This window comes from Drosophila willistoni, chromosome 3R (genome assembly GCF_018902025.1).
Source record: "Drosophila willistoni isolate 14030-0811.24 chromosome 3R, UCI_dwil_1.1, whole genome shotgun sequence".
Lineage (NCBI taxonomy): Eukaryota > Metazoa > Arthropoda > Insecta > Diptera > Drosophilidae > Drosophila > Drosophila willistoni.
Window position 1 is genome coordinate 20,210,232 of NC_061086.1, and position 144,179 is coordinate 20,354,410.

General features: G+C 38.6%; 4 protein-coding genes across 6 annotated transcripts; 3 read left to right on the forward strand and 1 right to left on the reverse strand.

Annotated features, from left to right (window-relative positions):
* Positions 1 to 438: 438 nt before the first annotated feature.
* Positions 439 to 62,668, reverse strand: LOC6647194. The gene is made up of 7 exons (XM_002070462.4): positions 61,958 to 62,668; positions 33,404 to 33,452; positions 13,427 to 13,584; positions 11,527 to 11,618; positions 11,136 to 11,246; positions 1,093 to 1,362; positions 439 to 975 (listed from the first exon to the last, which is right to left on the reverse strand). The coding sequence occupies exons 3-7, from the start codon at positions 13,554 to 13,556 to the stop codon at positions 592 to 594; spliced, it is 987 nt and encodes a 328-aa protein (XP_002070498.1). The 5' UTR covers positions 13,557 to 13,584; positions 33,404 to 33,452; positions 61,958 to 62,668; the 3' UTR covers positions 439 to 591.
* Positions 62,669 to 87,401: 24,733 nt separating this feature from the next.
* Positions 87,402 to 89,152, forward strand: LOC124462111. Of its 3 annotated transcripts, none has more exons than XM_047013525.1 (2): positions 87,402 to 88,906; positions 88,962 to 89,152. In XM_047013525.1, exons 1-2 carry the CDS (start codon positions 87,638 to 87,640, stop codon positions 88,971 to 88,973), a joined length of 1,281 nt encoding a protein of 426 aa, XP_046869481.1. In that variant the 5' UTR covers positions 87,402 to 87,637; the 3' UTR covers positions 88,974 to 89,152. The 3 variants fall into 3 exon arrangements, with proteins under 3 accessions (XP_046869481.1, XP_046869480.1, XP_046869482.1); XM_047013524.1 differs by having other exon boundaries at positions 88,974 to 89,152; XM_047013526.1 differs by having other exon boundaries at positions 88,989 to 89,152.
* Positions 89,153 to 95,588: 6,436 nt separating this feature from the next.
* LOC6647193 (heat shock 70 kDa protein 4L) lies at positions 95,589 to 97,938 on the forward strand. The gene has a single exon (XM_023178705.2). It carries the CDS (start codon positions 95,664 to 95,666, stop codon positions 97,839 to 97,841), a length of 2,178 nt encoding a protein of 725 aa, XP_023034473.2. The 5' UTR covers positions 95,589 to 95,663; the 3' UTR covers positions 97,842 to 97,938.
* A 12,968-nt stretch (positions 97,939 to 110,906) lies between these two features.
* LOC6647343 (UBX domain-containing protein 4) lies at positions 110,907 to 113,058 on the forward strand. The gene has a single exon (XM_002070460.4). It carries the CDS (start codon positions 111,027 to 111,029, stop codon positions 112,986 to 112,988), a length of 1,962 nt encoding a protein of 653 aa, XP_002070496.1. The 5' UTR covers positions 110,907 to 111,026; the 3' UTR covers positions 112,989 to 113,058.
* The last annotated feature ends 31,121 nt before the right edge of the window (positions 113,059 to 144,179 follow it).

Below are 144,179 nucleotides of genomic sequence, written 5' to 3' on the forward strand. Positions count from 1 at the left end.
TGGTGATTGTTATAAAAAATTAACTCTGAAGTAAAAAATAGAGCTAAATCTAGTTCCATACAAACAAAAACAAAATTGACAAAGAAAAAACATTTTAACTGATCGAAAGCAAAAATAAGAAGCCCAAATTCTAACTAATTCAGCAGGGTAGAGAGTAGTCCATAGAAACCAGTTAAAAAGACAGACAGACATAAGACAAGCGAGCAGCCCTTTGTGCTACACTTTTGCTGATTTCAAAGTATACTTTTATGCTTTTGGTTACAGGGTATTAAAAATAAAGGAAGGAGGGATACATGGACACATGCTACTTGGCGTTGACAACGATTTGCAAATATATTTTTAAAATATTTCATTTTCTTTGGTTTTCATTTCTTTCTTTCTTTTTTTTGCACGCTTCACGTATCTTTTTTTTTTGTTTTTTAATTTTTTATTGTTTCCTTTTTGTTTTTTTTTGGTTTTCGGTTTTGTGTTATGTTTTAATTACACTTTATATGAGTGTACTCGAGCCTGGCTGGATGTCACGCTGCATGTTGCCATTTCGCTTCCCGATGTTTTTGTTTATGCCTCTGCTTGTGCCGCCACATGTGGTGGTCACAGATGAGCTAACGCCAGGGTGGCCAGTGTCAATGTGAGAAGGCCTAAAGCACCAGTGCAGCAGGTGCATTGAGAGGCACCCGTCAGGGCTGAATTGTCCGGATCACCGTTGACATAACGCTTGGAGCCTTCGAGGCCCAGTAAATTGGGTGAAATGGTTGTTGACGGCGCATTGCTTAGTCCTATGCGTTGCTGGACATTCTTTGTGAACACATGGAGTATGGATACCTCACAAAGCAGCAATATACTTGGATGATATTTGGGCATGGCCTGAAAGAAACCCTGCAGCACCTGACTGTGCGGATAGATTTCCAGCGAGGAGTATGTAGTCGAACCTTCAAAAGCATCCTGTGTGATACGCTGTAACGGTGTCTTATAAACCTAAAATGAGGCAAAAAAGTAACAAAATAAAACATAAATAAGTGAGTGTAAATATATTCAGAAAAAACGGTCACAAGTAACGTAAAGCAATTTATTGGATTTGCCATTTAAACCTACCTTGCGTCCGTTGATGTACCAGGTAATATTCGCCGGCGGATATGATGGTCCCACTGTGCACACTGCCTTAAAGTTGTCATTCACACCAATCACCTTCTTGTCCACCTGCATAACGGGATCATCTTTGGGCAATTCAATCACTTGCATATGGGCCGAACGTATGTCTGTGTGAAAGAGTGGTGCATCTTCTGATACCTCACATTGATAGATGCCGCTTAGCTCCCGAGTGACGCCCTTCAGTGTGACGGATGTGGCATCCGAATTGGATAACTGCAAATGAGAAAAATGACGTTGTGAAACCACTGGCAACCGCAAATTAAAATTGCATTTTCCTGGGTAAAGGAACCACTTGACAGTCTTTTTGCCAGACATAATCAACAGACCAGAAATGAGTATAAGTGCATTTTGTTCTAGCAATATTACTGATAATATAGATACTCTTTTTTTCTTTGTCCTACTTTATAAAATAATTTGTTGCTTAAATCTAATTCATTTTCATATCTTGTTTTTGTCCAAAAAGGATTCTCACTTTAGTATTGGTTAGTGTATTAAAAGTTCGCCTAGTCTTATCAGGGCCTTTTTTTTTTGGTCGTTGTCGCAATTTAGCATTTTCTGTTAATTGCCAGCAAGAGTTTGCCACTTTGGGTGGAACACAGCAGCAATCTCGTACTCTCAAAATCCACTTCAGTAACGCAGTCGCGATTAACGCGCTTGTGTTGGTCCTTTTATCGCAGACGTGGCCTTTTGTATTTTAGTTGGTTCGAGTTTTGCATATGCCGCCAAAAGGTTCTATCGTTCGTTTGTTCGTTCGCTCGTGCGTTGGCTGGTTGGTTTGGTTGGTTCGACATATTCTCCCCATGGTTTTGTTCATTTGCATCTCGACTAATCCTCTCATTGTTGTCCCATTTCTAGTTCTAACGTTATACAACCAACCCTGTTGCCATTTCGTATTGTGCCTGAGGCGCACAACTGCTTTTTACGATTGTTTCAACACTTTCGCGCATTGCTCGACAGACTTGTCTCTATATGTATGTATGTACATATGTATGGTGGTCTCTGTTTTGTTGTTGTTGCTTATTTCTCTTGTAGTTTCAAGCAGATAACATTCGATAACCGACACCCAGTCCCACCCATTTTTAGCTCCAGGGCAACCATCCATTTGGCATATTGGCTAGAACTCTCTAACCAATTCCAACGAACTGTGTGGTCTTAGTGGCTTTTGTCGTTGATCTCGTTACGGAATCATAAAATGAAAACAAATGCGAAACGTATTGATAAGGTTGTCTATATGTATGCACACACACATGAAAAGCAGAAGGAGGAGGAGGAGGAGCAGTAGTAGGAGGACCTACAAGCATCGTGGGACTATCCTGGGTGTTGTTTTATGTCGTATGAGCTATGAATAATGTCCACTGGACCACTGATAGTTCCGCATTAATTTCGAATTAGTTTACATGAGTTATTTATTTCCATCTCCCTGTCTCTGTCTGTGTGTGTGTGTGTGCACATTGGAAATAAGCCGAATTGTGGACCTGCAGAGAGCAGGTTTAAACAAATCAGCAATCACAACAATTGTGGAATATATATTTAGCTGCATATGCAATATGAAATTTATGCTTTAGACCAGGATGGATTTTATTCCATTCATTAAAAGGAATTGTTTGAATCGAACATGAAATTCAATGGAATGTATTTTTAAATTAAAGCAAATTAGATAATACATTTATGAATCATTCGACATATTTCAAATTGAGAGAATTGCTTTAATCTTTAGATTAATGAACTAATTATGAGTGGACAAAACAATGAAATTTAATTTCAATTCATTTCTACAAATAGTTGCATCACTCTTTATCGCTTCATTTAGTTGTAATTTTCGACTAGCATTGGATGTGTTTTAGGGGCAAACTTCAACTATGTTGGGCTCAAGCCACAGGCGATTCTTGTCATTTCACATTCTATAAAGTGGCCTTTGGAATTCTTAAGTCTTTAGCCAAGTCTAATGTGTTTCAACAGAAATCTTTGTGATGTCGAGAAATTTTTCCTCGAGCCAGCTTTCGTTGCGACAGGCTTCAAAAAAACATACATACATATGTTTTTAGTAAAACAAACACAAATATAGATAACGGTATACATGTAGAATAGATTTCAAATGCTTTTCTTAAGTCCTATGTTCACTTAAAAGTGTTTTAAAGGCGCCACAACTCAAAAGGGAAATCATTTTGAAAAAGGGAAAGAAAAGTTTCTGAATGTTATGAAAGCAGCTTTTGTTTATCACCGCTTTTAGCCAGTTCCGCTCCTGTAGGAGAGGTGAATGTAAATGTAAACTTCTCTAATGAAATGACACTAATTATGTGATCAAACATATAAAAAGAGAGAGAGAAGGCATTCAATTAAAAAATGGGACAAAAAAACCAAATGAAAGTAGGTTTAACTATTGTTTTATTTATGCAACTGCCTTTTTATTCAGCAAATTGTTGTGGCTTCGTTACGTTTTCTGTAGTTGTTGTTGTCGCTTGTTATTGTTGTCATATTTATTTAATTGCATGTGACTTTGTTTGTCGCTTTTTGTGTGTGTGTGCGTGTGTGTGTGTGTGACTGGGCGGAAACGGAAGTGGCAGCGCCAGGAAGTGCGCCAAACAAAAAAACGCAAATGTCTGCCATTTTGAGGAATTATATGCCTGCCTGGCATCATCTACTTTTAGTTGCTCATACGTACATATGTATATGTATGTATGTATGTATGTATGGAAAACTGGTAGCCATTTTTGTTGTAACTGTTACCGCTCGGCAAACAACTCGAGAAAAACTCAACGCAACTTTAGTTGCTTTTGTCGTGCAAAAAGTTTCCTTCTCTTTTTTTTTTGTTTTTCTGCTCTGCCTCTGTTCCTGCTGCTGCAGCACTTTTTCCTGTTTTTATTTATTTTTATTTGTTGGCTTTTAATTTCTATTTATATTTTATATTACTTTAGCAGCCGCAGCTGCAACTTTGCTGGCAGGCAGGCAGCAGCAGCAGCAACAACAACAACATGTGCATATATATGAAGCTACTAAAGCTTAATTTTGCATACCATATAGCTTACACACACAAACACACAGACATAAAAAGTGTTCTTTCCCCTCTTCAAGCCAAGAGTGTGTGAGAGTAAAGTATTGTTTCAATAATTCTGGCTTTATGAAATAATAACTTTACTGCAACAAAAAAAAAAAAAAAAAAAGGCAGCAAAAAAGTTGCATCCCCTCCTCCACATGTGCTGCCGGAGTCGCTTTCGTCGAGAGTAGTAAGAATACAATGAATTTTATTCCAGTCATCCTCACTGCTTCGCCTGGCATAGCCTTGCCTTTCATTTTCTGCGCTTGGCTCCTCGCTGAGTTTCCGCTGTTTGTTGTAAAGCAATTTTAATTTTTGCCAACGCTGTGTCGCATGGACTGCTCCATGTGTGTTTGTTTGCCTCAGCTGTAGCCTCGTTTGCATGCAACACATTATGAATTATTGCTGTATCAACTCAAGTCGCGGCAGACAGCCAGCCAGCCAGCCAGCCACACCACATACTTCTCTTTCACTACTCCTTGCTGCACTTGTTCCCTGACTACTCTTGTGCTGTTAGGTTCACCCACACACACATGTGTGCACGTATTATGTCATGCCGAATTTCCGTTTGCCTCGAGCTTTGTTGTAACTAACGGCCGATTCTCATACCCATACCCATATCCATACCCTCTATCCTAACCCTAACCCATCCTATCCTCGCAGTCGTATTCCATTCCACATTTTTGTTCAGTTGCCGTTGGCATTTCGACACAACTTCGACTGCCTAACGCTTTTGGGCAAAAAACGGGAGCGACCACAAATTTAGTGAATGAGATGTTTCCGGTGCGGTAGTTGTTGCTGTTGCTGGCTGTGAACAATTTTTGGTGTTTGGAAAATGCATGGCTTTTTATTGTGCTCATTGTTGTGGAGATTTTTGTGCGGGTGCACGGAGTCCCCTGGAGAGGTAAAGGAACAGGGAGAGAGTGGAAAAAGCGAAATGGCTAGTTTCAGTCTATTCTGTGACTGTGTGACTGTGTGCATTGCATGCAATTCGCATTTATATTTATTATGTTTATTTGTTGCCATTTGTCACAAGAGCTTTTTGGCCAAGGCCAACAAAGATGGCGAAAAAAAAACAAGCAATTCGCTTCGAGAATAACGGTAATTGAAGTGAACAAGAGAAACCGACTGTCAAGAGATTGAAAGCCTTAAAATGATGGTTGATGAATTGCAAAATTGGAAATAAAAAAATCCTTTGCCAATTTGTGAATATCGATCTAGATATTAAATTTCTGATTATTTATTTCCAACCTGGAAACTTTTAGTAAGTTTTTAAGTTGCCTTTGTCAATTATCTTTAATGATTTTATCGATTGAAATTGTTGTTCATTTATTACGAACATAAATTGTGGGGAACACGTTTTATGTTTTTGTCTGAAATGTCTCGTTTTTACTACGTTTGTTAGGGAAGAACCTACGAAAATTTAAGCTCAAGCCTAGGGCGATTGTTTGTCATGCTCATAACTTCTTTAGTACCTTTGTGTAACGTGGCTTTAAGTTTGACATTTTTATTGAAAAGCCGAAGAAATTTTCTACATAGTTATTGTTCTGAATCAAATAGTTCTTAGACGAAATAAAGATAAGCTTTAAAATGTTTTACAGAAAGTAAAATCCAAAAATCCTTTAAAAGAGTAATTATAATTGAGAAATTGAAAAGTGTGTAAGCACCTTAAATATTTTTAAATTTGATCACTTTTAACATTTCCATACTCTCGTAGGAGTTACAAGAGATTAGTTTGAGTGCATTGTTGTTTGGACTTTGGAGCTTTAAGAGCAAGCTGTGGCGGCAACATTGCTTTAATTACTTATCTTTGCCCAACCAGTGCTCAATTAAACTTTTGCAACTTACAAGGATAAAACTATATGTACCAAAATCTTACTCTTCCTTCCCTTGTGTCAGTTCGTCCCCTGGTGCATCTAATTAATAACAGTCCCAGAACTCTTCCTCTCTCTCTACTCACCCACACGGGTTGCCTATATCCAAAAAATACATTTCTGAAGAAAGGGAAAGGTTTTGGGGGGAAGAGAATGCAGAGAAGGCAAAAGTGGAAGCCCTACGAATTCAGTCCACTCAGAGTCGTTCCGAGCAACTTTTTGGCCATTCCTGTCGCCGGCATTGTCAGCGGGGTCCTCTTCATTTTCTTGCTCTCGTTTTTACCAGAGCCAAGTGCATTAATTTTAAGCGCACATTTCTGTGCATAAATGTGAGGCGTGTCGGGTTATTAACAATGTTAAAAGCAAATGCTCCAGTCACAACAACAACAGCAACAACAACAACATCAGCAGTAGTTGTATTTGGTGTGCGTGTGTGTGACTCTGGCATTGCCACTGCCACAGTCGTTGCCGTTGCCTTTGCCGTTGCCATTACCGCAAACTTAATGCGGAATAATTCCTTCCGTGTTGACAGTGTGCAAAAAAACTTTTCGGGGCACAGAGGCACAACATACAACAGTCCACAGTCAGTCCATGAGCCATGAGGAGGAGCTGCTTGTGCTGGCTTGTGATTTTTATTGTTGCGGACAATGAATAAGCCGCAAAACTTTAGAGCACTTGGCATATCCTATTCCTGTGTCCTGTGAGCAAGCTCAGCGGGCGGTACTCTTAATTGTGTTTTTTAATTGAAGATTTGCCAACGCCGAGCCCATGCCCATGCTTATGCCCAAGGCAAGCAATGATGACTCTAAATTAAAAATTTAATTACATTTAACATGATGATCTTTGCTTTTTATGTTTCGCATGTGCCTGACGTGTTTGTGTGTGAAAGGTTTGTCGAATATGTGCAGGAATAGTGGAGGGGGGGTGGACTGAATGACTTTTGAAGTTGGTTGGCGCGACTCAGAGCCCCGCACCTTAATATGCATACATTTACATTCCAATAACGCTCAAGTGGACGACAGGAGTGCACTTGGTCGTCGTCGTCGTCGTCGCCGTCGTTGGCGTCGTCCATCTCCACCTCCAAAAAAAAAGAAAACCGCCCACAAGTGCATCATCGCATGTCAGCATCAGAGAAAGCAGCAGCTGCCTTTCAAGTGGTGCTGCTGCTGGTGGTGGTCCCGAGTGCCAGCCAGCCAGGCCAGAGAAAGAGAGAGATACTCTCCAACCCATACGTTTGCCACACCCACCTACCTTGCCACCCCATTCAAATATACACATATGCATAATAGCCGACGATGACTTGGCACGGTGTAGAACTTTTCTCATTAAGCGTGTGTTTAGCTGTTTGAAATGATTTAGCAAAAGTAAAACAAGTCAAGTTATAATGTTTTAATCTCAATTACGGCACTTGCTCCATCTCCCAACCCCATCTCTTTCCCACTATCTTTGTAAGCATTTGAAACATATTTGCCTTGGCATAACTTAAAAATTCCATTTCCATTTACATTTTGTGGCCTGGCCTTTGACTATTTGCCTTCGTTAGTTCCTATGAACTACATATCAATTTAAATTAGAAAACCCAACTTGGTTGCTCAGCGCCTCATTTTGATTTGTTACCTTCAGGGGTGCAAGCTTTTAATACCCTGTAATTAAAAAGGGTTGAATGAACATGTCACAAATGGTTGCCTTAAGTCGCAGGCTTTGGTAGCTCTGGAACCACACGATTCACGATGGAATAACCTGTGTAAAAGCTTGACCACCTAGAAATAATCTGTCGATTGTAAACAACAATGACAATTGTTGTGACAATTGTCATTACTTTAGGTATAAAATTTAATATAATTAATGTTTGGATTGCCAAAAAAGTCTCAGTCAGTTTAATTTCCAATAAAATTAGTTTTCTTTCTGATTTCAGAACTCTTCCAGTAGCTTAGATAAACTTTAGGCCCCCTTTTTGAATCATAGATCAAAAAGGACTCCAGCTCTTTGGCTTACATTCTTATTAAGCGGTATCAAGAAGTTGTATCTAACTGAGCTTTATAGGGTTGCTTATTTCTGAAAAGTAAACCTTTTAATATGGCTTCTGTGCTAACCTTCAAGAGCACAAGAGCTAACCTAACATTGCACACAGAAGTACCATGGCTAAATGAAGCTACCATTTTTACCATTCGCCAACCGCCATCAGGCATCCTGCTACTAGCTACTTGTCCTTGTTTCGCTTCGTAACCATCTGGCTCCACTCTTGCTCTCTATGCTCGGCATTGTAGTCTTTCTTTACTCTTTCTTATGCCTTTCACCTTTTGCGGTTCATAGCTGATTGCATCTCAAGGAGTTTGGCTCGTAGCAGCAGGTGGAGTGTAAATTTGCTTAAATTAAAATTTTTATTTCCACTCTCCCATAAGTAGGCTACGAAAAAAAAAATTACCTTACAAACACTAACATCAATGCCAAATGGTTGAATTTTTTCTACATATAGTTTTTCTACTGTTTTTGAATAGTTTCCAATTCGTTGGCTATGTAAGACTAAACAAAAAACAAAACGAAAAAATAAATTAACATGCACAACTGACCCACCACGCCCCGTTTGGGTGGAGTTGGGTTGCAATCGAAATATTTAATTAGTACAAAAATGCCTTTGAATGCTAATTAGTGGCAAATTAACATTCGAGCTGAATTCCTCTCGTATTCGGGGACCGCATTTCTTCTTTTCTTTTTTTGTCCAACCCCCTTTTCTTTTTTTCATTCATATTGTATCTGCTTCTGGTCGTTCGTTTTCCACTTTCAGTGCAAATTAAAGACACAATCAAAGCAAATTAATCAATTCCGGTTACTCTGCATGGCCAAACTGATTGATGTGGCTAGCCCCATTGCGATTATCGATAGAGGACAGAGCAGTTGAAAGCAAGCAATCAAGATAGAGAGCGAAAGAGAGAGACAGCGAATTTGTGAGCGAGACAAAGACAAAACTAGGCGGAAGCCTGGCAAATGATTTCTATAAGCTTTCCGCCGTCCCCACTGGTTTTCTGGTTTTGCTTTGTTTCGCTTACATAAAACAAACATTACTCCATCATTCGCCCCTTCTCGATGTTCTTTATGCCATTATTTATTATTATTTAACGTTGCCCTCCATCCACCCCGGAACCTTCTCTCTCTCCTGATTTCTTTTTTGTTTTTGTGTTGCTTTTGTTTTATTTTGGGAAAATTTGAAAAATGTTGTATGAAGTGTTGGCAAATGAGTTTGGAGTTTTATGTGCGGACGAATGAGTTTTCAATTTATATTTCGCACACAAAAATTTTTCATGGCAAATTCAATTTTATTTATTTATGATTATACGACAAGCGATTCATATTTTTTTTTTTTTTATTTCTCTGTTGTTGTTTTATATTGTACTTTTTCTTGCTGCTTTTCAGTGCCACAATGAAAATCGCTGCTCGTTTAACACGGGCACAGGGCAATTTGAGGTAAAAGGAATTTCAATTGTCCAATGGGAGTAAATGGAATGTCTTTAAAAGTTTGAAAATAACTTTGACAAACTCATATACATTCTATCAATTGAATAAATGATTGGCCATATAACAATAAATATCTATTTGTGTGAATGTAAACTTTTAGTTTATGAAACAAATTTTAACCAATATTTGAAATAATAAGTTGAGTTTCTGATGCATTTTTATTTATTGTGTCTGCATTTACCAGTATTTTTTAAAAATGTTTATTTATCTTCATATTTGAATATTACAAAGTGCGACATTTTTGTTTAACAGTTGAATTTAATTATTTTGCACTTTAATTTTATATATATTGACAAGTTTGTGTATAAATAAAAGAACCTAAAGAACTGTATTTAAATGGCAAAGTTGATATAATTTAAGCTGAAATTCCCAGAACTTTCAATTATTTCCACGTGCTTAGAGAATGTTTCCAAATCCTAGATAAATGCCAACACTCTGAATCCTAATTAAGAAATTGATGGGCTTAAACATTTTCCTACAAAAGACCTGCAAGAATTTTAATTCAACTTTTGTTAACTTATCCCTGAAGGGTATCTTTAAGTTTATTTAGAAATAAATAAACCGAAATTTAGGGTCAGGGTGTATTTATTGCGGTGTTTTTATTGTACGGATGGAAATTTGCGAGAGAGATCGTAAGTATTTTAGAATCAACAAAAATAGAATATAAAGAAGAACAAAAAAAAGAAAACCAAGCTGTCCAAAAAATGCTTTTTCGCTTGCCGCACTCAACGAAGAATTTATTGCATACTTTGAGGCTGTTGTTTTTATTAATGAGCGCACACAGGAGCATTTGCCATGGACGACATGGACAACGAATGCGATTGCAATGGCAAATGCGAGTGCGAATGTGAATGTGAATGCGAAAGCGAATACTAAACAATTGCAGTCATCGTCACTAGGTGCTTCTATTTATATGTACTTTTTTGTTCGTTTTGTTAGCCAGCAGCCGCGCCATAAACTATTTTGCACATTGCGCAATATTTTACCCAACTGTGTGTGTGTGCCATGTGTGTGTGTGTGTGTGTATTGTGGCACTTTTCAAATTGTGCAGCCGAATATTTCATACAAACATATATATGTAAAAATAAAATACAATCCAAAAATTGTAAATAAAAATGGTGTACAAATATTACACAACAGCATCGAAAGAATGAAACAGAAAGAGTCAGAATGAGAAAGGAAATGGTGTAAGAGTGAGATGGGTAGTCGGTAAGTCGCTTTGCCCCGTAGTTGTTATTGTTGTTGTTGCTGATGGCAAAAGCTTCATGTCCGCCGCCATTGTCCACATTTATTTAAATATTTGCACAACATTTGAATATATATTTCCATTTCTGGAAGCTTTTTGTGTGATTTGTTCATTAAATTGACAATGGGCTCTGACGTTGTTGGGTAACAAATAAAATATAACATCAGGCAAAGGCATGTCGTCCAGATCACTGCACTTTCGCGTAAAAACAGAAAACAGATACAGCAAACCATAGAGTGTAACCGAACCCGTAACCGGAACCCCCTTTCCCGCATTAATTTGACATATGCGTTGCATTTCCATGCTTAATTTAACTTACATCAACATTAATGCCAGCCACGGCAAAGACAAATGTGGGCTTGGCCTCGCGTGGTACATAGCGATAGAACTCCTCCTGACCAAAGTACCAGCGTACAGAATATAGTGCCGCCTGCAAAAGAAATGAGACGAAAGGCGCAAAAAAAAATGGAAGAAAGCGTAGAAAGGGAAAACAGATGCGTTAATGAAAAGCGTAGCCAGAATGGATGGATAGCCAAGACAAAAACAACAGTAAGGACGACAACGACAACGACGACGAGAGCAAGACAAGACAAAGTGCAAGTAATTATAATAATTAAGTATGCCATTGCCGCCGAGCCGCCGCTTCGAAGTAGTTACTACCTCATTGTTGTTTGCTGGCACTCCTCGTCCTGCCGGAAAGTGTCACTTACCTGCTCCAAATCATATTGACAAGACAATGTCGCTGCATTGCCCATTATGACAGCCTCCGGTACGAATATTTTCAGGTCCTTTAAGCAATGGACTGTAAACAGAAAGGAAAGACATTAAAGTAAGCCGTTTAAAAGCCTCACACCTTAGGCTGCAGCTGCAGCGAGAAACAACGTCAATAATAAAGTACATTCACATTCGAAAATGGTGGTGCATGTGGCAACAATTTGAATTCAATTAAGCCACACGGCGAGAAAAACTTAATTACGCGACGCATTCGCCAGGGCCCAAAAAGTTGCATTTCATCTGTCTGGCATCCATTTGCAATGTTAATTTATGACACAGTCAGCCCCTGGCTATTTCGACCTTTCCAGTTCCCAACGAACCCTCTCCTACATCCATTTGTATTCACATTTCAACTTTTATCCAATATTTAATGTAATTTATTTAATATTGCAATTTTATTTCATTTACACTCAAATTGAAACATTCAGCTCACAGCCATTGCCTTAAAGCCAAAAAAATAAATGAAAAAAAGACGACGGGAATTTATATAAATATTAACAAGTAAATAACAATATTTTTATAACTTGAAGCATGTAGCATTTAATTGCAGGGTAATCAAATCTAAAAAGTAACTAATGTCTAACTTTTGATGTTTACAGATATGTTTGCTAAAAGATATTGTTCAATTCTTGTATTAAATGGATGCCATAATTACTCTATTATTTTATTATGCAAGCCGGATTTATTGTTAATTGAACCACCAACTCTGATCCGTTCTTTACAGTCTAATTTTAACTACATCAAGTAACAGTCTGTCAATAATACACTTTACTCTTAAATATCCTTATTTTAAAGTCAATAACTTTGGGAATATTCGTGTATTGCCTACATCGCGATTAAATCAATTCGTAACTCTCTTTTTTAGTAAAAATAATTTTTAAAAAACCTTTCTTGGCTTGATTTTTACAACTTTTAAAGATAACAACTTCAAATTAATTCTTTAAGCAACGAATAAAGTTTTAATAACGAAAATAAAATGTCTTGATAAAATCGTGTCACCGAAAGTCCTTTCAGATTATCTGGTGAATCTTCTGAATCAATAAAGAACAAGTATTTTCCTAGGGATTGTAATATTGTTCTCATTACTTAATTTTTGGCCAATTTATTCTACAACATTATAAGGTCAAATGCGAATGTGTAGTCAAAAATTGTTCTCGCAGAAATCTACTTGAAATTTATTCAGCCATAATTGAAGTCATAATTTAAGTACTATGTACTTGGCAATTATCTTATGAAATAATGTATGTAATTTTCAACAGAATTATCCAGGATATATACACTTATATTGGGTCAAAACACTTGTGTTCGTATTTACATACACAAATGAAAACTGATTTAAAAATAAATGAGCTGTCCGTTGGCATGGCCACACGTCGAACACTTTTTGTGTTCAACCGGGGTCGGAATCAGGCCGGGATTGAGCGAATGCGGTTGGGCAAATTATGGCAACTTTAATTGGACAAACCAATATTAATCAAAAGCGAGAGCGGCTCATGCTCGTATTATGGTGATATGTGTGTGTGCTAGTGGGTGTGTGTATGTTATATATATTTAATAAATTGACTGCCTTCCAAGAGGGGGGTTTGAAGATACAAGGGTAAGCTCTGTTCGGATTGTGGGCAGTTCAATGTATAATATAAACAGTTATTTTGGGGTAAATTAAATAATCAATTTTAACCACATTGGCGCACGCAGTTGGCATAATAAATTCAGCTTGTTGAACATGACAGACGGACATGAATGTGAATGGTGGCGGATGGGATATACTATCGTATGAATATAAGTATAAATATGAGTATGCGTATGAGTATGAGTATGAACTCTTTGTACACTTACCACTGAGCAATAAGTCGGAGATTATAATCCAGCTCAGCACCAGCATATTGAATGTTGCATGCATGGCTCTAGCTCCAGCTACAGGTCCGCCGCCGCTGCCACCTTGTTTTCCTCTGCCTTGGCCGGGCATGGCAGTATGTATATATTTGTTGTGGCTGCTGTAGAAAGCGAAAAAAAAAGTAGAAAAGAAGAGAAACCAGAATTTTAGAGTAGAATGCATAAGGGGTAAAGTTTTTTGAAGCAGCATATAATCATATTTTGAGATGAGATGATGCTGCTTGGGTGCTTATTGATAACATCGTTGGTCTGACTAAGCTCAACTCGGCCACTTGTCAAAGTTTTCCACATACACATATACACACACACATGGAGTTTACAAATTGAAATTGTAGCTCTTGGTACAACGTTCTCTCTGTAGTCCATCTGTCTGTCTGACTGTCTATCTATCTATCTATCGCCAGGGTCTATGTCTGTGTGACAACTTTGTAAGGCTTTCAATGACACGCGTTCGTAAGTTTTCAACAGCTCGACGTGCTTAAAAACTTTTGCAGGAAGACAAAAACCTTTAACTAAACAGCCACACAACATGCGGACGTGTGTGCCAAATGGCATTAAGCATACGCAGTGTATGCAATCTACTAAACACCCACACCTCCGCCCCCCACACACTGCCAGCATTTCCTACAGCTTTCATTTCTCTCCTCTCACAAACGTTCTCGACTGATTGACAGCGCCTGTGTCTCTGACAACTGAAATAGATTGAATGTGTGAGGAGAAACGTATAGGATAGCATCCATCTGACCGTCCGACCGACCACACACAACAGCATTGAAAACAATTGTCAATTGTCAGCTGCTGCTGGTTGCATTTCTAACTTTGCCTGGTGACTTATGCCCGGGTTATTGTTGTTGCCACATCCATATATATCTGGACTCTGATATCTTCTTGTATCAATTAGACCACAAAATCAACAGCAGCAACGAAGCCAAAAGCAAGAGCAATTGTTTTCCTTTCATTTGCGGCAGCAAAAACATTGCAAAGAGCTAATGGGTCAAAAGTTAGCAAATTTTAGCAAGAAATTTTCGATAATGATCTCATCATATCAATGCATTAACTATGCCTCATGCCCCGCTTAGGTCTTATGTATCATTTACGTTAAGACAAATATTCATTGTCTTAAGCTTGAATTTAAATGTCATTTACCCAGGCAACGATAGAGACGACGAGAGAGTGAGGAACAATAAAATGTCATTAGCTTAAACTGAACTAAACTGTGGGTTCACATTGTCCATTGTCTGATTCACCCGCCCAACTTCCCCTTGAAATATATACTTGTGGCAAGAATAAGAACAACAAACGCATTAACCCAAAACAAATTCTAAAATGCTCAGAAGCTTTATAGCTTTGCATTTGCCATGGATAGCTAAAAGACCTTTCCTTTCATTTTGTTTCCTTTGCTTTCATTTCGTTTCCATTTTGCAAATTGTCCTGCAGATTGAGGAGCAGCAGCATGGTCATCGATTTGTTTGGCCATGTTAAATGCTCTCATGTGAGCATTTAAATTAAATTTAAATATTATTGCTGGCAAGTCGATTAAGTTTGTTGGGCCATCATTTTGAACTTTAATGTCTCGTTTGCTTTGGCTCTTGGCTTTATTGTTCCAGTTCGGTTCAGTTAAGTTCAACTCAGTTCAGAAGCAGCATTCTCTTAAAATAATCTCCTTTATGATGAAGCACAAAAGCAAATTATTTTGTGGTTGGCCAACCAACCAGGCAACAGCAACGGCAACGGGAACTCCGACGACGACAAGCACTCCCATTTATTTGGCTATTGTTTTTTCGGCCGATGCCATTGGAATTTTAGCAAAATTTCTGCTACGCATAATTTTTAGAAGCTACAAAAACAACAACAACAGCATCCCTTAAATAAAAAGGGAAGAGCAAGAGAGGAGCAACAACAAACAAAATTTGCAAAATATTTTCCTTTATGATTTTAATTGAAATTTTCAATCATACGCCCCCATTGTATGTAGGTTTTTTTTAAATTTTTTTTTTTGCCTTTCCTAGAGAATGTAATAACCAAGTTTCTTTGCATTGAGAATTTCTATTTGATATGCATATTTAGATACCGATTAGATAGTCTCAATTCAAAACATTAAATGGGTAGTTTGTTTAAAAGAAAAATAAATTGACAGATTTTATGATGGAGCTTTTCTATTCTTCTCTTTTCTTTTTTGTTTTTGCCAAAGAATTTAATTACAAAAATTTATGCGAGTTTATCGGTGTAAAGTCAACTTTACTCTCTTTCTGTTCGCTAAGTGCAGTAAAACAGTTGATTATGGCATCATTAAGGCAAATTCTACGGGCTCCGAAGAAAGAAAAATAATCAAATTAATTTTTTATGTACAAAGTTTGCAGTTTATCAATGAGAAGGAGAGCGAAACGAGGCCAAACGAGGAAGCTTGGGGGGGAAACAAGTAGGGACTCATCATAAGCGATGAGATTTTGAAAAAGCATTCTAGCTTAATGGCAATACAGATTGGGCGGGAGGATTTGGAATCGGGGCTTGGGATTGCTTTGGTATTGGGTGGCAAACTGGTCGTGACGATGGCAACGGCAAGGACAAAAGACAATGTCGGATATTCAAATGCCAATACGAAATTCAATTGAAAGTCAAATCAAAACAAAACAAACGAAAATCCGTAATTGACAACATTTCAACTGATAATGAGCACTTTTCTACCCAGTGATAGAAAGCAGAGAAATGGAAAAGAATGGTAGAAAGAGGCCGGGTGGAGGGGTGGAAATAGGATGAGAGGATGAGTAGGATATGTTAGCAGTGCTAACTGTATAAAACTAGTGGCCAAAGTCTATTGATGAAATGATTCTGTGGAATGACATGGACACGGTCAGACTTTAGCCAGAGAAACTGTGAGAAAGATTGAGGTGGATAAGCATAAGAGAGAGAGAAAGACAAAACGGAAGCCATGACATGCCACAATGCTGAGCCAGCAGGGAACAGAACACTCGCCACTATCGATTTCAGTTGTGTTGATTGCCATTCCTGACACTTGAGCTTGGCCACGTAGCCAATTTTTTTTCAGTTCTTGTTTAGGGATAGGAGATTGGGCCTTAAAGGTGACTCGGCTTAAAGAAAAATAGCGATAGAATGACTAAAAAGGGAGAAAAGGAATGTGGTTGCTTGAAGAATCCATTCATTTAAGTGATCCACTTGCTAATCGCCAGCTGTCAGATGTATCTCAAACACACACACACACACACACAGAAAACACCTAAACAATAATCGCAAATCAAGAGAAATTGTTGCCACACACACTTATAACGCATTAAATGCGCTCTTGATTGATGCGACACTTGCTTGAGGGTCTCTCATTAAGTTTAGTGCCACCATCATATAAGAATAAGAGACTGGGTATGCCCTTCCCAGCCCCCAGAAACCTACACATCTCTCAGGCTCAAGCCTCTAATCAATCAATCAGTGTTTATTCAACACAAAGGAACGAACGTCGGTATGAACGAATGGAAAAGAAAGCAAGCAGCATCAAGGAGCAGCACATAATGAACAAAGCAAAAAGGAAACTTGGCGAAACAATTGCTTCAGTAGCTGCGTCGTTTGACGAATGCCCTCAGGCAAATCTGAATCCAAATACGGAATACTATAATCGGTTCCGTGCCACTGGTTAGGTGGGGTCTGCCCCAAAGTAGAGAAACACAGAGAGAGAGAGAGAGAGAGAGAAAGAGGGAGAGTGAGCTGCAGAGAGAGAGAGAGAGAGCAATAAAAGGCAAACCAGCAGCAGCAGCCAGGCACCAAAAATTTCTTTCTTCATGTTTGCTTTGTGTGCGGCGTTGGCGTTTTTACAACTTCCGCCTTTTGCCTGGAAAGCTTGGTATGGAATACATTGAGTTGATCACCAAAAAGGGGCCCTGACAAGGTTTTCTCTCTCGTCTGATTGCCAATGAAGGATTAATGCTGTTGGTCCTCTGCTATTCCGTAATACTTTGATTGCAGTAGCTTGTCGCTGCAGGCGACACAACCTCCAGGAGTCCAGGGCCCTGCGGAAGTCTTGTGTAATGGCACAAAGGATTGCAAATTGCCAAGGCACTTCCTGCAAGGACATTGATTTTGAGTGGTTTCTTTTGATACCCCGTCTCCCAGAGAAAAAAATATCTATCTCTTATTCTCTTAATCTCTCTCGTCTATCCTTCCGCTTAGTTATGCCTGGCAGGCCGCCGGTAGGATCAACCGCAGGCAACACAGGCGTGATGTGGTCATTTGTCCTTTAATTATGCATGACTCGCTAATGAATTTAACCATAATTGTTTGCATTCTCCTCGCGTCAAGCGATTGCCGCCAAAAGATGTGGCCATGTGTGTATTTGTGTTTACAGGCCATTTGGCAAAGCAATTTCGATTCAATATTTAATCATGTGCCCTAAATGTGGTTTGTCATTGTGACTTACAATTAAACAACCTCAGGGGTTTGATTATAGTTTCAATTGCCAGCTTGACCAATCTGCCCAACTTACCTACCTATGTCTCTACTTATTCACACAGTGGAAATAAATCAAATATTAATGAAGCATCCAAGTCCACTTCGAATGTTATTCACATAGTTGCGCCTACTGCAACATGAGTTGACATTTCGAAAGGCGGAATTGGGAAAAAATATTCTTTTTTCGTTTCTTTGTCGTTCCTGTTGCCTTCACCCACGACGCACAGACCAAATGAGATAAAAGCAAAAGACACCCAGAAACTGAGGGCGAGGAAAAGAAATATTGTGAAATGGTAGAGCCAAAGAGCCATTTGAAATTTGTTTGTTGCCATTGAAATGGCCATGGAATGGTTTTTTTGGTCTGGTTTCTAGTGGGGCGAACTGTGCGGGTGGCGGTAACATGGAAAATGCATTTGAAACTCGAACTGTGAACCACGAAACCGATAAATCACACAGTGAAAAACTGGCATTAGTACATTTTCAAACAAAAGAAACTTAAAGGATTCACGCTGACTGTCCGTTTGTCAGGAGGACAGAAGGACAGGACAGGAGTCCTGGAGGCGAAGAACAAACGAAAGGGTCGGAACGTCGTCAGACGTCGCCGGAATTGTGTTTGCATTTGGCTCTGGTCCCTGCTATGTATTTATGAAAATAGTTTTCAGAGCAACTTTCTCTTGTCTTTGTCTCTAACTCTCCCTCTATTTATCTCTTTGTCTCTCACCCTCTTTCCCTTTCTCTCTCTGTGTATGTGTGTGTGTGTATAAATGTGTTGTGAAAGTTTTCTAACCACTGGCTGCCAAAAGTTGTACAAATTGTGGCCGAACAATGAAAGCGGGATGGTGCCTTGTGATTTCTCGGTTTTAATTTCGATGCTTAGAATTGTTTTTCCTGGATGAAAGCTAATCAAGTTCGTGGCTATACTCTAAAATTTTCGTCTATTCATTTTATGCAGGAGCTGGCAATAGAGGTACGTAAACGAAGACAGAATCCGTGTAGTTTTCCATAATTAAATGCCCCAAAGGCTTTGTTTGTTTAAGTTTCCACTTCAAAGTCATCTGACTTTCTCCTAAATGTTCATATCTTTGTGCGTGTGTTGGTGTGTGTGTGTGTGAGTGTATGTGTGGTGTAAGGTGTTGAAATTGATCCTAAAATGGCTTAAAGGGGTTTTTTCTTCTGGTTGTGTGCATGTTTCAACTGCTTTTGACGTTTTGAACTAACATGAGCTAAGAAGTAAATATGATAATATGTTGCCAGGCCAGAAATCTGATTTCTCGCTTCGCCCCAAGGTGAGGGAGTAAAGTTTTGTGTATTCTTGTTGTGTGTCGTGCTTGAAGCTGCTCAATTTAGTTGAATATAAATAATTAATTACTTGCCGTTGCCTGAGTTATGAAATGCGCAATTAGGCGCATTTAATATTTAATTAAGGGCTAACAGGAACAACATCGACAACGGCAGCAGCAGCAAAAAAAAGTGCCCAAACAAAAAAAAATAAATAAAAATGCGTGCCCCGGTGAGCACGCAAACACACAGCCACACACACACACACACACCAAGGAAAGGGGCGTGGCTCTGGGAGGAGTAGAAGCGGATGAAGTGGCTGGATTAAGTGGCAGCTTAAGCATAAACAGGCAAAACGCCACAAACAGCAGCAGTAGAAGGAGCGGCAGCGCCAAGCTATTCACAAGAGGAATGAGAATATTGCCAAGGGTGGGTGGGTGTTCAACAGTGCGTATACTTGATTTGTGGACAAGCAAACGTTTGGTTAAAGGCAAAGCTTTATGTTAAGTTAAAAACGCTAAGAGTGGTAGATTAGTAAAAGTAGGAACTACATAGAAGCCAAGGGCAGACAGAAAGCGTTAGATAAACACCATTTCACTTCAGTCAACTCTCAGCTTTAAAGGAAAAACAAATGAATGAACGAATAAAACCTTAAGGCGAATTATGCGAAAAACAAAACGTGTTCGTGTGTATATGAAAGGATGGAAATCTTTTGCAGGCGGCTTCTAGTAAAGTGCTTCTCATATTGGCAGCTTTAATTTTGGTTTGCATTACTTTTAATTTGTGGGTTTAATGAAAAGTTAATGCCTATAAGTTAACCTTTAGATTATATTTTCAACTTTAACCTCCCCTATCTCTCGTTGGCCCCTCCATCACTCTATCTTAATGGTCTGATAATTTGCTTCCATCTACCGAATTTGTTGGCGGCCTTGGTCCTTAGCTCTCTCTCTCTCTCTCCCTCTCTCTTTCTTCTATGCAATTTATATATGTATATATATATATTTTTTTACACTCATTAAAAGATAAACGAGACAAGCTAATGACTTTTGGGGGGCTAAATAGTAACAGCCGCCTCCACAGTCAAGGGGTTTCGTAAAGACGGGGGGGTGGGGATACACTGGCAATGAAGTGAAAAGCAAAATGGCGCCTTGCCTTGATGCTGTCGTTCCATAAAATTAAAGAAACAACACAAAAAACAAGACTAAATTGAGAAGGATATAGAGTAAGCAAATCGAAAGCGAATGCATGCCAAAGACAGGCAAGAGTTGGGCGTGGCAAAAGTGAAGGAAGCAAAAAAAAAAAAAAAAAGAAAAGAAAAAAGAAACCCAACAACTGCGAAAACCAGCCATTGCCTAGATAAGATTCTTTTATGACGCCGACGCCCACGCCCCAAACATGCCACATATCTCGTTTGCTCTACATCTCTTTGCATGTGCCACATAGTCAGTGTGTGTGTGTGTGTGTGTGTGTGTGTGTGCGTGTGCACGCCGCAAGACAAATGCAAATCCCTGGGTAATTAGGAGTTGTGTGTGTTCATGTCGTCGTGGTAATAGTTTTATGTTGCCACATTGTAGGCGACACGATGCGTGGCATGACAACGACAACGACAACAAGAACAAAAACAACAACAGCAGAAATAACCAGCGAACGAAGCCAAAAAGCTGAGATTGAAGCATGCCACAGTCGTTCTCTGGTTAATGGGCCACTGCCTCATCCTTATTTTTGCCCTTTCCTTTTCTATCTGTTTCCTTTCTCTTTGCTAACTGCATTTAACTTGATTAGTATCAAAAAAAAAACAAAAAGATTTTAATTTAATTTGCACTAATTTTAGTTTCTTGTATTTATCAAACGATAAGAATTTCTTTAGCAGGATTAAGTTGAAACATTGTTTGCTCATCCATTTGCCATGTTAAGCTAAAGTTATGGTCTTGCTTTCGCATTGGGATAAAGGAATTATTTATATTATTACAAATTTATGATTTTGTTTTTCTCCAAAAATGAGGGAACATGTGAGTAATCGGGTGGGGAGTGGGGGATGAGTGGAAGTTGGCGGTTAGATTGGGACTGTTGCTTGTTTTGCTGCATGGCAGCAGGAAAAAAAACGGAAACGGAAGCATGAAATGAGCTTTTTGCATAAACATCTTACATCTTCAGCAGCTAACATGGCCAAACGAGTAGAGGGGTGCTTTGTACCTGCACTAGATCCTGCAGGAGGAGGATTCTAGCACTGGCATTCGCTATTTCTGTGGCACTTTATGACACAAAACTCATAACTTTCTTTTTCTACTTTCTTTTTTGGGCCAAAACTGTTAGGGTGGGACCAGAGTTGCTTATTTTGCTGAAAAGTCTGCCACATAAATTCACTGACAAGTCGCTGGTATTGTCGTTTGTGGCGGGGCACAACCATACACACACACACACACACACACACATTCTCATAAATAAGGTGTAGCCCCAGCCTGGCATTGGACGCAAGATAAAGTGGCATTTGAAACTTGTTTTCACTACACTTTTCCAGTTGTTGTTTCCATCCGTTATATATTCTGACTTTGGGTATATAAGTTATGGTTAAAACTTTGCGATGAATAGCGAATGCAATATAATATTCTTGATCTAACACAAAAAGCTTGATTCTATAAAGTTTTAACTGTAAACTACTTTCAAAGTGTCAAATCATTTAGCATCAAAAATAACTTCATCTTCTTTGTGGTTGTAGCATATTAAAGTTATGCTGCGGTTGCGACTAAATAGCAATAGATCAAACTGATAATACATATAAAAAATCATGCTTCTTGCCAGCATTCTGCAGCATAGATTTAAAAGCCTTTGATATGTATATCGTTGCATTTTTGTAATTACCAATACCTAATACATATATTCTCTTCACGACTCTTAGATCTACATAGCTTCATCTTGGTCACTGCTTAACACTTTTTACGTGTTACTTAATATTATTAAGTGTAGAGGTGAGCCTTCTTGCAAGAGTCAGCCTAAAGAAGTGCAAACTCTATATAAAGCTGATTGTCATGCATCAAGAAATGTAGCACTATTTATTTTATACTCCGAGAGACAGAAGTTCTTACTTCAGGAGTTATGGCAAAGTTATTGTATTAAAATACTTGGGCATTGATAACTTTCTACTTATTTTTGCGATTTATTTTGTTGCAAAAGTTAGTTTTTGTTATTTCCGTTCTTTGAACGGGGCAACATTTAGTTGAACTCTTCACTTGTGTCTTCTTACTCCTCTCTCTCATTCACTCTCTCTTAATCTTTTTCATTGCCTCTCTCACTCTCACTATATTGGTCGATGTTGCTTGTTGTCAGCCATGCTCATCAGCATTTCCATTTTCAGTGAAAATGTCAAAGTGCTTTTCTTCATTGGCGCCGCTTGACTTTGTTAAATGTTAACAGTTTTTATCTGGTCGCGGTTAATACCGCGCTGCCGCGCCTTAGTCATAATTTATAGCATGAAATAATGCGCCATTAAAAGTTTTGCCCCGGAAAGCGGAAAGGCAAGTGAAGCACTGACAGAGCGTGAGTGAGGATGAGTGGGTAGTTGTGGGGTGTGGAGGAGTGCAGGGGGCGGACTGATGAGCAGCGAATGGCGCCTGGCCAAGGCTGAGAGAAATGGCAGCTGCGGCCAAAAAACAGCAACTTTGCATGCACGTGTTGAAAATGCCAGCGATACAAATCTAAGCTAAACTTTAGTCTCTCACTCTCTCGGCATGTGTAAGTTAGTCGTGGATATGAAGGGAAAATGGTGAGGGAAAGCTCAAAATGAAATCAACGCTGGCAGATAAAAATCTTTTGGTATGCAAGCTCGTTAATACATTTTTGATGAGACACACAACAAGTGGCAGCAAGCGAAGGGACAGCAAGTTATGAGGCACTCACAAACACACACACACAGAGAGAAAGAGAGATACACACCCACATAGCTGGCTTTTGAAATGTTTTGCCTTCATAAATCAGAAGCAAAGGCAGTGCCGACCAGGCCTGGCCGAGGCAGCAAAACTAAACATGATGCCACGGGCAACACACACACACACACACTTACAAGTTGAGCCCAGGCGGTAGTCAGGTGGCAGCAAAACTACAGTTACAGTTAAATATGTTGTAACAAATAAAGTATATCAACAACATTGCAAAAACGGAGGCTCGGAGGGGAGAGGATCAAAAAGGATGCGGCTGCTGCTTCTGCCTCGTCCAGCTCATTCATATTTATGGCATTTTTGCATTCAGTTCAACATCATTTCGTAATGTGAAGCGCTGTTACTCTGTTGCCGTTGCCGTTACCATTTCCGTAACTGCCCCCTGAACCATCCCCTCTCCCTTAGTCGCACCTCAGCCACATACATACACACACACACAGAAATCATGGCAATTGGCACGTTGCTCATACGCCGCATGGACCACTCAGCTGCCTCTTTATGCTTTGGTCATTTATGAAGCTCATAAATTTCTTGTTTTTTTCCACCCCCCTTTGCTCGTCGCTACTCTCTCTTCTGTTTCTCTCTCTTATTTGCTGGCGAAAAAAATTGAGCAAAAGAAAAAGGGAATTGTCTAATAAACTTTGCAATAAATTCGAACATAAATTTTATATACAACTTCAAGCGTTAAAACTATGCCAACAAAAGCCATTAATTCCAGTCAGCAGAAATGAAGTAAAGTGTCAGTTATGTTGGGGTTAGTAACGATCTAGAGAGAGAGAGAGAGTGAGAGAGGGGGAAGTGGAAGTAAGGCTGAGGCAGCGGAAATTAAATGCTGCCAGTGGCAGCAGGACCATCAGCCTCTTCTTGCTTTCCCTCCGTCTTCGCCACTACCACCAAATTACTCCTTCGATATTGTTGTTATCCATTGGCTGGTTGGCTGCTTGTTCTTTTGCTGCTTCTGTTGCTGCTACTCATAATTAGATGATTTAAAGTTATCGCAAAAGTTGCAGGAGAGCAGCAGAAGCAACCTGCAGCCGCCTGGCCACTGCTTCGATTCACTTTGTCTCTAACGGAGCTTAATTGCAAAGTTTTTTTGCACCGGCAATGGCCGAAAGTGATTTTCCTGAACTTTGGCACATAAATTATGCGATTTTCCGTGCGTTCATTGGAGAGTAGAGAGTTGAGAGTTGAGATAGAGAGAGGAGACAGAAAAACAGAGTCAGGTGTGGAGGAAGGCTAAGAGAACTTGAAGAAAACAAATGTACATATAATTTTGCATTAATGAAATTCACTTTGGAGCATCAAAAGTTCGAATGAGCCGCGAGCTCAAAGTGCCTCCACGCCATTTCCCGCCAGCCACGTCTCGGTCGGTCGCTCACTTGGTAATGGATAATGAGGACACATGAGGCTGAGGATGCTGATCATAATGATGATGATGATGATGATGATACTGATGCTGCTTTTGCTGTCGGTCTATGTATGTATGCTGAATGGATTAAAAAACTTTTGATTAACCTTATCAAAAGCAAAAGCAGTGTAAACATCATACAGGGCAGAGCAATCAGGTCGTGAACACAAGAAGCTAAGAGAGCAAAGAGGAAGCGGCGGCGGCGGCAGAAGCATTGGTGGCAGAAAGCAAAAAGTCTCATACAAGTTTTTAAAAGAAAATAAGCAACTTTTTGACAGGCTGCTGCTCAACATACATACCAATACACACACACACACACACACACACACACACACACTCTCGTGTAGCTAAACGTTGTTGTTTTAGCACAAGGCAAAGCAAAAGTTTGCTTTAAAAAAACAACGAAAAAAAAGAAATGAAAAGGCAACTCTCTTAGCCTTTTGCTAGATCCTGCTTCTCTCTGTGTGTGTTTGTATGTCTAAAAGAATGGCAAATAAATTAAAATAAATGTAAGAAACTCGAGGGTAGCTCTATAAGTTAAACAAGATTGATGAAAAAGCCGATTTAAATTTTTCACAATATTGGAATAGGAATTAGAATTGAAAAGCCAAATACACTTCTTATTGTTTTCATATTAGAGCATGACTAACAAATAACTTGAGTTAAAGTTAAGGCACAGTTAATTTATTAATTATTGGATAACTCAAATATCGTGTCAAAAATCAGTTTCATATATTTTTATTATTTATAAAATATTCGTACTTTAATTAGTTAAATAATTAACAAACTAATTTCAATCAGTTTTGTCTCTGTTTCTTGCATATTCATGTGATTGTCGTTTAAACCGCCCTTTGACTTGTTATTATTGATTGATGGGAACGAGTGGGAAAAAAAGTAGCTTGTTAAATTAAAATTTTGTTCAAGTTGTTTATGCTTTGGCAAATAAATTTACTTCAATTGCTGAGGCAACTTTGAATATGTGTGCTCATTTTTCATTTGACTTGCTTTTGTTTATTTAGAAAATTTTTCTTGTATCGCAGCCTCCTCATTTACACTTGATTGCAGTAAGACCAGAATTTGTTGTTGTTTCTTTTTTTTCCCCAAACAGTCACACGCACTCAGGTATGGCACTCAAGTGAGGCACCTTTTACGCATATGTAGACAGCAAAAGACATTTTCATAAGACACGTTTGCACAGTTAAATGTGCTTATCGCCGAGGCATCTCACTTCAATCAGCTTTGTTGTTGTGCCAGGTGGTGGGTGGTTGCCCTTTTGCTGTTTTCTCGCCTGGAATTAACATGTCACATTTGACGCGACCGCATTGCTGCCGCCTCATGATGTCTTTATCATGACGATACAAATTTTCAGTATTTCTTTTTCTTTTTTTCTCTCTTTCACTTCTCTTCCAACAGCTCGCCAAATGAGCATTACTTGATTACCCGCAATTGGTGTTGTTGTCGTTGTTATTTTGTGGCATGTACACACGCATACATACATACATACATGCAAGTAGAGAAAAGGGAGACCATATAATTGCCGCACATGAGATGTGAACGCTGATGCCGACGTTGGCAGCGCTGCTTAAAGCATACTTGACATTAGAGGAACTACACAAAAATTTTTAGGTCAAAATGCCACGACACAAAAAAAAACCTTTAAAAACGCATGACTATGGTGGTGTGTGTGTGTGTGTGTATAAATGTGGCAGCTGCAGCAGAAAGGAGAAGCAGTTATGCGCTGCATTTAATTACGACCAAAATGGAGGCGGAGGCGAGTCGCAAAACTTTGCGCTTGGCCTCGGTATGTTGTTGTGCGCTGCTTTGTGCCACAGTTAAAAAATCCAAGCGCATTTCATTAACACAGCGCAACTTCGCTGCAACAATAACAACAACAGCCGACAACAACAACAACAAGACACACACAAAACTGTGGCAAACGGGCAGAGAATTTCATTTTGGGCTCTGCCTGCTTGTCGCCAAGCATTTAGCAAAGGCAGGCACTTCAGCCATGAGCCACAACTTGCCACTTATACACACATACAGTCGCCACGCACACACACACACACACATACTCAACCACTCATACTTACATACATATATGTATACATATACATATATATCCCAAAAAGCGCTGACGACCTCAATTCAGAGCGCATAAACACTTTTATGCAAAATAAAAATACAAAACGTTTAACTTTGTGCGGTAAAACGAACGAAATATATCAAAAAAATATATATTTATATATATATATATATATATATATATATAATATAGTAAATGCAGATGATATACACAGATACAAAAAACAATTGTGAAATAAATCAAATATGAATAGAAAACAAAATTCTTAATTGGCCAGTGGCGCCCAAAAAAGTATGCTACAGTTTAAATATAAAGACTGTTATAAATAGCACTTGAGCTACTTCAATGCTGTGAGTGTGAATGTGTGTAAGGCACGTGGGCGTCCAATCTCCATTGACCAATGATAACAACAATAAGAACAAAAATAACAACAATAACCAAAGAGCAAGCCAGTTAACTGCTATAAAAATGAATATTGAACAGCAATACAAACCGAATAATAATTCTTGTCATCCTAACGAAGCGCAAATACTCTACATGAAAATACTAAATGGAATGTGAGTATTTATGCTAGTTTAGTTTTCTTGTTAAATAATACAGTTTATGTTTTTAGTTCTTATTGTGAAAACATTAAAAATTAAGTTGCCATAAATATTGAAATTCGTTTTGCCATTGCACATGCTACGCTTTCAAGTGAATATAGCCCATTTTATTTTATTTATTTTTTTTTTTTTTTGGTAAGATAAAACCACTAGCAGTATGTCAACAAAGCTGATATTGTCGCAGTTGTCCACCAGACGCTTGGCGACAGGCATATACATATGTATTTCAGTCCTTTCTTCTCCATTTCTCTCGCCCCCCAATTTTCTCACACTCTTTTTCTCGCTTTGTTAAAGTCAATACGTTGACTTAATTGCTTACAACTTGTCTGACTGACTGAATAACCGACCAACTAACTGGCCGACAAACTGACCGAGTGACTGTTGTCTGTATGTTTTTAATGTTTAAAGTCAAGTGGGTCTGACCCAGCGACTAGCTAGTGGCCCCAGTTTGCCGGCATTGATTTTTATGTTGGCCCAGCTCAGTTCAGCCTGACCCGGCCCGGCCCGGCCCATATGTGGTCATTGTCCAGATAGAAACCAAAAATCCAAGCATGCCAAGACCACTTTATGACTTTTTTAATTACTTATTTTGCTTAAAATTGTGTAGTGTAGGCAAATAAACAAATGGACTGGCAAAATGTGTGGGACATATAGACATCGTATATATATATATATATATATATGTTTGTATGTATATATTTATCTATGTGCACTTCTATACACTGACAGAAATATATTGCCTCGTTTATAGGCAAATAAAATAATGAAAATTGCGATACGAAAAAGCTCCATTGGGTGGCACCCAAAGTCCTTTGTTTGTCTTTTATTAGGACAGTAAAAATCTTTATTATTGTTGTTGTTGCTTTTGCCGGCCGTCGTAGTCATCGTAGTCGTCGTCGTCGTCGTCATCGTCGTCATCGTCGCCATCGTCGCCATCGTTGTCGTGGTTGCGGCTACTGCTGCTGCTTGCCTGCCTGCCCAGCTAGCTAGCTAGCCACTTGACCAGACCCAGAACAATGACGACAATGACGATGTTGCTATCCCGACCTTTTGTCCATCAGAAGCAGCAGCAGTAGGAGTAGCAGGAGTTGCTTTAGTATGCTCTGGTCCTGGCCTAGCAAATTTTTATATAGTTTACCATATTGTTGTGCCATTTTTGTTGCTTTCTTTTTTTCCTTTTTTTGCTGCAAATATTTTGAGAGAAATGAGGCCAAAAGGCAAAGTCCTAGCCACAGCATAATTTCGAGTGCAAAGAAAAGCTAACAACAGCATGAGGACAACAGAAGCAAAGTCCGGAGTCCGGACCAAAATCAGCAGCAAGAGCACCAGCTGTTTCTGTGTGACTCAATTGGAGTGGCCTTTTGGTCTCTGATGTCTCTGTATAGACAGACATATGTACAAACAATTCAAGGCGTGGCCACATTTTGATTGTCTTCATTTAGTTAGGTTTTATGCTGATTTACTTAGGCCACAGGACACAGTAGCAGACATTTACGATATTTTAATGCTTGTGCGATAAAATCCAAGAGTACCAATGCAATAAAATAAACCCTGGGCCAGGACACATAAACATAGCATACTAGATAGATAAATTGGCACAGTTGTTTATACACAAAAACGAAATCGCGCAATAAACTGGCAATTTTCAATTCTCTAGACCCCATTTTCATTTGTGGCTCAAATTTTCGGTGATTTAAATTAATTTCAAATATCATTTCTCACTTGCTGCAACCGAAAACGAGCTTGCCTGTCGACCCTGACCTGACTGACTGAATGACTGACTGGCTGGCTGGATGGCCCCACACAGAGCCAGAGGCAGTTTAGTTCAGTTCTCTCAGTCAGTCAGTCAGCATGTCTGTTTGTCTGTCTGTCTGTCTGTCTGTCTATCTCTCTATGTGGCAGACATCTGTGCCTTTCTAGTGCTGGCACAACTATCCTTTTATATAATGAATATTTAATATGTTGCACGCCCCTTTTTCAAACACATGAACAGAGGAGATAGAGTCGTTTTTTTTTCTTCTTTTCTCCTCCAACTGGTTGTTGGGTGGCAGAGCATTAAACTGAAATTTACTGGCATAGTCAATGTGTAATTTATGTGAGGAAACCACCAAAAATCGTTGGTGGCTAAATGCATTGAAAGACAATGGAGAAATATTCATACTTTTCAATAAATTTTACTAAAAGAGGACATGGGAAATAAAATTGAAACATTGTCAAATTTGCTTTCAATAAATGGTTTTCCCTTTTTCCATTTTTTGTTATTGTGAAATGATTATCTATATAACCCAGATCAGCTACACCGCTAAAGTTGCCTTTAAAGTAATTAAATTTGAGTGGCATTACGCATACACCACATGGTGCAGGCAGTCAACCACACTGTGTCAGAGGCTTGTATTGAGGGCATCCTCCATGTCGGCGCCTGCTGTTTGCAACAAGGGCAAGTGATGAACAAACCTTCCCGCTCCCACCATTAGTCCCAACTCTTCGTCTACGTCTCGGTCTCGGTCTCGGTCTGATCCCCAATGCCATCATCTCGTCGTATCAACAATGTTGCCAAAGCTGCCAGCATCAGCCTCAGCCTCAGTTTCAACTTTAGCTTCAGTTTCAGTCTCAGCAGCAGAAACGACTCCCAACCGCAGCGGTTTCAGTGTTGAAATAGCAGAAATTTTGATTTTACGACCTTGTTGCCGTCATTAACGTTATTTTATGATGACGCTGATACGACCGCGAAATATTGTGGCTCACAGCATCCCAGAAGAGAAGCTGAAGGACTTGCACTGGCTTTTCAAGACCCCCCCCCCACTTACCCTACAATCTCCAATCCCCATTCCCCCAAAAGTTATTATGTTCTGACGTCTAAGTAAAAAACCAATAAATGTTAATGAAAATACAAGAGACAAAGTTTAGTTTCAGGATATACACTGACTGGCTGGCTGGCTTCGTGCGTGTGTGTGTGTGTATGTGTATGTGTATGTGTATGTGGGTGTGTGTGTGTTTGGCATTGAACATAAGCTGATAATATTATTGCGCTATTAATGGGCTCAGGTTTTATGGCAGTTTTAATCGCTTTTGTTACAGTTGCCCAAAGTCGCAACAATAACTTGACAATACAACACAATAAAAAGAAGAATGTGGCTTGCGTGTGTTGGGCGTCTGAAGCCCAGACCTCTAAAGCTTCAACCCACCCACCACACCACAGACATTGCCTGCACCCGCACCACTCGTTTAGTTTTCTCTTTTGTATGACTAAGCAGCCATTGCAACTTTTTCCTTTTTATTTTCTTTTTTGTTATTGTTGTATGTGTGTGTGTGTGTGTGTGTGTGCTCTCAGCAAAAGGCAAAAAACTAATTGCAAAACCAAACGCACAGAGTTCCAAGTGGCTTCGAAGTCAGGGAGTCGAACAGGTCTGGTTACCGGGGGTGGTAAGCAAGAAAAGCAATTTAGCAAATTCCTTGGCGTTTGGCAAATAGAAAAGCCAACATAGAATGGTTTTCTTACTCAGCTCACCTGCCCACACTCACACACGCACCTTTCAATTTTAATGATACGAACTAGAGAATGCGAACGCTAAATTTGCCCAGCATCCAACAAGAGAAAAAGCTACACTATGAGGGGCATTTGAAAGGAAGTGAAGCGTGAGGCGGCAAAGTAAATGGTAAATGGCACATTTATAAAATGGTTGCCCTCATTGCAACATATGCAGGTTGACATTGCTTTTGTTGTGTGTGGTGGTTCAAGTGAGCAGCAGCAAATAATATAAGAAAAGAAAAGAAAAAGAAAACAAAGGCCACCGGTTTGAAGGTCTGTGCAACATCTTGCTCAGCTACTTTACGGCAATCGATTATAACAGAGGAAAATATAAAAAAGAAGCATATCGGAGTGTCGACTTGGTAACATTCTTCATTGATTAAAGTTAAAGCAGCATTCTCTTTGTCTATTTAAGCTTTTCCATATCACTTTCAGTATTTCCTTCTTTGGACAACTCAACAGAGCTAATGGACTCAATTTGATTAAATGGATATCTTCTATTAAGCTATGTTGATTAACTTTAAAGTATTGAATTAGTTAATTAGTATAACGCCTTTTTTCTTTCCGCGAAAGGGTATAAAATTAGTTAAAGGAATTAGAGTGCAGTCCTTGTGGAACTTCAATCTCTCTTTCTGTTTCTCCTATACTTTCTAATCATAGGCAAGTTTGTAAAAAATTTCTTGGTTTCCATTTCTCTTACGGTTACGTTTGCCAGGTGCATCCACATACACATATACGAGAGAGATGTCAATCCTTTGGCTCCAGCTACCACAGGTATGTATGTATGTATGTAGTGTTCGCTTGTCGCAATTAACGTACGCGGAAATTCCTGGCAGGCACAAGCTCTGGGAATGCAGAAGCTATAGTCGAGTTATTCGGGCGTGAACAGCACGGAAGTCGTTTGGATGGAATGGGGATGGGGCAGTGGGGGCCACCTTGTATGAACGTGCTTTAAAGTATGACTTAGCAATGGCCATGTGACCCGACCTTCCATTCGTCGCCCCTCTAATACCCTGTCTGCCTTTCTCATATGCGATGGAAATTGTTGTCTGGCATTGTTCGAGCCTACTACTTTTCCATCTCTCCCCACATTTGTATTTAGTTTTTTTTTTTGTTTTTTTTTATTTCTCTGTTTCTTCTCGACTCTGTGACAATTGAGCGGCCTACTTGCGCGTTTTGCGTGCCATATGCTAGCGTCACAGCAAAACAATTGCTGCCATTACAGTTTGTAATTTGGTAATCAGCCATACGAATCTGCATAATGGCAATTGGAGCAACGGCGACATCGTCATCGTTCTACTCGTCCTGGCACTCGTACTCATCCTCATACTCGGTCTCTCGTGCTCGCTCTCGTCCTTTTGGCAAGTTAGGTAAACATGGCAAGAAAAGTTGCCAACTTTTAATTGAAGTGAAAACGACGATAACGACAGCATTGTTGGGATTGGGTTGAATGTAGCTTTGTTGCTGTCTCACCCGCTGGGATGTGGAATCCTCCTTTCCATTCGGTGGTGGAGGAGTAAGCGGCACATATGTTTCCATGTATGTGTGTGCACCATTGCAAAAACAGTTGCGGAATTGCTTTTTAAACCCACAGAGCGTCGCATAAAAAAGTAGCAGCAGCAGCAGAAGCAAAAGCAGCAGCAGATCCGCACTCTGGGGGCTTGGTATATGGTTTCGGTTTTGCGAATGAAGCGTTGTGGGAATGGAAATGGGATTGGAATTGGGTTTGAGTTTGAGTTAAGCCTTTAAAACGTAAAACTTTTGAGCCGCTTCAAGTTTTAGCCAAGCGTATTTGCCTTTGTGGCCAGCCTCAGTAAACCCCATTCCATCCTTATACCCAAACATAGAGGCCATTCCCTAGCTGACATACTCTTATTGCAATGTTAAAAAGTTTGCATATCATGCATGCAAGAAGAGGTCAACCTGTTGCCCGACGTTGTCGTTGTCGTTGTTGCCGTCGTGGGCGGTAGTGCAGCATTAGGACAAGCTATCAATGCGGCCTGCGGGCTGTGGCCTGCGGCATAGCGAGACATAAACATGCGGCCTTGAAGGCTATGCGGGATCGCGATGCCATGGAGGGGAGTGGTGTTTGGGGCGAGGGAAATGGGGACAGCATTGTTTGCATTGCGCCACACGCAAATATGTTAGCAGCCCCAGCTGGGACCAAGAGGCACGCGCCATAGTGCGACATTCGTGACGTTGCTCTCAAGACCCAAACGCTATCGCCGTTCCTTGGACCCCGATCTCCTTCACCTTCGCCATCCACCGCATTTGCCCACAGTCTGTTGGCTGGCTTTGATTTATTGATTTTAGCAACGGCATACAGCATACGAAATGAGACAATATTTGCTACCGGCCTTAATGCTGGCACCCACTCTCCCTCCTCCTCTATCTGCTGTCCCACATGTGTTCTAGACAAGCAAGCAAGAGCGAGGCCAGAAGCAATATCAGTGGCATACTTCCATTAGCTCAGTACTGCTTTCAGCTCTCTCCCTGTTTAATAAGTTGCCGCATTTTAAATATGCCATGGAGCAGCTGCCACACACACGTTTCCCTTCACCCTACTACTAGTACTTTCATCTAGTTCGACTAAAGCAAGTTCAATTAAATCAAAGCCCGAGCATATTTCTTACCCGCTAGACAGTTCCGGCGCCAGACGCCGTCGTCTGCTGGCAGCAACGTCTGCAAGTAGAAATTGTAAGACAAATTAAATTACATTTAAAGTTGGAAAAAAACTGAAATTGACCAAACGAACGAGGCAAAAAATAAAAAAGAAAAGTGCAGAATAAAAATTGCGATGATGATGATGAGCTGAAATTGGCATTCTAATTATTTCCAAGAACGACTACAATAATACACTTTAATGCACATTCCATCCATACATAATGAACTCAAATTTATTTCATTGATCTTTCATTTGATGGTTGCTAGGTAGAAGATATAAGTGGCTGTGACTAATTATATTTAGTTAATGGCAAATAAATGGCAAAATCAATATGACCATTTTATTATTTTTCCACTGATTGCCAAGCCGCATAAGTGTGAGAAAAAATCATTTGATTCAAGACGTAGGGAAAACCAAATTGGGAAAAAAGCCAGCAAAGTTTTATTCATGTAGAAGGCGGTAACGAACGAACGAACCGTCGGACAAAGGGGGGGATGAAGACGAAGATAAAGAAAGAGAGATAAGTAAAAGAACAAAATTAAATTGGACATTTATCAGGAGATTCGTATTGATGCCCCCAAGTGATGGTAGAGGACAAACACAAATAAACACACAACCACACAAGCAAGTCAAGTGGGGCATTACCCAACCCATGCCTCACTCCAATCTCCCTCCCTTTGTGTGTGTGTGTGTGTGTTTGTGTGTCTCTATCGACAACGACAAATGCCGGCAATTATCGTTTTGAGTGAAAAGTTTTATTGCTGAGCTTAAAAAAAAAACGCAAAACGGAAAAGAAAATGTAAAAGCATCAATGTTATTTAAATGTTGCCAGAAGCAACAAACGACTTGAAGACACGCGGGCATAAATTAAAGTCAATTCTCTGGGATACCTTTGGCAGACATTACCAGACCTTCTCCTTACCCTCCGCCTACGCCCTACATTCTCAACTGGATCGGCCACTAATTACGGCTATTAGTGAAAGAGGCAGAAGTAGCAAGTAGCAGGCAAAAACAATTACAGCGCATTTAATTACCTGCTGAAAATGTAATTATGTTGCATACTTTTGGGCAGACTCTTGCCATCATACACCGCACCGCACCGCACCACACCACCCCACACACTTTGTCTCGGCCACGTCGTCCTTGGCGTGCTAGCTGGCCCTCCACCCTTGTCCTTTTCACACATTTCAATGTTTTCTGCCCATAAAACAGTCGACGAAACGGTCCAAGAGTGAGGCTCAGACGGAGCATGAAATGTTTGGCAACGCGATTTTGAATTTATTGCATGAAATTAACTTTTACAAAATAATTCACATAACTTCAGGGCTTGTGCCAAAAAAAGGGGCCCCCGGTCGAAGTGGCTTAATAAAATAATTTATGTTGTCGGCCATTGAGTTGAGAATGGCGCGTCCGGTTGAGTTGTGGCTCTTTGCTTTTTGTTTTTGTTGTTTTTTTTTATCCCCACACTCAGTCACTCTGCCTTTCCCTTTGTCGCTCTATCTGTGTTTGTGTTGTCCAGTCAAGCGTGAAAAACAAAGCGAATTAATTGCAAGTCAAAGGCAACCTTTTGACTGGGCCAAACAGAAGATACCTTTGCACAAACACATACGCACCCACACACACACGCTGGGAAAGACAACCAACAACTGTTATGGCAATGCCTTTATCAATATCCCTTTAAGCTGGCCCAGGCCAAACTCTAATCAAATGCGACAGCTGCCTGCCTGAGCCTCCTCTCTACTTTGCGGCTCTAACTCTCTGCCCCGCTCTATCTCATTCATGCTATGCTTTTGCCATTTTCCTGGGCCACTTTTCAGGGCTGGTGTTCATTGATGCGTTGCTAATATGCCGTTGGCCATGGACAGCGGCAGAATCTACAGCAGGAGGAGGAGCATCACCACGCCTCCCATCTCAACACTGGACAACTGCGTGACGGTTGAGGCGTGGCATTGCGTTTCGTTTCGTTGCGGCTCATCCAATACTCTCACTTTCAGACACTGGACCCCAGTCCTTAGATGGGCCACTTTTTGTTCATTGAAGCGTTGAGTTGACTGAATCAACAGCTGCCAAGCGTTTGACACGCAAATTTATAATGCCCTAGTGCGATTCTTATGCTTTTTATCAACACATTTCACATGTCATTAGCTAACCAATAGAACAAGTTTATGTCCTGAATGGATAAATGGAGAGAGAGAGAGAGAGATAGAGAGTGGCTGAAGCACAGCAAAGACTTAAAATTGAATAACGACTTCCTTTTTTCTTTACATTTTCTATTAAATTACTCATGAAAAAGATTTCGTATCATTTAAAGATCTTGAATGACTTTCGATTTATAGTTTGTCGTTGAATAAAGTTAAGCTTGGGCGTATTCAATATAAAACTTTTGTAGTGGTGAATCTAATAACAAGAATAGATGGCAGTATAGATAGAAACATTTTAAACTCTACAATTGTTTGGTATGGAAATATAACAAGTTTGAGTGATAATACTAGGCGCAATCGAAGGATTTTTTATCCGTTTATTAATAAGTATTTATTTGAAGTATCAAAACACAAGAAAAGTTAAAGTGATAGAAACATGATTTGTCTTTAGCTCGGTAGAAGTTACATATTGTCTTTGACATTTAACTCTTTGTGATTGCCAGAAAAGTGTTTTCCATTTAGAAAATTTAGAAAATTCTTATAAAAAGTTGACAATATCACCATTTAGTGATTGTGACATGTTTTTTTAGTCTGCGTTTGACATCTTTTTACAATTTGTCCTTTTTTTCGGTTTTGGTACTTTGGTTAACTGCGCAAATGAAGGGCTTTTTACTTTAGCAAACCGCAACAACAGAAGCAACAAGAGCATCAACAGCAACGGCAACGGCAATGACAACCACAAATGTGGCGTTTTGAGACCCATTTGAAAAATTAACAAAGGGCACAGGTGACAACGACAACATGGCAAGAAGGAGTGGTAGTAGTAGTAGTAGTAGTGGAAGAAGCAGAAGAAGAATGACAACAACTTCTATACAAAAATATGTTGGATGCATTCGCTCGCATGCAGCGTTTGAGCTGACAGTGCAACATGTGCGGGTGTCATAGACAATTCCGCTAAAAGCTTTGTGCCGTGGACAGTTGTGACTGCCAACTCCGGCTTTGAAATTAAACGCTCACTTTGTCAGTATGTGCGTGTGTGTCTGTGTGAAGAAGGTGTGTATATATGTTTTGTTTTTGTACCTGCTGCACATGCACACACTTGAAAATCGCTCGAGGAGATGGGTGTGTGTGAGTTTTATTTGTGGCACAACCAGCAATGCGGCTAAGCATCATAACTCACGACAGACAACCAAACGGTCTTGTCACTCAAGCAGCGTGAAAAACCTGCCAAGATGTTGAGGAGTCATCCTTAAGTCCTGGAGTAACGCAGCCTGCATTATGCAGATGCCCCGCAGGAGCAGCAGCAGTTGCCTTCGAATGCACTTAACATGTTATACCACAAAATCGTCAGCCATATGCCGCGCATATTAATTTGATGGCACTCATATTTATGCCAAAGCAAAGGCAAAGCGTTGGCTCTTCTAGTCTCTGAATGTTGTTGCGACATTTTTTTGACAAGTTGCAGTCTCAGTCACAGTCTCAGTCGTTGAATCGTCGTCCCCACATTTGCAATGCGAGTGCAGGAGCAAAAGCAGCTGCTGCTCCTAGCACTGCTTTGCATATGGACGGAGAAGGACAAGCTGCCAAGTTGGCAATAGACAAACAGGCCAAAAGCAAAGCGTAAAGCTAAGCCAAGCGGAGTCTGAACTACAAGTGAAGTTTCAGCTGCTGCTTCAACTGCTGCCACTGATTCTGATGCTGCCCCCGCTTATAGTTTTCTTTATTTTTTCATGTTGTTGTCGCATTCCACTTTAATTATTTCAGCAATGTTGCTGCTGCCGCCGTTGCTGCTGCTGCTGCTGCTGGTAACGACATAAAATTTACATACGCAATTTCATTGTTGCCGCAGGATCTGGCCGTTGTCGTCATCCTGCTGGTCTGGTTCTGGTCCTAGTCCTGCACTTGCTATTCTCTCGTCCTTCTATTCTAGTACTTTTACTCAGTCCTGTCCCTGCTCCTATCCCGCCACATAACGCATTTTATATTCAAATTTTTTCTCACTGCAGTCTGCCTGCCTGCCCAGGACATTGCAAATACTATTCGCAGTTGCTTCTTTTTTTTGGTTTCGTTTGGGGTTTTTTTTTTTTGTTTTTTCTGCAGTTGACTTTGGCTTGAGGGTTGTCAGTTCGCTTTGCCTTTGCCCCCTAGATCCTTTGTGCTCTTTCTCTCATAATAATCAGTTGCAAACGAGGGGAATGCAGCCCCGCCCCCGTTTAAATTTACTGCCGATTTTACAGGCACTTACACAAGGACGACACACACACACACACACACACACACGCATAGAAAAGCCCCGAAATAGTTATGACTGTACCATAACTAGGGAAAAGTAAATAAGATTTGTGCAAAATTTATTAGGAAGAAGCATTCATTCTCAAAGCTATTCTACAAATATGCATTTTGATGAGGCAAAAAGTATACGAAAATCTTTTGAAAAAGTTCTACCATTATAATAAATGAAACCAATGGAATTAATTATTATGAAATTGATTGGTTTAAAACTTAAGAGACCTTCAAACCATTTAGTTACTATGCTTAAGAGGTTAAAAGAATAGATTGGCAGCCTCTATATATAAAACTAGCTTCAGAACTATTTTGAATTTTCTGTAGAACTAAATCAGAACTTTAGAAATACTTGAACTTCTTTTCTTTGCTAACATCACAGACGAAAATACTTATACCTACTTTAGTTTAAGATTTTTACAACTTATTTAAGTAAAGCACTTTATTCTTTGTAAAGTTGGCGACAAGTTTCTTTTTTCTACAGTGTATCTGTGTATATATAGTATTTGACAGTTATACATACAGGGGAAAAAAATGAAGAAAGACCATTTTAAAGTCGAGTGTGTACTTAGTCGTTTCAACTTGCTATGCAAAAGTTTGTTACTTTTTATTATGCATGTTCTTCTGTGGAAGTTCCTTCACGCGATGTCATTGCACGGTTGAGTGGCAAATTTGTTGATAGAATTGCGAGAAGGGGCCCAAGTGTCAACAGCTTTTAGGCCTCTTTACGAGTTAAATGTAGCACAATAATGAGGCAAGCGAATATTTGCATTTCTTTTTGCCGAAACCAAATGCAATAAACTCTCTTCAAATGAAAGCAAATAAAAAGTAATCAGAATTTCAGATTTTGGGACCCTATAATAAAATAAAAATGAAGAACGAAAAATAAAAAAAAAATTAAGATTGAAGCATAGCGATGGAAAAAAAAGAAACTCAGGAGACAGAAGGACGTAAGAACGGACACACACACAGAGAGCAAAAAGAATTAAAAAGTGTGCTAAATAATTCATTTTTGAATTAAAATATAAATCACTTTCACACCATTTTGTCGGCGGCGAACCCAGCTTTTACTGCATGGGGCCTCTGCTCTGGCGTTTTTTTTTTTGCGTTCTTTACTTTCTTTTTTACTTTGGTCCGGACACTTGTTTATTTTATTACTTTTCAGTGGAATGGGTCTAAAGGGAGCGGAATGAGCGAAACATAGCAATGCAAATGAGCGGCGACCCGGGCATAGCGAAAATCTTTTTAATATAAAACTGAATTACTTTTAGCAGCGATTTCCGAGTATGTCGTACGTCCTGCCTGCCCCATTAAAATTGACGAACTGTAAAGGAAGCTGCCGCCTCCGCCACGGCCGCTGCTGTCGCCGCACACGCCCATCGGCATCCTTCCCATTTTTATCTAGGGAATGGTTGAGTGTAAAAGTGGGTGGGCTGAGTGACCATAACTGCCTCAGCAGGTTGCCTCAACGCCCTGGGTTATTAGGCAGCTTATTATCGTGGCCATCGGTGGAGACAGAGCCACGGTTAGGGCATCATTATCGAGTGCTTTGCTGTGGCTTGCTGGCAGAAGTAATTTTAGTCTTCTTCTCCGCACACTTTTCTTGTCCTTTATATACGTATATATATTTTTAATAGGATTGTGTTTTGGGGAATTACCTGAGACTAAGACTCTCATCGAATAAAGAGTGCCACAGGAGATCGCGGCAAAAACGGAAGGAAATCAAGCGGCAACAGCAACGGAAATGAAAACGGTAATGGACACTTTTAATTTCTCAAACTGGCAATGTGCTGACATCCTTGTTGCGCATTCGATTCATTGATTTAATGCAGAGCAACAGCCCAGTCAGGCAGGCAACAGCAGAGACAGTTTGAGTGGGCAGGATATACCATCATTACACCTTAATGCCACAAAATGGCCGTTCAGGAATTACTGAGACTTGTTGCAAAAGTTCATATCGTTGCAAATAATTCAAAGTAAGGGAGACAGAGACAGGTAAAGGCGGGCAAATTCCCAACTTCTTCTCTCATCTTTCTCTCTTTTTACACGAATGCCTTGTCATTTGTGTTTGTGAAATATGCATTCGATTTTTTACGTTGCTGTTATTTTGTCTTCCTTGTGCTTATCTACCCACTAACAGACACACACACACACACACACACACACAGAGAGCGAGAGAGTGCGCTGAAAAGGCATGTACCAAGGGTGGAGCAAAGCAAATATCACGTATACGCAATGTTGTGGCTTGTTGGTTTACTTTTCACTGCAAATTAGCTGGCTGGTATTGGTGCTACTGGCTTGTACTGGCTGCTGCTACCATCTTTGGTGTGTGTGTGTGTGCGATAATTTACTCATTTCATGTGCTATTAGCTGTCAGCAGTTGGTTGCCAGTGTGCCAGTTGCACCATAAATTGCATGTGTCGTTTGCCATGTTGCTGCCATTGCAGTTGCTGTGGCTTGGCCTTACTCATTGCTTGGTGCCTTCACATTTATGTTTTATATTTATATTTTAGCTCACTCTTCCTCCTTGCTTTTTGTTCACTTTGGACCCATCTTTCAGTTGAGTTTTTCTTTTTTTGTAGTTTTCCTTCTTTTTTTTGGACATGGCAAATTTACGCTATCTAAAACAACAACAAAATGAGAAGAACGAGACAATAGCAGAACTGGCACTGCACTTGAGCTCTTCCTGCGGCCACTCACACGGACATGGACACGGAGCAGTGGCTGCGCTTTTGCAGCCAACACCACGAAATAGAGAGACAGAGAAAGACAGAGAGAGAAAGAGAGAGCAAGAACCCCGGCTGTGACCTAAATTTTTACCAAATTGGATAAATTTTTCGCATTTTCGCTTTGCCATTCTTCCGTTCTCCCGGTTTGCTTCGCTTTTTTTAAACAGTTTTTTTTTTTTTTTTTGCTTATGTTGTTTTGTACGACGCCTCGCCATGACTCTACGGCAAAGGCAAAGGCAAAAGCAAAGGCATTGTTGTTGCAATTTCTCGCCACATTTGATTTATCTCGCCTTATATACCACCAGCCATATATACATATCTATGTTGGTATGTATGTATACATACATATATGGGTGAATGTGTGCAATATTCTTCAAGTTGTTGGTATTGTTGGTTTTTGCTGTACTATCTCAGAAATGCTTTTTTTTCCCTGTGTGTGTGTGTTTTAGCCGATGCCGCCACTTCTTTCTTCTTTGTCTGTGTGTGTGTGTGTGTGTGTGTGAAGTGACTCACCACTGTTGGCTGTGACTGCTCGACTTTAGTAACGTTTGTGCTTCCTTCTTATGTTTTTTTTTTTTTTTTTTTGCCCTTTGCTTGTTTTGCCACTTGTATCGCTAGAATTGAATCTCACCCAGCATCTACGCTACACTAGACTACACAACAAAACACACAACATCGCTGCCCGCTTTGCCGTCTCACTGGTCGCAGCGCTTTTTATTTCAACTTTCTTCTTTTCTTCATTGTTTTTGCCCTATTTTGTGTAGTATTTTTTTTTCCTTCCTCTTAGAAGACTACGTGTTAGGCATAGTTGCTGATGTTGTTGTTGTTGGTGATGGCGTTGGAGGTTCGTCTCTTTTTTTTTTTTTTGGTGGGGTCTGTCGCCCGAAGCTTTTAATCATGATTTACGAGCAAAAGACGGACGACAGTCAGACAGACAAGAGGTAAATATAAATGGAATTTTAAAATGTGATCTGATTTAATTATGCACAGCAAGTCAAGATGAAGATGTTATTTATGTATGTAGATGTGATGGAGGTGCTACTCATCCTGCCAAACAATCTAAAAAACAAGAAAAAAAAAACAGGGAAAGGCACAACCTACCGGAAGGCTGACAAATAATGTGATTTTGCCAGCAACAACAGCGACACATTTGACACATACAAATGTATCTACCTTATACATATACATATGTATGTATATACATATATAAATTATTTAAAGAAAATGTTTATTCAATATAGATTTATATTTAGTTTTTCTCCGATTCTGTGTCTTTTTTTATGATCTTGAACACTCTGCTGCCTTCTTAAAACAGTACTACGGCCGAGCTAAATTTAAAAAATTTTCAATAATTGGTTCTTATACCATTTATCGAAAGGATCATTTCGTTTATTAAAGAAATTGTTATGCCAAAAAATATTCTGGTATTTCTAGTTTCTTTAAATTTTTCTTTTACTATTGTCATCAATATTTCTGATTCCCCTAGACTGCTCAGTGCTAAATTTAATTTTTTCAATTGCTAAAATAGGACTTGGATAATAAGATGACTAAAAACTTTTATAGTATTCACTTGTAAAGTATTTTGTAAAGTTTTACCATTTATAAGAAAATATATACTATTAATAGTTTTATTTTTACCCTTTATTTTCATAATAATGAGAAAGAAATTAAAGAAAAATGTTGTTTAACTAATAAACTATTACACAGATACATGGCAGAAATTTCATGAATATATAATATTCTTCTGCAATTATTAAACCAAATGTGACACCAATTAATCAAATAAAGCTTGTAGTGTATTTTTATTGATAATTGTCATAAATAAGAGATTTGCCTGCTTGGTATATAAAATGATTTTGAATTGGTGGGACCTGAAATTCACAATAAACCCGATTATTGTACAATATCTAAACAAACATTTATAAAACTAGTGTGATAAGAAGCTATGTGAATGAATTTCCAGCATATTAAGAGAAAGAGAATGAAAAAGAACCTCCCTCACGTTAAAGTGGATAGTTTTTTTGTTCTTATTATTATTATTATTATGTTTGTCCTTTGAGTCCTTTAGATTCTGCTTCTACGAGACTTGGTCCCTTTTTTTTTGCCTCTCTCCTCTCTCACTTTTACCCTATTATTTGTTGCTGTAGTTATTTGCTTTCTCTCTAGTTTTGGAATTTTTCTAGTCAGTTTTTTGTTGTTGCTCCGTTGTTGTTGTTGTTGTTTGCCTCTCGACATTCGCTCGGTTGCACTTTTCTAAATTGCAGGCAATTGGCCATGGCGTAGGCAGCAGAAGGCAGACAACAGGCAGAGGGAGCATTTAGAATTTATGCGCTTTGTTGTTTATTAGCAAATTGAGGTCAATGTTTTCGTTGCTCCAAAAGCAAAAATTTCGCATGACAGGCATGTTTTTATAAAAATCAAATACCAAAGATTTTGGCATTCAAAACAAGTGAGAGGAAATGTCAGGGAAAAAAGGAACAATTTTAAATGAGACATATTCCAAAAACCGCACACAGATCCCGCAACCATCGTACTGAACCTTCAGAAAACACAGCGGGAGGCAAATACAAATAGCAGGCGATAACACAAATACACACAAAGGACATACACCCACACACACGCACATATACACTTATAGGCAAATATACATGTATTTACAGAGCTAACATCAAACGTTTTGCTGCTGTCGATGTTTCGTCCTTCTTCCTTCATCCGTACTTTCTCGTCTCTGGTTTTGGCTCTTGTGAATGGTCGTCAACGACGTTGTTTTTCTTGACGTTGCCATCGTTGACGTTGTCGTCATCGTCGTCATCGCATAGTCAATATGTTTTCATTCAATTTGGAAAGAATTTTCATAAAATTTCCCCACAAGAAAAACATTGCGCACATATAAATATGTAGAGATACATGCGAATATGTAAGAAACTTTGGCATGCCATGCACAGCTTCAGCTTGATGTTCCCAGCCCCCATCTCCGGCTCCAAAATCTAAAGGTTCGAGAAAACCCACCCCGCCCACCTCCACCTCCGAAACCACCAACTCGTTTTACCCTCTTCCTGCTCTGGCAATAGGAAATTATGCGAAATGTGCTCGATTTGCGTAAACAAACCGGAAATGATGTGCTGCCTGCCTCCCTGTTTGCTTGCTTGCTTGCTGACCATTTTCCAAAATGAACGAAAACGCAAAAAGGGCAAGTGGAATCATGATGATGACTATGATGATAATGATATTGCTGTTGCTCCTCACCCCATCGTCATTCGCATTTACCATTCCCATCGCAACTGTATTTATATTTATGCATTTATTTATTTGCCAAAAGGATCAGTCGCGTCTTCTGACCCTCTCCATTGTGTGGCCATTATGCTAATTGAACAGTAAAAAAAAAAAAATAACCAAGAAAAGGAGCAACTTTATAGGCTCAGCGCGTGCTCTAAGACAGAGCGAGTTACCCACTCTTCCTTCCCGCTACAAAAATGGTCTAGGCCTCATAAAAATTTTACTCATCGCGGGCAAAAAGAAGAAGAAGACAGAGAAAAAAAAAGTATGTAAATGTACTGACCAAATATTTTTAATAAAGTTCATGGCCTAAGCAGCTTTTGCTGACCACAACGACGAAACGACCGAACCACCGACCGCTATATATAATTAGAGAATTTTAGTCAGGCAGTTTGCCTTGCCCTTGCCTATTGCCGTGGTTGTTGTTGCTGTATTTGTTTTTTTTGTTTTTTTTTTTTTTTTTTTTTTTTTTTTTTTTTGCTGTTATTGCAAATTGAATTAGTAACCACAGTAGAAAGTGGACAGGCGGCAGCAGCAAAAATCCTTTTTACCCATTTTCCCTTTTGGCATGCTGCTACGTGCCAGGCAAATCAAAGGCACAGTCGGTGGCGGCAGTAGACCAAAACCGCAAATGGAAATGCAAATTTTCCCCGTGGTTCGCGCGATTGCGACCTTTGCCAACCCGCCAGAACCCTCCAACAACCTAACCCATAGCGTCCCTTGTTCCCTAACTCTAAGCCACATCGTCTTCGTTTGCTCCCTCACAACCTCGCACTGGTTGTGGCCCATTGCAGCAATTTAATTTCTTAAGCAATTTTCATAATCTGTAGCAAATTGTTTCTGAATGCTGCCACCGAACGTCGGTATGCCTGGCCATGCCATGGCCCCGGCTGGTTGGCTCCTTGGCTGACTGGCTCGTTACATTTTATGCAGTTGGTGGCTTGCAGTTTGAGCCACCAGGCATCTATCGCGAGGCCCAGCAATGCGCGAGCTGGCTGTCTGGCCGGCGCAATCTCGTAATGCACTAGCCAAAGTTTTTGCTATTTTATATTAATTTTCCTGGCCCTGCAAGGCGTCCGCTCTGAGCTCATAGGATCGCAAAGTTGCTGGCGGCTGTCCCCCTCCCTCTCTCTCTCTCTCTCTCCCTCTCACTTTCTGCTGCATAATTAAAATGGGAGTTCAATCCTAAGCGTAGCCTGCTGTTCAAAAGCTTTTAAACAAAAGGAAAGGAAAAACAAGAGAAATGAACATCTGCTCAGACTTCTTAGCAATCTCTTCACACTCTGTTTCAAAAGAAGAAGAAAATATAACACTAATAATTATACTTGTTATCTATAAAGTCGGTTTACGAACGATAATTATAATTTTACGTTATCATGTCACAGAAAAACCTTGATGAAAAATTGATAATTTAAATCGAATTATTAGCTCTTAATGATCACAATTTTAGAAAGAGAATAAAATGTTGTATTACCAAAGAATATTCTTCATCATTCATTAAAAAGATGAAGGAACGTTTTGAATTGGCATGGTCTGCCAACAATAAATCATACTTCAGCTTTTTAACTGAAATAGCATAGAATGTTGCCTAACTTAAATACAGATAGGAAAGTAATGTTCTAATTGATTTAAGGAAAATTTAATCAAGCATTGAAAATATTAATAAACGTATTTTGAAAATGACTTTGTATGCCAAATCATTTTTCCTTTGAGACATTGTCAAGTGCAAACGTACCGTTAACGACAAGTTCTTAAAGTAATTATTAGAATTAAATTGTTTAAAGATTGTTTCCGAAATGAATCTAAAAAGTATTCTCCCATGTTTGATCATGTTTCTCCTTTTTGAATACTATCAAGAAACCTCAACATAATCTTCATTAATAATTTACTACAGGGTAAGTGAAAAAGTCAATTAGGTAAAGTGAAATAATTTGGGTTGATAAATTCTGGGATGCCAAAGAGGATCTTTGTTCATCTTATTGCTACAAATCCATAAAGGATCTTCTTGTTTACATTATCGTATTAAATGAGAGAATCAAATCATTAGAAGAGAAACTTACTAATAAGAAAAACTAAGAAAAACTATTAAACTTATAAAGAAATTGATTAAAAACATTGATAACAGTAAACTAAACTGTTTGAGGTAACATGGACCAAGGACAAGGTGCCATTGCAAAATAATAAAATCTTCGCTTACATTTAAATCCTGATCGTTGTAAGAAATATTTTTATTATTGTAGCATTCGAGCCTCATTGTTTGGTAACCAGCAAGACAATATATATTCTTTTTGTGTTGAAATATTATTCTTAATGATTTAATGGTTCATATATGCAAAACTTTTGCACTTCGCGATCCATTAAGAAACATTTTGCAGGACTAATGAAATGTTTGCCAAAGCAAGAGTATTTGCACTTTGTTGAAGTGTTAACAGTACTTTTGTCAGAGTCAGAAAGGAAGAAAGAGAAGAAGGCAATGGGGTCCCATTGACTTGGCCACAGTTGTCAAATGCTCTTGAAGCTGGCTTGCCAGCTTTTTGCTCGTTGTGGCCACTTAACAAGTTTCCCACGCCAAAGCTGACTCGACATAAGGAGAGGAACTTGGATTGCAGCTAATTGCCGCCTCTCCCAGCATTTGGCATTTGGCCTAACCAAAATTTTGCACACAAAACCAATTAAGACGCCCGCGGCATGCTGTCGTGCCCCTTTTGCCTTGCTTTGAGTGCGGGAGGACAGAAGCTCGCGTGATAAATCAAATTTGGTTGCCTTAACAATATTTGCACATACGACAGTGTGCACAACACAAATCAAATCAAATTAAAACATAAAGCCAGGCCAGGACACTGTGCGAGTGTGTGTGTGTGTGAGAATATGTGGCATCTGGGCCGGGTCAGAGAGGAGATGAAGGTGGATGGATGGAGGGATGTGAGTTGGGTGTCCTCTTTTATTATTCCGAACGCATGCAATCGCCATGTTAAGCCAAGCGACGCGTTTATGACGCTGACAGAATTATGAGGCCTACATGCGTTGATTTCTGATGCCGCTTGCCACTTGCCGCCCGTCCCATGCCGCTTACCACTTGCCACGTGGGCCCTTTTAAATATTTTTACGCAGATAAACTAAACTGTGTGTAAGCCCATGTGCGCGGCGAAAAACTGCCAAATGGATTTTCAGCGAAAAATCACAAAATCACAAAACGTGCCACACATACAACTTCTTTTTTCCGGTGCTCTTCTTTTCCGCCAGGGCACAGAGATCGGTGTTTGGCTCATCATAAATATATGCAGCCGGGATGAGTAGATAGAGAGAAGAAGAAGAAAGGAGAATCGCTGTGGCGGAATACACTTGAAGCACCGCCTGTCTCTGGCAGCGTGTCACGCGACCTGTCAACAAACATAAGCTGACATTTTTATTAAAATATTTCCGCAGTCTCAACATTAACTGCCGCACATTGCCGCTTACTGCTTGCTGCTGCCTTTGCTCATTTGGTTATTTGGCCTTGGCTCGTAATCATATTATTTGTCATCATCATCTCCCCGCCATTCTTCGTTCGTTCTTGTTGTCGTCATGCTTCTCGTGGTCGTAGTCGTTGTCGTCGCCGTTCTGATGATGATCTTTGGCCTCAACAAAAGATGCTGGGTAAGTGCTCCTTTGTGCGCTATTTCCACCTGCCTTTTGTTTGTCTCGCCAATGGACAACTTCCCGTCTGGTCTGTTGTCCGCCTTTGTTTGTATGTATATGTATGTATGTGCGGTATGTGTGTTTGTATCCTGTCTATGTGTCAATGAAGACAAACGTCCACCATCACAAAAGTCAGTCGTTGGTATAGTAGTAGAAGCTCCACGCCTTCGTGTCAACTACTTCGTCAGACAACTGGGTTGAGCAATAAAATTTTAATAAGCCCCAGCAGGATTGACTTGGGGCTGGCTTTACTTTGTGCATTTCCAGACCTTTTTCTTGTCCAAGCAGAGGGTATTTCTCTTCTTCAAACTGTTTGTCAACTGGCAGTAGACCGAAAATTCTATTTTAAAGCTGGGCGTGTGAGTAATTTCCGTTTTTCAGTTACTTTTTTTTTTGCTTTGTTCAAAGCTTAGGTAAACATGGCGTATGAGTGATTTGTTTAAATCTTTTAACACTTATTTTAAAAGTTAAAAATTCTAGATTATTTGTCTAATACCAATTGTTGAAGTGAGAATTTAGCCTCCATAGCTGACTTGGCCTGCGCCCAAATGTCTTGTTTAAAGTACTGGCGTATGAGTGATTTCATTTTTTTAATCGTTTTAACACATTTTACTCCAAAACGAGTGTCAAAAGTCACAAGTTTCGATAGTTAAATTATTTTTTTTATCTAACGTCTAACATGGCTTATGATTGTGTTTTCCGTTGTCTCTCTCTCTTAGAATGCTACAGTTTAGTAAACATTCTAGGGTGTACTACCTCTGGCGTAGTTAAATCTTGTCCTAATTCTCTGAGTTTTAATGGTCGAACAGATGTCGTACTATTTCGTTTTTGCCTTTGCTCACGTAAAGTGTGGTGAGGACATTAAGCTGAAAGTGCTTGAAAGTAGACTACAAAAAAAAAAAGAAGCTTGGCTGCGCACACACATACTCATTCCCTTTCATATACACACACACACTGGCATGCATACCTATCCCTTTTACAGCCTACGCACACCCATGTGACATATTTGGTTTGCCAGTTTGATGTATAAATAAAAAATCAAGCATGACGAACAAATTCATGCAAAGTAAATTTTCATGTTACCCACATCAGCGGCATCAAATAAAAGTGGATGAGTGGTAAAAAAAAAAGTAAAAGAAAAAAATTGAAAAACCAAAACACATACCGAAAAAATAATAATACGCCAGATTCTAAGCCTATATACACATATTGTAAATGCTATACATATTGAACCGTTGGTGTAAGAGTTAAGCTGCACACAATCAAATCTAAAAAAAAAAGGCTCTTATCATTTCCCACTGATGATGGTAATGGAAATAGGCAAAGCTTTGGAAATGAATTAAGTATTCAGTTTGAATTTAAAACTAACCAAAAAGTCCCCATGGGATTGTGTCGCCGAGTAAATATATGGTAACAGAAAAGCACACGATATCAGGGTATAAGTTTTCTCTTATAAGGTATATTTCAATTATTTTTTCATTAGCTTAATCTTAGCTTAAGTTAACACTTTAATTAAATATAAAGTCAACCCTTAGGAACAGTTAGCTGTCGATTTAAGTTTCGAACTGGTCATAGCCTATCTGTATTGCTAATCAGTGCCTTCGTTAATGTTAAGTAAGTGCCCAAGGCACACATATACAGCATCGATTGGTAGGCTGTTGAAAGTATTTACTTGGTAGTGAGTGCTTAAAGCACTTAAGAGTTTCACAAATGTGACCTTTTTTCTTTAGAAAGAAATTCTCATGTGTTTTTCTTTTTTGTTTTTTAATAATGTTTGAAACACTTCCTCCATATGCTGTTTCTGTTTTATTTGTTATTCGTTGATATGCCCTCCTTTCCGGCTCTCTCTCTTTCTCTCTCTCTCTGTCTTTCTCGTGTACTTAACACGCGCCCAGCTGACGCAGCGCAAATCAATCAAATCAAAGTGAAGTTGTTTGGTTTTTGTGGCGGCTACGAAAATCACAAGAAAATGCAATACAATAAAAAGCAAATACGGGCCCAGACAAGGAGCAAACACACACACACACACACCGCATACTCACACACGCACATATAATACAAAGTGGCATAAACTAACTAAATAACAGTAACAATAACTTAAGTGTGTTTGTGTATTAATGAAGGATGGGGGATTGGAGGAGAGCCTAGCATCGGTTGCTCTTTGGCTATCTCGCTAGCCTCTGTGCTCCTCCATGCTGTGTGACCCCACATACCTTCTCTCCCCTCTTTGGGCGACTACTGCAAACTTTTTATTTATACACACGTTCAGTGTGCAGCAGCAGCAGCTACGTTTCGTTTGTTTCGTTTCATTCGTTTGTTTGTTTGTTTGTTTATTTGTCGTTTGCTTTGTTTCGTGCTCTGGCAATCTATGCCAGGACCCAAACCCCTAAATTGACTGCCCAACCCAACCGAACAACCAAAATAGATGATGACGAAGAAGAAGGAGGAGGAGGAGGAGGCAGGCAGACAGTAGATAGAGTGAAAGAGTGAGAGAAAAATAGAAAGAATTGCTGAATCCCATACGATTGTTGAAGCGCACGTACCGCACACACACAGATATACCATAGAATGAACACAAAAACACACAGGAACCACATGTCGTATACGTAACCCAGCATATCTTTGGCCCAGGCATCGGTTCTGCTCACTATGTTTGTCCAGGCAATCAGCCGCAGTGAGTGGCTGGCCGCGCGCCCAGGCGACAAGTGCTACAAATACACACACGCACACCCATTCCACACACACACACACATAACAGTTTCGATACTTTTAATTATTGCGTACATGACCGTAACGATGTAGCCGAGACTTTAGAGAAGATGTGGTCTAGGGTCCAGCAGGTATTACCATGACCGAGCTCGTTTAGTGCACGTATTAATCAAAGACATGGAGAACGGAAAGCTGGTAGGTAGGGGAAGGCAGAGCAAAACAAAAAAAAAAGAAAAAGAAATAGGAAGTCCTGCAGAGAAAGGGAGACCTATGAGGACAGTGAAGTTTTTTGGACTTCTTTCCTTGTTGTTGTTTGACTTTAGTACCTTTTGCTGTTGTTGTTTTGCTAGTTGCGTTGGGAAAACGAATGTTGGAACCACAACAAGTTTTGCTTCATTAAAAATCCGTAGACGTTTCATATTTTCAAGAACGTGACAGTACGTGAAGAAACTGCTAGAGAAATTGCCAGGCCTGGTTTTATCCGGGCATTGGACGTTCTTGGGGTTGGGTGTGGTACATTAAAGAAACCACAGGCTTGACCTGATTGACGCATAAACAGGCAATTAAACATAAAAAGCTGTTTCAATTGTTTGGCATTTTGTGTTAAATGAATTTCCACGCACGCATTTCAAATCAAATTTACGAAAATTTAATTTCTGGCTCGCTTTCATGGCTCGCCAAATGTGTGTGTGTGCGTGTTGGCCATGTACATACGTACACACAGAGCCAGAGACAGAGAAGGAAAGATACGCACATACATACATCAGCGTGGGTTGAAATCTATGTGAGGCACGTTCGTAGATTTGTTTACTTTGTAGCCAGAGCAGGCGACGAATGCGGCGGGGGAAAGCAAGAGTGAAAGAGAGAGAGGAGAGAGGGTCCAGAAGGAACGGCCAACGAAGCACATAAATAAATTTCTATAAATTCTTGCGCGGTACATTTCATTTCGTTTGTCCAAAAAATGCCAGAGCAGTCAGTCACAATGCTCCTTCAACATGCCAAAAGCAGCAAAGGCAACGGCAATGGCAACATCAACGGCTCGGGCATATTTATTTATTCATTCGCTGCTCCCTCTGCTGTTGTATAAATGTATATGTCTATGTGTTTGGTGTGTCTCTGCGTGGGTGTGTGTGTGTTTGTTTGCAATTTTCTGTATGAAAGGATTTTGCAGAATTTAACAAACAAACAAACACAAAACACAGTAGCAGTAGCAACAGCAACAGCAGCGGCACGACAGCGGCCGGCCCTAGTGAGAAGAGACACAACACGCACTGTGACCGTGTCAGCAGACTCTTCTTGCCTTCAAAAATATATGGCATATATAGCTTCACTCTGCTCATAATGTTGACCCGAATTCTTTGGCTAAACTTTCGCTTATGCTGTGTGTAAATAAATAAAGCAACAAGATGGCGACAATATTTATAAATATAAATACGAATTTCAAATACCCTGTCCAGAATTTAATGGCACTCAAAGTGCATGCATACAAACATCCACAGTAACTTGAACAAAGTCAAGATTTTCTGTCGGCCCCCATCAATTGGTAGAGTGCTAAAAGGACTTAGTCTAAAGCATACCCATATATACATATATACATACAAATATATAGTAGATACATATTTGTATTTTTGGGGTCCGTACAAACGATTTAGGGGATTCAATACATTTTATCTGTGTGCAAGAGCCACACAGAAATTGCCAAAACCAAAATAAATACGATTCGATTTATGTTGTAAACCCTCAAAAGACAGAAAAAAAAGGGGGAAAAAGCAGAAAGGAAATAAAAAAAAAATAAAGTAGAAGGAGAATTATCGAAAAGGGGACACAAAAAACTCTTCAACAGCTTCCGTGTTTATTTATAGATACTCAAATAGTTTTCTGTCCCTTTTTTCTTGATGTCCTCAACTGGCTACATTTGTAGGCCACAAAATTTGTATTTTGTTCGCCGTGTGGCAAGCAAATTTTTAATGAATTTACACGAGAAAAAAAAAGAACACAAACAGCAGCCCTCAAACTGAAAATCCGCACGGATTTTCCCACAAACTCATTTTATATTCAAAACACATTCGGCAAATATTGATAGCGCCCGCCCACTTTTAGTAAAATTGTTTTAAAAACTCTGCCCCTCTCTTTCCCTATCTCTCACTCTTTGTGAATGTGTGTGTGTGTGTAAGTTTGTGGGACCAAGACAAATTGTGGCAACTAAGAGCGTAAAACACGCAAATCACGCAGCTTTTACAAACTTTTTGTCAAGTCTATGGACTTGATTATTGGCAATCAGCCAAAAAGTAGTAGTTTCTGCCTGACTTTGCCTCTAGCCCGCCCTCAACCTTCTCTCTATGACTGCGATTCGGTTTACTAACTTTACCATCGACAAAAGCAAAACCGCAAATTGTATAATTAAGGGCGCCATCCCTGCCTTTTACTCTGCGGCTAATTATAATTGATGTCGATGTCGATTTTTTTAGTTTTAACTTTAGTTTTTGGTAACTTTTTGAAACACACTGAAAATGATTAATTATGCCCAGGCCTGAAAGTTGCACGTGAAAAAAGTAGGGGCATGAATTTTGCTTTTCTGATGTTATTTTAAGGTTTTTAATGGAACTTAACCAAAAGTGGCTGGAGATGGAGACGTAACACACTAACGGATATCGTTATTACCCAAACAATTCTGCAAATTCCCTCAAAGCAAAAACCCATTGTAAGTGTAAAAGTTTTTCGATTATGTAAGAGTTGCTGCCAAACGCACACACACTCTTGTGTGAGTGTGTGTGTGTGTATGTGTGTTTTGGGATGGAGTCAAAGGCGGAAGACAAAATGCCTTTAGCTAATTTAAAGATTTTTGGACTATTGTTCGAGAAACAGGAATTGAGTTTTAATTGAAAAAAAAGGAGAAAAAATCTTTTGTGAAATAACGAAAATCAAAATGCATGCAACATTCTTCTTCTTTAACCCTCTTGTTCTCTCTCTCTCTCTGTCTCACTCTCCCTCTCTATCTCTCTCGCTCTGCTTGTCTACATCAAAGCGCACACATATGAAACATTGATTGATTTATCTGTCAATATTTCCAAACATAGAAAGCCAACAATATGCTGCAAATGCAACACACAGCAGTAAAACTCGACAAAAGCAAGAAGAAAACATTTTTTAGAGATGTGCAAAAGCTAAAGCAAAGAATGACTGGCAGAAGAAAAAAAAAACTAGAGCCTCAATGTAAAAATTGCAATTGTTAACTCAACTGAATTTACATACATGATCCTCGTTTTTGGTTTTTTTTTGTTCTTTTTTTTTTTTTGTAACTCCCTTTGCATTCCATTCAAATGTCGAAAATGTCCGTCAAATGTCAGTTGAACATCGATTCAGTTCCTGCTTATAAGTGCGTCGGCTATCGTAATAATGACAAAAAGTCACTTCCAAATCACATGCCCGGAATGTTTTGGAGAGTGTATTGCACAAGACCATAAACTTGCCACATTTGCATAAAATGCCCTGATGCCACAAAAAGCATAAGCAACGGCAATCGTAACGGCAATGGCAACGGCAACGTCAAAAAGCAAAAACCAAAATCAGCCCGTACGCAAAAGTCTCTTGGCACAGAACGTATTTCAGCAATAAATTGAGGAAATGTTTAGTTACGTACGAGAGCAACTACAACAAGAATGTACATATACATACGTATGTATATGTTGTTGTCCCCTTCTTCTCACAAATCTCTTCCATTTTGCTGGCTCTAAGTCCCATGTTTGCCATAGTTCAAAGCCAATGGCTTGATTTTTGATTTTTACCCAAAAATCGCTTGTTTTTCCTTTTTCCTTGAGTTGCATGCACAGCAATATTTCATGTACAATATGTACAAATGTTATCTTTGTTGCACTGCTGAAGCTTTCCCTATTATATATACAATAATTGAATGATGCAAAGTTTAGCAATTAAATCAAAGAAAAACAGAACTTCAATTGAAAGTGCATTTCAAAGTTGACTGCAACACTGATAACTTAAATCATTTTTTGAAGTGCAATTGCTATTGGCATTAAATGTATATTTCTATAAAGTATATCATTGTCTAAAACGACACATTATATATTTCACATATTTGTTGCATTTTTATTGTGTGTTTATCGTGTAATTTTATGCTGTTCACAAATTGCCAAATAAATAACTATCAAAAGAGTCGTGTTTCACTTATAATTTAATTTCTATGTATATTCTTTATGAAAGTGTTTGTATTACAGTACAGTAATTAACTAAAGCCCTTAAGAACTTTTGTTTTCTATTGTTGATGAAAAAGACAAAACCTTACTAGCTCTTTCAATAATAGTTTTTGTTGTTGCCGTAGCCAAAATGTAAATCTCCGCTTGCCCTTCGATTAATTCATTATACTAGGCTCTTTGGATTCTTTCGATGACCAGAATGAATGGGAGGCAGGAATGGGAATGGGAATGTTTGGCAGCGGCAGTTGCCAATGTTGTAGTTAAGGGCTTAGTTGTGGCATTAGGAGACGATTTAACACGCTCTCAAAGTTTAAGGAAGAGCTAAGTGCGCCTAAAAGCGCCCCAGGCCAGGCTCAAGCCAACTTATGAAAGCGCGTGCTTTCTCGTTTATATGTATATACACACACTCGCATACACTCCCACACACACACACACACACACGCATACGCATACTAGATACATAGATACTGAAAGGGACATATATATACATTGAGGCAGCAGTGTCACAGCACTGATAAAATGTGAAGCGGATTAGGCGCTTCTTTCAGTGTGCCGAGCCGCTCCGCGTTGCTCTGTTCGTTGTACAATCAGTAAATGGCACTTGATTCACTGCGCAAGTGGAATTTTTGATAACTTTGCCCAGAAGAAGAGGCAAAAAAGTTGGTCAAAAAGTTGACTGTCGCTTTAATGCGTATAAATGCTTATCTCTAGCAACGAGTATATGAGAGTATGACTAGATGGCTAGGCTCTTGTTTTCTCTTTCCATGGGATTGTCTTGCTCTTGCTCTTGCTCAAAAAGCCAACTTAAATCCACTGACGGCTTTGGCTTTGCTTTTCACGTGCTTGCCTGCTTCAGTTACTGGGTTTTTTTTTTCTCTCTGTTTTCTGTTGGCTAAACTTGGCAAAGTTTTTAGCTTGAACATTTGCGCCTCAACGCACCAATACAAACACACATATCCTTACAACTTCACACGCACACACACACACACATTCAAACAAACAGTCTTACACATACATAATTCAACAAGACGCTGGCAACACGTCACACAAATGTCGCCAAAAGCAACTCCAAGTCCAACCCGCCCCCTCTCAATCTCTTGGTCTTCGAATGCGCGCCATCAATCTTTGGGGTCGCCTGGTTCGGTTCGGTTCGGTTAGTTGCTGCTGCTGCTGCTGCTGCTCCTCTGGCTCTATGTACAATTGAATTATTACAACAGGGTCGAACACAGACGCTTGGCCATTGGGCACTTAACCCATACCCCATACACATATCCATCGCTCGAGACAAACAACAAGTACACAAACTAACTACCATCTCATTTGCGATGTTTGCTTTTCATCTTCTGCTCTCCTTCTGAAAATGATTTCTGATTTATGGCAACTATAACTGACTATAGCCAAGTTATAGCTAAAGCTATAATTTGCTTTGAAAATAAAGTTCACTCTGCCTAAATACGTTTAGGTCAATAAGTCTTGGGAAATGTTTGAATTCAGGAAACAAATGGAAATTAACTTAACATACAGACAACTTATTCTTTATAAAAACAAAAATAAAATGCCTCATAAGAAACATTTTTAATGACTTGCAAAGGTGAAATTTAAAAAAGTAAATAAGAATCTTCAGATTGACATTAGTTTTATTTATCTTCGAAAAAGAGATAAAGATTATTGTGTTGCTTTGATCCTTTTATATTCTATATCCTTTCTTTCAACATAAACATCTTAATTTATCCCGCTAAAAGTTACTTATTAAATGACTGAAATGGCTCTCTTTAAACTTATAAAAAGAAAACAATATAAAACCTGATAATAGTTAGTGATCAGTAGATAAGAACTTTATCTATAAAATTGTTTTTCATTTGCTGATTTTCGTATTAAAGATAGTTTTTTATTTATTTTATGTTTCAACTGATTAGAAATTCTCTTATATGTTGCCTCAAAAAATATATGCAATCAAGGTACATGCTCAATATTTCCTTTTTGGCTATAAAACAAGCCAACATGGCCAGCACTGTTGCCGCTGCTGCTGATGTTGCCCAATTGACTGACCGAGCGACCTATTCATTCAACACGGCCTTGGTGTTTATGCTTGTTCGTCCTGTTGTTTCTGGTTTTGGCAAATTAAAACAATTTTAACAGCTATTCTCTGTGTTCTTTGTCCTTTGACGTTGTCGTTGTTGTCGTCGTCGTCGTCGGCGTCTACGTTTGCTCTCCATAAATAAAACATGTCAACTTGTTATTGCTGCTGCTGCTGCCTGCTTGCCTGCCTGACTCAGACAGCAGACGGTTTGGGCTTTTGCCCTGCAGCATGATGTTATTGTTATTGGGTATTGCTTTTTGTTATTGAACTATTTACATTTGTTGCTGCCGCTGCCGATGCCGATGCCCGTTGCTAATTTACGACTCTACGCATCAATGAGGCCTTAAAGCAGCCGGCAAATTGTTGTTCATAAATAAATATGCCGAGCATAAATCCCTATGCTATAAATAAAGCGTAATGGAGGAGTTGGCGCAGGGCGTTGGGCAATTTATAGACATCGAATTTCCAAAACTCAACCATTTTTAGACCCCTTCGGCTTGCTATTCTCTCCCGTTAACTTCTCCTGTCTATCTGTCTGGTCAGGCCGACAAAGTGACAAAAGTCTTGAGTCCTCTAAAAATGAAAGTGAAACTTTTTTTCTCCCGTTTTGAAACGGGAAGGTGGCATACAAAGGTCAGAGGGGAGCAATAGCCACAGCACGTCGTTGTTTTCATACTGGCTGTCCAACTGACACTTATTAGATAAGTTTCTTTTTGTATGATAGAAGCCAAGGCTTCATCATTTTGGCATTTTAGCTTTTGTTATTGTTGTTTTCTTCTTTTTTTATTTTTGAGCTGGCTAGCAACAATTTTAATTGCATGCTTAGCTAAATACTTATTTACGAGAAGACCTCTCAGAAATCCTATACTAAGCTGCCGCAATAAGACTTTTTATTGTCTTAGCCTGGGCATTTAAATTGATCAAAAACGAAGAAGAGGGCCTTAGCCTTGAGCCACGACGATTTCATTCAATCTATAAGTAATTTCTTTGGCCATTTTTATCACCCAGCTGTAGCAGGAAGGCAGGAAGTTTGCCGTTGCCAGGGAAATGTGAGATGTGTAAGAGAACAGGAGCGAGACAAAGAGACTGAGACCACCCACGTGATTTGAATATTTTTCCAATAAACTTCAACAGCTTTTCAACAGTGTGAGTAGGTCTTGGCCCTGGTCTACGGGTGGCTTGTGTTTTCATTTTTTTTTCCATCTTCACTTTATTTTTTTCATTTACATATTGGATTTAAATGCCAGCAGATTCGATTCATCCGCCACACTGGCCGACGTCCAGTGCTGAGTGTTTTTTACACAGATTTGCTTTGTGCCTGCCGCGAAATTTAAGCTTAATCGAATTTTGCCGCAAATTGGCAATAAATTTTAATTTTGAGTTAGAAGAAGAATCCCCTAGCCGACTTTGATGGAGTCCTAAATTAAATTGAACTCAACTTAAACGAAATCTTTAAATTCCATTCGGTTAACTAACGGCAAGTTCATTTAGGCACAGAATGTTGCCCGAAGCTGGTGCTGAAGCTGGGGCAATGCACCGCTAAAACCCATTCAATTTGCAGGTGAAAAGCATAGAGCTCAACGGAGGAGAAAGCAAAAAAAAAAAAGGAAACGGGAACAGCAAACAAGTTGCAAGCTGCAAAGAGCAGAAGGCAAAAAACAACGCCTATTTACCTTGCTAAGGGAAGTGTTTTTTGTGTCCACCTGCAGCAGCGGCTTTGGCAACTACTTCATCAATTTCATTCAACATAACGGCGCCGCTTTTTTTTTTGCCTACTCATTCCTCTTGCTCTCCGTTGTGTTCTATTCTTTTACTACTAGACCCCATAATCAACTTAAAAAGCCTTGGCAACCAACAACATCAAAAAAAGGGGCAAAAGGATGGGCAGCAAAAAAAAAAAAGAAGGAGAAGCACAAACAGGATTTAAGCTTGGGCCAGCATAGAATTTAGAGATGTATCTGTTGCTGGGTAGCTACTTAGGACCAGCAGAAATAAGAGCAGGACATTGAGAGACAGACAGGAGAGAGAGCCATGACGATGTCAGCGATTATGCCCAAAATGTTTGCCCTGAGCATGTCGCCTGTCTGTCGCCCAGTGTTCTCTTCAGCTTTTGCCGCGGAAATGGATTTGACAAGGCATAGAACTTACTCTCTCTCTTCCTCTCTCTCTCGCTATCTATGTAATGACATTCACTGATGGCACTTGGCGACGCAACGTTTTGACACTAATTTCATTTCGTTGAAGCATTTTTTGAGGCTACCTCGACGGAACAAAGAAACCGACACGGTGATGCGATGGAATGCAATGGGATGCGATGAGATAGCAAGGCAGCCAAAACTGGCGTACATCTGTTACGCTTGTATTGCTTAAATAAGTTGTAATTGCATTGCACTACATTTAAGTACGATTTGCCAACTGTATTAGATCACTGGCTCAGCAACCCACTCAGCCACCCACTTACTTACCTACTCACTCACTTATTCACCCATTCACTCATTTATCCCAATGACGACTACGTCGAGAACGACGACGACTACTCGTAGTGCCAGAAACTTTTTCAAGTATTTATTTATTTTGCACGCAGCAATTTTTGTTTGCCATTCGAGTTAACTGGAAACTGTAAATGGTTTTTAGCGCTATGCGGTTAAGACAAACGGAAACGGAAACCGACTGACGACAGACTGACGGACAGACAGACAAACCGACATTGATGGTTGCCTCTTGTTTCGCATTGGTTAACTAAGTTCTCAAGTGTTGTTGTTTTCTTTCTTGTCTTTCTTTTTTTTTTGTTGTATTTTTTGCTTTTCTCCCAATGGAATGTATTTTATGCGTAAGCGCCGCAAAGTATACATCACGAAAAACAAACTTAAATGATGTTGGAAAAGTGCAATTGCCATTGATGCTCTGTTCAAGAGGAAAAATGTAAACTATTTCTGAAATTGCTTTATTCAGGAAAAAAAAATCAAACGCTTTAGCATTCACTTTCGAAAAGAGAATCACTAAGTCGATTGAGAAGTGTGGCGCTTTAAATGATCCATTATTAAGTATTAAATATTTTGCTTTTCTTTTGTTTTTGTAAAATTTTCAAACACATAATAAGGGAAACTAATCATTTTGTAAAACCTTTTATAGTATTTTTAGCATTTAATGTTTTTCAAAGAATCTTTTGTCTTATTAACAAATAAGAGTAACAAAAATACATAAAATATTCGCACTAAATAGTTTTAAAGATCATAGGAAATTACGTCATTAAGCAGTTAAACAAAGTATAATAAGGATTCCTAATTACCATTCAAGTAAATTATGTAACAGTTTATTTAAATAATTTAACATAAAACTACTTCAAGTCTTAAAGCTTTCTTTAGTCATTTCTGACGTTGACAGATAGTGAATCGAACAATTCAATTGCTTAAAACAATTTTCCACATGCTCATGCTCAAATGAAAAAGAAAAGAAAAGACAAAAAGAAAAAAACTTCATTGTTTCTATTCAAATGCACTTCATAGGGATTCGTATACAGTTGAAAGGCTTTCAATTTGCTTTCAACTTGAAAGTTACTTAACAACTACACTTTCTCCCCCCGTTTCAGTTGCAGACATAGACAATCAAAAACAATATTCAAATCCCCAAGTGAAGACAATTCCATTGACTCAATTGTTATTCAATTTAACATATTTCCACTCCCCACACCACATTTCAATCGATACTGTCATTAATTTTCCCATTTTTTTTTTAGCTACAGTTACATTGGGTTTGGGTAGTAGGTAAGCTAGTACTGTTACCAAAAAAAAAATAAGAAGGATAAAAAACACCTTGGTCTGGGCTTACTCTGTCTATGTATTGCCTAGCTTCTGTGTTCGATGCAAAGCAAGCCGATTATCGTTATGCGTTTGGCAGACGATGGTTTGGTTTTGCTTTTTGGCCATGTACCTCTCCCAATCTGGCAATCATGCCATGCCAATGCGTGCGAGTTTGCCACGCTTTAATGCGAATTTCTGATTGCGCTCGAATAGCTTCATTTATTTTCGCACAAAAAGAAAAAAGGGAAAAAGCCAAAAAAGCGAGAAAGATGGAGGGAAGAAGCCAGAAAAAAGAAAGAAAAAAGTAAGAAAAACAAACTCGACAGTTGTACATAATATTTCACTTATGCATGTGCGGCCCTTCGAGTCCTTGTGTGAGCGAGTCCTTTGTATGTGTGTGGGTGTGTGTAAGTGTGAGTAAAGTGAAATGAATGAATGAATGGCATGCGTAACGCTAGAAAATTTGTTATAGCAATTTGAACTGTCAACGGGAAACCGAAAAAGTAAATTAAGAAACATTTGAAATTTAATTCACTTGGCCCATTGGGAAGCATTCGTGTGTGTGTGTGAGTGTGTGATTGTGTGTGTGGCATGCAAGTCCTGTGAGTTTGTATGTCTGCCTGTTTAGTAGGTACCTGTGAGTGGCAGAGTCATAGTCACAGAATTTAGCCAGCAGCTGCTACTGCAAGTATATGTCTGGCAGGTGTCAGATCCTGACACTCTTCCCATCTCCCCCGCACATATATACTCACTCACACTTTCCGGCACAATGTGACACAGACACTTAAGCACAGTACAAGAACAACTGGGTAGTCCCTACACAGTCCCTAGATTGTAGCACTGTCGCACTCACACATGCAAAATTAGGCGAGTGTCACGAATTTAAAATAACTTTTAATTCATTCTTGATGAACATATGCATGCAAATACACACACACAGACAGATACACGGGGCGTATGAGTGCTGCTGGCAAATGTGCCAGTGCCCTGTGCCCTGCCACGCCTCTAAAGTGCCACATAACTCGAGCTCAGCATAAACAACCAACCAACCGCATATAGCATAAATGTTCGTTAAACTCAACCCGACACCAAAACAGAAAGACAGAGTCAGAAACAGAGACCAAGATGGTGTCGGGAAGATGGTAAAAGCAACTGGGACTTTACTCTGACTACACCTGGGCCGCATAATTATTTAGTTTCCACTTGGAAGGAAATTGCTTGCCACCATAAACTGGAGTGGCGAGCATAAGGCACCGACCTACAAGTCCGTGGGCCACCATCTTCGATTATCATAAATCAACAGACGAGAGAGAGAAAGAGCCCAGTGGTTTGTCCAGGTTTACTCTGAACGGATTGTTGTTGTGAGTGTGTGGCATATGTTTTGGCATGAATAAAATAAAAATTCAAATGAAACACACAAACTTTAGGTAAAAGAGAAAAAAAAAAGTTAGCGTAAATTATACACCCGCGCCGCACGACGTGCTGAAATTAAGACTGAAAAAAAGGACCATGACCATAAAAATGATAAAAAAAAAAAATAAAAGAAAAATAGAATACTGGAGATGGTGCATTGAACTTTGAAGTGAGTCGTGAGCCACATAGACATGATACGAACCTGATTCCCGGTCTCCTGCAGCTGCCGGCTGCTAAAGTTCAATGGATCGCCGTCGATGCTTTCTAATCCACGCACGTTTTGCTTTTAATATTTATTTTGCGCGTTTTTATATTTTTTTTTCTTTTTGCTGTTGCCTTTCTTCACACTTCTGGGCCAAAAAACACAAAAAACACTTACACCACAAGCGAAGCGGAGGACTTCAAAGGTAAAGGTATATAGAGAGGCAGTTCTTTGGGGTTTTGATTATTGGGATATGGTGGTTTATCTTTGTTATGCACGTCGCGAGACCAGTTCATCAATGCAAATTGGCAGAGAAACCACCACAGCAGGAACCACAGCAACCACGACAAGCGATAAAGACAGTTATATGGGGGGCAGTGTGTATTTGTGTGTGTGTGTGTAAGTGTGTAAGGGTGCAGGTTTGTGGTGTTTGAGTGGGGCACGGTGGGTTAACTTTCTTTTTTGTCTGATTTGTTACAATTCGTTGATTTTAGATTAGAATGCTAAGGATGGCATCATTCCATTTTCATATAGACTTTTGCTTTCTTTCATGGCACCTCACTTGGAGTTTATTTCTTTTGTTGTTGTTTACTTTTAGAGCATGACCAAATATACCTAAATATATAGATATATCAGTGTGAGTGTGTATATATGTATGTGTTGATATAGCTAAAAGTCTGGTGTAAAGAGACCGTTATGCCAAACCGACCCGCACGAAGTACGTTTTCAAACTAAACCAGTAAGTCGGAATGGTAAACGAATCCTTCAATCACAAACACGACAGGACACGACATCGTACAACACGAACACAATTTAAACGAGTGAACGAAACGAAGGAACGAGTAAAACGAAATTCAACCGGCTTGTGGACCGTAATCCATTGTGGATGCTGTGTTTCATTGCCAAAATGTTCCCATTGGACCAGCACCAGCAGCAGCAGCACTAGTAGTAGGATGCTGATAAGGTTCCGTTGCAACCCTCTGCCCGCGACCCGACAACAGTTTGACAACAATTTATTTTTTGCACGTTGCGCGCATTTAAATGTTTTCACTTATTGTCTGTCTATGTGGGTGAGAGGGGGCGATCTGTGTGTGTGTTGTTTTTTTTGCATCTTATTTTTTAATCACTTAAAAATTTATGCGATGCTTCGTACATTTTTTCTCCTGGTTTTTTGTTTTATTTTCATTTTTGTGCTTTTTTTGTTTTCGTTTTGTGTGTGTGTAGTTGTTGTTGTTTCATTTTCGCTGACACGTGCGTGTCAACTGGAAAAGGGTTAAGCATCAACAATTTGTTGGCAAAATGACGGCCAACAAGTTCATGGTAAAGTTAATGGTTATAATCCAGAACGAGTCGGCCAAGTCGGTCGTTTGCTTTTACGAGTCCTTCATAAGAAGGAGACGTGCCACAACGGACGTGATGCACACATACACGCCCGAGTTTTTAAATTAAGCACGGTTGCTAGCCATAATCCTGGCTAAATTAAAAATGCCATCGATAGCTAGCATAGCGAATGTAACAGACAAAGAGTATGAGTAGTGAAAGAGCGGTAAAGAATGAGAGAGAAAGAGCGCCATAGATTAAAGAGAGCAAGGGAAAAGAGCAACTACAGTTCATCGTGTCACGTTATGGGTTAGTAGGGCAACACTAGCAACCGTGTCTCGGTCTTCGTCTCCATCATCATCTTCATTTACGTCTCCGTCTCTGTCTTTTGCCGGTTCGCCGGCTCTCAGCTTAAGCCAGCAATTAAAATTGAGCAGAGTTTATTGACTAAGGACATCGTTGGTGTTGGTGTTGGTGTTGGTGCCGTTGCCATGGCATGCGTGTGCATTTCACACCTTGCTGCAGTCTTGAGTGCACTTGAGCGGCTGCTGAACTAAAGCCGAGACCCAGAACCAAAGCACAAGTGTTTGCCATTTGACACTCTCTTGAACTTAGGACAAGAACTGCGATGAGGACAGTAGCAGCAACTACAAGGACACTATGCCAACAGTTTGCTAAGTATTTTTCAATTAAAATGTCGCAAGACTGAAACTGAAACTTGCACGCATGATAAGCACAAAAGTTTTTCATTGTCAACGCCTAAAAGCATGTGAAAAGTTTTTGCTAGTCAAACAGGCGCCAATCAATCTGATGACCCCCGCACCGATCCCGATCTCTCTTACGACATATTTAAATCAACATTCTCTGGACCAAGAGAAAAAAAAAAAAAAAACTGAGGACTTCCACTCGCATAGGCAGTTGAAAAATTAGCTTGTCCAACAACTGGCGCCACTAAATCAGACCAGTTTTTAGGGATTTTTTGAGACCTTAAGTGCCAGCGAAGCATCAACTATGTGACAATGTCGTAGGTACTATAGTAGGGCTAAGGCGGGAGAGTGAGATGAAGTGAATGAGAGATGTGAAAATGGTTTGCAATTTGAGTGGACCAAAGCCTGATGCCTGATGCCTGATGCCTGTTGCTGATGCTTCTTCTGCTGACATGAGCTGCAAAGTGAGGCACGTGTTGGCATAGCAATTTGCAAGGGACAGCCAGCTCCAACAACAAGAGTCATCAGCTTCCAGCACTTTTATGTGCCGTAATGAAAAACTGTTATCTGCGTGCGCAATTTGAACGCAATTTGGTAACGCGTTTCGCCACATAAAACTTAAGTGACCCGAAACCAGCCCAGGACATCTTACATGAACCCCACACTCAAAAAAAAGAAAAAACACAATTCTCCTTGCCACATTCTCATCTGCCTCTCTATGGGTTGTGTGTGTGTGTGTGTCTCTCTGTTTATGGGTTTGCGTGCTGCAGCCTGACAAAACAGTTGACATTCACTGTCGATTGCTGCGAGTGTGAGAAATGAAATTGTTTGGCGATTATGCAGCATTAAAGCTAAATGTACCGTATAGAAACTGCAAGTCGCCAACAAGTTTCAAGTCACCACGGAACGCAACGCACTTGACTTTTATTTTACATGCCGTAGTATAACGACAGCCAACAGCGATACCACCGACACAACAGCAACATGGCGTAGCAACAGATTTGTTGCAGCTGCCAAACTATCATTAACATGCGGCCACACACGCACACACCCATGCAAATCGACAAAACACTCTTTTCCCACACACCCACACACACACACCCACACACATACACACACCCCCGCTGCTATTCAGGATAACGCTTGCTGCAGATTTTACAACTTGCCCTGGCTTACAGGTTGTGTCTGGTTATTTACTTGTAAAAATTTATTAAATATTTACTTTCTTTTTTGTTGCTTTTTCTTGCGGCTGTTGCCCTTGCATTGTTTAATTTTTACCCTACCCCATTTTAGATTCGTTTTTTGTTTTTTTTGGCTTGTCTGCTGCTTTGTGGAAATTGCTGACGTTTTTAATCCTTAAGAAGCTTTTGGCTCACATTTTTTTAACAGCGCAGTGTACGAACGAATTTTACCTCTTTTTGGGATTCTGTTTTCATTTTTTTGCTGTTATTTTTTTTTTTGTGCATAATTTTCATATAAACATTACTCATACGCCATGTGCAACAGCAAAAATAATAAGGAAAACAATTTTGAAAGCTTAACGCAAATGAGAGTTTTTGACGACGAAACGAAACACAAAACCGCCTGCATAATTTGATTGAGTTTTATGACGGCACTCGTCCAATAAAACCCCTTTCCCCTCCATACCCACCTCATGGCATCACTTGTCCTGTGTTTATGGCTTCATCAACGTTTCCTCATTTCTTTTTTTATTAGCTCAAATATCTGCGTAGCTGCAAAATGCAGCTAACAAACAAAAACCAAAAACCACACACAAAAATATTAGGCAACAATAACACGCACACTACCCATAACCAGCACGCACACACTCACACACACACACACGCATTGAGGTCTCATCTCTATATGGCGTACACATTTCAAATTTTAATTAAAATCCAAAAACCAATAAGCGCACTACCAAGAAACAAGAACAAAACCAAACAAAAAAAAAAAAAAAACACAAAAAAAAGAAACGAGAAACATAAAAAAGAACAACAATATTTTCCCTGAGAAAATAAACTTATATGCATTCAAAATATTCCACTTGCATATTATTCTAACCAGTTTTTGGTTCTTTATCGATTAATTTTGTTATTTCATTCAACTGTCTGCATATCTTGAAATAATATTTGCATTAGCTAATTGCATATTGCATAATCAATCAGAGGTCTAAAGATTTTTTTCCCTTTTTTATGCATAACAACAGATACATCGCCATTGAATACAAGTTATTTTTAGATTTTTATGTTCATATCAACTACTTGAGCTTCTATTGAGATAATAGGAATTTGGTTTATAAAAGAGAAGCCCGTGTTGTTATTGTCTCTGGGGTTAAATATAGCTATCTTTTCCGAATGTTGTATTTATGCGTTGTTTTACAGAATATCTTTCCCATCCTTATTTCATTGCTATCTTCTTTCACTATTGTTGTAAGACCCGAATTCTAACAACAGATAAAGAAGAAACAAATAACAACAATGCGTTCAAAAACATAACTAGCACTACTTTTTTATTTCTCAAACTAAAGCTCATTTAAAATTCTTAGAATAGAGATTTTCATTAGAAGAGTTTCAAGTTTTCAGAAGAGTGCATTTCACGGACAATTGATTAAATACAGGAACAAGTAGTTAAACTTATTTCTAACCTAGGAAATCTTTTAAGCGCAGCTGATGTCTATTTTAAAGAAACAATTAATATAATGGCTTTGATTTTCGATCATTTAACCAGTAACTAAATAAACGCTAAAAGATCAAATCAAACTCTCTAAAAATTAAACTCATACTTCATAGTTTCCAAAAATTGTTCGTTGTGACCAAACCTGGTTATCTCAATATATAAAGAATCTTAAGAGATAACATAAACTGTGTCTTGTGGCACTTGTTACCTGCTCATGCGAATTATCTATTGTCTACTGTGATCACTTTTATGTTTCTTTTGTACGCATATATTCATATATAGGTATATGTATATAAAGTGGAAACTTAAGCATGACTCGAGGAACTATTTTTGCTTGGTAATTAAGCGCATGGAAAATAAAAACAATGCAAAGCTTATTTTCCACTCGCTTGCCTATTGTTTTTGTTATTGTTGTTTCTTTTTGTTGTTTTTCTTGTTGTTGTTCTTGTTATTGTTATTATTGTTGTTGGTGTTGTTGCTGTTTGCTTGGCTTATAGTTGAGCATAGTTGCCAGGCTATGGCTTTAGAGCTACAGCTACCTTCTGTTGGCATTGTTTATGTATCTTAAGGATAATGACGCGCTTCATTATGCGATTGTGTGAGAGAGAGTCGAGTTGAGTTGAGACGAGTGGCGGATGCTCCTGTTGGATGTTAGCTGCTGGCGCTTTTGCTTTATGTATTTTCTATTTTTTTTTTTTTTTTTTTGCATGGGCTGCTTTATTTATTCTTCTTTTGGTAGATATTTTTTTTTAAGTTTTCTGTCTTTTACGTAAAAACTTTTCGACTCCTAGACGTCGCGACGTTTTCTCCGAAAAAAGATAATAGAAACTCGATACGCTTTGCGCATCTAAGCTTTATCTGGGTTGTTTTGGCATTGTTTATATACCGAGCACCCACTCCTAGCCCAATGCTGCTGCTCCTACTCCTCCATCTCTAACTAGGGACTGGCTGGTCTCTTTTGTTTTTATTTGCCCACACCGGAGCTGGCGGCTTTTACAAGCAGTAAATTTAAGTTGATGCTGCTTCCGCACAGTTTCCGCTTCCCCATCCACCAGCAACATTCTGGATTCTCTTACACTAAGCGCAGATGCCTTGCATTGCGGTTGAAATAAAAATGTTGAATCGTCATAAATGGCTCCATAAACTACGTCAATAATGCCCCCCAATGCCATGTTGGCCTCGACATGGCAGGGGGGACGAACTTGTAAGGCAGCCGCCAAGAATGAACATAAAAATGAAAATGAGAATAAAAATAGTTGGGGCCCCAGTATAAACGCCTGCGTGATTTTTACATAACACCGTCGAGTAATGTCCAAGTCCTTGTTCTCCCCATCATTCTTTTTTTTTCTCATTTTGCTTCTTGTTTTTCTGGTTTCGGTTCCTTTTTTTTATTGTTTGCATTGCGACGTCATTGCCATGGGCGCGAAATGCTAGAAAGAATTAATTAAAATGAATGAGGGGACATGTCATAAACAAAGGCAGAGTCAACTGTTGACTAAGCGACCCAGTGCGTCAGCGTCACCATCAGCTTTAGCATCAGTATCATCGTGGGCGTGTCGCTTAGATAAAACCACATCAGAAAGCACAAACTAAAGAAAAATATGAAAGGACACACACACACACACACACCCAAACATACTCGCGGTGAAGAGAAAAAAAATGTAACCAAAAGAAACTCCATAAATATTTCAAGTTTCTAGCTCGCGAGTGGCGCCTTCTATCGATGGAGTGGTTTGGTGTCTGTGTGTGTGTGTGTGTGGGAGTGTTGTAAAACAAGTCATAAATTACCTCCCCAGGACTGTCAAAAAGTTCAGTCGACTGCGCTTTTTGGCCAGAAAGAAATGCTGCATAGCCAGCAAATATTGCGCATACGCCGCATGGCCTGCAGCCTGTCAAGTGCAATGAACTCAATTTAGAGACCAAACGAATCAAAATTATGAGCAAAGCATTCTAAATGACCAGCCAGCCGTTTTGTTTAATTAGCTTCAACATTTAAATTTATAGTACAAAACGAAATAAAAGCAAAAGCAAACAAGCAAAAAAAAAAGTCTAAAAAAAGGTCTCTTAAAAATATCTTTGATGTGGTTTTGTTTGATTCTTTTTTTAACCGACCCCCCTTTTTCTTTGACAATGGTCTAGAGATCTTGAATTTAAATATTAAGCACATACAATTTTTAAATATTTATTTCTTTTTAGATTAATGAATGATGATTTTCTGGCTTCAATTACAGTAAGTTGCTTACTATTTAAATAAACAAAATTAGAATTAGTTAGTTTTAAAGAGATCAAAGGTGGTGGGTAACTATTTTGTCCATTTCTTTCAGATATATTAGTTTTAATATAGATAATTTAGATTATTTAAATAGGAACTAATTCTTTGTAAGGTGAAGTTTCGTGTTTCATTTGCATTTGAAAGAAAATTTAATTTCCTTAGAAATGGAAATCGTCACTGAAAAGGCTTAAAGTTTTAGCATAATTAGCAACACACTTTAAGGCCACTGACATACATATGTATGTATGTATGTAGACACATACATGCACGGCAAATGTACCGAGTCATCAAACGTGCTTCAGAAACCTTTTGAATTTACCAACTTCACTCTCGAGTCGAGACTTTCACTCCTACTTTCGCTTCAACTTGCTTTCTATACGCACTCGGTGAGCTAATTATGCTGCAAATACTCAAAAGATGACGCAGCAGAAAGCACTTAACGGCCAAAATATATGTATATATGGTATATATATATGTATATGTATTAGTGTGTGTGTTTGTGTGTATTATTTCATAAAATATTTTCTTAGCTGGCTGACACAAAAGATCGGGCCAAGACATAAATCTCAACATTTCAGTTAGATGACGACCTCCATGACGATGGCAACGACAACGACAACGACAACCAAGTCGAAGACGTTGAAGTTGAGGGGCTTAAGGCTTCATCAGCATCAAAAAGCTGGCAACTACCGTTACACTATCGCTTAGCCGTCTAGTGTAAGAGAAAGAGAGCAAAAGAGTGAGAGAGCGAATATAATACAAATAATCGTGGCATATTCTCATTGTCATTATTTTTGTGAGTCCTGACACAGCTAATAATGTGGTGTATGATTGTTGCCAACGCAGCGTATGAGTAATCATAATCATGCCAAACACACACACGCATACATACATCCATCCATCGACCCACACTCACTCACACATCCATTCAATATTTGTGTGTCTGGAAATGGGTATAAACTTTGCTAAAGTACCCGAAAATATTATGAGAAATTGCCTAAATTTTGCAGCGCCAAAATGTTGTGCTTTTTGTTGTTCGCGGGGCGTTTTTTTTTTCCTTTTCTCCTTCTACTTTTCTTTTTTTTTATGATTAATACTTCCATATGGCAAAAACGAGCTACAAAACTCGACGCGTTCAAGGCACATTAATAAAATATAACAATTTATGGTTGCTTATTATGAAAGCAAACATACACTCACACACACACACATTCACACACACATATGTACATGTCTAAGAATCGACGTATACAGGGTGCCGTTTGGCAAAGATGATTCTTTTAAAAACTTCCTCCCATAAACGGCTAATTGTGCAAATAACCCAATCCTATTTAAAAAGCTAACATGTATGTCAAATTTTGTTATGACTAACAGAGTGTTTCTTATAGATCTACTAGATTCGGAATACAGCAGGGAAACGTCAACAGTTCTCTGCAATCTGTCGGAGTTAGGAGAATCAGCACAATTTCAGTTAAATAGAATTATAACAAATCATGTGTGAAATATAATTGTGCAGTAGTATAGTAGTTAGTAAAGTAGTAAATAGTATTAAATGTATGATTATGGTAGATTAAAGGAATGAAATAAAATTAAGGTTTAGTAATCAAAGTTAGGTGGTAGCAATTCTGAAGCGGTGGAACCTTCTTATATACCTTAAAAAACATTCTTTTACATTCCCTCAATCTTGATTTCCTGATATTTTATTGATTAGATTCGAATTACATCTGAAATCTCAGAGAAAACTTTTATTTATTTACAACATTATTTACAACATGTAAGACGAGTGTTTAGTTTCTTGACACAAAATAGTTTCCTGTTAAAAGCTGTTGAAATAAATATTGCTTTTCTCAAACACCGCTTCAATAAAAAATTTTTATTTACTTACAAAAATAATATTAAAAAATTTACAAGCCAATGTTCGTCAAATTTTGTGGAAAACTTTCAATTAACTAGCAAAAATTGTCAAATTTAAGTTTGAAATCGTTTCTATTAAAGTAAATATTAGCTTTTGGCTTTCTACCACTTGACAAACGCACTTGTGTCCCCATCCTGCCGCTCTGCCAATTCATGCCACAATGTTGTATGGCAAGAAAATTTATGAAAAATTTACTTAAACGCAGTTTTCCGTTACATTGACAAACTTTTAGCCAAGCCAGAACACTCAAACAACTGGCAACACAACACAAAAGGGCAACAAGCCACAAGAAGAGAGAAAGCAAAAAAAAAAAAAAGGAATACAAAAAAAAATGTGTACAACAATTTGTTTGGCTGCCCTGTGCTAACTGTGCGCATTTGTTAGACTTCAACATGGGATGACTGTTGAGCGGACGGTGTGGACTTGTGGACTGACTGATTTTATGCCGCATTTAATAATGCCAGCCCACAAAAATCACATCCGCCAATTTACAACACCAAAACCGAAACCGAAAGCTAACCCAATCGAAGCTAAGGTCCTCGAACATCGACATCAAATGACGACGCCGACGACGACAGCGGCGACGTCTACAGTCATAAGAAATATCAGAGCTAGAAAGGAGAAGAGATGGTTTTTCTTTTCTTATTTTTTTTTGTTTTTTTGGCTATTGGAGGGAGTTGTGGAGGGGTGTTAGCCAGGACAAACTTTCTTAGCTAGAAAGTTGTCGTATATTTGTTGCCTTTTTCACAATTCATTAAATTTGATTAGAGAACTTTTGCCATAAAAATTACGAAATTGTGCCGTTGAAGGCTCTCGCTGCTGTTCCTTTTACTCGGGGATCAACCTACCGTGTGTCTGTGGCTCTGCCTGTATGTGTGTGTGTGTGTGAGGGTTGAGAATTTGTGTTTGTTGTGCGTGAATATGATTTCGTGCATGTATGTGCCAAACTTTGAACTGTCAGGTGGCAAAAGCCAATCGGCCAGGTCTTGCCTTGCCTTGCCTTACCCACTCAGCCCACCCATTTTTTTTAAAGATATTTCTTTGAATTTATTTGGCAATTTTTCCATTTGGATTGGAAAACGTAATTTACCACAAAATAATGTTAGTTTGCCCTTTTCTTATTCAGCGGGTCAAAGTTTTGGTTTATACAGTGGAGTGAACTTTGTCTCCATAGGCAAAATAGGTTATAATTAAATGCAAACGCTTGTGTTTTTGGCATTAAAAACGCAAAAGGCATTTTGCTGGCGATGCTGCTGCCATTGCGTTGCTTTTAAGGCTGCTAAATAATTAAAGCAACTTAATGGACTTGTGCCCGAACAGTGAGCACTCTCTAAGAGACTCGATGAGGAAACTCGCTCGGAGTATGAGTCTCTCTTTCTTCTCTGTCTGTGTCTGTGTTTCTGTCTGCTGCTGTTGCTGCTGGTGGTGCTGCTTGCTTTCGCAGCTAAAAACTTCCTTTTTGAGTGCAGCGGCAATTGAATTAAATTCTTTCTCAAAGTGAAAACTTTTTATAAATATTTAAATGGAAATTTGCTATTAGAATGCCATTGCCACAACCGTTGATAAAGGTCGAAAGGGAGGTTATTTGCTTAAATGCATTATGACTGACTAAGATTAGTATTCGTTTTGTAGCTTTGGTCTTTTTAAACGGTAAGAATTTTTAAATTAAACAACACACAAACGCATCTGTCTCATATCTTCTGTCTTATTCTATCTCTCTCTCTCACACTCTCTCTATGGTGGTTTCGTCGTTCTTCTGCATATTTCAGTGGCAGTTTTAGGTAAATGGGAATGAAAATGAATGCGCCTTCATGCTTGACCCCAACAAAAATACACATAAACCCCTGACCAGGCCATCGCTTCACAAACCCAAAGCCCATCAGCAAACTATGCGCTCAGCTCGTACAGCAGATTGAAGATTCCGGCATTCGACATAATGTTGCGGTTAAGCTAAACGACTGCATAGAACAAGCTTTTTATGCCGGGTCTGGCGACTGTACACTTACCCACATTTACTCCCCAATCTCCCTCATATGTATGAAGAGCATAAAATGTGTGTATGTGTGTCTGTCTGTCTGTCTGTGTGTGCTTTTGCGGCCTGGTCTATATGCGATTACCAGCTCACTCGATTTTACAACCCACAAAACTCAGTTTAGACATAGGAATACCCTTTGTATTTCTAATTTTGTCTACTTTTTCTTAGAGATTTAATACAAGTTTTTTTGCTTTTTATTTTAGCAATTTTATTCAAATTCTTGATCATTAAGTAAAATAAATCCATAGATTTTTCGTAAATGTCCCTTCGACTTTTCCATGTAAATGCAATTTCCTTTAACCACTGCATTTTCAAATGAGTATCAACGCAAAATCAATTTAAAGTTCCATCCACTATGATGCTGTCAAAATGTTACCCCTTCCAAAACTTATCCCATGATCAAACTCCATGTAAATGAATATTTATTTCCGCATAATTTTTAATAACAAAAAAATAATAATATCTTCCCTTTCTGTGCACGAGAACAATAATAACATTTTAACTGGCAGGGCGCCCCATGGCTTATCACATGGTTGTCTGTCACTTACATCAAACCAGATTCGCTTTTGATGCAGACAAAAAAAAAAAGAAAAAAAAAACTAAAATCAATTGAGATGAAATAAGAATAATACTCGTATGTTTTTCACTTTGTGAAAAATTTTACCATAATATTTTGTTTTGTATTTCCGGAAAAAATGACACATACTGAACGTTTGTCAATCTCATCAAAGCGAAACGAATTCTATATTTTAAAATAGCAACACTAACCATAGAACACATAGATGGGACAAACTCATGATTTTTTGATTGCAAACGCTAGCCTAGTCATGGAACCCCAGAGAACTTCGGGAAAACCCGAACGCTCTCACTCTCAATGAGAGCGTAAAATGGGGAGAGGGCAAAGCAGCTACGAAAAAATTTCAGTCTAGCACAGACTACCGAACGACGAAGGCAGGCCTATGTCGCTTGTGATTTCGTTCTGTCTATGTATGTGTACACTCATCGGTACATGCTCAGACTTCGTAGTGTGTGTGTGACGTGAAGTTGTACAACATCGCATTTCAATAGCTCGCTCGACAAAAATTTTTAATTTTCGACAAAACAGCAGCAATGCGAATTGGATGTGCCCCCGTGGAAAGAATATATAGAAATATTGCCATCTGCTTCGTATGTATCCCGGTGGCTGTGACGATAGAGTGTTCGCTTGGCGATCCGAATGTCCCTGGTTCGATTCCCATTTCGGAACCGACCAATATGGTTTTTTCTATTTTTTAATAAATAAATAAATAATAAATGAATATTATTCATTGAATAAAAAAGAAAAATAAAGAAACAAAAAATCCACAAAAAAAACAAAATTATAAAATAAAAAAAAACCTTATTTAAGCCGACGATTTCGAGTTGGGAACCGAACCAGGGACATTCAGATCGCCAAGCGAACACTCTATCGTCACAGCCACCGGGATACAAACGTAGCTGATGCCAATTTTTCTTGATATTCTTTCGACAGGGGCATATCCTATTCGCATTGCCGCTGTTTTGTCGAAAATGAAAAATTTTGGTCGAGCGAGCTGTTGAAATGCGATGTTGTACAACTTCACGTCACACACACACTACGAAGTCTGAGCATGTACCGATGAGTGTACACATACATAGACAGAACGAAATCACAAGCGACATAGGCCTGCCTTCGTCGTTCGGTAGTCTGTGCTAGACTGAAATTTTTTCGTAGCTGCTTGGCCCTCTCCCCACTTTACGCTCTCATTGAGAGTACGAACGTTCGGGTTTTCCCGAAGCTCTCTGGGGTTCCATGACTAGGCTAGCGTTTGCAATCAAAAAATCATGAGTTTGTCCCATCTATGTGTTCTATGGTTAGTGATAGCAAATAAATATATTTCTCTAAACATTTTCTAAATTTAATCGCATATACATATATATAAGCTGGATGCCCTTTGTCATGCACTTAACACACTGGCAGTTAGATCAGATTGATTTTGACGGTTTGTCAGTTCATTATGATAATTCAGACACGCACCTTAGCGCTGATGCTCTTCAATTGACATCATCGCATCTGATTCACGATTTTCCAATTTATTTTTGGGCGAAAATTAGCTTTAGCCAGGCAGCTAAGTAATAGAAAATGAATGCCATTGGCAAATGAGATTCGCAATGCGAAAATCAAATGAAATGCTTAATGGGTTTGCCTTATTAAGGAGGCGGGGCACGACCAAAGAAATTGCTGATAATTGACAATGCTTTGGTTGCTGCTATTGCTGCTGCTGCTGCTGCTGCTGCTACTGCTACTGCTGTTGTTTGCCATAGCTTGTGGGTTCATCCTGCTTATGAAGTAATAATCCAGCCACGTCAACAAATTCGATTGTCAGCATAAAACACTGGCAAACACACACACATACTTTGGACAGTCAAGAGTCAGAGACTGAGAGAGTGCCACAATCGGCATTGGCATCAGCAGCCGGCATGAGGCATCCGCTGCCATTCGATTGTATGACAAAATCAGTTAGCAAATCCACTCAAATGTACGTTGTACACGCTTTCCATAGACACATTGACAGCTGCCCGCATGCCTGCCGCTCGCCTGTAGTATGTAGTATGTAGAATGGCTCATATGAATAGAGTCAGCAGCACATCGATTTCACTTCATTTGATTGCGACCAACAAACTGGCTGGCTGGCTGACTGACTGACTGGTTGACTGGATGACTGGCTGACTGAGTGCCATATAGACAGACAAGAAATACAACTCAATAGCAAACCAATATCGCGTATGCCTCTGGCTAAATGTTAAACGACACATGTTTGCTCCCGTTCCTGCTGCGGTATGTAGGCATGAGATTTTCAATTTTGCGTAGTCTTCTTGTCGTAACAACACAAAAACGCAAAAAAAAAAAGGGGAAAAAGAGGAAGAAAGGCTGCAAATATTTTCAATAACATCGTCTTTTATTTCCACTTTTCGTTGGACTCTGAGCTCTCCGTCCTGTGCCCTGTCATTGTCAAATGCCAAAGTCGCCGAGTGCTTAATTATTTTTTGCGGTTTCGTCCTTTTCTGTGGCATAACAGCGCAAAGGCGAAATTGCTTAGACGTCTTTCTCCTCACTCGTTCTCGTCATGGCTGGAGTTGCTAATGAAACCCACGCGAAATTGGATTTTCATGTACATGACAGACAGTCTGGAACCAAATGGCAAAGTCACCCATTCCCACCGACCGACCACCCTTCACATGACTTTCTCAGATGGACATGGGCGATGCCTACACGTGCTTGACTAATTATGCGTAATTGAGCGCATATTTGTAATGCGAGCATATTAATTGGCCTGAACTACTTGGAATAAATGTTTCAAGTGCACTTGAAAGTATTCTTAAGAGCTGCAAACACACTCACAGCACTGATTAGAGGGCGGGGGCAAGAGTGTTGTATGTCGACACCCCAAAAATAAGAGCAAAAGCACGTAATGTGACTGCTAACAAGTTGAAAATCGTACACCAAAATATCTCTATTTTACTGGTCAAAGAGTATTTTCCTGTAGGAATGTCGACAAGTTGAAGTTATTCATTTGATGAAATCGGAAAGTGCTTTTGAAATAAAAATAACTTTCTTTTATCATTAAGAAGTCAGAATTGGCTTCAGCTTGTCGAAAACTTGCCTGATTCAAGTATTTCTTTGTCAATTTGAAAGTTCTTTAAACGTTATTTGTTAAATGTAAATTAATGTCTTTTGATTGTAAAATTTCACTCCAATTTTTACAAAGCTATTTACGTAAAATCCTAACAAGTTGGTTGTTTTGACAACCTTCTTTCAGCTCAAACTGGATTAACTTCAAAATCTTTTATATGTGTCTAATAATTCTTCTATCCATTGTGAGCCCTAAAATAGGGCATTCATTATTCGAAATTCCCTTTTTTGGTCGTGTACTTTCCATTGGTTCATTAAGAGCTAATGGGATGGGCTAATGACAAAGGAGTTGTTCTTGGTGATGCGGGGGTAAAAACTACAACATCAAACTATTAAATCTTTGGGATTAGATGCAATCAACAATAACAGAAGCAGCTGGGATAACTTTTTGGTGTGTTTTAATCTCTATCCTACTCGTTCTCTCTCCTGCTTGTTCTATCTCTCTCTCTCTCTCTCCCTTTCTCTATGTGTGTGTATGTCAATTCTAATTGTCATTACGTATACGTAAAGTGAACCGAAAAGACAAACGAGTTAGCCACTGATGCCCACTGACAGACTTGGCAAAACTAGCAAAAGAGAAAAGAATGGTACAAAACTTTTTGCGACCAAAAAGAAAAATGAAAAGAGCTAGCAACTTGGCGCTTGTCGATGAAGACAAATGCAAGACTCAGAGCTCACAACTCGAACTGAGCAAGAAGATCATTGTGTGGGTTAGTCATGATGTTGCAATGCCAACTTGGATGCATTTCGCACTGAGAAAGAGAATAAAAAAACTAAAAAAAAAAAGGAAAACAAGAAACCCTAAAATAAAAATAGAAAAACTCCTTGCCCACATCAAAACAAAAACTGCTTGCCTGCTGCCCCCATGGTTAGCCAAAGCCAAACAAAACACTAATGAAGGTAGTCGGGAGGCAGCCCTGCCCAATTTTTCTTGCAGTTCCAGCAAGCATTTCTTTTTTATGTTTGCCTTGGGTATGAAGAGGGTTGGTTGAGGTAGGGAACCGTGGAGCAGCTTTAGCTGCTCTACGACATACGGCATCGATAAATTACAAAGTTAAACTAAAATTAAATTCTACGCCAACAATGCATCTTGCTTGAGTTGCTGCCGCTGCTGCTATTGCTGCTGTTCCTGCTTTCGGCAGGATTTAAGCTGCCTGTCAGGCCGGGCTCTTTTACTCTGCTCCTGCATCCACCCGGGCTTATATATAGCATTTCCATGTTGGCGACTAATGCAACTTGGACAACGAAGATGAGACCATAGCAATGGCGCCCAGTGTCTTTGCCAATGCCATTCATTATGCTGGACATTTTTGTCTCGCTGCTTAGTCGCTAGCAGAAACCAATCATTGTGATACTTTCATTAAATTTCAGTTCCTTTGGCCGCCGGCATCGTCTTCTGTTGTCTCCTTTTTCAGTCTTGTTTTTTTTTTGAGTTTTTTTGGTGTGTTGTTTATTGATTTAAAAAATTTAATAAACGGCATTTGCCAATACATTCAACTGACTGGCCATAATTTGAGGCAACCGAACGAGTGAGAGAGAAAGAGAGAGAGAAAATGCGGCCAAAATGCAATTTAATTGGACAATGTTGTTTGGGGCCCTGTCATTGTTATCTTTGTATTGCATTTGTTACCTCTTACACACTGGTTGCCTGCGGCGACTCCAAACACATATATACACACACACACACACACACACACACACACACACACAGACACAACTTGTTATGCATGCACCGTGGGTGCCGTAAATTTGATATACTTGTGGGTGCCGATAATTTAAACTAGATATGGTGAATATACACACACAGGGACACACAAGGAATTGCCCCTGACTTTTGGCATGCTCCTGGACATACAGCTGCTGGCTGTGTGTGCGTGGGAAAAGGGAGGTTAGAGGTGCATGTAGCGAATGTTGCCATAACGGTATCTATTAGCAAAGACACCGCTGGCAATGGCATGCCAAGCAACCAGCGCATCAGGGACGAATTCCTTCTCCGGTTTCGACTCTACTGCTTGGTCGTGTTTGCATGTTTTAATTGCATTTCGATTTCTTGTTTAATTAAATGCAATTGCGCTGTGCTTAGGCAGCCTTCCAACCATACAAAGAGAGAGACAGAAAGAGAGAGAGAGACACTCCTAGGGATGGTGGCCATTTTAAATGGTAGGGACATCTGACAGATATGGCCGATGGCTAGACAGATATCAACCATCTGCATAAAACTCACTTGTCATTGTGCACGGCAAATTGGCAAACAGAGATATAGTCCTTGATTTCATGACTTTAATATAAGCTTTAATTTCAATTAAGCAGCACACAAAGATAATTATAAAAATATATGGTTAACAAAAATGCAATATATGAATTTAACTTTGGTTCATGATTCGGTAACAAATGTTTTAAATTTTATTAACCTTTACAAACCAATTGAAAATATTTTGTTCGGCATCCTTACAACAAAATGCTTTACAATTGATCACGTATACGCAGCATTGACCTGTCATAATTCAGTTATCAGGGTTCTATTTATATAACTTACAAGTATTTTTCTTTTTCCATCTTATTTAGTTTTAGTTTTTATAATTTCATTTCGACCCTTAAATAGAGCTACTATTAATTTTCTTTATAATTTCCCCTAATTTAACTTCAACAGATATGTCAGATTCATTTGACTCTTGACTATATTGGGCAACTCGTATGACCTTCACTTGATTTGCCAGCATCTTGTGGCATCTTCTATGGACTGCTCAGTTACCTGTGCGAAGGAAAGCCAAATGTTTGGTAAGACTCCTTGCCATTTCTTCTATAAGCTATTAGGTATGTACATACATATATACTGAAGTATCTATGTATATAGTTATGTAGGGAATGTATCCTTCATGCTGTGGTGCCTTACATTAGCACGATACTTGGTTGCCATGACACCCTCTGCAGGATTTCGCCTCCAGCGGCAACTGCAAATTGCACTTGTATAATGCAGAGTATAAAAAATAATAAAACCCGCGCAAATTTATGTGCTGTAAGTGACACTACAAGGCCGCAGTTGCTGCTTGCTGTTGCAGTTGCAGTTTCTAACGTGGCACGGTGTGGAGTGGTGCGCGGCATTCGCAGCTGAGCGAGTAAGCCAGCCAGCCAGCCAGCCAGCCAGGCAACCAGCCATCCTTCCAGCCAGCTAGCTCTTCAGTTGACACTCGCCGTCTAACCTTTTGCAGGCAGAGAATTTTTGTGTAGTCCTTGAGTACCATTTTGGCATTTATTTTTTTGCTCCTTTTTTTTGGCTGCGGTCTCCGGCTTGAGGGTTAAAAATGGAAATGGAGAGCGGAAGAGGCCACAATTTGTGTTGACATCATCAGATTAAAAATTGGAATGGGGGCGAGAAAACAAGCTAAAATGATTTCTTGCTTTTGCTGTTGTTGTTCTTGTTGGTTTATGCCCCTTAGTGTTCTATCTCTTATTTTTGTGTCTGTGTGTGTGTGTGTGTGTGTGTGTCTGTATAAAAGCTTGGCATTTAACTCGTTTCACTTCATAAATTCACTTTTACGTAATAAGTTCGTCTCTGGGTTGGCATATCCTTTTTGCACTTCTTTGATTCTTCTTTGGCCTCATGTGCTGCTGCTTCCTGCCTGCCTTTTGCATTTCGCGGCTGGCTGACTGACTGACTTGCGAGGCGGATGAGCATTGGGTCCCAACCTGCGAGCAGTGCCTGCCTTTCCATTCTTTATTTGAGTTATCATGACACATTTCGTTGGATTCAGTCATTTCTTTTACTTCTTTTGCGCTAGCATCTTTGGCACATGGCTGTCACAGCGACATGGCGCCCCAGTGAATTCTCTGCTCTCTCTATCTCTCTCTGTCTCTTGCCCTCTTAAGCTGTGTGTGTGTGTGTGTACGTCTTTGTGCCTACCTTAACAACCCAGGCAACCAACCAACCATCTAACCAACCCGTACCATCTCCCCTACTTCCTTTCAGATCCAAATGTTTCCTCTCTGTTTTTGCGCTGCTTGGTTGCCCTGCCATTTTAAAGCAATTTTCAAACAAATTTACTGTCATTAACTTAGACAGTTGATGAAATTTATGTCAGACATATCAACATCATGGTGACTCTTGCCCTACTCCATACACCCCCACTCCCTGCCAGCCATTGCTTTTGTCTTCTACCATATGTGTATGTGTGTGTGTGTGTGTTTGTGTGATGGTATGTAGCTTCTCCTCTGGTTCAACTTCAGTTTGAGTGAATGACTTCAAAAGCACAAAGACATTAAAATTTTGTTTACACAAACTCAACGAATCCAATTTAATTCAATTCGTTTGGGTGTGTGTGTGTGTGTGTGTGTGTGAGAGAGAAAAGTCTGGTCGTGTTTGTGTATGCGTGTTTGTGGCATGCAATACCAGTTAAAACAACAACAACAAATCGCTTACTACAGTTCACTGCCTTTGCCTTATATCATAAAAGTTCCCTCATCTCCCTCCTTCACTCTGTCTTTCTCTCTCTATCTCTCTGTCTGTCTGTTTCACTCCTTGCTGTCGCATATTCTCCATCTCACTTTTTTGTGGCTCTATTTGAGAATCGACTCAATTACATTGCAAAAGCAAACCCATTGGCTTCCCAGTCACTCCTTTTCAGACAATCGATCAATTTGACTGCAGTAATTTGTGGGCAAAAGGCGCAAAGTGTGCGCCAGCTGTCGTGCATATAACAACAATACCAACAACGAATCAACCAACCAACCGACCAACAACTTCGTCATAACTTCAACAAAATAAAACCTAAAAGAAAGAAAAAACAGAAATCACTTTTGGCATGCTCCTCGACTATAAACTTGCTCTAAAGCATTTATTCAAGTCGAAAAAGTGTTACCCTTATGGTTTATTTTATGGAAAGCAATTTAATTGAATAAAAAGAATTTAATTTTGTCTCAAATTGCTAATGCAAAAGGGACATATGTACTTTAAAAACGGCCTGAATAAGCCATACTAATCTTGAACTAAAATGCAAAGTTTTAGAGTTACTTCTAGATCTATTGGGAACTGGCTTACTAACTAAAGTAATAATAAAACTTAAAAATTTAGGCATACGAATTTGATTTTAATTATAATAAAATTAATCAGTTAATATAATGCATTACAAAAAATAGTTAATACAAAATTGAAAAAGCTTTTAATTTTGAATGAATGTTTCATTTAATGAGTCCTCACGCTCTCTTTCTCTCTTTCTCTCTCTGTCTCTTTTCAAGTTGATTATGACACCCAGTGTGCCTGTCATAAACATTGGTTTATTGTTACTGTGTTTGTTGTAGTTGTTGTTGTATTTGGTGCTGATGTTTGTCTTATCAGCTTGTCATGGAGAACTTGTGCAAATTAAGTGGCAGTTATTTCTCACGCAACTCATCCGCATCATGTAAATAAAAATGGCCTATAAATGGCTTTAGTTCGACAGTTCGACGCAGTTTTTATGCCACCCAATATAGGGCGGGCGCCCCCCCCTCCAGAGTGTTTCTGTTATTGTCATCATTTTGTTCTCTCTTTGTCTGTCCGTCTGTTTTGTCTGCCTTTCTCTGTTGCTGCGTTTGTTAATCCCGCATTGTTTGCTTTATAAATGCGTTAATTTTATGACAAGTTCATTTTATTGGTTTTTCTTGTTTGCTCTTGTCATGTATTCGCATTGGTTTTCACAAGCCCAACATAAAACTCAACCATACAAAGAGCCGTGCGGAGAAGAGCAAAGGAAAAGTTGTTCAGGATATATGGAAAGAAGCTCACTCAATTTGATCGTCTGTTAATTGCTTGTTTTAATTGTTGCTCATCGTTGTGCGTGTGTCGATTAAGCTGCTGGAAACGGAATACAATTGAGTTTAGTAGGGAATCGTATTATGGACTAAGGAAACGGCAAACAAAGCCCTGTTCTATTTAATCCTTTCTCCTGTTTCACACTTCTAGCTTACGTGCTATTCTACTTACCTACCTATCTGCCAGCCATTAACGGCATAACTGCACTAGAATTTCATTAATTATAGTTTATTAAATTATCGTATTATGCAGCTCATTGTGGCGTAAAGGAAAAATAGAATGAAGTGGTTGCCTAGCTTCTCATAATTACAAAATTTCGCTAGGGATGCACTATAAAAAACAAACGTTCCTAATGGAAATCTTTAATGTTAATTAATGTCCGGTAGAGATATTTCTGTTCCATTTAAATAATTCACGCAAATAATCTTTGAATCAGTTTCAGCTTTAAAGACTTGATTAAAATTCTTACAACTACTAGACGAAATGGCAAAGCTTAATTATTGTATGAAAATGTTTACCTTAGCCTTGTAACATTGGTGCCCCTCTTTTGCTTGGTTGGCAACTAAACAAGTTGCAACCTTTTGTTGCATCCCTCGCCAAAGAGTTTTTAATTAACGAAGGGGAGAAGGAAAAAAACTCACTTTCCTGGTTCACTGCACTTTTTAGTTATTAATGCAAGTTTATTTTTTTGTTTTCTACCTGACCTGATATTACGTATACGCATCGTTTTCCCACTTGCCTTGAGTGACCCTTATTAGCTGAACTTAGTTTAATTGGCTAAAGGTTGAAGATTACGTTGTTGTTGTCGTCGTTGTTATTGTTGCTTGAGCTGTTGTCATGTGCTAGAAAAATGGAATAGTGGGGCAAAAAACTTATAGATAAAGTTGCTTCAAACTCAAGACATGTGACAGAAGTTTATGACAATCGATGCCGGCACCTGTTCCCGGTCGTGCAAGAGTTTCCCCTCTTTCCCCGCTCTTGCACCCTTCTTCTCTCACGGTGGCGCTGCACAACTGCGCAGTCAATCATGCATGTGATGTAGCCGCCAGGCTCTTGAGTGCGATGTGCTGCCTGCTGTCTGGAAATAAGCTCGTTAGTTCCTTGTATTGGCTTTGTTGCTGCCACAGTTGCAGTCGCCGTTGCTGCTGAAACAGCAAAATATGTACCACCCTGTTTAGAGCTGAGAGATGGTTGGCAATGGAGATGGCGTTGGAGATGGAGATGTGTATGTTGTATGCCATGCTTGAGCAGTTGCCTGCAGGCTTGTTGGGCAAACTGCATAAATGTCAGCTTGTTTCCAGTTATCGCACACTTTTCTTTTCTTTTGCCAGTTGGGTAGGAGGGCACTCAAGCGTATTGCCATAAAGGGAGCCACCACTCCAGCTCTCTCTCTCTCCCTCCGTTATTTTTCATCCTCTGGCATACTTTAAACTTGCAACCGCGCTCTTTAAGCTTGCCTCAATGTCAACTTAATAAGGTAGAAAATGCCCGGCAGTAAGTCAATATTGCCGCAGTCATCAGAGAAAGAACACGTGGGGAGAAGCGAAAGCCAACGAGGGACACTTTAAAAATGGTTGCTCTGGTTGACCCAGCTTGAATTATTTTCCATTTGACAGAGTTTATTTGACATGCGATACTGCGGTGTGCTGTTCTATATATATGAGAGCAGAGAACTCGCCACACACCTCAACTACTATTACATACATACATATGTATGTATGTTCGTGTGATGCTCATTGAAAAGCAGAATAAAGGAAACGCAATGCCCCGAGTGTACGATAGATTCCTCACACACTGAAGTCTTTACAATTTCATATCCCTCTGCCTCTCTCTCTCTATCTCTCTCTTTCGTTCACTTATTTATTTATTGTGTATTTCTTTTTTTTTTTTTTTTGTATACTGTCGACACGGACTCAACTCTGGCTGGATAACTGACAAGCGACTGCCTCATGGACTGAAGCATGGATGGCTTGCTTTTGCTTCTGCTACTACAACTGCTCCTTCTACCACCCGTTGTCATCAATCTTCCTTAATAGATGTTCACACAATTGAATTATTACATGTGTCCAAGTGCTCGCTCGGCCAAACTGTCTGGCTGACCAAGTGTCGTCTGGTCCTGGTCCTGGTCCTGCTCTTGGTCTTGGTCCTTGTCCTGATGCTGGTTATGTGCACTTGACTCTGTTCATATTCGCTTCGTTTGCTCGAGCTGTTCTCTGTTCGCTCTGAGTTGATGTTTGCATACTACAGACATTAATGTTGTTTGAATTGCACACAAAATGAAAATAGCATTAGTCCATTTTGTGGATGGTGAAGAAAGAGTTTTTACCCATAAGGGAAACGTCACAAATTGCCAAGAATTAAAGTTGATGTGCTAATTACATGGGACTAACGCTTGACCAAAGTCTGTCACTTTAATAATTTTCACAAACCAAGTACATACAAGTTGGATCATAATGGATTTAAAAGATTCCTAAAATTGATATTGAAAGTTTGAAATAAACTAAAGTTTCGTTCGAAAATAAATAAATGAAAAAGTTTTTGCCACATACAAACATACATGAGTTGTATGCAAGTAGTTAGGAAAATAATATATTCATGATCTACATTAACATTGCGATTTATTTTTGGAAAGCAATGTATCCGTTTTTTGATCCATCAGTATTATATCATTTGTGGTCTCTCTTTCTCTTTAAATTTTTACAAAAAGTTGCTCAATTTGCATACTAAAATCATTCTGAAAGTCTGCAAAAAAAACAGATTCAGACATTCTGATGATCTTCTGCTTGTAGCAGATCATCTGGAAAAACAAAAGGAATTTCAGAGGAACTTTTTCATAATAATGGCAAACTTGCATAATAACTCACACCTAACCAAATAGTTGCGCAATACTGTGAAGACAACAAATATTTTCACTTAAGCACCAAACATTTTGTATGGAAAATTGTTTCGCGTTGACATGGCGTCAAGTTGCGCTTCATCTTTCTTTCTGTTTTTGTTTTTTAATAAAGCGAACTCTGTTCTGAGCTGAGTTGCAGCTACGGCCAAGAACTTTTAAGTGAGCCGCATTAAAAGTTAGTGAACTTGTCAGCAGCCTAACCCCTCCGTAACCCCCACCCAAAGTCAGGGTAACTCTTTTCCCCCTATTTGTTTTGTTTTTTTTTTTTTTGCTCATTGTTGGCTAGGTACAAAACTGATTACTTGGCACAAACAAGTTTGTGAACAATTGGCAAATGGACGAAGAGAGGGAGAGAGAGGCAGAGCAAAAAGGTGTGGGTAAATTTAACAATTTTAAAGAGTAAATAAATTGTTGTTCGCACTCAAGTCCCATAGAAGGTGAAGCGTTATCGCAATTAAGCACGGAAATATATTTATTATGCGTGAGAAACAACAACATTTTCAGAGATGTGAAAACAATACGATTCTTTTGTCTGCATTAAAATTTAAATTTAAATAACGAAATAAGAGAGACACACCAGCAACAGCAGACAGATGCAGGTTTACACAGTAGGGGAGAGAGCGAGAGAGAGAGATCGGAAGGGTGTGCCAGTTGGTGAGAGCACGACCGTCGCAACGTCCTGTCGGCATTTAATATCGATAATGCAATAAATTGAGTTTGCATTTTGCAAGCGACGGCCAGGCACCACTTCAATCCCATACATCAATTTGTGTTGTTGGCTCTGGCTCTTTTAGACTTGGCATATTTGAAATGCAAATGCTTTGGCAATAAACTCTCAATACTTAACGGGGAAAGGCCATTCTTCCTGGTAAGGATGATATATATGTATGTACATATATATATTTGTATATACCTATATCTATGTACATATATAAATACATGGCCAATAAATCAAAGTATGAAACTCTTAAAAGCATTTTTCGGTATTAGTCATAAGCACAAAGCCAGAGCTAAGCAAACTCGTGAAGATGCCGGCCTCAAATCTTGCATCTCTCTCTCTCTCTCACTCTCTCTCTCTGCCCACTTCATTTACCATCCTGTCTACCTTCCTGCCTGCCTGCCTGCGTGTGGGGAACATTTTGCCTTAGCTGCGAGAAGAGCCAAACGACAAATACGCTTAGTGTTTAGCGGAGCAAAAGAAAATGTTGCCTCTGGCTGCCACGCGGCGTTGAACCCGCGGCTCATTATAAATTTGCCAGTTTTGCACGTTTCCGCTGTGCGCGCCAAAAAATGTCACAAAGTTTCTACTTCTCTTTCTGCTCACTCTCTCTCTCTCTTTATCTCTTTCTCTCTCTCTTTTGTAGTGTTGTTTTTTTCTCATTTTCTCCTTGGGCTAAATGTCAGCTTTTGTCTTGGCGCGCCAACAAAAAAAAAATGGAAAATGTATGCTGAAACAATGTCAAGCATAATTTGAATACAATTTTTGCTTTTGGCTTTTGTCAGTATGTTGGTGACTCGTTTCTGGTGGTCATTATGTTTGTCGGTCGTGTCAAGCACACACACACACACACACTTACACTTGCCACCCATCCACACACATACCATCACTCACTCACTCACTTACTCAGCGACTCACTCAAGCAGGCACACACAATGCTCTTTTGACACTAATTTAATTTACGTCACCAAGTCGACAAAAGCTGCTCTAAATGCCATGAAATTGTGTTTCGACGCAATAGAAAGATGAATTCAATTGAAGAATATTGTGACTTTGAGGCTTACAAATAAATATATTGTAAAAACATCATAAAATAATCTGAAATGCTCTTGATTTCAGGAACTTTAATACCACAAAAATAAATAAAATGAAACCCAGCAACCGCTAGGTAGGTAGTCAAGGCAAATATAAATTCCACAAATAAAAGCGTGCCCAAATCGTGGCCCAAATTTAGAGTTTGAAAGGTCATCATTTTACTCATAAACATAGTATTACTTTAAGCGGATAACATGGTGGATGATAGACATTATTAAATTTAAGATTGCTTAGCCTTGATTTAATCTGATATCGTTATGTATTTATTTAAACCAAAGCCAATTCTATTCAAAAAAATATTTTAATTTTACTTGCCACTTGTAGCAGGCTTGCTCACGTAAGACGGTAGTACCTCTCTCTCATGTCTCAGAGAGAGAACATGCTCGTCTCTAAATGAGAGCGAAGTACGAGAGAGCGTCGAGTCAGTCTGGGTTGAACGAGCTTGCGAATCGGTCGTGCTAACGAGGATAAAAATCATAGATCACATTTACCTTTAATAAATATATATGTAAACAATTCAAACGAAACAGCCTATTACAATATCAGAAGTGGTCCTAACCCAAAACTATGAGTAACGCAGTTCAACTATCCGATTTCACCCTCGACCAACTAAAACAATGGCTATCAACTTTAAACATGCCAACAAACGGCTCAAGAAACGAATTAGTGCTTCGTCTGTATAGTGTGCCAGTCGAAACACGTGGTCTTGCCCCACCTGGTTGGAACGAACATGATAATTCAGAGCATAATTTAGACGACATCCAATTGATGCCTAACCCAGACCAATTAAATGAAGCGTCAATTGGCGACGCAATTCCGAGAAGCGTACAACAAGAAGCGGTAAACTCCAATTTCAACAACAACAACGATGTCGCGTTGGTTCAACAATTACTACAACAACTTCAACTGCTGATTCCTAGAATCGAGCATGGCCACGATTTGGGCAGATCTTTCCAGAATTCGGAAAACAATGGCAACGCCACTGGCAATGTTATCGATAACAACGTAGCTAATGAGAATATCGATGACAGCAGCATTCCCATCAATGGCAACGCCACAGTCGAAGCCACCAACCAATACTCTGGCAACTCAAACGGCGAATCGATGGGTATAGCTTTTTCACTGGCGAAGGAAGTATTGATGGACTTCAATGGCGAATCGTGCTCCAAAAAGTGGGTGGCTCAGCTTAAAAATATCGGTGAAGTGTATAACATAGGCAACACTCACTTACGAATGCTATTCATTTGCAAGATGAAAGGCAAGGCGCATTCATGGCTTCATTCGGAGGTTACACGTATTCGCGAGCCAGTAGCAGTACTATGCGAACAGTTAATGGCAGCTTTTGGAGAGAAGATGTCCAAGTCACAAATGCGTCGTCATTTCGAACAGCGTAATTGGAAGTTTGGCGAAAAGTTTGCAGTTTATCTGGACGACAAACTAATGTTAGCCAACAATATTAACATCGATGAAGAGGAGCTCCTTGATAAAGTTATCGAGGGTATACCTGACAAGGGATTACGCACTCAAGCACGGATCCAATGTTTCGCCAACCCTAAGCAGATGTTAGCTGCTTTCGCTGAGATACATCTAGAGGACATTCGACGCGCAGCTAAAGATGAAAACGAAACTGGCAGAGCAAACAAGCTCCAAGAGATGCGCTGTCGTAGATGTAACATTAGAGGACACCTGGTGAAGGACTGCAACAGGCCGGACCGTGTACCAGGCTCTTGTTTCATCTGTGGATCCATGGAGCATTGGGCGGCCAAATGTCCAGATAGGAAGGGCAGCCGTGAAACTAATGGACTCAACCGTACGAACCAGAGCAGCAACAATTTCGTAAGAGAATTCATTATACATTTTGTAGATTCGCCAAGTAATTCCTTTATTGCAGCGTGCCTCATAGATTCGGGGAGTCCAGTTTCCTTAATCAAGAAGAAACATTTACCTAATCATTCATATCTTTATTCTGTCGAGCAATCTTATCAAGGGCTAAATGGAAGTCCTCTCATTACATTTGGAAAATTACTATGTTACGTTGTGAAAAATTCAATAAAGATTTACTTTTATTTACTCGTTATCCCAGACGAATCTATGAGTCGCGATGTAATTTTTGGAAGGGATTTTTTGACATCATGTAATCTTAAATTAGATTTAGATTCTTTTGAAAAAAGTGCGCTACTTACTTCTCAAAGCCACGATAACGTAAGAAAAGTTAATTTTAAAGAAATTGGAATGTTGACGTCAGAACATATGGAAAATGAAATTGTTAATATAAGTGTAACGGGTAATACAGAAAACGGAAATATTAGTGCAAATGATAAAATTAATACAGAAAATGTTAATGCAGATAAGGAAATTATTGAATACAATGTTATTAACAAAAGGACATGCATAGATAAAGAAATGACTTTAGAGTTTGAAAAGAATATCATTAAAGGTACAAATGAGGAAAAGTATAGGATTGAAGAAATTAAATTAAAGGAACCCCGTAGTGAGTCTGAAACAAATATGGAAGATAACTTTGAAAGGAGAATGTTAGAAATTTTTTACATCGACAATGAAAACCCAGAACCAGAATACGTGATCGGTGAAAACATAGATTATAAAAAGGCTAAGAGTTTTGATAAGCTAGTCAGGGATAGGTATGTGAATGCGCAAAGACCGGATAAACCGAATATCAGATGTGAAATGAAATTAAACCTAGAAAATTGCAAACCATTTAGTTACGCACCAAGACGGTTATCATATTCTGAAAAGGAAAAACTACAGAAATTGTTAGATGAATATATAAGAGAAGAAATTATCAGACCAAGCGATTCGGAGTATGCGTCTCCAGTAGTGTTAGTGAAAAAGAAAACAGGGGACATCAGATTATGCATAGATTTCCGAAAACTGAACAAGATGATTATCAAGGACAACTATCCGTTACCATTGATCGACGATCTATTAGACAGACTAGTCAACAAACGTGTTTTTTCCAAATTAGATCTTAAAAATGGGTATTTTCATGTATTCGTCGATAAAGAGTCAGTAAAATACACGTCTTTCATCACGCCGCTTGGTCAATACGAGTTCCTAAGAATGCCAATGGGATCAAGAATGCATCACATGTTTTCCAAAGGTTTATAAACCGAATTTTTGAAGACATGATCAGAAAAGGGCAGGTCCTAGTATACATGGATGACATAATGATAGCCAGTGCAAATACAACCGAGCACCTACAGACTCTAGAAGAAGTTTTTGATAGGTTAGTAAGAAACAAATTAAGACTACGAATGGACAAATGCGAGTTTTTCATGTCAAGTATAAAATACCTGGGATATAAAATCACAGAAAACAAAATATGTGCTGACGATAAAGGTTTGGATGCAGTAAAAAACTTTCCAGTGCCAGGCAATGTACACGCAGTGAAAAGTTTCTTAGGTTTGTGCTCCTACTTTAGAAGATTTATAAAAGACTTTTCCATAATCGCTAAACCTATGTACGACCTGATGAAAAAAGACAAAGAATTTCAATTCGGAAAAGAGGAATTAGAATGCTTTCTCAACTTGAAGCAAATACTATTGGAAGCACCAGTATTGGCGATATATGACCCCAGAGACGATACAGAGCTTCATTGTGATGCAAGCGCATTAGGTTTTGGGGCGGTCTTATTACAAAAGAAAGCGGATAAAAAACTACACCCAATATTTTATTTTTCGAAGAGAACAAGCGAGGTTGAGTCGAAGTATCACAGTTTTGAACTCGAAACGTTAGCGATTGTGTACTCCCTGCGCAGATTTAGGATTTATGTCCAAGGAAAGAAATTTAAAATTTTAACTGACTGCAATTCTCTGACTCTTACACTAAATAAGATAGAATTAAACCCTAGGATCGCGAGATGGGCCCTTGAACTCCAAGAGTACGACTACGAGTTAGCGCATAGATCAGGGAAGCAAATGCAGCACGTAGACGCGTTAAGCAGATGCACCAATATCATGGTAATAGAACCGAATAGCTTCGAGCACAACCTAGTTATTTGCCAAGCAAAAGACTTAGAACTAAAAAAAATAAAGGAAATGCTAGAAAAATCAGAGCACAAATTGTTTGAAATGAGAAACGGAGTATTATACCGAAAGTCCAATGACAAGAAAATATTGTTCTACGTTCCAAAAGAAATGGAAAATCACGTTTTATACAAATACCACGACGAATTAGGCCATGTAGGTAGAGACAAAATGTTGGACGCAATAGGCAAAAGTTATTGGTTCCCAAGTCTTAAGGATAAAGCAACGAGACATATAGAAAATTGTCTGAGATGCATAGCATTCTCACCTAAATGCAGCAAAGGCGATGGATTTCTGAACAGTATACCGAAAGGCGATAAACCTTTCGAGTTAATCCATATCGATCACTATGGACCAATAGAAGCTGGAAGGTCTAAAAAACACATATTTGCAGTAGTAGACGGTTTTACGAAATTCGTTAGGCTATATACAACAAAAACCACAAAAACAAAAGAAGCAATAGATGCTTTAAAAGCGTATTTTAGAAGTTATAGCAGGCCGAAATGCATAATATCTGACAGAGGGAGTTGTTTCACTTCGTCTGAATTCGAATCTTTTTTGGTTGAACAAAAGGTGCAGCACGTTAAAATAGCAACGGGTTCCCCTCAGGCCAATGGGCAAGTAGAAAGAATAAACAGGAGTCTAGGGCCTATGCTGGCAAAGTTGACAGATCCAGATAAGGGGAATTACTGGGATACGGTTGTCGAAAACGTAGAGTATGCTTTAAATAATACAATTCACAGAAGTATAAAACAGTACCCCAGTATAATGTTATTTGGCATAGAACAAAGAGGAGTAGTTACAGACGAACTGAAAGAAGAGATTAAAGAGCTAAGAAATACAGAAAATCAAATAAACCTTGAAATGATAAGAAAGAATGCAGCGTTAAACCAACAAAAAGCACAAGCATACAATGAAAGGTATTACAATAGTAAAAGAACAGGGCAAAAAGAATATAAAATAGGGGACTATGTCATGGTTAAAAATTTCGACAGTACAACGGGAATATCTCGAAAATTAATACCAAAAAACAAAGGACCATATGTAGTAGATAAAGTCCTGAAAAACAACAGATTTTTACTGAAAGATGTAGAGGGATTTCAACTTTCCCGTAACCCGTATCAGGGAGTATGGTGTGGCCAAAATATTAAGCCCTGGTTAAGAACTTGAAATAGTTGACTTTAATGTAATCATAAGCTTTTGTTTTAATAATTGATGTAAGATATAAATAAAAGAAAAAATGTATGTAATAGCTTGTAAAATATAAACAAAAAAAATGTATAGCTCGTAAGATATGAAATAATGTATACCACCCAAGATCAGGAGATCTTATTTTGTCAGGACGGCCGAATTGTAGCAGGCTTGCTCACGTAAGACGGTAGTACCTCTCTCTCATGTCTCAGAGAGAGAACATGCTCGTCTCTAAATGAGAGCGAAGTACGAGAGAGCGTCGAGTCAGTCTGGGTTGAACGAGCTTGCGAATCGGTCGTGCTAACGAGGATAAAAATCATAGATCACATTTACCTTTAATAAATATATATGTAAACAATTCAAACAAAACAGCCTATTATACTTGCCTTTGAAATCTCTTCTCATACATACAATATACATTTCAACATTGAAAATCTACCTCAATTGCTATTCATTTATGTATATACATGGGTAGATTTTTAACTTCTCACCTATTTTGATAGTGTTAATGAGGCCAATTTGGAAGAGTCATGTTTCATTTTCATAGTTTTATGTTTCACGTTTTCCAAGCGTTTCACCGACACCTGGCCATAAACCGTAGCATACATTTCAGAGCTGGCAGAGAAGTTTTTTAATTACCTTTGCATAAAAATGCAAAGTGCATATGCAACTTTGGAAGCTATTTGTCACACAAAGTGCAACATTTAACAGCTGGTCGCCATAAATTAAATGTTCAACATTTCAACACAATGAACGGGTCAAACTTTTACAAATTAACAGGCGCCACCCAACCACCCAACATCCCACATCCTCCAGCCCACATGTTTCATTAGTTTTCTAGTCCCGCTCTTGAAAAACCGCCTAATGGCAATTAATTATGCAATGCAATGTGAAACACCTGACTATGCCACGCCCATCACCGCATTACTTCAAATCTGTATAAGTTGCTGTTGATATAATGATGATGACCACTTCCGCTCATTAAGCGATTGGAAAAATTAACATGCGCCCATAATTTATATTGCACGAATTACATAAATGCAACCATAACCACCGTAACCACAAATTTAATGCCAGCGGTTCGATGGGTGGCAGGTATGTATATGCATGTATACATATATCTTTTTAGTGGTGGGTTGTGGGCGGTGTGTTGTGTGCTTGCTTGATTGGTTTGACAACGAACTTCAACCTCTTGCATTGTTTTTGGTTGACCAAAATTTCTGTAGTCTGTTGATTGCATTTGCATAAGCGTTATTCAAAAATATTTCATTTAATTTTCAAGTTGAACCCAAACTCTGGCATCAACTTGAGAAATCTTTGGCCAAATTGTTCAACAACGGCCTCAAGCGGAGGTGGACTCTGAGTCTGTGAAAGAAATACATGTTGTAGTAGTAGTTGCAAGAAGAATGGAAAAACAAAAGCAAAACTATTTCATGGCAAAAGCAAAAGCATAAGAGAACTGCAAGGCAAAGCAAACAGGGCAAGAGTGTTTTTCACTCCTTTGCTCTTCAAGCAGCAGCAGAAGAAGCAGCAGGAAGAACTGTTTGCATTATTGATGGCCAGGATTATCTTTGAGCAGGGGATGAGCAAAGGATGTGCGAAGACGAAGGATGGAGAGAGATTCATACAATTGACGAGAACTTTGACAACTCTATATAGTTGTATATATATACATACTTCTATGTATGAACTATGTATGTGTGTGTGACTGCTTGGTGTCCAAGTGCTTCAAGGATATTTGCAATTTAATTAATTTAGAAGTGTTTGTTTTATCAAGTGTTGATTGTGTCACTTGTTTTGTGGCAGTTACGAGCTGGCCATTCTAGAATTCTTTGCTCCAACCGGTCAATTGAACAATGAAGGAAAATCAAGATCGATAAGCCGCACGAATGCCCATGTCCCTGAAGCTAAAACTGTCGGTGTACAGCATGCAATGCAATGCCTTTTTATCTTAATCTCCTGCAAATCGACATTAAATGCTATTTCTTTAGATTTATTCAGAGAAGAGAAAAGCAACACCAACACAGACACACACACACACACACCTACACATCAACAGCAACAACAACAACAACAATAATAGGAAATACAACTATAACAGTCCATTGCAGCAGATTGGCACGAGCGGGCAGCCAAGTGGCAATTTGTGGCTTTGCACGGCAAAACCGACATCATCAGCGATGGATAGAACAAAAGCCAGCTATTCAGCCAGCCAGTCAGTACAAGTTTATGGAGCAAAGAAGCAGCAGGAATGTGGGGGTCAAAACCGAAGTCCGAGTCTGATTCTGAGTCACTCGGCATTTGTCCCATGGGGTATTGCATGTTGGCAGCAAATTTATTACAAGCAACAGCCAAAGCCATAGTTGGGCCTTATACTACTGATGCTGACGCTGAGACTAAAGCTGAATCGCAGTTGTCTGGGCCCATCAGCACTTGGCCGTCTATGTCTCACTTCTTGCCCCTGTTACGTGTCGCTTTGTATTGGGTGTGAATCCTTAGGGGGTAGAATCTACGCTGTTGGTTTGGCCATGCCCCCTGACCCCACACACACACACACATACACACACGTATACATACATACCAACTATCGACAAGCGTCGTCTTGGTCTGGTCTTGGACAATGTTGACTATGCTGTCTCTGCTGACTCTTTTGCCACTTATAAATTCTGGCAGATACATGGCCCAAACACTTGTTACATCAATTAGAAGGCCACAGAGTGCCAGTGTATATATGTATGTATAAAATATATATATGTCTGAGACAGAAGAGAGAGAAAAACAATAGACCAGACAGATTGAAGGTGTCCAGCAGGCAACTTAGTTGCAATACCAACGCGCTTGGCTGGGCGTAACAATGGCATGCGGGTTTAATTATTAGTTGTGAGGGCAAAACGATAAAGGTTTCCCATTTTTCCCTTACAGGAATGCCAAACAAAAGGATAGAAAATGTCAAGTGCTGAAATGACCGAGCACTCTAATTGATTGCACCACCATGACCCACCCAAGGGACTAAGCAAAGAGCAAACTATAACATTCGCACCAAATAATTGAGTTAGAAAATAATAAAAGCCCAAATACCCATCTGGTTTATTTTTTCTCTTATGAGTTTCATCATTCTCCAAAAAAGAATTATTAAATATTGGTGACAATAATACTAAAAATTCATTGATATTTGTCTAAGTTTGATTGCAAAATGATTTCTAAGATTACTAAAACCAAATTTAAATATTGTATAAACAGAAAACTGCTAACGAAATCAAGTAGCCTTTTATATAGAGAATTTTTCACAAAGTTTATCAGGTCAAAAGTCAGCAATAGTAAAACTAAAAATTCAACAGAAAAAAAACTTTATAACAATGTCTGGTATTGGAATAGATTTCGGTAATGAGAACTGCCGTGTCGCAACAACACGATGTGGTGGCATTGAGATGCTGCTTAACGATTACAATCTCCGGAGCACTCCTTCATATGTGGCTTTTAATGATAAGAAACGTATTATTGGCGTTGCTGCCAAATATCAGCAAATAACAAACATTAAAAACACTGTTTCCGGAATTAAGATTTTCCTTGGACGTATTATAGAGGATCCATATGTTCGGACAGAACTTAGACGTATTCCAGTGCATGTAACTGAATTAGGTGACGGAAGAATTGCATTTTCTGTGCAGTTTTTGAATCAAAGTAAATGCTTTGGACTTGAATCTTTGACGAGTATGTTGTTTACCAAACTGAAGCAGATATCACAAGCTTCTTTAAAATCCAAAGTCAAAACTTGCGTAATATCCTGTCCGACGTTTTTTACAAATGTCGAGCGTCTTATCCTACTGGACGCAGCTCGCATTGCTGGTCTTAAAGTTTTACGCCTGATAAATGAGACAACAGCAACAGCTTTGGCATACGGTTTTTATAGGAATGACATGTTTACTGAGAAGCCTCATAATGTGATATTCGTTGATTTTGGTCATTCGTCCCTGCAGGTGAGTGCCTGTTGCTTTACCAAGGATAATTTAAAAATGCTCGCCAGTGCTTGGGATCAAATTGGTGGTCGTGACTTTGATAAAGCCCTTGCCGATCATTTTTGCATTTCCATGCAAGGACGGGCTCCAGGGCGTTTTAAAATCAATCCAAAGTCAAATGCTCGTGCCTATTTACGTTTATTGACTGCAGTGGAGAAATTAAAAAAGGAAATGTCTATCACTACCACTAAATTGCCATTAAATATTGACAATGATGACATGGATATCGGCGCTTCCATGCAACAAAGTGAAATGAAACAAATTTGTGCAAAAATTTTGCAGCGCGTTGAACAGACATTTAGGCGACTGCTTAAAGAATCAAGACTGCAACTAAACCAAATATCTGCATTAGAATTAGTTGGGGGCAGCTCACGCATTCCAGCTGTAAAGCTTATAGCTGAAAAGGTTTTTAAAATCTCTGCTACCACTAGGTTAAATCAAGACGAAGCTGTCTCACGTGGTGCTGCTATACAGTGCGCCATGTTATGCCCAACTGTTAGGGTCCGACAATTTTCCATTACGGATACTTTAAACTTTGATGTGTATTTGTTATGGAACGATGGCTTATCTTCTGGAAAAATTCCCGTTTTTGACAAGTTTCATGAATCACCATTTACTCGTTCGGTTACCATCAAGTGTAGGATACCATTCACTGTCTGTTTGACATATGCGGATCGAAATATGGGGGTCTTTACATTTGGAGATCATGTTGAAAACAATGAAGTAAAAGTAATTCAACTTAAAATCGTAATTAATTCCGATAATATAGTAACTGTGGTCTCAGCATCCGTTCTGCAAATGACAGTATTTTCAACTGAGAAAATAGCAATAAAATTAACAACAAAGTCATTTGGAAACAATTCGATCCTATTGAAATTATGGAAACGACGAGAAGCCGAAATGATGGCCATAGATCGCAAGGAAACAAAACGCATTAATGCACAAAATAATTTAGAAAGATTTATCTACGAAATGCGTAGAAAGTTGCAAGATGGTTCCTTGGAAAAATATGTTCAAAAATTTAAACGTCAATGGATTATGTTGCAGCTGAATTTAGCCGAAGAATGGCTCTATAAGGACGGCAATAATTGTGAATATGAATCTTATATGAAGTGTCTGCATAAATTGAAGAAGCATATTACTCCAATTAAGCGGCGTGCCGTAAATTATGAGGAATGCCCTGCAATTTTTAATTATATTAAAAATAGCATATTTCTTACCCAACAAGCCGTGGCCGATTTCCATATGGGTTTGCCGAAATACAACCATGTGAAGGCAGATGACTTGCTACATATTGTTCAAGTCACAGAGAATAAAAATAAATGGTTAATAGAAATAATGAATGACTTCTTCCAAACGCCACGCACTGTAGATTGTTCTATTCGGTTGGCTAATTTGCAGAAGGAATCTGAATTATTGAATCGCCTAATCGATTCCGTGCTAAAGCCCCAAAAATATTGCATCAAGAAATGGTTACCGTCTATATGCGCTGCTCCTAGCGCTACCCAGAAGATCTAAAATCGAGCATAAATCATTTATTTTGTTTATACAACATACCTGAATTTTTAGTTTATTTGTTTAATGCTATAATAAAATAACTCATTTCCACAACAAAGTTAGAAATCATCCAACAATTTGTGCTAGTAAAAATATTATAATTCAATTTCATGGAAACTTTAATTTTAATTCGGTATATTAGCTAGTCTCATATATGCCCATAAATATTTGATTCAATTAAGATTTTAAGTTAGTTTAGGATGTAGGTAAGAATATTTCAATATTTACACGAAAAGTAATTATTATTGCATACCTTAACTAAAGTATTTATATATGCACATAAATATGTACATATATACATATACATTCGTAGGTTTTTGCTGCATAAAAATGGTATGCACTTAAATAAAATAATTGAACATTCAAATAACCGCAATCGCATGAAGTCACAATAGCCATAGCTTAATTAAATCACACTCGAGTTCAAGCACAAAACCAAATGCCATTTGGGTCTCCTATACCAGTCGGCCGTTGGGTTAGCCAGCCGGTCAGCTGGCCAACCATGACCGGCTACACAAATGCATTTTGCATTTTTCGGTATGGTTTCGTTTCCCATTTATTTATTTATATTTTCTTTGTCATTTTGCGGATGGTGGGGAGAGCCCATTGGAAAATCTGTTCATAATTGAAATTATTTTGGCAAATTAATTTCAAATTTCAATTTATGCCTGTGCATGGATAAGTGTGTGTATCTAGAGCTATATAATTCTAATTTGAATGATGCTACAATTTTTTGGCCACTCGATAGTTGACTGTTCCATTAATAATTCACATTTCATGTTGGTATCCATGGCTTGTAGAAAAATTTAATGTATTTAAATAATTCCATTATTTCCCATTACCTATTAATTCTATAAATTTGTGGGGAGCATATCAATCAATTAATCGGTGAGACTTCATGTAATATAAGTTGTTTCTAAAAATTATCTTTATCAGGAGAAAGTGCTTAAATAGATAGATTCTGTCGTGATGGTCTTAAGTTTTGGTCGGATAAGTTGTGGACTAAAATATACTAAATTTAGTTGAGATCAAAGGTATCTCAAACTTTCCTTCTTTGAAGGAGCTGTTTTAAACATTTTTTTTACATTCTAAAGTTTTTAAATAATTTTTTTATCAGACTTAGTCATAACCATTAATTATTTCAGATTTCTATGTGCTTAAAAGGTATACAAAATTCGTTTCAAAAATTTTCTTGGAATCCCTCTTTTTTTTTTAAGAACTAAACAAAGGCAAATTGGTTGTGACTATTCAGTTGACCATTCTGTGTATATGTATATATTTAATTAATAATTATAAATTATTTTAGTCAGACAAATTGTTAAATTAACATGGCAAACATAATTACAGGCAATGAGTGAGTGAGTAAGTGAAAAAAAAAGGAAAACGACAACATAAAAACTATAATAATAAAAAATATTAACATCGAAATCAATTAAATTGCTGGCAAATAAATAATGTGCGTTAAGCCGTAGCTCATGAAAATTATTGAAGAAGGTGGATGAATAAATATGTACATGTATGTATGTAGTTATGCATAAATATAAACACATATATGAGGCTAATATGCTTAAATTATGAAATTAGCAAACGTTTTTAATTAAAATATTTTTGGACCGATATGTCAATGCATTTATTTATTATCCATATGCATATTGATTTGTTGTGGTATGCCTCGCAGCGGCCAATTGGCCAATCGTTGGCAAATTCAGTTGAAAATTAACTAATTTCTAATTTATATTTACCTGAACAACAAAACTATTTTACGGCAATTATGCCAACAAATTGGCAAACACCAACCTGGTCACGCACACACACACACACAGATACAGAGACCGAGACTGAGGCTGAGACCGAAATTGAGAGCAAGAGAGAGAGCACAAGAGAACGCAGATGACAGGAAGGAAAAACTTGTGGGCCAAAATTGAATCAGTAAAGTGTTTAAACAATTTGCTTAAGCAAATGCGTTGCTTTAAGCAATTTTACTGTAAAACTTGAACGAAAATCGTTTGAAATTTTCATAATTAAATACAAACTCAATTAATGGCCAAACTGAAGTTTAAGCAAATCGTCAGAAAACTATATAAATTAACTTTTGGCCAACAAAATTTTGTATTTATGCATAAGAAACGTTAACTGCCAAAAAGGCCATTTAAAGTTTTGTTTTTTTTTTTGTTGTGCTGAAAACAATGAATGAAATGAATTTCTGATGAATTTATTCAACGAATGAAAATATAATTTAAGAGTCTTCTTTTATTTTTAACGAACAAAATAAATATCAATGACTTTGGCCTTAATTAGCAACCCAGCAGTTTGCAATGATAATTGCAATGAATAAATTATATTCTTTAAAGGTCGTTTGCAAAGTCAAATAACCTTGAGACATTTGGCCATTCAATGGAATGATTGCATTTCGAAAATCAAATTAGTATCTGCCAACAAAGATTAAGACATAATACACTTGCATGTATTAGGTGTCTATCCCCTTTGATTTGTAGATGCAAAATACCAGCTGCTGAAATGTCAGTTGGTTTAGACATTAAGACTTGAAGATTTGTTGAATCGAACTTTCTTGATAATATGCGAAAAAAAACTATGAGCACAATGATAAGAGTTTTAAAGCTTACTCTGAGGACTAGTTTCCAATGTAATGCATTAATGTAACACATTGCTCTTAAGTCTTCAAGGCAAACGAACAGCTAACAGCCCTCCATTAATTTGCACTATCGATTTGACATTTGTTAACCCCGCCTCTGTCCAACCTCTTCTGGTCGTTTATTGTGTACTGGGAGTAATCTTGATCAAACCCTTCGTCATTGTTTTCATTCAATGCTGTGCTAATCCCTTCAATTAGCGCTCAAACGTTGCACGGATCAAATTGACATGGAACGAATTCAATTTTGCTGTCATTGCGTCTCATTTGAAGTTAAACCAAACTGAAAATTGAGTGGCCTGACCTCGCAATGAACTCCCAATGCCATCGTGGCGAAATCTTTTGCCCCTTTTCTGCATTGTTGTTCGTTGTCCGACTATTGATGGAGAGAGGAGAAATGCTATCCAGCTGGCTGATTGTGTGGTGTGTGGCAACTTGCTGCAAATGAATATTTAAACCCAATGTATGCAAATGTGCTTGGTTCTTTTTTTTCATTCCCTTAAGTTTTTTTTTTTTGTTTTTGTTAAAACAAAAGCAAAATATTTGCTCGGTGGCCGCTTTGGTTCGCGGTGCAAAATCCTCGTTGACATTGCGGCAAGTAATAAAAATACATATAAATATATATACATATTGTATAATAATACATATACACAAAAAAAGCTGATCTGAATGCTGCTTTCGGGTCGCGTGGCAAAAGTTTTTAAAGCAACAAATAAACAAATTACGAGCGGTAACAAAAGTGTAATAAATAAACGCAACTGACAAAAACTGCACAAATGGCTGTCATTAGAGGTGGAGGAGGTGTGCCGCCAGCTCGGTTCCTAATAGCGACCAGGTGTGGCATAATTGCCAAACATTTTCCCCCACCAACCACCCATAAAAACACATGAGACAGTGTGAGCGGATGAGAGTGAAAGAGAGAAAAGGAGGGAAATTAGTAGAAAGGAGAATGAGCCAAAATAACATTATCAACATCAAGGGCAACAACAAGAAGCTTAGGCAGCTTAAAATAATTTATGATACTTAAAGTAAGTAAATAGCTAAATGCCGGCATATGGCAGGTCAGCAATCGATGCTATTTACCCCCTTAGTTCCCTTCGCTTACCTTCCCTTTCCTTCTCTGGGAGATGGCCAGCATATGTGCGCCTGGCACGCACGGAAGTCAAGTATGTAATGTTAATGTCTGGTCAACTGGAAAAACAAAGTAAATTAATTGTAGGTTCAAAGAACGAACGCAACCAGAAACAGAAGCAAGAAGGAAGACTGTTAGTAGGCACTAGGAGCAAGGACATTGCCTGGGCCTCCGCCATTGCCGATTATCGAGTGCGACGCGGTCGGTCACTGAAGACTTCCTGCTTGACTTCAATAGCAGGCCATACTTTCTCTTACTCTCTCTCTTGATTTCTGTGTCCTACCCAATTGAATGGCCACCTGGGTTGGTCGTTGATTCTTTGGTATTGGTTTTCCAGCAAAGTGCAGCCAAGCGAAACCAATTTCCTATACATACATTGTAACCAGGACAGGTTAACTTTGCCCCCTCACAATCCCCCACTTGGTTGTGGTAGAATGTGTGTATGTGTGTGTGCGTGTGTGTGTGGAGTCTAGTGGTGTGTGCTTCCTGTTGCAGCTGTTGGTTGACAAAGCGCGTGTTGATGCGCGTGTCAAACTTGCACTGTCTGACGGAAGTACTACGCCAACAAGGGCTTAAGTCTGCCACCCACAAAAACCATTGGGCTGGCATGAGGCAGGTCGCTATCCTTCCCTCCATCAACAACAAACGCGGTCTTTACTGACACGTAATATATCAATGCGCCTCGTTGATGATGCTTTTGTCTGGGAAGGTTTCCAAGGCTGGTTCTCACTGATGGCTCCTGGCTTCAGCTCTATTTGAAATATGAGTTGGTCTTTGCTTCGTTTCCTGTTGATTTATGCAAATACAATGGCCAAAAACTTTTTGTTTAGGCATTAAGCCATAACACTTATTTACTTAGGACTCACACACAAACTATGCACAAGGAAATGAAAGCGATTTTGTTTTTGAAGAAGCATAATAATTTGAACCAGTCATATGAAAGATTAACAAATTGTTCTCCTAATTGTTAATATATTATGCCATCAATAATATAAGCTTAGCAGCAAATCTCTTGTGAAAGATATACGCTTAATATTTTCGCATTTTCATTGGCCTCTACTTCTCTTTCACTCTATGAGAGTTTTTCTTGAAGTATAACTTTAGCTTTAATACTTTGCAAACTTATTTGCAGTCAAGTCTGAAATATATATATATATAGCTTAACTAAACAATTTGAACAGTTTTTAACAAACAAGAGTATGCAATTTGCGTCTTAAATGAAATATAACCTTTGCTTTTTAAGCACAACTTTAACTTGGTTTCAAATTTTGTATTGTTTGCAAAACGCCCAGCAGGCAGGACAACTACAAGCATATATGTGTGTGTGAGGGTGTGTGTGTGTGTGTATTTGTATGGGTATTCAAGTCGCCCGCAAGACCCAAAAAAAAGAAGGAAAATAGAAGAAAATAAAAATAAAATCATTTGTTGACAATTTGTTTAGCTGCTGTTGCCACTACAAATTTCTTCGAGCTTTTTTTTTCCTTTTTTCATTTTGCTCGTTGCCCAGCAAGTTGTTTTGGCAAATTATTTGGTATGCAAAACACTTTCGGCAAATATTGATTTTGGAAATTTGTTGAAAAAAACCAAAAAAAAAAAAGAAGAAATTGAAGAACGAGAAGACGGCTTGGGAACAGAGTTGGGGGCAGGGGCAGGGGTATTGTCGCTGTTGTCGATGGCAACATTGTGTAGTAGCAACGTCGCATTAGACGACGATGGCTGCAACACCAAAAGTCGTGGCATAGTTTCGCATATCTGCACACATACACACACACACACTTTTACGTCATAAGAGGCTGCATTTGTATGCATGAGCATCGACTGCAATGTCTTCGCTGGCACGTGATGTGTGGCACATGCCTCGATCTCGGCCTCAGTCTCAGAACCTGCCGCCAACCCATTTTCGAGAGCGGCTATGCTTTAAATTAACTTTAAGAATGCCCAACCCCCACCTAACCCACTGACCCCCCCGGCCAACAGTGAAAAAAAGAAACACGGTCTCGACTTTCTATGGCCATCCATAGCGCCACATTTAATTAGCTCTCGGCTGTTGGCTGTACGGTTTGGAAGTTGGGGTGCTTCGCCCGCTGCAAGTGCAACAACCCACAAAAAAACATAAAAATTTGCATAAATAAACGCAGCGAACAATCCGCGAGAGAGAAGGGGAGTTAAGTTGGGGGAGCGTGGGAGACTATGAATGGCCAACATGAATACTACCCGACTCGAATGTCTGTTTGAATGGACCGCTGCATAGTCAAAGCAACGAATGAAAGCCCACCGAGACGAAAAAGGAAGACCTATATAGGAACCAGACCCAGCACCAGCTCCTGCTCCGGCTTCAGCTACCAGACACATACATAGAGCTCTGCTTAACGTGTAAATGCAAAGTTTTTCGATTTAAGTTCATAATTAAAGTGCAATTCGCGTTTGCATACACCACACACAGCACACATATACATACATATACGCCCTCTGGTACACACACGTGTCCTTACAGCCAGGAAGTTTAATTAAGTTTAAATTTTGCATACACTGGCATTAATTTGGTTAGCCAGGCGACGACTAAGGTCACAAAAAATGTGAAGGCCAACCACACAGCACAAACTATCCTTATACACACACACACACACACACACACACATACACACACACACACACATAGAGAGAGAAAGAGAGAGTGAGGAAATGAGTCTACGCAATCTCTCATCGCACTTTATTGTGAAGAGACAAAGTTTCTAGGGATATCGCGATGGCGCGTGTTAAAGCTCAAAATTTGGCTAATCCCTCGACCAAAATCCACCTGACAAGTTTCTTTGCCCTGACATTTATTGAATAACTTAGAGATGGCTGCTGCTATGCGTTTTCAATATTTAACTTGCACTAATGCGACCCCAAGTTAACGACCCCACAAAACTGTCAACAAATTTCAAGGCGCATTTTCGCCAAAGACCTCACTCCACACTTTGTCAGAAACTTTGCCCAGTTCTTCGCCTTGGAATATGTAGGGCGAGTCGAAAAACCAAGTTGGCGACAATGACGCTGACATTGTGCAGGAGTTAAACACATTTTCGCGGCTTGAAGATTATGAAAACTGAAGGCGGCTAGCCAAAATCGTGCATTTTGCAATTCCTTTCGCCCTCATTCTCATCCTTTTTTTTTTGCATTCACATTTTCATTTTCTGTCTTAATTTTGTTTCTTTTCTTTTTTCGTTTTTTCGCTGTCGTCTTCTACTTCTGCAGCGCTTCTCTTTGCCAATTAAGCAAAAGTTTTTTTGGCAAAAAAAAAAACGAGTAAATGGAGACAAAATAAGAGCCTGAAAATTTGCATTAGTTGTGTTCTTTATAAAGTTGTCCGTCTGCGACACAAAAAAAGGGACCAAAAATTGCAACAAAAAGTTTGCCTTCAACTAATTATGTAGTTCATTATATTAGAGTAGGCAAAATTTAGAATAACTGACAAGAAATCAGAGCGCATCTAATAGGATGAGCACATAGAAGTCTTTCATTATCTTTTTTTTACTTTCTATAAAATATTTACACTGGCAATAGGTCGAGCTCGGACAGTTATTAATAACAGCTTTAAATATAGGCAAAGGGTGATTTAAAAAACTGATCTACTTCCAACAAATTTAATACAAAGGTCAAAAGAAACTTTCGTAAGCCTTTCGACTGAAAACTGTCTAATGAAAAGCTTTCAAAAAGATACAAAATGTGGCATTTGTTTTTAGTCACGATTTCAACAACAGAAGTGTTTTTAATATTCTCTTATTAATGCTGATATGTTTATGTATGTGTGTACTTCATGGGCTACAGCTCTTATTTCTTTAATTTCCGAACAAATAGTTGCAAACCAAAATTATGTAATTGATATGTGAATATTGATATGTGTGACTGCCAATCAGCCAGCCATTATGCATATAAAGGGAACTGTCATCGTGTTAATGACATGGTTATTTAGCTGGGTACCATGCTAACTCCCTTGGCTTTAGCTTATGCATGACAACGGAACGTTGCTCTGTCCAGGAATAGATTGGATAGGTCTGAATAGGACTCTTCTCACACCAAAACCATTTAGTTAAAATGAAGAGTTGATTGCTGTGAAGCTGTGCATGAAAATGCATCAACTTTGTTTTTGTTCGATTCGCCTGTCGATTGTCAGGGGGGCACATACACACACACATACTCTATGAGTATGTGTTGTTGTTGTTATTGCTTTGCTGCGAAGCGCATATAAATTGCATTTTTAACAAACAATTTTCATTGTTGGTTTTGCGTGCCTGTTCAATATTCCTCGTTTTTTCCATACATACCTCGTAGGCATTGAAATGAAATAGAGGGCATATTAAGATCCACAAAAAAAAAGAATGTTGGTAACATAAATATCATTTGTGAACTACATTTCTCTGGGAAATGGTGTGAAAAGTGAAAAGAATTGAATACTTGCCTACATAGTCTATGAAACATACGTACATGAGCATAAAGAAAGTTTAATGGTCTTCCCTTTGGGACAATTTCCATTTAGTTATTAAGAGGGTATCCATGGGTCGATAAAACATTTGAGTTTGGGTAATTTTATCATCTTTGTTTTTATTTTTGGCATACGGTACAGGCATTTTAATTGATTCACAGCAGTTTTTAGCCTAAATGACTAAATTTTGTTCGCGCATTACGCATACGCCGTGTGTGTTCTTCATGTTTGTGCTTTTCATTATTATTTTGGCTCGATACTCAAAAGTCTATCAAAACAAAATTAATTTGCTGCTATTGGCTTTGTGTTTAAATGTATGTGTTTACCCAATTTTTAACCAACCACCAAAAATCCTAAATTGAGGAGATGCATGTAGAGGTTTGCAAAAAAATAAAAACTCAGGCGAAAATTGAAACGAAACACTTGAGTGACAGAGCACTTCATACAGACTCCCACCAGACGAAACAAGTAGGGATCAGGGTGGTATAGGTAGAAAAGAGGAGGTGATGAGAACTTTGGGCCAAAAACTTTGCGAAACCACTTGAAAAGTTATTTACATTTTAAGTTGTTGAGGTTCACACGACGTCGAGTTGTGTTGTGTCCTTGTGATGTGCAAAATATCTGTAGGCAGGTAGACGACGACGACGACGACGACAACGACAAACACAAGGACATCGTACATACAAAGCTGCTGTCCTAGTGGGCGGATATGAGCATGATGGTTGGCGGTTGGTTGGGTGGTTGGGGTTGTGTGTGGTCGTCGGTGTCAAATCTAAGGACCACAGCCATGAGAGGCTTACATAGAAAATCTATTAAATTGTGGTACCATGGCAACGGAGTTGAAGTTGCCGAAGTCTGGTTCTGGTGGGTTGGTGGGTCGGTTGGTCGGTCGGCAAACTTTGCAACATAAAACAAACATTGGCAAGATATATCCGCAGCACAGTGAGATTCTCGCGCACTCGCCTTGACTGACGATGCTGCTCTCAATGGCTCACTAAACTTTTGAATAAAAGCAGGCAAGCAGGCAGGCAGTCAGGCAGACTAGCCGTTCAGGACCGAAAGGACTGCATGGAGCAGTCGAGAGCTATGGCTGGCTCGCCGCTAGCTGTTGGCATTGCAGTTCAGCCGGAAAACATAAAAAACTACTTGATTCTTCCTGCTGCTGCTGCTGCTGCTGCTGCTGGAGTGCCAAAAGTAAGCACAGTAGCGCCACATAATAAATAAAGCAGCCGACACAGTAGGAGCCATGGCAAGAGCAGGAAATATGGCACTTAAAGTGCTTTAAATAACATTAGAAAGTTGAGTTCTATCCCCTATCTCACTTTCTGATAGTATGTGTGTTTGTGTGTGTGTGTGGAGTCCAAGCCTCTGTCCCTGCACCATCATTGTCGACTTTGTCAGTCTGTTTGACTTGTGTGAAAATCTTTCAAGTTGTGACAATCTCAGCAATGGCAGGGGACTTGCATTTGTTGTTAAAGTTGTTCATTTGCCAGTCAGTTGACAGACGGCAAAGGCAATGGCACACCGAGATCGAGACAGCGACGAAGACGACAACTAAGACTGCCTGTTTCATGTTGTTTGTCTTGTTGTTACAACGCATATGACACTTGCCACGCCTCGCTTCCGCCCATAAATAATATATTCTACTTTGTTTTGCAGCCATCTGCCTGCCTAAGCAAACACTGTTGGAGATGGATATCCGACTCCAAAACAAACGTTCCTCCTTGAAGCGATGCGGCAGCTCCATCTGATTTGACTTTAATGCACAATAACATTTTCCAACAGTCACTCTCAGCCTTTGGCTGAAGTTTCCATTGCTTCTATTATTCTTTCCTTTTTTTTTTATATTTTTTTGCTTTTTGTTCTACTAAAAAATGCACAAAGCGAACGAGCTGAGCTAAGCTTGAGCTGATCTGGGCAAATTGAGGGCGGAATGCATTTTGCAAAATGCCACAAGAAAACCTCAGAAATATCTTTCATCCCATTCAACTAAGCAACATTCGAATTAATCATATGGTAGAAATCTCGGTAAACATAGTTAAGGTTAAAAGGTTATATACTCAGAGGCCAATTAGTTATACGCAAATTCAAAGGTTTTGCGGTTTCTCATTTATAATGCTCTGAAAAGCCGCATCAAAACAACAAAAATTTCCGAATTGCAACAGAGAGAATGAGTAGTAGAAACATTTTTGGTTTTAAATGCCCGCCCAATAGTTAAACAAAGGGGCAAAAGGCCGAATTGCTTTACAATAAAATTATTTCATTTTGAATTGGAATTTTCCCAGTTAATCTTCTTATATGACATTCAGCAGTAAAAGCCTAATGGACATATTATTTACACAGATTTCTCACAAACAACATTTTGTAGGGTCTTGACCAATCATTTAAAACAAATCGATTGAAAAAAGCAACAAAAATGTGAGAAAGTGTTAAAAATTGTGACCTTTTTACTAAGTTAGCAGTTTTTGTTTGTATGGAAAAAAGCAATATTTCCAAATATACTCTTGTCTGTATTAATTACTCATTATTAAAGATTAAATCGATTTTTAAATAGTTTAAGCAAAAATCTATTCTTAATGAATTCTTGTTAAATTTCCTTGTAGCGCTCAATTTAACAAATCCCCATATAAAACTTTATTATAATAGAGCAAACTGAAGTGCAGTCACCATTCACCATGAATGAATGAATGAATGGTTCAACGAATGTCTACATACTGACATAAAAGCCAGTGATATTTGGCAAATTTAAATGTATGCCCGCAGCCCAAATCCACTTAAATAAATTGATGGTATACTATTTCAGAAGTTTTCGCCTATCCAACGAACCGAAAGCAACCAACACGCCAACTCACCAACGAACCATTCATTCATTCATTTCACTAACAACTTGGTTTAGAATCGGGAAAAGGCTAGGAAGAGGCAACTTTGAGAACAAGTGGGAAGAAAGCTGTACTGCTGTACAGCTCCTCCACTTGCGTAAATTGGCAGTATTGTAGTTGAGGGATTAGTGAGGCATTAAACGCAGTTTTTGCACATTACACGCGTGTAAAGCGCAAAGCCGCGTCGCCCAAGCCAGCAGCCCAAGGCAATATCATCATCATCATCATCATCATCATCATCTCCAACGAGAACTCTATTCCACACTCGTGTATGTGAGTGTGAGAGTATGTGTGAGAGAAGGAAAGAGAGTTTAAAGAAATACATACTTGCGCACCATCTTGTGCCCAGGGCAAAAGTTGTCTTCACATTTGCCACTTGTCCCACTCGCGCTTAACACTAAAAGGATTAAGCGACTTAAGCTTGATGTGAGAATTTGTTGCGTGCCCAGGAAACAGGATTCACATTTACAGACAGAGCCATTGTCTTTTTTGTTAGCCACTCGTAAATTGTCCAATGTGACTTACAAACATATAATATTCGAGTAGCTGCACGTAAAACATATTTATTGAGGGCCCTTCAACAAAAAAAAAAAAAAGAACCAAAGCAAAAAGAACAAAGAGATACGAGTAGAGGCTTTAAAAATTGCTTAAGCAGTTTTTAATCATTTTAATGGCCAACCAGGGCACGTGTTGACCTTGCAGAAACATAAACCTACCAAAATATTCTTGCTGTTCTCTCTCGAATAGTGAATGCTCTTTTTCATTGTACTTGTAATTATTCTTGTAAAAATAAAAATAAAAAAGAATTTTCATTTCCACTGAACAATAAGCTACAGTTTTTGTCTTTCTAGTAATTATAATGGGAATTTCAACAAGAGGAGCCTCTCGTCTACAGTATCCTTTTTGCAGTCTGAGATGAATATAGAGTGAAACAGTGCGCCATAGTTACAAAGTGAAAGCGGCTACAATGGGTGAACAAGTTGCGGCAGTTGGTGGCAGTTTTCCGGATTGGCGGTATGAGGAGATGACTGTCCCTCTCTCTCTTTTTCTTTTAAACGGGTCGAATGCTAAAGGCCAAGCGCAGTTAACTGCGTGGCAAACAAAAAAGGGTTTGGCCGTCATTCTTGACTGAGTTTGGCCCTGGACCAAATGGAATTTAACACTTAAATCGCGCTAGCAAATGCCATCCTTTTTGGGCTCTGTGCAGCATTAAAGGGCTTAGCCGCAAATCGTCATCATCATCATCATCATCATAATCATTAGAAGAACAACATTGCCGGCATTCTGGAAAATGCAAAGCTCAACAATATTTTAACGAAAATTACATGGCTTTAAGGTGCGTGGTGCGTTGACAAAACATAATGCGACCAGAGAATTTGTAATACTTCGTCAGCATACAAACAAACAAACAAAAACACAACATAAACAACAACAACAACAACTCGTTGCGGGGCCTTGTAAACATGTGTAAATTCATGAAATGAACAATCATATGCCACTGTGTAATACATCACGCAACCCAGCAAAAATGATTATAACACAGAGCCAGAGAGCCGCGCATATCATTTTTCGTTCTCATACAGGTGGCACCTGTACCTGGCTGACTGACTGACTGACTGACTGACTGACTGTCTGCCTGGCTGTTGACTGGCAGGCTGCTTGATTGCCTGGGTTTTGTTTCGCAGTCATCCGATAGAACATGCCGAACATACGTTTCCCTGGCGCGAAACATTTTTTAAGCAGGCTATTAATATGAAATATCTGAGAGGGTAAGAGGAACAAAAATAATAAAGTATGAGGTAATATTTTACTCTACTTCGCCCACCCAAAAAAAAAAATTCCATATGTAAATAATAAAATTAATAAATATACAAACATTAGATTCAAATGTAGAATTGAGAAATGAGAAAAATGTCAAATACTCACAACAATCCGACCTAACAGATTTTTATTTTCGAAGAACTACACAAAATTAAATTTTCTGTTTTATTCATCATCTCATTTCTTATCTCCCGCAAAAATGACTTGGCATATAGGCAGTATAGCGGAAGCGGTTGAAGAATCGAAAGCTAAAGATGCCATTTTTGTGGTTTACATCGATGGACAGGATGAGATGTCGGCCAAGTTGAGGAGATTTGTGGATGATAGTCGGGTGCAAGATAAGTTGAATACTTCGCATTTTGTGGCAATTAAAATACAGGGCAATAGTCTGGACTATGCACAGTTTATTTCGGTTTATAAAGTGGTTCCAGTTCCCTCGATATTTTTCATTGGAAAGTCAGGAACTCCTTTGGGGGTAGCCACTGGTATAGCCGCCAGTCCTGAAGAACTGATGGCCAAAATTGATAGAGTCCTGCTATTGGCCGGAAAGAAGCCACTTGAGGTTACCTTTGAAGAGCCGTCAACATCGTCGTGTTTTATAGTTGAGAACAAGTCTCGTACCATAGCTGGAGCAGATGAAGAATCGGAACAACTTGCCAAACAAGATGACCAAGGCAACAGAAAAGTTGAGAACAATAACAGAGAGGATGTTAATGCAGAGGCTTCCGCATCAAATACACCCACACCCCAAAACGATGTAGCAGAGATACCTCGGCCCTCAGTGATCGCTCATCCTACACCCAATGTCGATGAACCACAGCAATCTGCGAATCAACCCACAGTTGTGCCTAATCCAGAGAGACCTATAGTCGAGCCGACTTTGGTTCTGACACCAAGACTCCAGCAGGAAGTTAAACCCATAAACGTTTCTCGTAATGAGAATTCAGCAGCTCCTCCATCTGTTTCATTTCAACCAACTACAACTCCGGCTGTTTCCTTCCACCCAGCAACTACGACTGCGCCCAATTTAATGCCGACTGTTATCCCACTGCTGCCTACAATATCGGCTGTACCTCAAGGTTCTCAGGGTCAAGCACGTGCACCAACCGATTCCGAAAGGAGAGAGGCAGAGTTACAGCGCACTTTGGAAGATAATAGACTTCAGCGTTTGGCGGCTGAGCAGAGGCAGGCAAGGGAGAACGAATTGCGAATCCATCGTGAAGCAAGGGCCGAACAGGTGAAAGACCAAGAGATCAAGACAATGCAGGAGCGTTTACGGCGTGATCGCCAAGAAGAACAGGACACTCGTGATCGTATTCGTCATCAAATAGCCGCCGATCGTACAGAGCTAAATCGTCGGGTTGCTCTTATGACCGCTGACATGAATAGCACAACATCGGCGGCCACAACGCTGGGTGCATCTTCGCTTAGTTCGATCGATGAGACACGGTTGCAGATTCGTTTGCCAGGCGGCATTCATCGCACCAAGTCTTTTCCCGCTGGCGAATTACTCTCGACGGTGAGAATTTATGTGCGCCAGGAGCTGCTGCCGGTCAGTAATACATACGATTTCACATTGGCCACAAGTTATCCACACCGTGAATTCCAGTACGAAGATGAAATGAAGACACTGTATGAATTAAATCTGGTACCAAATGCTGTGGTTTTGGTATTGAAAAAGGAACAAGTCAATCGTGTTGCTCGCACTGGTGGCTCCATTATGTCCATGTTCGCCACTGTCCTCTGGGCCTTGCTAACACCGGCGGCCAAAGCCTTCGATTATATCAATAAGATGGGGCTTCAACGTTTTGCTCAAAAATTGAACAGCATGTTGGCCAAAATCGGTTGGATCCGTCCTCTCCCACAGGCTGCTGGTGTCGGCGATGTCGTTCTAGTTCCGGGTGATGCTGCAAACGCTCGTCGAAACATGGACATGTTTGTCTTGCGTCCAATGCCAACTCCTGGTCATCAGCAGACGCCAACATCTCCACCACCACCTGCTGCTCCCAAGACTCAAAATACCGAAATGCCTTCTCCAAAGGAGAATGCTGCTGCTTCTGCTGCTCAGGTACAGGCCAAGAAGGAACATACCAATCAACAACCGCAACAAGCATTGGCTTCTGCTCAGACTGCACCAATTATTAAGGCATCTTCTTCGTAAATGGAGCACAACATTCCAGCAGCTTTCTGGCCACTCTCAGAATAAAAAGAAAACCAAATTCAGCAATAAAGAAGCAGAAAGTCATTATTTCTAAAAATCTGTTAGGAACACACATACATACATATATAGTATAAATTTATAAATGAATATATACCGTCATATAAATATTTATAGACAATGTACAAAGTTTAACAAGGGTTTATTGTTGATTTTTGTCAGAATATGTATGCAATGCAATGCATAGAAGGAAGTACCATATCAAATATATATATTTTTGATCAGCATGACGAGACGACATTATATAGCCATAATAATGTTAATGTTAAAAATTATTTGTTAGTTTTGAGTACGAAATTTGATATATATCAAATGTCCGTATGACTATATCAAATGTCTGTGACTGTGCCGAATTAAATCAAAATCGTATGACTATATTATATAGTTATCATACAAACAAAAAGATATATATAAGACTTTTTATATAACTAACAGAAAAAAGTATTATTTCTGCGCTATCGAAATTAGAGTTTGTCCTCTTGTTTAAAGATCTATTCGACATTTGGTCAAATATATTTTCAGATTTCTAGGAAATTAAGTAGAATGCAAATGCTGGCATTTTGTGGAGGACTCAAAGGAAAAGATTAGATAAAATGTTGGACACAGGATTAAGCGCTAAGGAAGTCATGTTCAATTCAATTTGATCACCAAGTGGCAAAATGTACAAATATTTTGATATTTTATAAATATACCATTGAAAATTTGCATTTTTATTGGGCTTAGGTAATTGCATAAAATATATTTTATTTATTTGCTTTTATTTGTTTCTGGTTGTATTATGTGAATTATATTTTCGCTTCTGTGGGTTATGTGTATATAAACTGCTTTGATTTTAATTAAAATATTATAATCTATGAAATGTGGTTTATTTTAACAATATCTTTGACATCAGTTTTGTGCATTTTTATTGAATGTCGTTTAATGTTTTTTTCACCGTTGTTGTTGCAATTAAATGCAGTAGAAAATGGCTTACAATAGTGTGTGTGTGTGTGTGTGTGTGGGTTTGTGTGTATTTTCACATAATTCTCGCTTGGCATTAAAATTGAAATCGTACATGAGTAAAGTTTACATAAAAAATTATTTTCAAATGCCAGGCAAAACCGCATGCAGTCAGACAAATGCATATAAATAATTCATAACGATTTTATTTGCATGCAAAATGAGCTAAGGGGGGCATACAGGATTGGGACAGGGAGATGGGGAAATTTACAGATGATGGAGATTGGGTCCGAATTTGCTAGCCAAGAAGAAAAAGTAGCAAAGCCAAATAAACTGAATTAAGTTTTAGCGCTTTTTCGTAGCATACTTTTTTGGCAATGGGGTGGGGGGGTTCAGGGGCTTAAAGTGGTCAGTATGTGTGCAACCCCTACCCCACCATCAGGTAGCTACCTAGCTAGCATCGAGGCCACACATTTGGTTTTATTGTTAGTGCTGGTTCTGGCTCTAGTGCTGCGGTTGGCCATACCCTTGCACCTTGGCCACAGCGAGCAGTGCAGAACCGCAGACAAACGCGTATAGGTGTTGCCTGGTGACTGCCTGCCTGCTCGTTGCTCGTTGGCGATGCTAATGATGAGGCGCTACCAGGCTTCAAACACCCCCTAGAGCCAAGAGGCAGTCGGCCAGCCGGCCAGCCAGCCGGCTACATAGCTTCTGTTGACTCAGCAGGTTTTTGTTTTTCTATTTTTTTTTCCCCTACATCTTCTTTTTTCAGCTTAGTTAGCTGGTTGGCCGGCTTGCTGGCTGGCTGCGACTCCTGTTGCCTGAGCCCCGTGTGTCTTTATTATAAGCCAAGAGACAGAGCGCCGTGTCCATGTTCGTGTCCTGTGGCCATTTGCGGCTCATAAGGCATAAACTTTCAAGTGGCCAACAGCGTTGTTTCTGCCTCACTCCCTCTTTCTCACTCTCTATCTACATTGCTCCTGCTGACATGCTGAAGGACAACTTTTAATTGAGATAAAATGGAAGCCCTAGCCAGCCTCAGTCTCTCCCTATTTTCTCTCTCTCTCTCTCTCTCTACCTTTCTCACAGTTTGCTGGCTAAAAATCAGCATCAGAGTAACTTCTAATTTAGTGGCCGTGAGAGTCCATGGCCAAGCCGGGCAACATGTAAATCAGCGCACTTTTCTAGCACTTTCAGCATGGGCTCCTTTTCTGCCCCCCTTTCTCTCTCTCTCTCGTCCTCTTCTGTTCCATTTGCAGCTGGCGTTCACCTGGTCTGTGTTTGCCAGGTAAACTTTGTGTTGTTGTTGATGTTGTAATTTGTGTTTGTGGCCATAAAGTTTTCTTTCTACCACAAACAACACAAAAAAAGGTGCAAAACAACATTCAATTTTTATCCAATTTGTTTTTTTTTTTTTAGTTTGTGTCGTTCCCTTTTTTTGTTGTTTTGTTTTAGTGATGTTGAAAATATTTACAGTTTAGTTGCAAATAGTTGCTACTCTCTGAGTCGTTGTTTGTCACACTTTTGTTGTCACATTAGGAAAGTTTTGGTCGACACGTTTAATGATTTTGACATGGTATGATGCCAAAAGCAGGGACAGCAACAGTCACATTCACAAGGCACAGACACCTCATTAGTGTATGCTAATTGATGCAACCCCAAAATCATGGTAAGGAGCAGACAAAAGCCACAAATCCATTCGTAGCATGTGCAAGCATGTGCCTTGCTTTGCAATGCTCTAGTCTGCTGGCCAACTGCTATGGAAACGTCGTCGTCGTCGCATACGGATGACGGCCATTTGGTCTATTCACCTCATACATTGTAATCTCACAATTCTGTTCTAATTAACCAAATGAATTCACACTTATGGTAAGCACTGCAACTGGACATATACATACATTTCTGGTACATGGAGAACGGATGATTGTGTTGAGGACCAACCTTAAGCAATTATACCCAGCCTCAGATGCATTTAATGAGGTGCATGTTTGAGATTGTGTCTTGAAGATTGCCTTTAAATCCGCCTGAGAGTGCACTACCATCTATGCGCCCGGATAGAGTTTTATCCATGTCCGATAGGAATTTAATTTTGTTAAACAACTTTTCGTTGCCTACTTTTCAGGGCCCTAAAGAAAACAAAAATGAGAAAGGGGCAAAAAAAGGACGACGAGTATATGCAACTATATGGCCGCCAGCCTTAGTCATTTATTATCGTATTAAAATATTTTCACCCAGCTCCGCCCCTGCTTACTGCCCCTTCTCCTCTCTGGTGTCCATCCGTTTGCCATCTTGCAGGCTTGGCCATGATTTTATTGGCGCAGGCGTCGCGGAAATAACAAATTTCTTGCTCGGAAATTAATATTTCCATTTTATAGAAAAACTTTTCAAGAGTGTATATGTATATGGATGGATGTATATATGTTTGTATAATTGTGTGTGTGTTTACTTGTCCGAGAGTCATTCTCGTAAGTTGAGTGCTCTCTGGAGACCAAGAGTCCAGAGTCTGCTGGTCATGCACATAATTTTTATGAAATCATAATCTTGAGAAAATAATGAGAATTCTTGGTAAAGCGTGCCAAGAACTTGCATCATTTTCGTCGGTTTTTGTGAGTGTGTGTGTGTGTGTGTATTTTCTTGGCTGATAAAATGTAAAATTTTCAACCTTCATGACTTTTTTTTATATGTATATATATATATCTAATTATAGCCCAAGACTTGATTTGACTTAAGGGTGGCTTTAAAAAAAAAGCAAAGGCAGAAAAACAGAAATCAACGAAGACAATAAAAAAAATTCTCATTAAATGTTCATCATTTCCATGGCTGCCAGGCGAAGAGGCCCTGTGCAATAACAACAGCAATACAAATAAGCGACAACATCGCAAACATTCACTTCCGGTAATATAGAGGCGGTCTGGTCTGATCCTGGTGGCCTGCTCTGAAAACTGAAAACTGAAAGCTGGCTTGGCAACACACGGTTGCCAACAACAAAACCGGCAGCAATCGAACCAATTCCAATTGTACACCAACCGACTATGTGAAATGACAACAATAACTAGACAAAAACTATATCATGCCATCATATACTCTTTTTCATAAGTAAAGTTTTCCTTTTTTCTTTGTTATTTAGAAATTACTTTCCAATTAAAACAAAAGATGGGCAAAGTGAAAATTTATGATAAAAAGCGCATTACTTTTTGCGTTATACTAAAGATACAATTGGCAAAGCCATGAAACTGAAATACTCTTAGCAAGTGAAATGAAGAAGAACGGAAACTCTGGCGGGGGTCAAATTGAAACAGTGTGGACCAGTTTGAGCCTCGTGGCGTTTTAAATGTGCAAAAATGACCAGAAAGCCGTAGGCAGAGGGCACAGAAATTGCTTCCTTGGCACGTGTTTCATTTAACAGTAAAAATCGACAGTTTGTGTGTGTGTGTGTCCCTCCATCACTCCCTTTCTTTCTTTCTCTTTCTCTCTTTTTTTTGTGAGGTATTGTGTGCCATTTGACACAGAAAGACGAAGCAGTGAAAAAAATAGCAGAAAAAATAGGAGGCACCAGAGTAATCATTTATTACAGCAAAAGGAATCGAATCACAGCACACCGAAGTTTTCTCTCGACCCAAAAAAAAAAAAAAAAAAAAAAGCAAACAGCAGTAACTACTGCCGGCATGCGTGAGTTTTAAGCCGGCTTTCTTCATAATGTAGACGCTTTTATGACTCACACACATACACATACGTATTCATTCGGTTGCTCGCTCGCTCGCTCGCTGAGGCACGCACAGTCAAAGCAGCCTAAAAGGACAACGAAGTGGAGCAGAAGGCAATTATTTTTATTTACTGCCCAGACGCGCACTATGGCGCCATTGCTATTATTATTGTTGTTCTTGCTCTTGTTCACGTTGTTGTTGTTGTTGTCGCGGCAGAGGCGACGCCACATAAGCCGCATCATTGTCAGCTCGAAGGCAATACCAAGCCATAACCATCACACACACACACACACACATATATTCACAGTTCGCCTCGTCTCTCTGGTTCATGCCTCATGCATAAGCAAATTACAGCCGAGAGTTAATTTTTCACTTGCTTAACGAGCGGAAGTTACCATTTTGCACTGATTTGAAAATATGTCGCTGTTTGTGGCATTGGCGTCGTCGCCACACCCCCATCAACCTAAAACGCCGGCTCCCTCTGTCTCTCCAGTAAGGCTCATTCATTTGGTAATATTCGCATTCATATGCGTACGTATGTGGGTGAGTTTTTTTTTTTTTCAGCTGTGATTGTTTGTCTGTGGCAAATGAATGAATTGCTCTTCGCTCTTAGGACGAATATGCCAATTGGGCTCCGCCCCATCCTTTGCGTGCTCCATTAATATGTCTGTCTTCGTCATTGACATGTGCCGCAGCAGCCGACGCCGCCGCAGCCATCTCCATCGCCCATTGTTTGCCAAATCTTGGGGGGTTTTTTTGTGTGTGATGTTCACTGTTCCGCGCTTAAGCGTGCTTTGGCTCCATCAAAATAATCAAGCAAAGTTAGTAGTTTTTATTTAAACAAAAATATAAAAAAACAAAAATACAAAAAAAAAAGAACATCCCAAATAGTAAAAACAATTCGCATCTACAAATTTTATGCGACTATAAAAATGAAGTGTCAGCCTAAAAGCATGCAACGGTTTTTTTTGAAGTCACAGAATACACTTGAAAATATTGTAAGGTACATTGGCTAGTCGAAGCTTCTGAGAGGTCAAACTCCAAATAAAATCTCAAAATCTTTAATAATTGTTAACTGAAAGAAAATGAACGCTAAAATTTAAACAAATATGTACAAAAAGCAAACATTTTAAAAACTTTGATAAATATGTAATGAACATTTCATTTGTTTGACCTGTTCTCTGTTTTAGTAAAAAATGGTTAAATCGCTATGTAAATAGTTAATTATTAACCACAAGTTTATATTTATTAGAGAATAAAAGTCGAAGCCGTAAAATGGGTGTGTTTGCCATGAAAAATGTCTGTTCTATATATGCAAATTTATTCAGTGATTGAGTTTATTCTTGTTTTTGCTTCTAAATGTTTTAAAGGCGAGAGGTCTTACAATAAATTTGGCAATTGGTATATAAGAAAAAGAGCATTCTGAAATCGTATAAGTTATATGAATTTAAAATAGTTTTTTCACATAATCGTATTTACATATATGTATTTTGTTTTTGTATATATGTATGAACGTAATATAATTTGCCTGATGTAAGCAATAACAACATTGTGCATGGCCAATTTAAATTTATTTATGTTGTGGATTTTAAAATGCAGGAAATATACTACATACTAAACACAGAGGCATATCTTTATGTCTGTTAAACTAAGCCTCCTGCCGGATGACTATGTAATAATTTAAGACTATTGTTCTATGGTCTGTATCATTTGGAACATATTGTTTAGAGAGTTTAATTAAGTTATGGATGTTTTTAACACGATAAAGGATTTCATTAGGCTTTAGTATAAATTAATTATGTGGTTTTTACTTCAAATAGGCAAAATGCAACAATCAATTGTTGAATAGCCCGCAGAAAATGCCAAGAAGGACATGGATGTAAGCCCAAAACTGGAGCATGATAGCCCATGTTAAAGCTGGCAGTCAGATAGGCGTGGGCGGTCAGTTAATTTACGCACACAGCAGGCGACAGAGCGTTTGCATATCAATGTGGGTATAACACACAGTCTCTCTCACACACACACACACACACACATATATAAAGAGGCTTGTCTCTGTTGGTTGCCTGGGATGACTAGACTCTCGGCTTGAAATCGACTCAACTCAACGTTGGCCTAGGGCCGAAGCTGATTTATGTGCGCTACGTGTGCAGCTGTGATCGAATTTCCAATCATGTTTACGCACACGAACACAGGAGACCCAAAGATGTGGGTGGGTAACAGATATCATGTAGCGACGATAGACATGCCGCCAACGCCGATGTTATCCCTAACAGTTGCTGTGATAATGGCAGCCAGTAAAAACAAACAACAAAACCATTCACAATACAAATGAACATGAATTGCATTGAACAGGTGAACACATGACTTCATTTGTTCAGTTACATTTCCCACTGGTTTATACCTAGATACATATAGGTTTTGTTTGTCTGTATGTATGGATGTGTGTATGTATTTGTATGTTTGTATGGAAATTGTATTCCCCTTTGGCCAGCCAGCCGGTTTGCTTGCTACAGACCATTTGGCATCTGTTTGTTGTTGCTACTACATATTTATGTTTTCTTTAGTAAATTGTGCGTGCTTATTTGCCCTTCTCTACCGCCTCATTGTAATTTTTTGGTTGGAAACGAACAGAATTGAAAAACCCGGCAACAAAAAGTTTTGTGGCAAACTCATTTACAGCATTTTAACACACACACACACACACACATACACAACTGCTTTTTGTCTTACTGGTTTCTGGGTTGTTTGTATTCAATTGTTGCTTAGCGCTCCCACTTTTCATCTAGGCAACAAATTGAAAATTAACCAAGTTCTCGCGAGGCTTTTAGCCACAACTCTCAAAGTTGCCTGTTTCCTCTTGTAGTCCTTGCTGTCGCTTGAACCAAAAATTGTGTATGTTACACTCTCAGTTCTCTTTGTCTAGCCAACAGCTTAGCCTAAGACTTTGTATTTTGCTTTTACGTTACCCATTTGCTTAGCTATCTTTCTGCCATCCACTCAGCCTCTCTAAGGTACTTTTAATGTCACTTGGAATTTTCATCCCAGCTTAGTACTTTTTTTTTTGTCCGAGAGCAGCTTTTTAGAGAGTGCAACAATTGTAAGACTTATCGTTACTTAAATGTTAAAAATGCCAGTATTTTTATGTGCAACAAATTCACGCTTTTCTGTGTATTATGAGCTAAAATGATTGAAAACCTATTCAAAGTGGCTTCAAATGTTGATTCTGATTAATGATTAGTAATCAAAAGTCAATTTTGAGTTGTTTTTAGTAACTTTAATAACGTTAGCAATAATTGAAACTATACCAGACTCTTTAAATTTATCCTGTACTAAGTGAAAAGCGTTTGTTTATAGTAAATATACATTAGTTAGAATTTCATTTAAAGGGATTTTTAAAGTTCGTTTGGCTCTGTATAGTTGTGTGTCTCACTCTTTGCCTTTAAATTTGCATCCCTTCTGTTTGCACCTTTACCTTCTAACTGTTTTGGCATGGGCAATGAAGTGGCTTGGGGAAACGGGTATTAACTGTAAAATGTTTTCACGACAGTTAATTTTACCGAAGCGTTAAATGCCCTCCCATTTGGTTGCCATTTTCCCAGAGGTGTAAAAGTGTTGAGTAACCCGAAAAATTATGCTAATTATTATGGAAACGCATGCGGTGCTTCATTCTCATCTTCTCGTTCATATATTTTTGTTGTTTTGTAGGCCAGAATTGAAAGTTATTTTGCACCCGGCATTTTAATTAGCATGCCGCATAAATTTTTATTCACCAAATCACAGCAATAATAACCAAAAAATAGCACACAACCAAACCAAAAAAAAAAAAGGATAACTCCTTGGGGTGTAGAGCTTGATGATCCCCTAAGGCAATGTGTTTTCCATTCACTCACCATTTGTGTTGTATGTGTTTTTTTTTCTATTTCAACCTTTTTGTTGTCTTTTAAGCCAAACACAAAAAAAAAAAACCAAATCATTGAAAAAAGCAGGAAAATCTATCCGTTTCTTTGACGCCAAACAGGCTAGCAAAAACAAAAAAAGGATAGAAACAAGAGGAGGCAAGGAAAGGCAAAAATGGAATGTTCTGTTCTTCTATATACAAAATGAAATTAGTGTCAAAATGTTTTTGCACTGGCTGTGACTGAGTTTTCATGCTGTTTTACACCGGCGCCACGCCCCAAAGCGTTTAGCGCGCGCCTTCAGAAACGAGAAAGCGAATGAGCGATAAAGTGAACAACAACACAAACACACACACACACACAACAAAAAAACCAGGAGACAAAACAAAACACAGCACAAGCAGCAGAAGGAAAAAAAAAACAAAACATCTAACAAGAAGAAAAACGGGCCATTTCATTCAATGTTATTTTCGGCTTTAAGCTAAAATAAAAGCTGACACCACACAGAACGAAGAGCACGAGATTCAGCCAACAGTTGAGATGAACGGAGATGAAGAAAACAACCGAGAGCCGTAGGGGGAAAGAGAGAAATGCTCGAGAAAAGGCGTTTTCTGTAAGTGAAATGAAATTTTTTGTGACACGCTTCTTCAAATGTTTGTCGTCCATCTACTACAATCTACCTTAAATGCAAAATACCAGAAATACAGAATACATTAAGAGAGAGAGAAGACATTGAAATACTCTATAATAGCAATGCTGATCCATGCTTTTGCTTAGCTATCAATTTAGGTAGCATACATTTTAGGGCAACACAATTAATGATATATATTTACAACGAGAAAAAAGGTAGAAAATTAAAAGTATTTAAGGGCCTGGACCAGTATCGTTCTACAAAAAGCGCTCGAAACGATATGCCCCATTATTTTTTAAGGGTATAAAAAAAGAATATGAATGTTTTATTTTTTAGAATCCTTCTTTTAGCTATCATTTCCACTACATATACAAACTTAAAAAAAGCCAGTAATTTGAACTACCTTCTTTTTGTTTAACTTTTTATCTTATCCATTAACAAATTCAGTAGCTAAATAAAAAGACTACTTGCTTTCTTGATTTTCACAAATTATTAGAAAATCATTCACATAGGTCAATTAAAACTTGGTCAATTGACTATTTCACATATTTGAGTTAAGTCCAGTCATGAATTTTCGGCCAAGTTGTCTTTAGGCAAAAACAGAATTGCATTTGCATATATGTAAATTGAGCCCAAGGGTGTGGCTATGCAGTTTACGGCAAGAAATTCATGTGGCATAAATAAACATTATATGTTAACCGACATACAAATATGCTTTGAGCCAAACTATTGCACTTTGCAGGCATAATAAAGCGACCGCAAATATCTCGCCAAAAGAGAGACTGTGTGTGTGTGTGTGTGTGTCTGTGTGCGAATGTCCTAGAAGATATTTAGGTGTCCGTAAAAATAACATATTAAATTGAAATGACAATTTAAGATTTTCGTTTTTGCAGCTTTTCTAAGCTTTGAATGCGAAGCACGTGACTTGCACTTATTTTCATGTTTTCACTCGTTTGTTCAAAATACTCTTTCGCTCTTTCTTGGCAGGAAGTTTTCACTAAAGTTTTCCTTTTACATAAATTAGACGTTATTCGGAAACGTATAGAGGTAAATGAGGATGAATATAAAGAATGTGAAGCAAGAAAATCAAACCTCATGAAAGCAAGAAATTTGTTTGAATGCCTTAAATGGCTGCTTCTACTTTTAAATTTATATACAATTTGTACATAAAAGAGAAACAAACTGAACTTTTCTGCTTATATGTTTATTTATGTGGAGTGTGTCTGAAAAATAATTTATTTCCTATATGTTAGTTTGCCTCTTGAAAAGTGTTCAAAAAATTGTTTATACAAAACGTAATTTCAATTTTCAAATAAAAGGGTATTCAAGAATTAGTCGACCCATCGTATCGAAACAATTTTACAGCATATTCATGTCGGCAGTTCAATTCGTTTTTGGGAAGCTCAAAAGCTGAGGGCGCTGCCACAAGTAAATAAATATATGCAAATCACGTTGCTTTTCTATTTTTTTTGTTCCATTCTCGTTGCTGCTTGCTGCTTGCCCATCGATTTTATGTGTCATGTCGTACTCAAAGCAATTTGAACGTTTCATTTCGCTTTCGCCTTCTTTTTGTTGGCGGCTCAACTACTTGAAAATTTCACTAGGAGTGTGCTACCTGCTGCTGGTACTCCTTTTGTCGATGACATGCAACTGGTTGCAAATTGCAGGCGATATTTAAAAGGAGAAAACAAAAAAAAAAGAAAGAAAGAACATAGCAAGGATATGCTTTTCTTTATATATGTACTCGCGTCTCTGTGTGTGGCTTGGTGTATATGTGTGTGATTTTTGATGGTTGATTTTTATTTCGGCGCTTTCTTCATTTGTTACACAATATCAATAACTCACGCGCAGCTGACACATGTAATAATTCAATCGTGCGGACAACCACCAACCATTAAACAAGATTGATGATCTCTTTAAAGCGCAGCTAAAGAAAGTAGAAAAAAAAAGAAACCAAAAACCAAAACCGAAACAGATGAAATGAAATAAAAAGAAGCATTCCGACCCCTTGACGCCGACAACTGATGTCTCCCAAGACCGGGGTTATGTCTTTAAAGTCTCCATCGCTCTCTATCTATTTGTATTTATATCTATATTCGTAAATCTATCTCTAGCCTTGTGAAAAATGATTGCTTGTGGTACAATTAAAAGAGTATCTTGGGCTATCTTTTGCTTATTTATAGGCCGCAGTACAAACAAACACACTTCAAATGCGATAAGCATTTTTTGGTATGATTGATGAACTTGCCTGGCATTGTTCAAATATTTTATGTACAGCCCACCACTCATCCGAACAAAACTCCACTCTCTCTCTGCCCCTTCCATTTGAGAGGGTCTCTAAGAGAAGGCTCTTACATTTTTACGACAACCGCAGATTAGTTGAGATTGCCAGAGAGACAGACAAAGACAGGCAACAAATTCCGCAGCTGTTAAAAAGCTGACATCGTCACCTTTTGCTCGGCATTGTGCCGCATAAATATTTACGTCTGACATTCCCGAGCCTGAAAGGCAACAGGCAATGCCACGGCAGCAGACAAACGTCAAAGTGGCAACTGTTTGAGGAGCTAAATTGAAATATCCTTGGTCTTGGCATTGTTGCGGCAGGCCCGCTCTACCTCAATACCCCTCAGTGTCTTTTTGTCTGTGAAATTCATTATGAAAGGTGTAACAATGCTTGAGGAAAACAGCTAATAAAAGTCTTGGTCCCAAAAACCTCCAATACCACTTGCAAACACACACACACACACACAGAGACAAAGAGAGAGACTGGAAAAAGGATCTCCCAAATTGTTGACAGGATGGCTGGCTGCCTTGTTTATTGTCATCATAATTATAAAAAGGTTTTTATAGCCCAAGCCAAAGCAAAAGAGATCCAACAAAAAAAGGGTGAAAAAAGCAAAAGGGATAAATGACAGGTGAGTTCCATGGCATATATTTTAGATGGGGTATGACCTTGGGTCGACAAAGGGATTAAAAGCGGATTAGCTTAATATGTTGACAAGATTCTGATAAAACAAAATCCTTTTGGCATGTGCGTGTGAATTCTTTTGTTTAGAAACAATATCAATATTTGAAAGCTCTGACTACGAATATACGTGATGAACTTGATTAAATGTTTCAAACGCAAAAAATCAGATACGAATCTAATGTACCGATAGCAAAAACTACTTTAATTTTGTTTCACTACTTAATTGCCTTGAAATTATTAATTTGTAACATGTTTTCTTTGGCCAAGAGCATGATTAAAAGCCTCCAAAAGAAATGATTTACCATGAATTTAAATAGCCGCCAGCAAATGAATGTTAAATTTATTGCATACACGCAAATATTTCACCTTGTTGTCCTTTAATCTGAGCGAAGACAGAAGGCAAACAGACAAACAAACAAATAAATGACGTAAACACTGCAGTTAAACGCGTATTTAAATTGTATTTTGCTGATTTTTAATTTAAATGTAAAAAAGTGTTGCTCGTCCTCTCCATGCAGGGCCAAATCTCCTGCCCTGTTCTGGCATGCATATGCACATGTAAGTGGAACAATAAAGCCATAAACCAGAGCACAACTGCTGAGATGAACATCATGAGCTGAACTGATAAATGTCTACAAAGTGTATGCGGAATAACTAGTTTCCCTTTTGTATTTACCCCATATTCGCCTTTGCCTTTTTTTTTATTTTTGGCTTTGCTCATCCCCTTTCTTTCCTTTTACTACTTTTGTTTCGATTGCTGTTGTGGGTGACATCATGGCGATGCACATGATTGACAACGCAGTCAGCCGGACAATCTTCGATGCAAGGGCGTAGTTAGTCAATACAAACCAAATCAAATATTTATTAAAAAGAGACAAGAAAAATGTCAAAAACATGATCACAAATTTAATTCTGATGTATCTATAGCAAACAATCTGAAAAATAGATGAATGGCAGAGAATTTTCAGTTTAAAGTTATCGCGAAATTTTATTTTGCAATAACAAAAAACACTTATTTGGACAATTAGAATTTTTACAATGCTAAAACATTGAACAAAGATCGGGCCTTGTGTACAAACGTACTTAAATGGAAATTATCTAATGGAATAAAATTTATGGGTAAACTAATAACGTATTTGGGATTAAAAAAAATATTTACATTTATGTCTAATAACTATTAATCTCGTATTTAACCAGTTCATTAATTAAAAATCAAAAGAAAATGTAATGAATTTGTTTTCCAAAGCCAAGTCAATAAGTGGTATATTTGTGAACTAAGTTAATTGAGAAAAAAGAACAAACTAAACTACAGGAATTGCTCTCCCCTTGCATACGCCCATGACAATAGCTATTCATACATCCATCCATCTACTCAGACAAAGACATTTAAAACATTTAAGTCATTCAAGCAAGTTAGACAAACATACAGACTTGTACATGCCGACATATACACATATATGTATATTTAAGATTTTATATATGTATATATATATAAAGAGTCAGAGTTACGAGACATTCTGTCTGCGAAAGAAGCAAAAAGAGAATTGGCTAAACAGTCAAATAGGAATTGAAATAAATGCGTAGGGAGCACAGCATAGTTATATATATCCGTATATACTATATACAAATATATCTATGTATATGTGATGTGTGTAGATGTGTGTACTCATATGTATACTGTGCACAGTTGATGGCGCCGCGTCTGCAGGACTACTTCGTTGCTACACTTAGAAGAGACAGACAGGCTTAGGGTGTATAGGGAGTAGAAATGTGTATGTAGGTGGTGTAGGAGGACTGGAGGAAAGTGGGTACAAATTTAGGGGCTAGGGGGCAAATGTAAAACGCTTCATTTGGACTCGGGCAACGTTCCATTTTGCGGGTCAAAGTGAGGCAACAGATTCTCTCTTTCTCTCCCAAATGTGTGTGTGTGTCTTTTGCCATAGAAAGCTAAAGATTTTCAATTAAAACTACTTTGGCAATCAGCATATGTGAGCAGTTTGAGTTAGTTCTAATTCGTTCACTTGGCAACAACAACAGCAACAGTTGCAAGTGTAATTATGAACTTTAATCGAAAAACTTTACACAGCTCATTGCTCATTCGAATGAAAAACAGATAGACATCCAGATGCACACATCTATATAAACTTGTATATATATATTTAGATATATAACTGTCTATCAACCCGAATTAGACTCTAATAATTTGCAAGTAAATGCCAGTTAATAATTTATGACAACAGTAAAAGTGTAAATTCTGAACAAATAATTCAAAACATATTCAAGCAAAGGCAACATTTAAGTCATTGACATGGTCACACGTCACAAAGCAATTTATTTCAAAATAAAAATTGAAACTGTGTTCAAAGATTTTCCTTTTAAAATTTAACATAAATTTGAATTAAAGTAATCCTGCAACTTTTCTAAAAATCCAATTTTAATTGGGATCTATGGTCTCGTTGCCTTAAATTCAATTAAAGTGATATGATTACACTCGAAAATTTAGCCCAATTCAATTAAAATTGTTGTGAGCAAAGCAATTTAATAAACGTTTTAACTGAATCCAATTTGTTTTCATTTTTTATACCATTACTGAAAGCATTTTGACACTTTAATGGGAGCAGTACAATTTATGTTTACCTTTGAATACTTTCTGATTGTCTCAATGGAAAATGTTGGAATTGTTTCTAGCTCAGATACTTCATTACTTCATTTTTGGAGTGTAAGATTCGTGATAGAGAAAACAAATTGTTGTTTTATACTCTTTCTGTAACTATAGTTACATTTTTTTCTTTTCCACCTCCCTCGTAATCAAGCTTAGTCTATAGAGCTCTATATTGCTGTTGAAAGTGTTTGATTTGTTCGTTAATTTCAACACTCATAGGTCCTGGCAGTGCTTGTAATTGTTCTATTTGTAAAAAACACGAAAAGCCTTCAACAATATTGCCGCCTGTAGGCTACTAACTGGCGAATGGGTGCCCGATTTTAGTTCCAATATGTTTTTTTCCCAGTCTAGCCACAATGTCATGGCACAAAACGAATCCTCAAAACGAAAAAGCAAACAATGAAACTAAAGCGGCCTACAAAAAAAAAACAAAATGAAAAGAAAGAAATCAATTCGTTTCGTGGGATTCGAAATGGAATTGCAACGAAAATCGCGAGCGCGTAACGAATAAAATTTCGCAATTTTGTTGCCATTGATGACCGAAATGCCCAGGATACCCCATGCTACGAATGAGAAAAGGATGTAGACCATTTGGTCCGCAATTCAATACAGGTTATCCAGTGCTATTCTGAAATGTATATATGTATCGAAATTCTTTATCTCTTCGAGCCATGCTCACATACATAAGTTAATACATATGTGTATAAGTGTGTTAAAGCACACACACACACACACAGGTGAAACTTTGGCAACATGGCAGCAGCATCAGACTTGACTCTCTGGGCCATCAAAAACTTTAGACAGCGGCTGCGGCTTATGGGTCTGTTGTTGCTGCTGTTACCATTGCCAAGACCTCAAAGCATTTATCTGCATTTTATTTCGTTAATAAATTGAAACTTGGTGCTAAAGTTTTAACATTGTGGCAAGACAAAATTGCCAGAGCACTTTGCCAAAAACCGTAGTTCGTCCACCAATTTGATGAGTGAGCACAATTTCTTCTTTAGTTTTGCGTAGGGAGCCTCCCTACATATACATACATGCACATAGGCTGCTGTTGTTAATAGGCCTCTTCAGTTTTGTCGATGTGAGGTAGCCCTTAACACACTCGTCACTGCATTTAATGCGTTTAAATTGCTCACAACGACGACGACGTCGCCGACGCCGACACCGACGCCAACCGCACGCGTTTGAGGGACCTTTGACCAACTGCGGTTTATCTCCCAGAGAGAGGACCTTTTGGGACGTGCTGGCTCTGGACTTTGCTTAATTACATTTTGTCGAGCAATTAAATGCTCAATAATTGTTTTGTTGTTCCCTTTAATCGCAGTTATTCAAACGGCCGCAAACCGCTCCACTTGGCCAACTTTTCGTCTCTCTCCCACTTCCACAGCTGATGCCGTGCCTTGCTTTAGCATCATCGTTTAAGCTCGGCAAAGGTGTGTCTCGGTTGGAATTTCACCTGCCTTTGACCGTCTGCCTCCCCGGGTTTCTGTGTCAGTCCGTTTTTGTCCGGCTGTCTGCCTTATTTATGGCAGCACAATAATGATCAAACATTTGTCTTCTACCTCCTGCTCGTCGACTAAAAAGCTTTATGGGTGTGTGTGTGTGTGTGTGAGTACACCTTTATTTCTCTTTTTAATTCTCATCAGCCGTGAGTTGAGTAATAACTTTAAGTTTAATTAAAACTTAATTACTCAAATCGCCCGGAAACTAGCTCAACATTTTATGTAAAATAATAAGCTTGCATATGAAGATAATGACCCCCAACTGTAGCCTGTTGGCTTTTACACTAGATTCCATTGAAAAAGGTTATGCGTTTGAGGTGACTGACACACATGTAGCATATATATACATATACATAAAATCTTTTGTGTCTCCTGTTTCATTTTTCACCCATTATCTAGAGAGTATATCGAAATTGTAGCTAAACAGGTTCAAACTTGTTCACAAGTAACCACGTGGGTTACTTATCTTTTTGTGTATATGTGAGCTAGTAATTTGATTAATTTAATACAAAAGCAATGCAATCATTTCCACAAGATGTAAAGAACTATACATAATGAGAGAGAGCGAATGAATAGTATTTCATTTATGAATGATTGAAAATTAAAAAAGTCATTTCCAAAAATGATTTCTCTATGAGGATGTCTACTTACTCTACTGCTCTATTACTATCTCTTATATTTCTATCCCAACTTTCTATTTGAAGAGTGTTTTGTAGTCGTAACTACATTTTGTTATTATCCGATTCTGTCCCCCTTTTTTAGTTTTTATGTGTATACTATGTATATATACACATGTTTGTATGTATTTATGTATGGTCTTCCTGCTGCGTTGTGGAATCAATAAAGTAAAACCAAAATCAACTAGCTTGCAAGTCGATGCTGCTGATATTGCGGCATGTTGCAGTGATGAGCTCCGGCATCGCATTGCAGCTCAGCATGACGCACGTATGCGATAGGAAAACAATATGTACCATACAACAGATGATGCTAAAAATGTGTGAAGATGAAGTGCAGTGCATATATAGAACACACTGCTGGGTTGGGGCAGTCAATCAAATTTTATTTGCTGATCCACATGAAAATTCTTTGAATAATTTAATAAAAGAAAAAAAGAAATGGAACATTGATTTAAACAAAAACAAACCAAGAGGGATGGAAAATAAAAAAATATAATTTATTTTCAACTATGTCAATCAGATTTAAATAAGAAATGCAAAGCAAAACAAAAATTTAAGAAAAGTTAATTAAAGTTAAAAATCTTGAAATTTTAGATAGAGAGTTTTCTCTTCAAATTAATTATCAACATATTTTTTCCCCTAACTATGAGCTATAGTTTGGCACAGATTTGAGGGCCAAGTGCAGCTACTTCTCTCCGTATCTCTCCCACTCCCCTCGGCGTGTTTTTTCCTCTTTCACTCCTAATCTTAGTGCAATGTTAGTCACTTTATCTATAGCATGTATCTGTAAAACTTTTGCAATAGCATTTAGAAAAATACAACGAAGAAGTTTTTGCCAAGCTTGAGATCTTGGCGTCCGTCTGTCTAGCCAACCGCAAGCTACAACAATTCAGCCAACACGCCCCAAACTCAACACTATCCTCCGTGTTTTATATACCCCTGGGCGTGGCCATCGCCTAGTCAAGGCACCGGGAAAACGCCTCATAAGAAATTTGCAAACATTCAAGGCAATTAAAACTGTCAGAGATGGAAAATGGGCAAAAGAACGAGCATAGCTGTGGCCCACTGATAACTTTTGTCGGCCATGGCACATGGCCAAAACAGGCTGGTTGGTTGGTTGGCTAGCAGGCAGGCAGGCAGGCTGGGCAGTCAGGCAGTATTCAGCGGGCCATGGCCAACATTCTGGCCGGCCGCAGAAGCCACTCAACAGTCAACAGAGAGTCAGCTGGCTGGTTCGGCTGGGCACACGCAAAACTTTTCGTCCCACATTAGTTGGGATTTGTGTTTGAGCTTGAATATTGCTGCCGCTCTATGGTCAGATCGGCGTTTTGTTTTCCTTTTCTCCTTGCCCCTTTTTTTCATATATTTTTCTATCGTTCTTCTTTTTTTTTTTTTTGGTCCACACAAACAAAAACAAAAGCGCCGGCGACGACAACTAGTTACGGCAACAGCAACAACTACAACAAAGGCAAACAACAAGGATGGCACAAATTAAGTGCACACTTCCTTTGCATATTTAAATGCCCCTATATACTTCCGCTTTGAGTGTGGCACGCTCTCTGTATATGTGACTGTGTGTGTGTGTGCCTCATGTATGTATGTATATGTGAACAAACATTTTTTTGACCATTTGTTTGCATGTTGAACATGGCCACACCAACTGGCCTGGCAGATGGAACAGCAGTTTGCCTGCCATTGTTGTTTGATTTCTAATGGCAAACTCGTTATACAAAATTTAAACTTTAAATTCTTGCAAATTTTCATACGCAATCAATTGTGCCTTGGCCAGAGATTTGGCTTATAGATTTATTATAAATATTTATTAACCCAAAGACCACAAACCAAAGTGTCTGAATATGTGAATATGCCGGAAGATATTTGTGTACTCATAAGGAAAAATCATTATATCCATCATTCATTCATATATGTATGTATGTATCCTAGAAAATAATCATACAAATTGCTTTATAGAGAAATGAATTCTTATGCCGATAACAGATAATATTCACTCGCACACGGGAGGAGAGAGGAGAAGATACTGTAACCACTTTTAGTGAAAGCCAACCGAGAACAATCAGAAATACAAATCCACCGACTTTACACATACTCGCTTGCTCTCTCACTCTAATGCAATATCAGTCGGTGCGCAAGTTCGATTCAGCCTCAATGGCAATGGCAAAAAGGCAAATTGCCAGCTTTTAGCATTGCCTGCGAGTGCAGGACTCTCTCATAAAGCAGCCAATATGTCTGGCAAGTTGGCAACTTGTGGTTGCCTTTTGACTCCTGAGCCTCTGAAAACTTGGTTATTGTTTCCGTGGTAACCCAATTGCTGGAAAATTGAAAATCTATTAGGCCAAGCATATACGCAAGACAGATGACACATACGTACATGATTCTTGATTACTAGTAAGTGTCAAGTTCAGATAGTATGGGTGAAACCTATCTATCACCTTAAGTAAAACGTTTTAAAACTTTGTTAAATATTACTGAATATAACAATAGTCGAGTTTAATAAGTATAGCATACTTATGAGCTGGCAAATTATATACATTTTGTTCCTTACCCTAGATATTTTTTTGGCCAGAGCTTACAAGTTAGGGCTTACAGCTCATTGCGTGCACTTTAATTACACGCAATGAGCCGCGCCACTTGACCATAAAATTAACATAATAATTGGGCAAGCATCTCAACTTGAAAATCTTGAAGCCCCAAAAAAAGCCGACAGTCAATATGGCAATGCGTGACTGACTTGGCAGGCTATGTTTTTAGCTACTTTCTTGGCTATGGCTATGGGTTGGGTCGGTCTGAGAGACTGATGTTTTCAACTGCTTTTAATTACAACGTTGACATGTCTAAGCCGCTTTCGATACAAACAGAGCGAGCCTAATAGGATTAGGCAGTGACATCGGCGTTGTCAAGAGGCACAGCGCGATTTATGGAGGCCACCCAACAAAGACCAAGAGCGACAAGATGACAGAGGCCAACTAGAAAAGTGTTAAATGTACATATATATACACACACATACATAGATACATAGATGGATAGAAGAAGATGCTTGTATGTTTTAAACAAGAACGCGATTAAGAGATCTAAACTCCCACCACCAAATGGCCATGGCATCGTATGGCATGCATACTTATGCAGGCGACTGTATTTAATGGGCACTATGCGCTGCGTGCAGAGAAAAAGGCGTAAATTTTGCTAATGGCCTGAAAATTGGGCAATTTTATAGCCTCATGAATAAAAGATTTTCATTTTGCTTCAATTACAGTCAAACACATACACACACACATACACACAAGAGACCAAGAGAGGCCAGCTTCAGTGCCAGTCATGGATGAAGTCAAGATAGCAGCAACCACACATACTTAGACACACACATACATGTACACTCGCTCCACACTTGCGACAAGTTAAAGGCCACAATCTTGGATTTATACGACTTCGAGTGGCTTGGGTTTCCACTCTGAAGCTCTTAGACGTTCGTTCGCCTTCCTTCTACTTCGCTGCCTATTTAAAAATTAAAATTTATATAAAATTTTAATGCCACCGCCGACGCCAGTGAATGATTCCCACCCATTTCGTTCGCTTCATCTATATAAGCCCTAAAAAGTTATTAGCTGCTCTAGGCCAAGCAAATATATCCGACATAGAGCGGTTAGGGACCAGGTGCTAATCGACTGCCGTCTGATGATTACCCAAAGAAAAAAAAAAACAAATATTTCCACTTGAGCGCATATTTTTGTGATTAATTCTAGATTGAAATATATATACACACACACAAAAAAACCCATCGAGTGTGTATACTCTGCATGAATATTTGATATTTAGCCTCGGCCTGCTCAAAAAAAAAAAAAACAGAAAAAAAATGTCCAAATGAAGCGTTATTAAAGTCCAAACATTGTCGAACAAAATGGAATAAATAAAATATTGAGTAGAACGCAAAAACCCAGCATATACAATTGGCCAACCGCACACAAAGTGAATTTTATTTCTGTTTGTGGCCACAAACGTGTCAGTTTGGACACATGAATGATGAATTATATTTGGTGGTCACAACCATTGACAAGTTATTCCCTCCAAAAATATCAAAATACATTCATTCATACTCAAAGGCAATTTAGTTGTTTGCAGTCAAAAATATTTTATTTCGCCTTCATATGTTTAATTGCAGTAAATGTCAAGGAATTCAAAGATATGTTCATTCGTCAAAGGAAGACTTCAGGCATTTCAATATTTGAATAACTTTATGGTTATCAATTGCATTCCATGAGTTGCTGCTTCTTATTTAAAATCACAGCATTTAAAGGCAGTTAACTAACTAAATTGGTACATGATATCGTTGCAATGGCTAACTAAAATGTATCCTAGGCAAATAATAAAGTGGGTTTTAGCTCTAATATCAAATCAATTGCAATCGCCGCCCAAAAATTTGCAGGCATACGATTTTTGCGTAAGGCTCTGATGAGGACAATGATGATAATGACGATGTTGATGATGATGATGATGATGGTTCAATGTTGGATAGTGTTGGTCAGAATCAGGGAGCAATGTTGAACGCTTAATTGAAAAACGTAATTAACTCGAATTTTCCTGCTTTTGGCGTTTATTGCAGCTCATTTGCAACGGAACCATCGAAATGGTTTTTGGGTTAAGGTTTTTGTTGCTGTTGCTGATGTTGTTATTGAAACTGCATTTATGTCCTATACATACATGTTGGTACACACACACACATACATATTTGTTGGTTAGGTCATGACCCCGCCCTCTACCCGGCTATCGATGATGGTCAACGATGTTAATGTTGACCGCAATACGTGTCGACCTACACACACACAGCATTTTCCCTTTTTGCAATTTCCATAAGCATGTGTGTATCTATGTTTTTTGCGAATGCCTTAACCAAGAATCTAAAACTAATAATCGCATAATTCATAGCAATTTTATTTGCAAGCCAAACTAATAAACAAAAATAGCCCCGAGACTGTTTTTGTTTCAAATGTGGACACAAGAGCGCAAAAGTTAAATGAAACAGACTTTTGGCTTTAGTGTGCAGCAAGCATACAGAGACGAGAGTCAAAGGGGGATACATACCTGGCAACACGAGTAATTAGTAATTTAAAATGCCGCACGTGCATTGAATAAGCAGTAAAAGGTTCGTGTTGAACATTGATTGAACGCTTAAGCCGCCTCGTACAGCTTGTGTAAGGCAAACACGTTTAATTTAATTGTTGATATGGCGACGATGCTACAAATGAATCAGCCACAACCAAGACCAAGACCAAGCAGGAGACTCTCCTCAATGGTTGGACGATTGGGCAGTCGGACAGACTGTCGTTCGGTTGCTGGTCCGTGAATGTCGCTGGTTGTCGTTGTCGTCTAAGAAAATCCACATTGGCATTGGCCTGCTGAGCTGCTCTAGGACCACATGCTGCTGCCGCAACGACGAAATAAGCAAACATGACATGAGACAACACAGTCAACAGACAGAAGACACCAAGCCAGCAGGAGACTGGATTCGGGACCAAGAATCCTAGACTCAGCCAAAGTTGCTGACTTTACGGCAAATGGTTGAAAATAATCAAGAGCAAGTGAGTAATCTGAGATAATTAACTAAATAAGCACGCGTTGCCAAATTTGTTGCTACAATCTCACAAAAAGCAATGAGAGCAGCAGAGAAAAAGAAAGAATCTACTGGCGGCTGGCTGCCTGCGGTGAATACTTGTCTGTTGTGTTTTTTTTTTTGTTTGTGGCTTTAAGCGTATGAATGGAAAAAACACATTGCAAGCAAATGAATTATTAAATTACTTAAATTAATCGATTTCTAATTTACCAAAATATTATTCACAAATGATTTTGAATGCCAAAACACAATAAATCATTCTCCAGTAGGGTGGTCCAGGAGAAGATTTGCTTTTAGGCCAATTAATTTGCTCAACCATCATAACAGCCTCCAGTCAGTTTAGAAACAAGAAAACTGAAATTGTAGAAGAAGCTAGAGGCTTAAATTGGCCGCAAACAAATAAGTTTAGACGAAAATTTGATGAGATTATTAAATGGGTTTTCAAGCATCTAGACCCACTTTTTTTAACACTCTTCTTTGATAAATATTAGCTTGAATTTGGACAAGTTAATTATAATAAATATAAATTAGTTCAAAAGAGGTTAAATTTTTTTTATTTCAATGGTTATATTTCAATTAAAGTTAAGTATATTTAATGAACGAACGTAAAGCTCTCTCTCTCTCTCTCTTTAAAACTAAACCTATAATTGCTTTAAAGTGTTTAAAACTTTACCAATTAATCCAGTTTTTAATATAAAAATGTAAAGACATTTACTATCAAAGACCCAAATTTTTATGGCATTCCAAAATATAGTTTGTCAGCAAACAATTACTCACTACTTGAAAATTGCAGAAGCTTTTAACTCACTGACTTGGATAATAAATCTAAAGACTAACTAGATATATATATTTAAGGAGAGCTTTTCTATGAATTTCTTTGTCTCTTTTTGAAATCAGTCCTTATTTCTATCCTTTCAATTGACTTTTATTCATATTATTCTTACTGCATTTTGTTTTTGCTGTAGAGCTGTATAGAATTGAATGGTTTTCGCACATGAATATATGATTAAGCTTTTAATCTACCAGATTTAAGGATAATCTTTTTGTACCTAAATTAAAAAATGGTTCATTTGATGTCACTCCAATTTGACACACCCTAACAGCTGCATATATGTTTAATATATGAAACATTTTATTAAGCACTGCTAAATTTGTATAAATATTTTTATGGCCTATAAAATTAAAATTTAATTAACTCGAAACAAGAGCTCGAAAGAGAGAACACCATCGAGAGAGAGAGAGAGAGAGAAGTGAGAAGAGTGGGACTTAATTTGCTCATTTTTCAAAAGTGTAATTAAATTGCATGAGAAAAAAAAGCTTTATTATATAGCATTTAACAAAATATGAAAGAATAAAATAAAACGAATCAGTGAAAATTGCGTAAAAAATGGAAAACGAAAATCAACTGATGGATGAGCAAAAACAATAATGAAGTTCAAACAAACAAGCGACACGTGCGATGATTGTCCGTCCTGTTGTCCGGCTGGAAGGTTAAAACCCACCCGCCTCCCGCCTTCCCCATGCCATTTCATTAGTCGACTATTTGGACTGATTGAAAATATGTATTATCGGGCTAATAAGAATGCAATTATTTTTTAATTTGTTTTTTAGAGATTCTTTCGTTTCCACACTTATTTTCCTTTCTCTTTTGCGTTGCTGTTAGCCATTGTTGTTGTTGTTGTTGTTCTTGTTCTTGTGCTTATTACTGAGGCGTTTTTGTTGGGGGTTTTGGTTTTGTTTTGTGTGGGCAGCAAATCAGCTTAAAAATCTAGTCTGTGCAAATTGGGGAAAGATTTCGTTTTCACAAAAACAAAAGCATCGGCTAAATATAAGCAAAATAAACAAGGCAAAAGTTGATAAAACAAAGTGGCCAAAATGAAATGGAGTTAACAATTGAACATTAGGCTAGGTTCACACACCAAATCCCCTACCAAGGGAATACGCTAAGACTAGCAACAATTTAAAATGTCTACTCTTAATGCAAACTTGAGATATTGATTTTAAAAATTTTCTATTTTCCATCTTTTTCTTTCAGTATTTTTTATATCATTTTGTTAAAAAGTTTTTTAAAATAATTAAGACGCTTTCATTTTAAACTTTTAGGCAGGTCGACCATGAAAAGATTATTTTTTTTTATATGTTCTTTTCATTTGTTAGGCCGAAGTGTATAAAAAAATGAATCAATAAATATATATTTTGTTATTCTCTTTATGTTTAAAATGAAAAACTTGTAAAATTCTTGGCTACATATTCTTTGTTAACTGTATTTAATGTAGCACTCTGAAAAGTCAACCAGGCCAAATTAGTCTCTTACCATGTTTTTACTTAAACTTCGCGTTGCTTTTTTCGCTTTTTTTTTTTTTTTGCTGCGGGTGCCCAAGGAGATGGGGGGAGATATTTGGGGTTGTGCTTGTGTTAGGTGGGCGGGGTCCTGCCTGGCAATTTTCTGCTTAATAAAAATTAAAAAGGGTTATGCGCGAGATGCAAAAAAGTTTTTCATTAAGCTGCCGACAACGACGATGACGACGACGACGACGACGATGATGATGATGACGGTAGAGTTGGGCATGGATTGGGACAAGGATAAGGAGGGAATCGGGAGCGGTAACAACAAAAAACGCCAAAGCCTTAGCCAAATTGTATAATGAAGATAAATGTTTATCGGTGGCGTTGCCTTGCAAGGGGCGTGGCATGTTGCCAGAAACTTTCGTAACGCAAATTTCCACGCTGATTATGCCAATAAAATCGATGATAAGGCATCCCAGACCGAAACGTCGAGCAGCAACAAGCAGCACTTTTATATACTTGGCTTAAATATTTTGCAGAAGCTACAACAAAAAAAAAAAACATACTATTATTCCCAATTATAAGCAAATGCCCAGAATAATGCAATGAATTCAATTTTACTTATACAATTTTCCATTTGTGCGCATATAACATACGATGCATTTATGTGGATGGAGGTCCAAATAAAATGCCCACTCAACCGCAAGTGAATTGGTTAGCTCTGTGTCATTAGCGAAAAATATTTTCACATTTCGCACTAATTAAATTTCATTTGAATTTCTGCGTTGCGTTGTGGCCAAAACGCACTGCAGCTCGGACATTTGGGGCAATGGATACAAGAGCGTATACACTTTTCACATTTTGTCAAATTTAATTGTTTTATTTTATTGGTATAAATTTTCGAAATTCCACTGACAAAGTGAAAAATGTAATAATTAAACGAGTGAGAAATTTAATAAATTTAAATAGATTTCAGCTATAGAACTGCTCCTGGACCGTGTATTTGATGCTTTCTCTGGTTTAATCAGTGGGTCGCTGTCGGTCAATGTACTCGAAAAGCGAATGCTGCGAAGAGTAACAACAACAAGTCCAAGACATGACCAACTAAATGAAGGCAAAAAGGAAATTACAAAACACATGGCGCCTGCAGCCACGTAGTTGCCATTCAGGAGACAATGCGAAAGGTAACTGAAGACTGAAACGGAGAAAGCAAGGGTCAAAGATAAAGGGGGAGAGTAACCTGAACCTAAGGCAGACAGCAAACAGAGGCGTAGCAGGTGAAGAATCATTTTCGAAACATGGAATAAAAAGTGTATTCAAGCACATTTGCAAGGAAAATGTTAAAACTTAATACTAGATAACGACTACAGTTAGAGTGTTTCTTTTATTTTATTCATTCTATCCTATCATGGCTTAATAGCTACTAAATCTAGTTCAGACGGTGTCCCTCTTTGCAACGTCCATGTCTCTAGTCAAATAAGATAGATAGGTAGATGAATGGAGTAAAAACAGAACATAGAGCAGCAAAGAGAGAGAGAGAAACTGATGGAAGCCAGTGAGTGGCATTGAAGATGGCGATGAAGGATTAGCAACTACTATGAAACACCAGACGGACACGGAAGCATATTTAATGCTTATTTTAAGTTTGATTCAGTGTCGTCATCGTCATCGTCATCATCTTCATCACCATCACCCATCCATAGGCCAGGCAAACAGCCAAAGGGGTCCATTTTCTTTCATATGAATAACCAAAGATTTCATGCGGAAGTTTTCCTACCTTCTGAATGAGCGAAAACAGTTTGCCAACAGTTTGAAGCACATGTTAAACACATATCAAAAACTCCATCCTTGCCTGTCCGAGATTAAATTTGTTTAATTTGCTTCGTACGTATATGTACGATGTGTGTGTATGCAACACAAAAACAATAATAACCCAGTGGTTATTTTTTTATTTTTATTTAGTCTGTTCGGTTTTGTTTTATTTTTTTGTGTATGAAAAGTTTTTGAGCAGCGAATTGGAGCCGCCCCTCTCGTAAAGTTATAGCGAAAAAGCACTTAAGCGATTCCATGTACATATATACATATTCCTTTATTTGCCGCCCCAATCTCTCCATCTCCTTTTAGTTTTTGTTGCTTGTGCCCAGGTAAGCATTATGGCTACACTACATACTACACACAACAACAGCGACTTTTAACTATGTATATATATGTATATATAAAAAAGAGCAAAAATTGCTGCGCCCAGAGCTCTTTGGGATGGGAGGAAGAGGAACAAGAAACAACCAACACCAACAATAATAAACGAAAACTTTGGCCAACTGAACAAATTGTTGTTTCTGTGAACACTTTTTGATCAGATTCTTTGTTGAAAATACAAAGAAATGGATCTTAATCTGAGTTTAATTTAGGAATTTATCAAATTTGAAGAGATAAGTTAAGGGTCAGCCGTTGTTAGTCTAAAGATGTTTATATTTGCAAGTTTACTTCATCTATTGTGTTTACATAAGGAATACGATTATCGTAGCATACTTTTCGGATCAGCCTCAAGAAATTATCCCTGACTTTGGTTTAATTAAACTGATCACTTAGTTAAGATATTGAGTGATATTGTGTTGACATTGGCTTACGTTTTTCAAAATAACTGAATTCTTTGCTAAATAGATTTTGCACTTTCAAAACGTCTGGTATTGTATACCATTCAATTCTGGTATTCAATACCATTCAAATCCTGTGATTACAGGATCTTTCTTAATGGTAAGATTACTTCTAAAAATCTATAAAAGAAATTCCACTTAACTTGGCAGCTTCTTAAATAAAATTTGTAAATAACTATTTGTGTAAAGTAGTAAATCAAAATTAAAAATTTGCTTAATAAAGGGATATCGATATCCAAGTAAAATACGTATGTAAAATATTGCCAATGGATTACCCTTAAACCTCACACATTAATCTAAATAAAGCAACGAATTTTGTTAAACAAACATGCATGCATATATGTATGTATTGTATATAAACCTTAATGACATCAATCGCTTACCGGTCACCGCCAAATTTGTTTGTTTGTCTGCTATATGCAGAAATAGTTGAAGCAGTGTATAATTAATATCAGTCTTTACTTTAGTTAATTTCGCTCAATTATAGAAGCTGTAGTTCAAATTGTCAAACTTGCTTTTAATTGGTAATTGAATAGCCTTGATTTAGACCAATCTAAATATTAATTAGAGAATGCCTTTTTGTTCTTTCATAACAACAGTATTAAATCATCACATCGTAAGGATACAAATAAAAGTAATAATATTATGACAAATTACTTGCAACATAAAGTTTTGCCCACATAAATTATAAGTGCTTGAAATGTTCATATATATGTGTATATATATGTAGATATGAGGATATAACATAAATTTAATATGCCAAAAGCGACAAATCAAAGGCACATTTCATCTCACATTTGGTTTTTTTTTTCATTTTGATTTTCATTTTGCTTTTGGCTTTTAAATGGGCACGTCGCGACCGTAAAAAAATCAACGCATCATAATTTTGTTGCTTTATTTATTGAATGAACGGAAACGAATGTTTAGCCCGAGAAGTCCCGCTTTTTGAACAAAATGATGTGAATGTGGATGTGGATGATGAAGAAGTGGCAATCAGCGGGGGCATTGTTGTTGCTGTTTGGTGGCATAAATCAGGCACGTGTGTTATGTGAAGTAATAAGCATGAAAGCGAAATCCTGCAAGGAGCAGTTGCCACAAATGTGTGCAAAGTGAAGTCGCACAAGTCGAGGGGGTGAAGAAAAAGAAAAAAAGAAGATTTTTCAACGGCAGCCAAATGTCCTTTTTTTTCAGGAGCATGATGGCAGGGTGTTGGGGAGGGGCCAACACATATCGAGTCTTTATTTGGCACATGAAAAACCTGGGGCAGAAAATCCGACAGCAAGCTCTATTTGAAAGCTTAAAGTGCACTTCAACTTCTACAACTCTTGTCGTTGTAGTTGTAGTTTGTTGCTATTGTTGTTGTTGTTGTTGTCGTTCCAAGTTGCATTTGCATGCCACTCACTTGTTTCCTTTGTCGGCATTTCGACTTTGCGTTTGCATGCCATTGTCTACTTGCAACATCTCTAACTGATTCTGGCTCTCTCTTGCTGTTTGGTTCTATTCTGGGGTTTTTTTTGTTTTGTTTTTTCTCTAATTGAAAATATTTTTGTTTGCACTTCATTAAACTTAAATGCCACAACGAAAGAATAAAGACTGAAAGATACGGATATTCAAAATGTATATGGAAAATGTAGTTAGAGCGTAAAACAAGGTAAAGGTAAGGGGGCAAGGTGCAACTTATATGCACATGGAAAAAATTTAATAAAAATACATTTATGCTGTTTGCAATTTGTTGCCATTGTTGTTGGGCATTGCTATTGTTGTTGTTGTTGTTGTTGATGTTGTTGCTTTAATCCGAAATGCAATCATTGAAATGCATTTTATTTAAGCTGCACTCGCTTATTGCATTTTTGCATATAAATTTGGAAGCTTTTGTATGGTAACTCAGAGATGGCAAGTAAAAGAGTAAGAGAAAGAGAGCAACAATAAAATAAAAGAGAAGGTAGACAGACGATTGGGGAACTGTTGGGGAAACCCCAAGCGACTTATTTTTATATATGTATTTACAACTATTGTGACGTTTGCCCTCTCGCTTTTGCCCTCTTCACTCATTCAGTTTCAGTATCTGCAAGTTTCAGTTGATTTTTTATTGTCAATCGAACAATAACGAAATCATCGGGCAAGTTACGCCAAATGCCACAGACGCAGGCACGGCGAAAACTTTAAGGTAGGCAGCAGCAGCAGCAGCGACGGCAGCATCACGAGCAGCAATCGTGCCACACCCCATCAGTGAGATTTATATGCCCAGGCGATGTGACTCAATCAATGGCATTTGTGTGTTGTATGACGACGACAACTACAACTACAACAAGAAGAGAAGAGCTAAAATCTCTGTCCCCTTCTTTCCTTCCCATTTCCTTGGCCAGCAGGACATCAGACAGTCAGATAGAGCGAATGACGACGACGACGACGACGACGGAGACGGAGACGACTTCTGCAGAAAGATAGAGAATGAGTGAGTGAGAGACATGCACAGCATTTTGTGTAAAGAAATCAAAAATTTATACAAACTTTGCACAATGAATGAGCAGCAACAAAAGAAGCAGCACACAACCGTACCAGGCACAGGGAGGCATTGGGATACATGAGAGAGATGGGAGCAGGAGAACGGACAATCAGAGTCGGTGTATCCTGGCAGTGCCTTGTAGTCCAGTATCTGGGTTTCGGCAGCCTTACCATTTCCTAGCAATTGCCGAAAATTGTTGCAGTTGGCGTTTCTCACTCGCTCTTTGACGGCAGTCGTAACAGTAACTGCAACAACAACAACAACAATAAGAGCATCTACTGGTCAGAAAAGCATTGAGTTGCAACTTGCTACTGGGCCAGCATAACACAACAAAAGGACACGGACGTACCAGTCGGCGGACTTTTACTTCTGCTTGCTACTGTTGCTCAGTATACGATATGTTGTATAGGTAGTACTTGGGTCTTGGCCCATGTGAAACTGCAGCAAAGGAATTAATTAAAAATTCCGAAAATATCCGGTTAGCTCTTTATAACAATTTCATGTGCCATGCCGAACTTTCGACTTCCAGCCGAGAGAGAACTCTTCCTCAATCTATGAGTGTGTCGTAATGTGTGTGTGTGTTTGTGTAGATACAAACTTTAAATATTTGTTGACTTTTTAACATACCGAGCTTGAATTTCTTTACCTTAAGATTGCAAATATCCAGAGTCAGTCGATGGCTTCATCATTCTGAACATCTCTTTTGTTCATTAAAATTTTCATCGTTGTTGGCAATTTGCCAAAGCCAAAATATGTTGGAATTCATTTGTGGAATATAAACATATACATACAAACATACATATGTATTCTAGAGTTATATTGTATGTGTGTATTATTCTTTGATGTAATTGGGGCTAAAAGTTTATGGTTAACCTTTTGAGATACAAACATGAGTAAATTGTGTGTCAAATTGTTTGTAACCTAATGAAACCTTTGATTTGTTATATTTTATAAAATATATCTAAAAGTCCCTTTAATGGCTAGAAATGGTTTTTTCTTGGCAAACCTTTACGAATTCCTAAGAAAATCATTTTGGAAGCACGTGGAACACTTTTATAGCATTAAATGCAATGTTAAAGC

Coding starts and splice junctions, on each gene's coding strand:
- LOC6647194 (XM_002070462.4), bottom strand. CDS start 13,556: ATGCCCGGCCAAGGCAGAGGAAAACAAGGTGGCAGCGGCGGCGGACCT. Junction 11,619..13,426: donor CTCCGACTTATTGCTCAGTG/GTAAGTGTACAA, acceptor TTCTGTTTACAG/TCCATTGCTTAAAGGACCTG. Junction 976..1,092: donor GGTACATCAACGGACGCAAG/GTAGGTTTAAAT, acceptor GCCTCATTTTAG/GTTTATAAGACACCGTTACA.
- LOC124462111 (XM_047013524.1), top strand. CDS start 87,638: ATGAGTAACGCAGTTCAACTATCCGATTTCACCCTCGACCAACTAAAA. Junction 88,907..88,973: donor ACCAGAGCAGCAACAATTTC/GTAAGAGAATTC, acceptor CGTGCCTCATAG/ATTCGGGGAGTCCAGTTTCC.
- LOC6647193 (XM_023178705.2), top strand. CDS start 95,664: ATGTCTGGTATTGGAATAGATTTCGGTAATGAGAACTGCCGTGTCGCA.
- LOC6647343 (XM_002070460.4), top strand. CDS start 111,027: ATGACTTGGCATATAGGCAGTATAGCGGAAGCGGTTGAAGAATCGAAA.